General features: G+C 45.7%; 3 protein-coding genes across 6 annotated transcripts in view; 2 read left to right on the forward strand and 1 right to left on the reverse strand.

Annotated features, from left to right (window-relative positions):
• The first annotated feature begins 2,398 nt into the window (after window positions 1-2,398).
• FAM234B (family with sequence similarity 234 member B) lies at window positions 2,399-37,677 on the forward strand. 2 transcript variants are annotated; one of them, XM_039239910.1, is made up of 13 exons: window positions 2,399-2,636; window positions 12,247-12,645; window positions 16,196-16,294; window positions 20,091-20,288; window positions 21,584-21,714; window positions 25,521-25,668; window positions 26,045-26,186; window positions 27,203-27,346; window positions 27,752-27,833; window positions 30,273-30,428; window positions 32,714-32,831; window positions 34,370-34,590; window positions 35,147-37,677. In XM_039239910.1, the coding sequence occupies exons 1-13, from the start codon at window positions 2,600-2,602 to the stop codon at window positions 35,150-35,152; spliced, it is 1,881 nt and encodes a 626-aa protein (XP_039095841.1). In that variant the 5' UTR covers window positions 2,399-2,599; the 3' UTR covers window positions 35,153-37,677. The 2 variants fall into 2 exon arrangements, with proteins under 2 accessions (XP_039095841.1, XP_039095842.1); XM_039239911.1 differs by having other exon boundaries at window positions 2,402-2,636; window positions 20,100-20,288.
• Window positions 37,678-38,391: 714 nt separating this feature from the next.
• Window positions 38,392-54,386, reverse strand: GSG1 (germ cell associated 1). 3 transcript variants are annotated; one of them, XM_039239914.1, is made up of 7 exons: window positions 54,169-54,386; window positions 44,222-44,543; window positions 42,823-42,993; window positions 41,969-42,121; window positions 41,008-41,092; window positions 40,767-40,878; window positions 38,634-38,809 (listed from the first exon to the last, which is right to left on the reverse strand). In XM_039239914.1, exons 1-7 carry the CDS (start codon window positions 54,214-54,216, stop codon window positions 38,711-38,713), a joined length of 990 nt encoding a protein of 329 aa, XP_039095845.1. In that variant the 5' UTR covers window positions 54,217-54,386; the 3' UTR covers window positions 38,634-38,710. The 3 variants fall into 3 exon arrangements, with proteins under 3 accessions (XP_039095844.1, XP_039095843.1, XP_039095845.1); XM_039239913.1 differs by lacking the exon at window positions 41,008-41,092 and having other exon boundaries at window positions 38,392-38,809; window positions 42,946-42,993; window positions 54,169-54,381; XM_039239912.1 differs by lacking the exon at window positions 41,008-41,092 and having other exon boundaries at window positions 38,392-38,809; window positions 54,169-54,381.
• Window positions 54,387-132,901: 78,515 nt separating this feature from the next.
• The window catches only part of EMP1 (epithelial membrane protein 1), a 21,731-nt gene continuing 11,637 nt past the window's right edge, over window positions 132,902-142,995 (forward strand). The window contains exons 1-2 of the mRNA XM_039239968.1: window positions 132,902-133,016; window positions 136,289-136,487. The gene's annotated coding sequence lies outside the window, so the exon portion shown is untranslated. The remainder of the gene's footprint in view (window positions 133,017-136,288; window positions 136,488-142,995) is intronic.

The following is a 142,995-nucleotide window of genomic DNA, read 5'->3' on the forward strand; positions in this document are numbered from 1 at the left end:
ACAACACTCAGGCAGGGTAGGCTGGTTAGGCTGTCTGCAGGCATCCCTCCGGCCACCCCTTGCTTCACTTCTCCCGGAGGTAAACCAGGTTGGGAAGTCAGGAAGCCCAGGGTGTTTGCATTTTCCACAGTGACCTCAGTGGGTGTCTGGGCAGTGAAGGTACGTTCCTGCAGGTAACAAGAGAGGAACTTGCAGGTTTTCTCAATGTAAAAGGCAAAGATCTTGATTCATGTGGTGGTTGCTCTGAGTTTTTTCCCTTTAATTGGAAGAAAAGCACATTAACATTGAGAAACAATGTTTTAAGCTGGAGGTCTTGCATTAAGATGCAAAAAAAAAAAAAAAAAAAAGTCGCGGATGGAAGAGATTTCTGGAAGGGCCAAGGAAAGGAAAACAAAGAGGGGGGCTGCTCAGGGAGCCGAAAGGGAGTCTTCAGCCTCTGCTTCCCCCTGAAAAGCATTTGGGCAAAGCTGGGGTGATTGTAGGGAGAGTGTAAATGCCACAGAGATTAGGCATGGAAAGCTGAGGGGCTGGAGAGGAGACAGCTATGGGGTATGTGTACACTCACACACATTTATGTGCTCACACATAATTGTGTATGCACATTGGTGCTTTTGGTGCCTATGCCATTTGAAGGAAAAATTTTAAATCAAACTTTAAACTGTACAATATTAGTTTACTTCCCTCACGTAAGAAGCACATACCCTTTCATTATGAAAAGGGGATAGGTGATCTCTTTCCTTTCTGTGTAACCTGGCTGTTCCTGCCCACCTGCTTTCTCTTAGAAACTCAAGTTCCTGTTCTTCTGCAGCTAAAACTGACATATCCTGCATCCTGCTCACTTTAAAGTTATTTTCCTCAGTCTCCATATCTCAAGAAGGTGTTCCAATTAGCTAATCTGGTATCAGGCAAGCCTCTACTGGCTCACTGTGGCCTGTGATGCTGCTGGTCCAGGATGACCTACATAGATGTAAAATATGGTTTTTAATCAGACCTCCAGAGAGATGGCAAAGAGTAAAAATTTGGGGTCTTGTAGAATGCTGTAAGAATAAATGAATAAATTACCAATCCGTTAAATTATTATGAAATGTACCATCTGTTATTAAATTATTAAATTGTCAAAAATTAATCACTTATTAATACAAAGGAGAGCTAACACTTATACGACAGGTACTAGGTGTCAGGCACTCTTCTAGGTGCTTTGCATGTTTCCATTTAATTCTCAGGACAACTCTGTGGGATTGGAACTATTTCTTTTTTTAATTGTTTTTTGTTGTTTATTTATTTTTGAGACAGAGAGAGACAGAGCATGAGTGGAGGAGGGGCAGAAAGAGAGGGAGACACAGAATCTGAAACAGGCTCCAGGCTCTGAGCTGTCAGCACAGAACCCAATAAGGGGCTCGAACTCACGAACCACAAGATCATGACCTGAGCTGAAGTCGGATGCTTAACACACTGAGCCACCCAGGTGCCCCTGGAAATATTTCCTCCCCACTTAGCAGGTGAGGAAATTGAGCAGAGAGGAAATTGAGATAAAGCAAGAAGCCCTAGATCTGGCAGCTAGGAAATGGTGGAGTCAGGATTTGAACTCAGTGGCCTGTCTCCGGCCTCTGTGCCCTGTCCAGAATCCATGACATGTTTTTGTGTGGAAAAGGGTGAGGGGATGTGAATTACACCCACAGGATAGTCCTACTGACGGTTTTTCATGGGAATGAGGCAGAGTCCAAGAGAGAGGTAACTTAGAGCTATTGTTTGACACTAAGAAGTCACATCATCTTTCTAGATGTTAGTTTTCTCTTCAGAGAAACAAGGAGGGTGGACTAGGTGACCTCTAAGACCCGTCCCAACTCTGAGATAAATAATATCTTCAGCGTTCTTGCGCTAAAATGCTGATCTCTTGGTGCCTGTGGGTAAGAAGCAGGTCGGTTCCTGCTTTCTAGACTCTTTAAGCTAAGAATCTGCAGGGTAGAATGTCCAGCAGGTACCTGGGAAGACCTGGAAACATGAGACGAGGGTTAGAGCTCTAGGAAACCTCACCGTTTACCCAAGAAACAGAAAGAAACACACTTACTGGGTGCCTACTGGGTGCCCTGTATCTTACACAGATGATCTAATTCTCACAGTAAGCCTGTGTGAATCAGGTAGTGTCTCCATTTTAAAAATGAAACTGAAGCTTAGTCATGCCAAGTGACTTGCCCAAGATGGCCCAGCTGGCAAGGCACGCAGGTAGGATTCAAATCCTAACTCCAAAGCCCACGCTCATTTCACCACCGGTGCCTCCCTGAATACCTGCTATCTCATTCCAAGCTCACTGCAAGCCTCCGGGATAGTTATTATTTCCCCATTTCACTGAGCAGGAGGAGGGTGACTCAGAGCAGTGAGGTGACTTGCCAGGAGAGGGGTCTGGCTCGAGTAGGCGGGGGAAAAGCCCGCAGAAGCGTGCACGGGGACTCGGGCGCCGCAGCCCCGCGCCTCCCCCGGCCCGGCTCTGCTTCGCGGCTCCCACCTTCCCGGGTCCCAGCCCCGCGCACGGCCCGCTGCGAACTACACTTCCCGGCAGGACGCGGGCGCGCGCGCGCGCACGCGCACCGGGGCCTCCGCCATGGCGACTGTGCTGTCCAGGGCGCTCAAGCTCCCCGGTAAGGAGGCGCAGCCTCGCGACCACCCTGCTCCCGCGGGCCCCGGGGAGACCGGGAGGCGAGGCGCTGGGGGCGAAGCCGGTCGGGGCCTGGCCCCAGCCGCAGCCCCAGCGTAGATGCGGGAGCGCGGAGGCGAGCGGGTGCAGCCCCCACGGGCTGGGGGTCCGTCGCCACCAGGGGGCGAGAGGGGTGCAAGGCTGGTCGGGGGTCGCGGGCGCGGGGCGAGCCTGGGCGACTCAAGGGAGGGACCGCCGGAGGCGCGCGGGGCTGGAGGCCGGGGCCAGGCGGGCGCTGCTTGCGTTCGGCTGTCAGAGCGCGCGGCGCCGCCATCCCGAAGGAGGGCTGGTGAGGGAGCATCCTTTCCTGAGCGCAGCCCGCGGAGTCCCCAGCTCCTCTGCCGTGGGCGGACCCCGGGAGCGAGGGGGGCAGGGGCGGCCGGACAGCGGGCCACCCTCTGGAGCAGCGTCCCCACTTCATGGCAACACTGACGCAGCCCTAGGGTACGTAGGACAGGTGTTTACCCCTTCGGATTTACACAGGAGGAGAATGAGAGTTATTTGGCTGATTGACGTGTCCCAAGGTCGCAAAAACAGTATTGGAAAAGCCTGGACAAAACGTCGGGGGGTCTTTGGATTCTAGATCCTGCGCTTTTGATGCCTCTTGATCAGCCTCTGGCTGTCGAGGCTAAGTGTTGAGGAGGGAAAGGATTGGGCACCCGAAAGTTGCAGGTAAATTGTGGAATGTTCTTTAAGGAGGCACTAGTAGTGATGACAACTTCTAGAGCTAATTCAGTACTTTGGGCAGCGGCTTCAAGTTTTTAAAAAAATTCTCTTAAACCTCCAGGATAGGCCTGTGCTGCTACAAACTTGCTATTTGAATAAAAGTATGTTTATCCTGTCCATAAAATTTAAACATTAAGGTGTAAATATGCATTTAGTGATATGGTGATAGTGAGAAAAGCAGGGTTAGTAGGAAAAACAGTTGCTTTCCTTGGTATCATTAAGAAAGGGCTAGTTCGGTGTCTGGTGGGTAACCCAGCATGTGGCATCACAGGGTGTATCAGGGGACTTTAAGGAGCTCCAGTCTTTTGGGCATGAATTTGCATTTCTGTCCCCAGACCTCATGACCTCAGACATTCCCCCCCCCCCNCCCCCCCCCCCCCCCCCATGGGCTCATTAACACTGGAAGGAACACTGATAATATCTGCCTTGGAATGAAGTAGGGGATGGATGTGTGCCTTTACCTGCAGGATTAAAAAAAATTTTTTAAGAGAATGCAGAGAGAGTACGAGCGGGGGAGAGAGGCAGAGAGAGAGACTCTTTTAAGCTGACTCCACACCGAGCTGGACATGGGGCTCGGTCCCACGACGCTGGGATCGAGACCTAAGCTGAAATCAAGAGTTAGACACACAACGGACTGACACCCAGGCGCCCCAGGATTAATGAACTTTAAAGAGAGTACCTTTGTATGTCCTTTGTGTAGGATGATACCCTCCCCCGAGGATAATGAGATATCAGACATATTTAGATTTATTTCTTTCCTTTTTTCCAGCATAGATAAATATTCTTCTCTAAGGATGGGAATGCTAGAAAAACACTTTGCAAACTCTTGAGCTCTTTTGCATTCTCTCGTTCTAAGGCTGTGGCATTATCACTCTGGAGGGTTCAGTTGCAGTAACTCGGTCACCTGACAGGGTAGGGAAAGTACAGTCTGGTCCTTGGGCCTGTGTTTGGACAGTGCCTCGGGCCTGAGCACCCAGGTATGTCTGATACTTTTTAAGGCCGAGGTGCAATGGCCGTGTGTTTTCTTTGGTGATGCGGGTCGTGGGTTTTTTTTTTGTTTTTTGTTTCTACTTTTGCCGTTTCTCCCCACTGCCCCAAATACAATTTTTAGCTTTTCTATTAGGTAGAAGTTGCTTTCTAAATAGCTTTTGTTTTGAATTTCCTGTGATTGGGAGTGTGAGGTCGCTATCCTGTTCAGGCTACTCTGTTATGTTACCTTAGTTAATGTTTCTCTCTCTCTCTCTCTCTGTTTTTAAATTGAAGTCTAATTGACATATCCTATTAGTTTTAGGTGTACAATGTAATGATTTGATATTTGTATGTATTGCAAAATGATCACCACACGACATCCTCACTATTTCTATGTGTAAGGAAGTGCACTAGAATAGTAACTAAGAGCATGAGACAGCGTTGGGTTCAACTCCAGTGTTTACCAGATTAGTTATTTAATCTCTTTAAGCTTTAGTTTGTTCCTGTGTCATGATACTATTATTACAGAACATTCACTATGTGCTGCACACTCTATTACATATTTACCTCATGGGGTTATTTAGCTTTTTAAAAAAACCTTTTTTTCAAACTTTTAAAGCTTTTTAAAAAAGCTTTTTCAAAAAAATGAATAAAAGTTTATTTATTTTTGAGAGAGAGAGAGACAGAGTGCGAGCAGGGGAGGGCCAGAGAGAGAGGGAGACACAGAATCTGAAGCAGCTCCAGGGTCTGAGCTGTCAGCACAGAGCCCAACGTGACGCTCAAACTCACGAACAGTGAGATCATGACCTGAGCCGAAGTTGGATGCTTAACCGACTGAGCCACCCACGCGCCCCAGGGTTGTCTAAGAAGAACGGATGTAGTGAAGAGATTTGTTAACCTTTGACACATGTTAATTATTCAGTAAGTGTTAATTCTTATTATCATCTTCGTTAGCACCAGGCTCATTTATGAATGTGCTACCTGAAGGAAGGCTGAAGGTAATAGTGAGCTAATGACAAATGTCATCAACCTTGTGAAGAAAGAGCAGTTGCTTGGAATCTATTTCACAGTCTCATGCCCTTCCACTAAGCCCAAGATGGAAAGATGTTTGGCTCACATGCATATGATATAGGGTTAATTAGTAACGGAAGGGCAGTGTGACATTCATAAAGCAGCCTGTGGAACAACTTATCTTAAGTATATATTTTGTTAGTCCCTTTTAAAGTTTGAAGGTCAAATCCTGAAGAATATATCAGAGCACAATGTTACTATAATGATCTGTTTTATTATGTGTAATTTAGAATCATTATGTGCTCTTGAATAATCTAATCCATGATGTGATTTACCTTTAATTGCACTAGAGTGTATAGTATAGTGTATGTGAAGTATAGTACATATCATAGAATGATGTGTATTACAGCATATTTTCCTGAACATGTCTGGGGAAGATACAGTTGCATCTCCTTCCTGTTTTCCCCTGTAGCATTTTGGGAATGCTGTTTAACTGGCATCCTCAGCCTTCCTAAGAGGAAAAGTGATTGCTGGGGAAAGCTCATTTATATTGATGTATTATGAAATCAGTATCCTCTCCTTTATTCTTTGAAAACTTTTCATTGATTAAAAATGTGGGTGGTGGATGTAATCAGTGGAGAAAAGAGTGCTAAAGTGCCCTGCCTTTTGAAGCATGGATTTTTGATCATGATTATAACTTTAGGCAAGCTGGTGTACTTTATACTTCACAATCCCTTGTCTTTCTCTGAGTAGATGGCAGGAATATTTATGTAGGAGTTCTCTGATCAAGCTAATAGTCTGTAATAAGTAAGCTGAGGTTTGTCTTTGTAATGTCTGGGAAAATATACTATCTTTTAATAATATAGGTTACTGCAAAGAAGTTAGCCTGATTTTTGTTCCCACCTTTAGTGACTGGATTCTCTTTCCCTTGGCTTGGCTGCTCATATATGATTCTTTTTTTGTCCTTGAAGTTTAGCACCTTTATTGCAATATGTTTCAGTATTGATTATTCTGTATCAGTTTTGCTCAGGACTCAGTGTACCCTTTACCATTTTGGGTCTTGCTATATTACAGGAGCTTATTTGGTATAACTTTTAATTATTGTGTTTGGTTCCATTTTCTTTTCTGTTCTCTTCTTCAGTTATGCATATATTGGGTCACCTTTGCTGTCTATATCCATACCTTTTCAGTCTTCTTAAAAGCCTTGCTCTTTTCCCCGAGAGACCTTAAAGCCAGACTGCCTGGATTTGAATCCTTCCATTATTGCTTGCTTGCCGTTCAGCTGTGGGCCCAGTTACTTAAACTTCCAACCCTCAGTTTCCTCATCTTGAAAATGGAGATAATCATGTGTCTGCCTCCAAGAGTGCTTATGAAGATTTGCAGAGATAAGGCAGTAGAAGGGTGTGGAAGGGTGCATACTCAGTGCCTGGCACGACCAGCCATTCTGGTTGCTTCCATTTCTTTTTGCTTGATTTTCCACCAGTCTGCCCTTTATATCTCGGACTCTTTTCAGCCATATCTGCTTCTTTTGCTCGTTCCAGTAAAGGTTTCTTTTCTAAACCTGTTTTATTATCTTCTTCCATTGTTTTCCTGAGCCCTGCTTGTTTGCTTCTCATCTTCTCTATTGAGTTGTCATTTATTCTTAGAAATATTATGTGTTTTCTGTGAACTCTTATTTCAGAGAAGACTGTTTTCTTTCATTTCTTGGATTCCCTGGGGAAGTATCTGTTCATTATTTCTTCTGTTTTGCGGCATAATTTGGCCAGCATTGGTGCCTTAGCAGATTTTGTTTGTTGTGTTTTATTGTAACTTCTTTCTTGAATATTTCTAGAACTTTGAAGTATCTCATGGAACAAGTACTAATGATGGCTCCTTTATGATTATAAATCATATTTAATGGTCATTTGTTTTACAGAGAGCTCTCGGCTGACATGTAGGCAGAGGCTGGGGGAGTGAGCTTGGGCACTTAGAAGCTAGAATTTAATCTAATTGGGCCCAGCAAGTAAAAAAAAAAAAAAAAAAAAATCCCCCTCTTCAGGACAGTTGTCTACAGCTACTTTTCTTACCTGCCAGGCTGACAGCCTGCTTCTTGTGAACATAGAAGCCTTTCTCATTTAATCTTATCTTGCTTTTGACTCCGTGGTGTTAATGGGGCCCATTGATGCCTGTGCGACCCCAGACTTGGTCTTTCTAAGCAAGCGATAACTAGTTTGGCTTTATATCCGAGGAACAAGGGAGGTAGTATAATTGATTGGTTAGGGCTGTGGACTCTGTAGTCAAACTGCCTGAATTTGAATCCTGGGTCTCTTTCTTCCTAGTTTTGTGATCTTAGGCAACTTACCTCTCTATATTTTCATTTCTTGTTGGTAAAATGGGAATAATAATAATACCACCACCAATAACAATAATGATACCTTCATATAACAATACCTATACATATAACCATACCTAACAATAACGCTGCCTTCCAGCGTTGTCATGAGGATCGAAGGAATTAACACGCACTTGCTTGGACCAGTGCCCAGAACAGTAGGCGCTCCGTACTTTCCAGTTACCAGCACTGCCGTCATCTTTTTGCTGTCATTATTAGCTCTGTGAACTCTGCCATTGGGGGGACCTGAGAATCACGTGTCTACTCTTACTGTGCTTCCTCAGTTGGATATAAGTTTCGGCAACGAATTTTCATAAATTGTAGTTTGGGAATGTGGCTGTTTTCTTTTATCCTATTTTTATTACCACTCCCCCCCCCCCGCCCCCCAGTTTTTAGGAAGGATGCTGACAGAAATGCTTTCCTTTGCCATCATCAACTGGAAGTATATATTCTTTTACAGGGACCAATTCAACAGCAGCTGTTTTCCAAAGGATGCTTGCAAATTATTTTTAGAGGTTTAGTAAAGATTTTACTAGTTTCTGTAGCATATGGGGCCAAGTTCTCTTCCTGCCTGTGATAGTGTGTGATATCATAAAAATGCATTTCTTTTAAACTGTTTCGTTAGCCAGTATTTTAGAAACGGTTTTACTTTGACTGTCTTAGACTGGTATATTTGTCACAAGGTGGCAACTGAGTAGCAAGGTTGAATTTAGTAAGTATCAATGCTAAGTTTTTCACTTGCTGTTAAAATCCAATTGTACCATTATATAAGGTGGCTTGAGTGTATATAGAAAATACTCGGGAGTTTGAGCTGAATCAGTTGCGTGATGTGGCTGCCAAGAAAGCTGGCAAGATCTTAGGTTACAGTAATCGGACTGTAGTGTACTCTGTGGACTAGGGAGGATGCGGCCCTGCCCTCCCCTGGCCTGACCAGACTGCACCCAGGGGATTGTATCCAGTTCCGAGAACCATGCTTTAAGAAGCACTGACATATCACACTGTGTCCAGAGCAGAGTGACCAGCATGCGATGACACGTGAAACAGTGCTTCTTCAAGTAATGAGTTGAAAGAAGTGGAGCCGTTTAACCCGGAGAAGACAGGATTGAGCAGTTGGGATAAATATGCCAACAATAATAATAGAAGCTGAGATTTGTTGAGTGCAACTCTAAGCCAGCCACTAAGGAGCGTGCCTGTGGTACCTTATTTAATCCTCAAAAATAGTTATATGAGGTAAGGAAAAATAATTACCCATTTCAGAAATGGGAAGAATAAGGCTTACTAAAGCTAAGAAATTTAATTGAGGTCACATGATTAATAAGAGATAGAGCCAAGATTTGACTCTGTCTGCCTGCTTGTAAAGACTGAAACTCTTAAATACCATATCATACTTTTCTTATGATTGGTATCTTCAAGTCTTGAAGGACTTGCATGTGGAAGAGGGGTCCCGGAAATTAGAACTAGGGCAGATAATTGGCAAATGCCCAGAAATAGATTCTTGAATCAGTGTGCGGAACTGCTTTCTGGATCGGAGGGCAGCGGGTTTCCCTCATACTGCTTATGTTTAGGTGTGCGGTGGGTGTTTGATTATGTGACCTTCAGAGTCTCCTCCTCCCCTGAGATTGGGGCTGCCACATATGTTTTCTTCTTTGTCCGATATATTCTTTTTAATTTTTAATTTAAAAAATTTAAAATTGTGGTAAAACACACGTACAAGTTACCATCTTAAGCATTTTGATATGTGCCATTTTAAAATGTAACCGATTTTAAGTGTATTATGTATATTCACCTTGTTGTGCAGCCAGTGTCTAGAACTTCCTCCTGCAAAGCTGAAACTCTCTAAGGCATCCGCCGCTGTTTGATGGTTTGCCTTCTGTCACTTTGCTTTTATGAAAGACCTACGTCAGTGCCTGTTTTCACTAACCTACAGAAATCTGAAGAGGATTTTCTCTTCTCTGAAAAAAGACAAAAAGTGGAAATAGTATTCAGCGCTTGTTTTGCAGCAAGTCCTTAGAGAGGCAGAGCTAACCCCAGCTGTGAGAGGGGCCGTGCCACGCGCCGTGCCTGGGACCCACACTCGGCGTCTGGCCCCAAGCCGCCAGGGCTCTGAACTCTGAGTGTCTGTGCTCTATCTCGATTTATTTTGTGCCTCCATTAGCAAGATGTGTCCTGAGATATCAGAGAAGCCTAGGAGAGGTTACTGCTTGGGTCTGGGAAAGCTCAAAAATGTTTTCCATAAAACCAACTTGATAATAAACTATTTGTAAAAAAAAAAAAAATGTTTTCCATATAAATTAATGGTAATTGCTTTTTTGTTTTATGCTATTATAGCTTAGAGGAGTTTGACAGGAGCACTCTACTTTTGGATAGTGAAGGAAACCTGTACCCATTAAATAGTAACAACTCCCCATTTATCCATACTCCCAAGCCCTGGAAACTACATTCTAATTTGTTTCTATGAATTTGATTAATGTAGATAAATACCTCATATAAGAATCATACAGCATCTCTTTGAGATTGGTTTATTTCACTTAGCATAATGTCTTCAAGGTTCATCTGTATTATAGCATATGTTAGAGTTTCTTTACTTTTTAAGGATGGATAATAACCCATTGAACATATATATCACATTTTTAATCCCATCAGGTATATCCTTTTAGTTAAAAAAAATTTTTTTAAGTTTTCGAGTTAATATTATTACAACAGCCTATGGTTCTTTTTGCAAGTTATTATAACTAAAATTCTATGGAACAGTTCGGGAATGGTGTACCCTAATTAATAAAATAACTTGGTTCGCAGAGGAGATACATAAATTGTAGAAGATTAGCTTAAACCTTTATTGACTTTATGGCATAATTTGGAAGTACTATTTTGAATTAAATTCCTAATAATTGATCTATTTTCTTACAATTTGTGCCTTTACAAGTCAAATCCAATATTTGTTGATAAAATGAACAGCTTTGAAAGTGAAAATACATAGAAGTTTGTAGCTAATAGAATGCCAGTTCGCTCAGTAACTTCCATGCTTTTTTTGTAAAATATTTAATGTTATTAAATACGTCTGTGTAATGTTTATTTTTTAATCAAATATTTATTGATTTTCTGTGTACCAGGCAGTAAGCTTTACACTAAAGATTTTACTTCCCATATTGGTTTCTATATAGTGTTTTATTGCTTCATATTATGTCTTGAGTAAATGAAACATAATATATGAAGTGACATCACCAAGGTCACAGTAATAAGAGGCAGAGATTAACATCAAGAATTCTTTTTTCTTTTTAATTAACTGGGTTGTATTTTCTTTTTTATATTTCTTTTTAAGCTTTATTTATTTATTGATAGATGGAGGGAGGAGTTGGGGAGAGGGGGAGAAGGAAAGAGAGAGAAGATCTTAGCAGGCTCCATGATCCAGCATGGAGTCTGGCGGGGGTCTGATGTGGGGCTTGATCCCACGACCCTAGGATCAGGACCTGAACTGAAATCAAGAGTCAGATGCTCAACTGACTGTGCCCGTTTACATTTCTTCCTAATAAAAGATTTAACAATGGAGTTTATGTTAGTACAGCCTACCATGTAATTTCCAAAACCAGAATTTTTTTTCTTGGTTTTTGCATAGTTATAGCATGAACTAAAGGCATAAAATAATTCAGTCATTGCCAGTGAGGGTCAAAGAGTGGCTTGGGAGGAAGAGTTGCTTAAGCTCTCCTATAATTTTCACCTATCAGCCACCCCAATAAATGTAGAGTCTAAATAAAAATAGGGCGCTTGTTGGGTAAACCCTCTGTGAGACAAATCCTTTGTCTCTGCATTCCTGCTTGATCCCACCCCCTCTAAAATACTTGCTCAGAATAGCATTTTTAAAGGTAAACACTGTTTACGAAAACATGTACTGATGGGGCGTTAGAATCATCAGGAAGTTTCTCGGAAGTGAGTTTTTAGCAGAACGTCTTCAGGTGACCGTGTTCTACTTTCCAAGCTGTTTCCATGGAGACCATGGGGAAGCCACAAGTATCTGACTGTGAGAAGCAGTGCCCAGAGAACAATTCTTCTGAAGTTTAGGCTAGTTCCGGGAAAGATTGGAACATCACAGATCTAAGAAAAATCAAAGGAAATCTGCACATAAGGCATATGGAAGGTTGATATAAGAGCCATGTCTTTTTCTTTAGTGAGATTCACATAAATTAAGAGTTTTTTTAAACTAAAAAGGTATATGAAATTTGCCACTTTCTCTGTTTCTTTTCCAACTTTTTAAACTCATAAAAGCAATAATTCTAGAACACTGATTTTCTCCCCCCCCCCACCCCCCATTCTTTTCCCATTTTGCTGGCATCTGTTTTATGGATAGCCATCAAGATCTAAGTTTGTAAACTTCAGTTGTTTTGTTTTCTGTGTATTCTTTTAGGTGTTCACAGTTGCCATGTAGTTGGTGAGGGTTTCTCCTTCCTAGTTCTTCCTGACACTCTGTCTTTCTGTGTTTCAGGGAAGAAAAGTCCAGATCTAGGGGAGTATGACCCCCTCACACAGGCCGACAGTGACGAGAGTGAGGATGACCTTGTGCTCAACTTGCAGCAGAAGAATGGAGGGGTCAAAAACGGGAAGAGCCCTCTGGGAGAAGTGCCAGAGCCTGACTCGGATGCCGAGGCTATGGGGGCTGCGAAGCCGCATCTTTCAGAGGTCACCGCAGAGGGGTTCCCCTCGGAACCTCTTGGGGGCCTGGAGCAGAAGGCAACCTCTTCCATCGTGTCCTACATACGCACATCTGTCTTCCTGCTAACTTTAGCCATCTCCATGATCCTGGTGCTCGTGTGTGCTTTCCTGATCCCCTGTCCCCCTAGAGATCTGCACAGCACCTGGAGCCGCCACCTGGGCCCCCAGACAGGTGAGTTGTAGGGTTTCCAGCCCCAGTTCTGTAGTACTTCAAGTTTACATGGAATTCTGGAAAACTCCTGACGGCACGGAAAAGTCTCTCCAGGCCTTCACGAATAAATGGGTGCCATTTAGCATTCTTCTCCATGTGTGTGGAGGTGGCTGGGAGGTTAAAACTGGAAAGAAAACAAAAAGACTGATACAGCTCCAGAAGCTTGAGAAGGTCGCTGCTCTGTTGTGTGTCTGTTGGCATTGGTCTTAATTAGATGCAGATAGGACAGAGCATTGGTTTGCTGGGTCCTTGCAGTGTAGTCAGCTGCCAGGGCGAGCAATGCTGCGAGATGGGCTGTTCGCAGAGAAAAGTAAGGCTTGAAGTTTAGCCAGACCCGAGGCCAGGGCTTTGTAGGACCCTCAGGCATTTGTTGATTGTAGGAGCCTGACCCAATTTGACTTTTTTTTTTAATGTTTTTAAAACAAATTTTTTTTATTTCTCAGAGAGGGAGACAGCATGAGCAGGGGAGGGTCAGAGAGAGAGGGAGACACAGAATCTGAAGCAGGCTCCAGGCTCTGAGCTGTCAGCACAGAGCCCGATGCGGGGCTCGAACCCACGAACCATGAGATCATGACCTGAGCCAAAGTCGGACGCTTAACTGACTGAGACACCCAGGTGCCCCCCAATTTGACTTTTAAAATAATTTCAAGCAAAGTGGATTTGCTTTCTTGCAGTAAGTTTTCTTTCTTGCTCCTAATGGTCAGGTGAGTGCCACCCAAGTAATTCTAGCTATTTTGTCTCCTTCTGGAGCAGGTTTCTTTAAAACAGCTTGGCTGGGTCAAGAATGGGAATTCCGTCTGAGCTGTCAGTGCCGAACAGTCCTATGTTTTGTAAACTGCATTGGGGTGCAGGAGTTCAGAACACACCACCATAAAATATGTCACAGTAAACAAAATATTGTTTATTTTGAGTTGAAGGCACATAAATAGCAGCATATACAAGAAGGGCACTCTGACCTTGACCGTGAATTCTTCCCTTGAAGCAGAAGATGAGACTCCGATGTGAACGATGCCCTCCCAGTACCAAGAGGAAAGAAACATTCTAATCAATAGAGACAGGAGGTCGAGGCTGAGGGAAGTCTGTGCAAACAGACCTTGTTAAAATGACTCTTCTCTTCCTTTGGTCTCTTTAAACACGTTAGTTCCCGTCCCATGGCGCCCACGCTTTGTTCACCCCGTACGTGAGCACTTCTCCAGGTCTTTCTTTTCCTGTGGGGGCTCCCCTGTCCACGTGAAGTTTCATTCAATGAACTCTGAGTCCTTTTCTCATGTCAGTCTGTCTTCTTAATCAGTGACCTCGCTATGTCCTATCAGTCCCAGCTAGAAGCCCTAAGAGGTTAGAGGAGAAATTTTCCCTCCCCCATGGTATTCCCAGACCCCTACAGCATCTTCATTTAGAAATATTTTACCTCTGGGGCGCCCGGGTGGCTCAGTCGGTTAAGCGTCCAACTTTCGCTGAGGTCACGATCTCACGGTTCGTGGGTTCGAGCCCCGCGTCGGGCTCTGTGCTGACTGCCAGCTCGGAGCCTGGAGCCTGTTTCAGAGTCTGTGTCTCCCTCTCTCTCTGACCCTCCCCTGCTCATGCTCTCTCTCTCTCTCCTAGAAATAAATAAAAATATTTAAAAAAAAAAAAAAGAAATATTTTACCTCTGACACTTCACTAATCCTAGTTGATTTAGTTTCTGGTGAGTTCTGTGTTCTCACCTTTACTTTCTCCCAAGGCAAGACTGAGTAGATGTGACGTATGCTATGTTCCCACCACACAGGGTATCTCTCCCAGTCTTCCTTCCCTTTTTAAATAGTTTTAATTTATTTTAATTTTTTTTTAATTTTAGAGAGAGCTCCAGTGGGGGCAAGGGACAGAGAGAGAGAGAGAGAGAGAATCTGAAGCAGGCTCCACACTCAGCACAGAGCCCAGAGCCTGACACAGGGCTCAATTGCATGACCCTGGGATTGTGACCTGAGCTGAAATCAAGAGTTGGATGCCCAACTGACTGAGCCATCCAGGCGCTCCTCTTACTTCCTTTTTGGTTCTAAGTGAGCTCTCGTAATATTTGTATATGGTGTAAAGGCTCGGAACAAATCATTGATGTATCTGCCACCAAGTTTCAGAAATAGGACATTATAAAGACCTTTGAAATCTCCACGTGTCCCTCCTCACCAAAGCCACCTCTCCCTGCCAGAGCATTCTGCTGCCCTGAGTTTTGTGTCATTATTTCTTTACTTTTCTTTAAAGTTTTACCACAGGGTAAAGTAACTTTGCCTGTTATGAATTCTGTATAAAAGTAATTAAGCAGTATTCTATGACTTGCTTTTTTTTGTGTAGCATGTTCATAAAATGCTTTTTGAGGTTCATCAACATTGATACGCTGTAACTGGACCTTATTCATTGTCACCACTGATTTCCCCTGGTACGAGTATCCCATGATGTATTGATCCATTTTACTGTTGACGAACATTTAGGTGGTTTCTATTTTCTAAAATATAAACAGTGCTGTTAAGAAGATTCTTATACATGTTCCCTGATGCAGTGAGGGAGCACTTCACTAGAGCATTAACCTATGAGTGATACTGCTGGGTCCTAGGGTGTGCCTGTGTTCAATTTCGGTTACATTCTTTTCCGTTGTGGTTGTGCCAGTTTACACTTCCACCAGCCGTGCATGAGTTCTCTCCAAATTTGGCAGGCGTCCTCTGACCTGAGGGTAGGGTGGCACTGTCAACCTGCCACTCACTGCTCGGTGGGGTGCCCAGGCTCCCTGCTAGGTGTCTGCTGACACCACCCGGGCAGGGGCAGCACGGGCCACCTCCTTAATGCCAGTTAGGAGTAGAACTGTAGGCTTCCCTTGTGTGTGGATGGCACCAGGCAGGGTGAAGGTCCTGGCTCCCTGCCTGCCTTCTCCGATGTGAGCCTGGTTGGGGTGGGAGAAGGGTACCTTATTGCAGCTGGGCAGAGTGGAACTCCAGGCTCTCACTTGGCCTTTGCTGCAGGGGTGGGCGTGGGGGCACAGTTCTATCCGTATGGTGTTTGGCTGGAGTAGGGCAGTTGTCGTCTGAAACTTTCCTGTCTTGCTATGCTGCTCCTTTCCTGGGCCTCTGGCTAGGGGAGCCAGCTTTCCTTGGCCCTTTTGTATCCGTACCTGCTGGCGTTTCTGGATTGCCAGCTTCTGTAGCACCTTGTCTGGGACGTACTAGGCCAAAGGAAAACCCAGGGGAGTCATCACCTTGTCATTCCTTGGGTTTTGCCATCTCTGGCCAGCCTATCTTCTCTCTCTCTCTCTCCACCTTCCAGAGTCTTTTTACATTTGTTTTGTCCGTAATGCCCAGGGATTTTAGCTGTACTTAGAAGAATAGGTGGTACCATGTGTACTCTGTCTTATCTAGGAACCCGGAGTCTGCCTGTTCTTTAGGGAGGTGCTGGCAGTGCTCTGTGTCTGGTCCCTTTGTAACCTGGAGGAGGGAACTGGCTTGTGGTGACTTAACTCAGGGCTTTTTTGTTTTTATGTGTTTATCAGGTGGAGACCTGTCTCCATTGGAATTGGCCGATGTGAATGGAGATGGCCTGCGTGATGTACTTCTCTCCTTTGTTGCTTCGAGGAATGGGAGTGCGGTCGGTAAGAGGCATGTCTTACAGAGGCTGCTACAGGAGAAGCTCATTGATTGCAGGGGCTGTGAACTAAGAGGAGACATCAGTGCTGTGTCTGGAAGGGCACTGTAGGAAAGGATCTGGAGTGAATAGAAAGTCATCATGGGTCTATTGTACGTGACAAACCTTATCGGAAAGCTCCCGGGTGTAAGCAGAGCTCATTTCAAGAAATCATGGAGAGTTGTAGCTGGAAGAACTTTTAGTGGGTCACCCAGTCTGGTAAAGAAACTGAGCTCCAGAGATGAAGGGACTTGTCTACACACCAATGAACAGCATTAATTTTTAGGGTTTTGAGTTTTTTTCCAGCCAATTTTCCATTGCTTCTTAGATTATAGTAAATATTAACCCCATCCTACCTTCCCATCCCCAGCAGGCTTCTGTTCGCGTTCTAACATATTTGTACACACATATATCTTGTCTGGGTGCTTTCTTTTTACTCCCTCTGTTTACTCCTCTCTCTCTGGTCTCCACCCTGCTCTCTGCATTGGAAGGCCAACCAGTAGGCATATGTTAACAGGCTCCCTTGTCTGCCAACTTCCAGTTGGGCTTGGCCAATAGGGAGCACAGGCAAGAAGCTGGAGGAGAAGAGAGTGAGGAGAGGGTATTTATTCCGTTGGCTTCCTCCCTGCCACGGTGACTGGTGACTGCAGGCTGGCTATATCCTTGATCATGAGCACATCTTCTCTTAAGGTGGTCTTCTCATAGCACTTTCTTTTTCAGGACTTCAGGAGTTACTTCCTCTCCTGTTTCTTTGGGCCTGGGAGTGGTAACAGTTCTGAGCGGTTGCACTCTCCCTTGTGGTTTCTCTACACCCTGACCACATCTTTGTAAACAATCTCTTTATTAAACCTTATACAGCCTGGGGCGCCTGGGTGGCTTAGTCGGTTAAGCATCCGACTTTCGCTTAGGTCATGATCTCACGGTTCGTGGGTTCGAGCCCCACGTCGGGCTCTGTGCTGACTGCCAGCTCAGAGCCTGGAGCCTGTTTCAGAGTCTGTGTCTCCCTCTCTCTCTGACCCTCCCCTGCTCACGCTGTCTCTCTCTCTCCTAGAAATAAATAAAAAAATATTTAAAAAATAAATAAATAAACCTTATACAACTTAACCTAATTGAATGTGCAGATATATGTCAACTGCAAAAAAAAAAAAGTTGCATTTTCAGTGTAGGTACTTCTGGTTTGTCCTATAGCCTCCATTAAGGTGAATTCAAACTGCAGTCTGTAAACTGATACAGGAACTCTGGTTTGAGGCTGAGGATGCTCTAGTAGCTATTTTTCAATCATCCTGCCCCTGGACTAAGCATCTAGGTATGTTTTAGGGAATTCTAAGGTGCCCGCTTCTCTGATATTATTAGAAAACCTTTCTGGGTCTTGTGTAATATGTAGAAGCAATTTAGGAATAAATCTGTTTACAGAGAGAAACTTCAGCCTAGAGGGTTGACTTTTGACTTTAATTGACTTTTATATGATTGAACTTTAATTACACCCTTGTTTGGTCTATGACTCATTAGCCTTTGAAGTAAAAATTTTCCCTATCCCCTTTTAGATTTGGAGATGTTTTAAAGTTATTGTTTTACACAGATTGTCCTATATCAGGACTCCTAATGGCAAGGCCATGGGTTTGGACACAATACAGACTAGCCTCATTTGGTTATAGATTATAAAAACACTGGAGCTAACGTATGGTACTTCCTGTATAGTATGCACTGGTGTAAGTGTATAACATATGTTATGAACAAATTTATCTTTCAACATAATCCTATGGGGTAGACTAATATTTTTATCCCCTATTTGCATATGGGGAAACTGAGGCATAGGGAGTTTAAGGAATTTACCAAAGTTCCACAGTTGGTAAATGGTAGAGCTGGGATCCAAACAGTATAGCTGCGAGACTGTCTCAGGAGTTCACGTCCTTGACCCTTATGTCAAACTGCTGTGCCCATAACCCCAGCCAGTGGGTTCAAGGATCTGTGCCACTGAGCACAAGAAGGATTGTGGTAGTTATTTCTTTATTCATTTGTGACTCCATTTATTCAACAACTATGTATTGAATACCTGCTTTGCACCTTATATAGAGCTTTGCTGGTCATTGAGCTGAACAAGAGGAGTGTGGTCTCAGCCTCAAGGAACCGCAGTCTAGTGGGGAAGGGATAACCTATTACCACCTGGAAGAAGATGACTCAGAGAATTGATCTGGAGTCTCAGTAGGGTCCTTAAAGAGGAAGGACAGCACAGTACATTAATCACAGCAGCCCTGGGAAGTCCGGAAGCTAACATATGTTACCACAGTTTGTCATGTGTATCAATGCTGCTGGCAACAAAGTCTGAAACAGTGAGCCACAGCTTGTCGCTTGTTTTTTTGGTTGTATATTTAATTAGCAGTGCTGAGAAATAGGTACAGTGAAGCTCAAAACCTAATTGCTTTGTCCGTATTGGTTGTTGCTGGAAGTGGAAAGTGTTGAGATGAGTCAGCATCCCTATCTGAAAGTGAAATGTAAAACTGGCAAGAGAGAAAGTTGTTATTCTGATTGTTAATTAAGTGACATAAAGGATTATTTACTAAAGAGATGAGCTACTCTAATCCCTTTCTTGAAATTTTTTCTTTTAATGTTTTATTTTTTTCTGAGAGGGAGAGAGAGACAGCATGAGCAGAGGAGGGTCAGAGAGAGAGGGGGACACAGAATCCAAAGCAGGCTCCAGGCTCTGAGCTGTCATCACAGAGCCCGACGTGGGGCTCCAACCCATGAACTGTGAGTTCATGACCTGAGCTGAAGTCGGACGCTTAACCGACTGAGCCACCCAGGTGCCCCAGAGCTCCTCTAATCCCTTACCAGCTGTCCTCAGACCTACGCATTAAGTTTTCCCAAGTATTCTGTCCTGACTGGGGCCATATCAGCTGATTCCATGGGACTCTAGACCAGGAAGACCTACTGATTATTGCTAAGTATAGTCTTCAGGTTTATTTTTAAAATGTTTTATTTTTTCTGCTCTCAGGGAGCACTTGCTAGCGATGATGAGAACTCAGGTATTTCTTTATTTTTTTTTTCAAGTTTATTTATTTGTGTTTAGAGAGAGAGTAAACAGGGGAGGGGCAGAGAGAGAGGGAGAGAGAGAATCCCAAGCAGGCTCCACACTGTCAGCATAGAGCCTGACATGGGGCTCGATTTCACAAACCGTGAGATCATTACATGAGCTGAAATCACGAGTCAGAGGTCTTACTGACTGAGCCACCCAGGCGTCTCAGAACTCAGGTATTTCTTTGCCTCTTGCTCTGTACATGTTCTAGATCAGTCTGACTTTTCTGAGCATGCCTTTCCCTCTTGATTGCTTTTGTTCTCAACAATGATCTCCCATATTCTGGATTTTGCTCCTGTCTTTTATTTAGCAAACACTTGGTTGCTCTGTGTGCTAGGCGCTTTGCGAGGCACTGAGGATACAGAAATTAACGTGACAGACTTTATCCTTACGAGTATCATTGTTTAGGGCGGGCCAAGGTGGGTGACAGACATGTAAACAAGCATGTTGGGAAGGGTGTGGGATGCACACAGCGTGTCCTGGAGGAGGCCCTACAGCCTCTTGTCTCATGTGAGAGGCGTGTTGAGCAGATAGGAGAGGAACTCTGTTCTTGGAGCCAGAAATATGGGAGGGAGCGGAATACACAGGTGCGAGGTGCTGCCTTAGCCCCGTTTGTTTGTGGCTTTCTGGCCTCTTGCTCACCTGTACTGTTTATCTTCTCTACCTCCTTTCTTTCCTTGTGTCTCTTGAGTGCTTTTAGGCGTCTCAGGGCCAGCCGCTGTCCTTGTGTGCCTTTCGGGGATGAATGGCAGCACACTGTGGTCGAGTCCCCTCCCCGAGGAGGCCCGAGACATTACCTGCTTGGACCTGATGCCGGGACGCGTGGCTGAGACCATCTGCCTTGTGACAGGGACACATAAGATGTTCAGCGCATTCAATGCAACATCAGGTAAAGACCATTATCCACAGAAGTCTCTGTTCCAGTGAGTCACAGTCTCTGATCAGAACAGCCTGTATGGAAGGGGCCTTGCCGCTGTCGCACGATGGAAAATCTGATTTTAACTACTTGGGAAAGTGAGTATTAAGGTAAATAGAGAAAGGGTTTGAAGAGATTGAGTAACAGATCCACGGTTAAACCTGTTTGGTGTTAGGTTGGGGCTTAACTGAGTTACCCAAACAGAAACTACCCCGAGGCTTTCGGTTTCTAAGCAGTCTTCCTGCTCTGTACAGAAGACAGCCGAGCTCTGTCTCTCAAATCTGATATATACAGGGTCGCTGCGTAAACTTGGCCATTAACCACGTCAAAAAAGGTCAGGGAAGAAACTAAGCTTTGTTGATGCATGTCGATTTGGTCTTTTGACTTATTACACTCAGATATCCATGTCACAAGGAATGAAAAGGAATCAAGTATAATGAAGGCCCCCGACACCATCATAAGCGCACTGCTTATTAACACCTTGGACCCGGGCGAAGCTGAGTGAATGTATTGCAACCTTCCCAGTTTCATTTATTTATTTATTTAAAAAAAATTTTTTTTAATGTTTATTTATTTTTGAGACAGAGACAGAGCATGAGTGAGGGAAGGGCAGAGAGAGAGGGAGACACAGAATCTGAAACAGACCTCAGGCTCTGAGCTGTCAGCATGGAGCCTGACGCAGAGGTTGAACCCACCAACCATGAGATCGTGACCTGAGCCGAAGTCGGACACTTAACCGACTGAGCCACCCAGGCGCCCCTGCAACCTTCCCAGTTTTAGAGGTTGGAGTTGGGTAGCGGGTAATTTTGAGTGAAAAAATTTAAGTGTGAGTTAGCCCCAGAACGGAAGTCATTTTGAAAGCCTCCTACAGTTTCCCTGCTCATATGAACAGTTGGCAGCAGGAGGGAGACATGTCTGGTTGGCTGCCCCCGGATGTCTGCTTATCGTTGTAATATTCTCCTGCAGCTCAGCTCCTCTGCCCCAGACAAGTGGGCTCCTCTCTCTTGGAGAGACTTCAGCACTTCCATTTTATCCAAAAAATCTAAGCATGAAGTTATCATACAGGTTTTTGAGTCAGACACTTGAGGATTTCAGCTTACACTCCCTGCTCCCTTCGTCCCCAGTAAGATGAAAGCTAAAAAAGTGAGGAAGAGCTGCTGTCTGTCATTTGCCCATTCGGTTTCTCTTTTCTGATCCGGGAGCGTGGCACCTGCCTTTCCCAGAGTCCCAAAGCTGTAATTGTGATCAGCCTACTTGTCCTCCTCTAGGGAAAGCCATTTGGACTTTAAACCCAAACTACTTATCCAACGGTACCCTGGCTGCCCCAGGGGTGGTGCTGCCGGACTTGGATGAAGATGGCGTTAGAGATCTTGTGGTCCTGGCTATTGGGGAATTGCAGGTATGCCCTGTATTAAATGGTCTGTATTTCTCATAGGAAATGCTCCAACTGTAGTCAGCTCCTAGCCTTGTTATTTTATTATAAATGCTGCTCAAAACCTTTTTAGGAGGGCTTGGGTTTAAGTAAATTCTCTTTGTGAGACTGAATGAATAAATTACCATCATGAACTCATTTTCCCAGCAGCCTCATTATGTTGCCATTGACTATGACGTGGTGGAGCTCTGGAGCCAGTTAGGTCTGTGTTTCAGTCCCTGCTCTGCGGTAGCTTTGTGGCCTTGGGCAAGCCGTGGGATCCAGCTGGGTCTTGGCCGTGGGAACGTTCTGTGTACTCACAGGATTTGTTGTGAAAGTTGGAGCTAACGTATTGGAAGTGCCTAATGTAGTGCCTATTTTGGACCATGTGTATGTATTATTATATATACTTAATTTTTATTTTACATAAAGCATAAGATAGACTGATGGTTCATATACATCAAGAATGTTGTGAATTGAATAAGTAATGACAACAATGACCTAAGAAAGGGTAGTTGTAACACAGGCTATGATAATACAGTCTTTGAGTCTAGTACGCTAGTCCTTAAATGATGCTCCTCAGTTATGCTGTACTGGAGCTGAGGGTACTGGAGCTAGTTATTCTGTGCACAGAAAAATAATAGTAGTTTTCCCTCCTGATTCACAGGAAAGAATGCATTAGTGAGCAGATTTATCTCAACTTTAAGTTTTACTCCTAAAGCTTTTCTTCAAGCTTGCGTCAAAGTTCCTCTAAGACTTTTTCTCAGACTTCCTATGTGAGTTTGCTACAAACAATTGACAGATTAATATTTGTGGAAAACTGTGGGTGTAGATAATTTTGCTTTATTTGAACGCTTATTTTAATTTTTAATAGGCCTTGTGTTTGCTGTTGTGATTTTTGTAATGCATATACGTGGAGCATATTATAAAATCTGCAAGTAAAATTATTTAGAATAGAATGGACTCTATCAGTCCATGTTTTATGGTTTTCTGCCAGGAGCACCAGAGACTAACAAAGTGCTTCACCAATCACAAGTTTTGAGGAGCACCGCTCTAGGACCCCTGGTGATACTTTGTAAGATAAGAACAAAGATGTTAGGTCAATTTCTGAAGGCTAGTTTTTTTTAGGGTACTTTCTGTTAGCCTTTCTTCCGTGAGCCAGTTGGTCTCAAAGTAGATTGAATGAAGAACTCAGCTATTGTTTACATAATCTTTTTATTACAGTCATTGTGAATAAAGAGACCAGGGTCTAGGGAGAATTTTGAAGACTGTGCCCATCAGGGAGTGCTTATCTGAAGGCGCCAAAGTGGAAAGTATGGGGAGTTTCTTTTCAATGGAAGTATGGTTAGCAGAGACATAGCAAGAAATTGAAAATATTGCTATATCCTGGATAAGTTAAAAAATCTCGTCCTTAATACCCCATTTGGCTTCTTATTAGCCAGTGGTGGTTGACAGGCTAGGGGTTCTGGCTTTTAAGGACCCTCCATAGTGAGGACTTAGCTTCTTGTCTACTCCTACTCTGTGTTTTTTTTTTTTCCTTGTCATAACTAAACAGCAAAAAAAGTGTATCACCCAAGTGTGTCACAGAATTGAGTTATTTACGTATAGTGGAGAGATAAGAATAGTCTCCATTCTGCCTGACAAGTTGATAGATGGTACTAGAAAAATCTTAGTGAAGTGATGGGTTTAGAGCAATAGCCTCATCTTTCTACTGACTTGTCTTGACCATGATGCCAGCAACAAAGAACCTAGGGACCTTAAGCTCTGATTTACTCTAAGCTACAGTATGGAAGGCTCTCTCTTCTTGAGGAATGGAATGTATAAGGTCTATGACTTAGAGTGATCCCATTCTTAGATCTGGGCTTCGAGTGAGGCAGACTTGGCACAGAGGGACCAGGTTTGGGGTTAGAGGAACTGATCTGGTCTAGAACAGTTTGGGTCTTCTAGGTGGCAAGGGACCTTTAAAGCCATGTGGTTAACCCTCTCCCACTGTGCTATAATCTGAAATGGTATTCCAGACACATTGGCATCAATACTCTCCTTGAGTACTCAAGCTAATGGGAATATCGCTGGTTTGTAAGGAAGTTCATTTCATTTTTGGTCAGGTCTAGAAAATTCTGTCATCTTGGTGAGAATTCTGTTTTCTCAGAGCTTCCACTCACTGTTATAGCCTCAGCCCCATAGAGCCAGTCTGAATGAATCTAATCCTCTTTCTACATGAAAGCCCATTAGTCCCGCTAAGCCTGCTACTCTCAAGGCTAAATACCCCCATTTCTTATACTGTCCTCTGTGCAACATGAAGTCTAGACCCCCTCTCTTTCTTGCTTTCTTTCCCTCTGCACCCCATTTTATCCATATCTCTTTTAAAATGTGGTACCCATAGCTGAAAACAGTATGCTATTTGTGATATAACCAGTTATACCTGCATAAGGAAATTGTTACTTCTTTAGATATAGGCTTTCTGTTTCATTGATGCAGTTGCAGATTATGATAGCCTTTCTAAGATATGGTTTTTGTTTATAATCAGTTAAAACACCCACACCTTTTAATTAATCAGCTAATTAGTGGCCCCATTTCTTCTTTCAGATTTTGACCAATCTTCCAAACCTAAGACTTGTTTAAATTTTGAGTTTGTCATATAGCTATTAGCTATCCCTTTCAGCTCTGTGATGAGCCTTAGATAAGCTGTTCATTCAAGTCTTTGATGAGAATGATTAGTAGGAATGGGATAATGGCAGAGTGCTATGACATCCCACCAAAAGACTTCCTTTTTTTTTTTTTTTTTTTTTAAATGTTTTATTTATTCTAGGAGAGAGAGACAGCGTGAGCAGGGGAGGGTCAGAGAGAGAGGGAGTCACAAACTGAAACAGGCTCCAGGCTCTGAGCTGGCAGTCAGCACAGAGCCCGACGCGGGGCCCGAACCCACGAACCGCGAGATCATGACCTAAGCGAAAGTCAGACGCTTAACCGACTAAGCCACCCAGGTGCCCCCAAAAGCCTTCCTTTTTACTGAAAACCATACCTTTTTATCTCGTCCAGAAGAATTCATGATGCTAAACTTCATCAAAAGCTTTGCTGAAGCCAGGATATCAGTACAGTCCTCATATTGTAGTGACTGGTGACTCTAGTCCTAAAGAAAACCCTTTAGGGCAAGGTGTGACCTGCAGGCCAGATTTGGCCCACTGCTTGTTTTTATAAAGTTTTATTAGAGCACCATCACGCCTCTTCATTTATTATTATCCAAGGCTGCTCTCACACTATAGTGGTTGACTAGGTGCTACAGAAATCATCTGAGTTGCAAAACCTAAAATATCCACCTTTTGACTCTTCACAGGACAGGTTTGCTGACCTCTGCTTGAGGGTTGATAGTGGCCAGGCTAGACATGTACTGTTATGGTGGAAGAGACTGCCTGTGTTGATTTTAGTTGGGACCAAATATTACTGGGACTTTCTGGGTGTGAGAATAGAGACCCGGGAGTCCGCCGTCCTCTAGTTAGCTCTCAGCTAGAATTCTGTGCCTCAGAAGACTGCTCATCAGTGACAACCATGCTTCAGAGAAATTGCCTGAACTACTATGAAGGTGCTTTTTGCACATTATCTAACAAAGGATGGGCCGTTGGCCTCACCGTCTTGCTTCCAAGGGGGAAAAAGGGGAAGCAGGTTTGGCTTTGTGCTGTGCAACTTTGGGGAGTATTTCTGAACCCTTAGCTAATCAGAGTACAGTGACTTCTGTAGAAACTTCCTGATTAGGACACGATATGGCATCGATTGACTCCCTTTTTCCGCTTCTTCAGCCAGATCTGTGCTTTCTGCTGGTGTCTGGCCGGACAGGGAGTCCGTTGGGCCGACCTGTGAAGTACAACATCGTGGGCGTGGGGAATCTGATTGGTCCTCAGGTTTACGTCACCACAAATGGGGCTGTCTATATCCTGTTTGGCTTTGGTAAGAAGCAAGGCTAATTTTGCCGCTGTTTCCCATTGCACGCGCGTGTGTGTGTGTGTGTGTGTTGGGCCTCCCTTTTGAGACGGTGAAAGCTCGGGAATTGCTGACACCAGCCCTTTTGCCACCTCTCGTCCCAGGGGCCCTCGCACTCTCCCCCACCCGTGGCCGGTTATTAATGCTGCTTTCTCGGCTGCCTTCTCCAAAGACGCCGTGCAGCATCCGCTTAATCGCTTGTCCAGTCACTCCATGTTGGATTCGTCTGGGTGGGCTATATTAGACCCGTCTGATTAGGTTCCATGTCTCTCGCTCAGATTCTCACCCTGGGAGAGTTCTAGTAAATTCAGCTTCTCAGTGTTGGTTCTTCCTGTGGTGCTAGGAAATATCCAAGCTGTCGCCCTGCGGGACATTTTTGTTCAGGCCCAAAATCGAGACAGCTTACCACCTTCTCTGCAGATAGAAGAGCCAGAATGGGAGAAGCGAAGATCCATCAACCTGTCTGAGCTCATTGACATTTACAGGTAGGGCAGATGTCTGAGCTTGTCACAGTGAGATCTGAGAGCGCGTGTGTGACGGAGTCTCCAAGCTTGTTTGGGCTGGTGAATGAGCAGGCTGAGGTTTGCGGGGAAAACCGTGCGGGCCTTAATATGCCATCTTCCGATCTAGTGAGTTAGAAACTTCCTTTTCTTGGTAACATAATGTGTCGATAGCTGCGTGTTGGTGATCATGATTTGTGACCACTCTGCACATAGGTTGCAAGGAAGGCTATTTGTGTAGCGCTCCCAGAGCGGGACCAGGTGAGACTGGGGAACCCTTCAGGTCAGGAGACAGAGCTATTTAAAATACCTGCTTGTAAAACTGTGCTGAATCATCTGCCCTACTCTTTTTCTGTGTTTTCCTCTTAGTCGAAGGATCATTTTGGCAGAAGCAAGGCTAGCATCCATGAAATCTGATTTTTTATTCTTGTTTATTTCTTAATCAAAAGCATGTCATTTGCCACATGCAGTGGATTTTACTCATTTAACCTGAGGCCTGCATAGCAATTGGCTTCATTCTTTTCTATTGGAAGTTACAAATCATTTTCTAGCCCTTTCTCAGGCAGTATCACATTGTTTCAGTCAATTTGGCAGTTGTTAAATAGAATGGTCCCAGTTGTCCAGACAAAGAAATAATCTGACGCAGCGACGAGTGAGTTGTCCAAGCTTAGTGACGTTTTCAGGCCTCCTGTCCACGTTTCCATCCGCCTTCCTTGCCGTTATCCTTCGCTCTCTTACCTTTCCCAAGCATCTAACATGAGAGATACAGCTCTGCAGCACTTCTCCTGGGAGCTCCTTTTTTACTTGCATGAGTTCTTTGGGGATGTTTGGTTTCTAAACTGAGATTCACCAGAGTGACCGAGCCCCGCCTGATAGGATAACGGCAGGGGATGAATACAAGAGCACAGACAAACATGTACACCAAGACCAAAAGCCCAAACTGGTGGGTCGGGAATCTCATCCCAGCTGGAGGCTAACTGTGGGGGTCTTGTCCAATTCAGTGATGGTGTCGAGCTACTCCAGATGGTGAAGGCACCTGATTCCAACTGCAGCAACCTCCTGATTACAGCCAGACAAGGCCTTATTCTGCTGCGCGGGCAAAATCTGACACCTTCCTGGACACTGAGCCTGCAAGGCCTGCACAGGTTTGCAGTGTGTTCCTCCGAGTGTTTGCCGTTTTGATCCGCTTTCCCATGTGTCAAAATTCCTCAGAATGATAGCTTGATATCTGGGGCAGTGTGAGAGAAGAGAAAGAATTCCTTGTTTTCCTCTTCTTCTTATTTGAAAAAAATTATTTTCAATGTTTATTTATTTTTTAGAGAGAGAGACAGACAGAGCACAAGTTGGGGAGAGGGAGAGAGAGAGGGAGACACAGAATCTGAAGTAGACTGCAGGCTCTGAGCTGTCAGCACAGAGCCCGACGTGGGGCTTGAGCTCACGAACCGTGAGATCATGGCCCAAGCTAAAGTTGGTCGCTTAACCACCTGAGCCACCCAGGCGCCCCTCCTCTTCTTCTTAGTCACCACTGATTATTTTGTTCTCATTTACAGCCAGCCTACTCCCGGGTATTTCACCGACGATCAGACATTAGATTTCTTTCTACAGATACAGGATGGAGTTGGGATGAAAAAGGTAAAACTTTGGGACTCAAATCAATTGAAACATACATAAAGTATATAATGTTGTGTCTAGCATATGTAAAAAGAACCTAAATTCCGGTCCCTTCCTTCAGAGAGCTCCAAGACTGGCTGATGGATAGATTGAAAACTCGGAATTCGGTGCTAAAATCTATAGCATTGGAAGCCTTTCTAGCTAACTTCCTTCCTGTACATGAGTTCCCACTTCTGGATTCTTAACTCACAGTTAGTCAATAGGAACCTTCTAAAGTCTCTTGGTGGGGAAAGGCAAGCATAAATAAATTTAGTACTTTAGTACATATCTTCCCGATTTCAGAGAAGGCGGGATATCTGGGGTGGCTCGGTTGTTATAGAAGACTTAACAAAGGAGGGAAAGATGATGAGCCAGGACCTGGAAAGTTGAATCACATTTATGTGAGGAAGGGTGGTGGGGAAGGCATGTCAGGTTAGAAACACTGACACCAGGGGCCCGGAGACAGAATCCATGTTCCAAGGATACTGAATAGGTCTTTTTATGTGAGGTTGCATATTATGAGGATATAATGATTGGATAGACCGTTTTCATTCTGATTACAGGGAGAATTAGTTTTTAAAATTTCTTTTTTATAATTGACCTAACTTTTCATTTCTCTTTACTGTAACATATGTATTTATATATTATGCACTCTTCCCTGTGAGCAAACCCAGCACTTAATCATCCCCTCTAATATCTGCCAAGTTCCGTGCCAGATGCACAGATGACGTCAGTGGAGGCATGGCAGTAATGAAGACGAGGCCCCAGTCTTGTGTAGCTCGTAGTCACTGGGGTGCCTGTATGCACACAGTCCTATTGCATCATGGCGAGGGCCGTAAGGGAGGTCTGCACGATGCCATGGGGATGTGGGGGGCAGATAGAGTACAGGGAGTCAAGAGGTGCTTCATGTTGGTTGCAGGATTGATGTTCAAATCATGAAAGCAGAGAAGTGGTTTGCTGGGTTCATATATAAGGGTAGACCAAGGGGCATTTCCTCCAGGGAGATCACAGTGAGCTCAGCTGAAGAAGGAGGGCCCTGAGAAGCAGGGCTGCAGAATTTCGGAGACGAATTGGAGGCAGTTAGGGTTATTTGGTCGTGAGTGGGGGAGGGAGCCAATGATAGAAGCCTCACTTCAGGGAGCACCTCCAGCAGTGCTGTACAGAGAGGAAACAATGTCTGAATGTGTTTCAAAAGGATTTCAGGCAGAGATTGGAATTTTCATGGGCATTCCATCAGGATTAAGGGAGAAGGGTACATACAGCTGGATTAAGAGCTGAGATGCTGAGGGTTTGGACCTAGAATTTAATCCTGGCTCCTCTCCTTATTAGTGACCTTGGGCCAATTACATAATCTCACCCAACTGCAGATTCTGCATCACTTTATGAAGTGGGGGTATTGCCTATCTTCATAGGGTTATGATGACAGCTAAATAGTGTGTGTGACTGGATAAAGTTTTTAGTGTAATGTCTCAAGACTTCTCCTCAGACTACTGGAGAGAATCTGGAACTGCTGGCTTAGGGGAGTCTGTCTCTCCACGTGGTTCCGGGACCTTCTGTGAGGTAGAGTCCGAGCACAGACATAGACGGGCAGGACCGAGAGGCTGGAAGAATAGGGGAGTGATTGTTGACCGAGCTGAGGTCCTTCCATCTATCGAAGAACAGACACTGAGGAGAGGGGCCGTAAGGGCAAGGACTAGAGGCGGGTGAGGAGTTTCTTGTGGATTTTGGCTGAGAAGAGGCTCTAAAACTGAGGTCTGAGAGGTATTTGGGGGGAGAAGGAGATAGAAGTGCGTCAGGGATTATGAGTTCAGGCCCCTTAATTGTCCTTTGAGGGATGCGGCCGAGGAGTAAGCTTCCTCTTAGTTTCTATGTTCTCCTGTTTAGATGTGCTCTTTTGAATTTGAGACCACCCTGGAGCTGAGCTGCACGTGACACCAAGGAGTCAAACCCAGAAAGCTTTTAGCACCGCGCACAGGACTTGCGTCCACTTAGTCATTGTTCCCGGCGGTGGTGGCTGCAGTGGCGAGGGGAAGGAGCGGGAGGGGGGCACCCCTCCCAAAGGCCGCCCTCTGTCCGAGCACTGTCACGGACTCTGAGCAGCCTGAGTCCTTCACTGTCCCCGAGCCTCCACCCTCTCAGCTGGAGAATGAGAGGTGGATCAGATGATTAAGGTCTCCTTCCCGCTCCAGAATTCTACAGTCCTTTAAACTCTACAAAATGGGCACAATGGCCGCGGAAAACTGGGGCCTGGTCCCTAGGCCTTTAATGCTTTCCGAACACCCAGTTTGTTCACATGTAGTCAGCTCAGCCTGTTAATAACACGTGCTGTTTGGATCTGCGCGGGTTTTCATTGCTCTGTGTGTTTTCTCGGGCCGCTGCCCTCCTGGAGACGGGCTGCACTCACGGGCTCCTCTTCTGCAGGCGATGGTGGTGGACGGGGACTCGGGCTCCGTTACCTGGAATTACCGCACTCCCTGCCGCGTGAAGGGAACGCCAGCCACCTCGGCGCTTACTTCAGACCAGAAGTCTGTCTTCCTCTTCTGGGCCGAGGGGCTGTCCGCTGTACCCCTCAGTTCTGTGAGTGAGCCTGGGGGGCGGGGGGTCTCCTGTCACTTGGTGGAGGGACGGCTGCTCTGCTGGGCTGATTGGGCCTGTGGGGGCTGCGTGGAGCAGCCATTCTTCCAGGGGCGGGGGGAGTGGGGCATAGGGCGAACACAGCCGCCCTCGCGCAGGCAGGGCAGGACCCCGCTTGCTCCTGAGCCCCCGTGCCCCGGCCTTGCTGTCGGCCGGGCAGTGGCTGCCGACAGCGGGAGGTAGATGAAGGACAGGCCTTCTCAGTCCCAGCTGGTCCGCCTGTGCCACCGCCGAAGAGAACTGACTGACTGGTCTGGACTGGGCAGAGGAGGTCTCATGGCGGGTGAGGCTGGGCTTTGAGGTGACTAAACGGAGTCTGCAGAGACAGCGCGGGGCTGGGAGGGCGAGCAGTTGGATGGGATGACAAGGCCGAGGTGGAGAGTCCACCCGGGGGAAGTACGGCCGAGAAGGTCGCATGCCCAGGAGGCAGACTTTGGAACGGCTTCGGGGCTACACAGCAGCGCTTCACGGGCGGGTGAGGCAGGGCGCCGGCGGTGTTAGGTGCCTGCGAGTCTTTGGCAAGACCCACCCTGAGCGAGTTCAGGGAAACACATCTCGACCAGCACCTCCTCTGTGCCAGACGCCGTGTTCTCTGAGGGACCTAAGGATGGACTGGACAGAGTGCGGGGTCCTCTAGAGGAGAAGGCAGATGGTCCCCGGATGGGGGGGGGGGCGGAAGCACGAGAGTCCTGAGTTCAGCAGCCGGGCACTCTTGGACGAGCCACCTCACTCTTCTGAGCCTCGTGCCTTTATCTGTCAGTGAAGGTGCTAATATGTTCCCTCACTTGGAGGATCAGACTTGCTCAAAATCTCGGCTTGCATCCTAACTCGGTTCTGCCCTCACATGTGCCCACTGAGAGTTTGCCTAACATTTTAACCTCCCGGTTTCTTCATTTAATAAAACCAGGGGATTGGAGCAGGTGACTCTCAAATGTAAGTGCCTGTAAATAACCACAAAACAAGAGGCGTGTCCCAAACACTGTAATCGAAGCACAAATGAGAGGTTTAGGCGGAAGCACAAAAGGGGAGGGTATTAATTTTGCCTGGGGCAGTCGGAGAGCTGTTGGGGAAAGAGGTGGCATTTAGGTGTGGGAGCGGAGGCCGAGAGTTGTGTGAATGCATGGCAGGGGCCTGCAGGGCTTGTTAGACAGCCTGAGGGGGAAACGGGTTGGCCGAGGTGAGACGGCATGGGTAATGGAGGTTCCGGAAGCCTGGGTGGGCAGGGACATAAGGTAGGAAGGCTGGAAACGGCAGATTTGGACTAAATGGGGTAAGGCCTTGGTTTTCAGGCTAGGAACGTGGGCTCCCCTCCCCAGGCAGTGAGGAGGGAGTCTGGCTCTTTGCTTGTCACGTGGCCAGAGCCACAGGCCTGGGCTCCTGAGCTGTGTGGAAAATGCCCTCTTCCGTGCGGGGGTGGGGGTGCGGCTGCAGGCCTCCTGCCTGTGGTTTTCCTCACGTATGGGCTTCCTATGCTTAGAACAGGGGGTTCCCCTTCCCCCACCCGCAGAGCCCCAGGGTGCTCCCAGGGGACGGCCAGTCACTTACTAGCCCGTCCGCGGGCTTCTCGTGCAGTAACGACCGCATGGCCACACGTGTGCGAGAGCCGGAGGTCATCGCTGCGCAGGAGTCCCACTGGTCAGCGAAGGTCCTGTGTGCGTCTCCTCTGCTGTGGGGACTTTGGAGACTGACACTTGGGCCTTGGAATTGTTTTCTTTTATAATGATTTGTTTCTTTGTAGTCGATGCTCTGTTTATTTCAGGAACTGAGAAGATTTTTGTGGATTTTGGCTCGACACTTGTAATTGGCTCTAATATCCAGTGAGAGGAGATGTCTTTTCAAACATACATTTTGTCTCCACAAAGCCCCCCCGACTGCAGGAGATGAGCTGGTGTTGTTAATACCCCCACGGGCAGAAGACCGGGAGCCGCAGCGTCACATTTCTCTCCTGGGGCGTGCGCGCTTCCGTTCTTTTTTTCTCAGACAGAAGAGAGCATTTTCCAGCTCTAGTGGTCTGAAGAAATTAGTGGGTAGTCTGTTTTGAGCCCTTTGAAATATGTGGAGTTTTTATATGGGAGCTTTTCTCAAACACATGCTTGTAGTTGGGGTCAGTCATAGCATCTAAGAGGAATGAGTAATCACCACTGTCCCCTCTGCCCTTTTCATCTGAGGACCTCACATGTGGGAACATAGAGTGACCCGTGTTCTCCCTTTTTGCTTCTCATGGTCAGGACGCCATCCCGGGGACTGGGCCACCCGGCCTTCACCACCTCTACCTCCTGCACCCAGCATTCCCCTCTATTCTCCTCGATCTGGCCAATGCCACAGGCACAGTGACGGCTTCAGAGGGTAAGTCCCAGTGACGGCGGGGACTGGGTGCACAGTGAGGGGAGAAGATGTGCTGGCTGTGCGTGTGCGGGCACCGCTGTCTAACAACTAAGGGATGTGTGCTTCCACGTGACAGCTGAGCCACCCCCGTGCGTTTTCCCTGGCGTCCCTGGTGCCCAGAGCCGTGGCCGGAGTGCTCCCTCTGGGAGGAGCACCCGGCTCACAGGCTGAGCACCCAACTCTCTGAATAGGGCTAAAAGCCCAGGGCAGGTGCAGCCCCATGTCCCAGAGGTTCTCAGGGGTCGTGATTCCCACAGCCACGCCTTAGGCAGACGCTCATTGAGCATCACCTGTATGTCAGGTGCTGTGCCAGGTGCTAGGAATTCAAATAGGACTGGTTTCTTGACCCTCCAAGAGCTTAGGATTTAGCATCAACTGTGAGGGGTATGAGGAGGAAGCACGTTGTCTCCAGGGCATTGGTTTAGGATCAGTGGGAGGCTTTCTTTCGACTAGTGCAGGTAAACGTGCCCACGGCGTAGACATGGCTGCCAAGAGAAAAATCAAAGGAAGAAAAAAAAATTGCCCGGAATCTGACCACTCATTATCACTATTCACATTTTGGAAGTATTCCTCAAGTTTATATGTGTATGTAAACAATACTTTACATTAGAGTTTGGATCCTATATTAGAGTCCTGTAATTCAGGTGGGCAGAGCTCTGGAAACTCAGCCGCTGCTACCTCCTGGTCTGGAAGGGTCTGATGGTCTCCTCCCCAGAGATCCTTTGCCTCACTCTGGCCTGAGGGAGTCTGCAGTGCTTGCTGTGGGGAGGGAGACCGGACTGGCCCCTTTTCCTTTACTTCTTTCTGTGTTCTCTTACATTCACAGACTGGCTCACTATTTGCCTTGAAGTTAAAGCCAGTGCTTGTGACTTTCCATTAAGATACATAGGGAAGCACACCTGATCTGGAACTTGCCAGCACACTGGCCCGCTGGCTTTGTGTGTGGTGGGGGGCCCGGGTGGCGGAGAATCCTGTGATTGGATCTAAATGAGCCATTTCTCAGTATTAGCATCAAATATTGTTCAGTGAGCACTAAATGATGGTAATAAAGAACCAGACCATTTTTATTATGACACCTGTTTTAAGCGTGAGGCTTAAATGAGCACTGGGGAGGCACATGGCTTCTGTGACCGTGTACTGACTGTCTGGGAATTCTGCTCAGAAGTTCTCATTTGTTGTGCTCACTTTTCTATCCAGTTGTCATCAGAGCTGGCATATCCTCATTTCCTGATTTGGGGCTTTCTTGGAAACAGCTTCAGAGAAGGAAAGGTCCAGAGACGGAGAGGAATGTGCTGGTTTGCCGGCCACCAGTCATTCCCCACTGTGCACCCACTGCCCAGCTCAGTGCCCTGCATTTATGAGGTGCTCAATAAACTGTGTGTACAAATTAATGAAGGAGTAAATGAATGAATGAATCAGGCTGCTGAACCAAGCCACTCTCCTGTTAGCAGAAGTTTTCGGTCTTTACGTTAATTGCTCTTGTTTTTGTCCTTCCTCAGTTGGAATTAACGACCTCTGGAAAGATGCCTTTTATGTTACCAGGACAACAGGGCCCAGCTCCGAAGGCCACCCAGCACCCCTGGTGGTCAGCAAGCTCAGTCTGCGGTGGGCGCTGATGGAAGGCCAGGTGGTGCAACTTGAGGATGCCACGCCCAAAATTGGCCGTGGCGAGCTGCGCAGATTCCTCTCGAGGATAAAGTTTGTTGATCTTCCCCACCAGGTGAATCGCTTCTGAAAGAAATATTTGGTTACCACTGAGGGATTGGGGTAAATACTACCAACTCCAACTTTGTTCTCTAGAAGGTAGGGAGAGTGGGAGCCTTCTGGGTATCAAGAACCAGTTGTTTTAGAGCAGCGCCATATTCTCAGGGTGCTTCATGACCATTCAGAAATAGTCCATTGTTTTTAGCTGGGAATGGGACCATGTCCCTTAAGGGACATTTGGAAATGTGGGGTCGTGGTTTCCATCGTCTCGGTGACTGAGCTGGGTGGATATTACTTGAATTTTCTGGGCTGGGGCTGGTGGCGCTGACATGATGCAGTGATGGTAACAGTTACCTGCTCCAGAGAATGCTAACCCCCCGCCCTCAAATACGGTGGTCTAGTTCAGGGTGCAAGAGTTTATCATGGAAAAGGGTAAAGTCTCTGGACCATTCTGGAAAGACTTATGAACTGGGGCTAGACAGAAATGTAGAGGAATAGCCTGATCTTTAGGTTTCCTCCAGTTCTCTACCATGAAAAAAATTAGTCTCTGATACTTGCATTCTTTCCCCTAGATATAGTCTGACGGAATCTTCAGTTTCAGAAGAAGTGAGCAGGGTGGTACCCTCTCTCTCCTGTCAGCGCAGAGTCAGTTCTTTGGAGAGAAGGGAGACTTCAGCCTCATTTTACCACGTCTGCGTGATGCAAAGCACTTTGGGAGGTGCATCAGAGTTCTTTGATGACGGCACCATCCATTTGGCTGGAGTATCTGACCTACGTTTTCAGTCCCTGCATTAACCCCTCTGGGCACTCTGTGGGTAGTTTGGAAATGTGAATCTTCCATGTTGTTTTTTGTATGTCTAATTTATAAAGTCTTACTGGGAAATTCCAGTGACGTTCTTCCCCAGAACATTTTGTTTTGCATTATGCCATGTGTGTATATGTATTAGTATTGTGACAAAACATTTTCTAAGTCTGTTTTAAGCTCCAGGGACATGGTTTCTTGTCCTTCTGAAATACATCTGGTATGTTTGGTCGTCTTGAGATGTCTGGTGCCCTGCCTCTGATGTTCAGGGCCACTTGTCATTTCCCTCTGTGATCTTTCACCACCTGTACCTTGGCTTCTTCCCTGCTCTAACAGCAGGAAGAAGACTGGCAGTGGGAGGCTGAGGTAGCCCATCCAGCACTTTCTATCGTACGCAGCCTCCCTCCTCACACTTTCCACCTCTATACACTTAGTTACCATAACCACCACCATATTCCTGTCAGAAGGGGAGCCAGAGAAGTAAGGTTAGGGACCCACCTCTAACAATGGTATCATGTGGTCTTGATTGTTCTGCCCTGACCATCATGACCTTTTCACGGCAGTCGCTTCCGGAGAGCTTGTGCATGTGTGGTCCTTATGCGTGTGAAGTCAGGAGCGATTGAGGCAGGTGGCCTTCCCCTGCCTCCTCTGCACACTGCTTTCTTAGCATCTCCTCCTGGGCATCCTCCTTAGCGCCTCTCACTTGCCCTCTTCTATTCAGAGCTATTTTTTGCTTTGCTTGCATGAGAGCAAAGCTGTTTCTGGGTTTTTACTCTTGCTTGAGTCCAGTATGCTACCATTTTGCCTGCACATCTCCGTCCTCATAGAGCCTTTGAAGCACTGTATTCTGGGGAAATGCCCATGTACATATTATAACTTTTATAATTAAGTTCTTAGGAATTATTTCCAGCGCTTATTTTTTCCTTTTTCTATAAATATGTTTCTTCTATTAAGGTCTCTCCTAAACTTCTAGGTCACTATTTATATAGCAGAAAACCCCACGTTAGCCGGTGGGGAACTGCTTTTCTTCTTGAATAATTTTGATAGGTCATGCCCGAGTGCAACTCAGGTTTCTGTCTTTGCTTGAGCTTGTGTCTGTTTAGCTTGTATGACTAAAGGAAGTCCAGAAACTTTAGAGATTACAGAAATTTAGGGGTCCCAGATTTGAAGGGATGGATATTGCTTGCCCACTGGTTGGCATTATGACAGAACACAAGTTTGGTAGCACTAGCAGATCGGCCTCCCAGGTTTCTGGGCACCCCCTGGCCGTAGCCCCTGAAAGCAAACCTGGTTTCAACACTTTGGGATTCATGTGTGGGTCCAGCTGATTGTAAACTTTAGGGAACAGTTAATTAGAGGACAACCCAAGAGGATGGGGACATTCTAGATTCACTGCTAGAGTCTGAACCTACTTGAGTAGAATAGCCTAGGATCTTTTGGCCTAGTAGAGAATTCTAAGGACTCATTTACATATACTATCCGGTATAGTCAACCGGATACCTAAAACTTGGGTTGTGGTCCTGTGGCCTGGGCTGAGCCATCTATGCCTAAACCTCGTTCTCTCCCACGCTGAGCCTCTCTGGGAAGCCAGCCACTTTAGGTGGAGGTAAAAAAGGGAAGGCCATTTACTGAGGACCTGCTCTGGGGGAATCCTTTTCGGTAGAAGGTTGTGCTTATGCTGGGTGAGTCCCAGAACTATGTCAGCGGACGTCCCTAAGTTCTTTGTGGTGTGTTTACAGACTAACTTAACGTAGGTTGTTTGGACTATAAGTTTGACTCTCTTTTTGCTAGACACAGGACAAGCTCTCCTCCCTCCCGCAGCCAGCACAGAGGGTAGAAGCGGTGGCCAAGGCCTGAGGAAGCTTCCTCTGACCAGCGTGGGTGCTGGCCTGTCAGATATGTCCCTACGGTTCCTCCTCGTGACAGGCACCCACCCAACCCGGCATCTAAGAAAGGAAGAGCTCCTCCCTTCCCCCACTCGCAGCACGGGATGCCAGCAAGGCCAGTGTGACTGCCTCTTAGGGATAGTAGTGACTTCTGCAAATGCAAGGGCCTTCCTTCTTCCCAAGCTTTCCTCCTTGCTGTCCTTACAGCCCCTTCGGTCCTAGACAGCACCCACCCATCCCCCAGATGGCCTCTGCTCCCCCTTGGCAGTGCGGTATGCTGATACCAACCCCCTTGAATGTGAATTGCTACTTTTATTGCCCATACTACGGAAGAGCCAGCTGGTATATTGTCAGGAAGCACTATTTAAAATGTGAATTGTTGCAGAACAAATAAATACGATGTATAGGAAACACACTTGTGTGTTATCCTCATTCTTCCTAGCCATTGGAATGGTTTGTTTCCCCTTATGGAAAAGAGAAAGGGTAAGTGGGTGGGTGAGTTGGGGATCCAGAGAGGAGTAAATGCCGCGGCCTTGGGGACGTCTCCCTTACCATAAATCCCACAATGAATAGCCTCAGTGGACCAATTTTGGAGGTGGGCCTGTCCCTGCATGCTGTGGGAGCCTTCTCATGTATACTGGTCTCCCGGTGGTTTCTTAGGTTAGTACTTAATTAAGCTGTCATTGGATACCCTCCTACGTGGATGCAGGACACTGCAGCAGGCAGCGTGGAGGACATCTGCCCTACATGTCCGAGCTCCCGGAAGGGCCTTCGTCTTCCATTCTGAGACTTCCCGGAGAAATCAAGTGCACCATGGAAAGTTGAGCCGCAGTCAACAACTGTTGAGTTGCCCACTTCCATTTCTCCACATCCCTGGTAGATGAGCAAACTGATAGACCCCTAAAGGGCAGGGACTGTACTGCTTAGCCCAGAACCTGGCACATAACAAGCAACCAGTATAGGAGAGGAGGTGATTCTGAATGGGGGAGGTAGGGAGATGGTGAAACGAGGCATGCGATGGAGCTGGAAAGGAAAAGGGAGCGATGGCATCTGGGCACGCACCCCTCTGGACTTGTACTTTAGGAGACTCTTGTTCTTAACCTATGAAAACCATGTTCGAGAGACAGACTTTGGCTTAAGTACATGTTGATAATGAACATGTAAGGTTGGGTTCAGCCTGCCCTCTAAACCCCACTCACTACTCCTAGCAGGGTTCTTCCTCTGCGAGTGACCCAGCCGCCGCCTCCTCAAGCCCCTGGCTGGGTCCTTGTTGAAATCCCTTGTTGCGTAGCTCTGAGTAGAAGTCAACTCCTTCAGAGATGGAGCGGATGGGCTGATTGTGGTACTGCTGGTAGTCGGTGCAAGGACCCCTTGTGTGGGCTGCACAGAGCTGCTGAAGGAAGCATTGGTGGTGATGTGGCAGGCAAATCAGGTTTCCTTTGAAGCTCTTACTGTGCTTGCACTTGAACTCCAGCACCAGCTTGGTGTATGTGTTGAAGGTGGTGACAGCCGATGCCATGCAGCAGGTGAAAGAAACCCAGGCCGTGCTAGGGGTGAACAGAAAAATTGGACAGTAAGACCCTGACCTCCTTACAGGTTTCAGAGAAAATACCACGATCTCTTCCTATTAGTAAACTAGGCCAATGCCCCTTAGGGTTTAGGGGCCTGAGTGTGTTCCCTCATGTAGGTCAAGAACCATGGGCAAGAGGCCTGAATTTGGTCTTAGTAGGATACTTTCTGAACGTTTTGTGGTCCAAGAGAATGACTCTTGTAGTCAGTAGTGTTAAAAGCCAGACGAGGAGTTTAAGAGATTCGTTTTCACTGGATTGATAGTTGTCAGCTCTGAGCTCCTTATTCCCAGTGTGCCTGTTTTGTATACATATGTAAACACACACGCATGCAAACACACACACGCACACACACACACACAACTTTCTGGACTACTATTTCCCAAGCTGGAGATACCCTTATAATCTCCCAAGATTCCAGAAACCTGTAGTTTAGCCATACAGAGTGGATGTAGCCCAGTGAACCGCCTCCCGCCCCCACACATCCTGCCAAAGATTTTCCTTTGTTCAGATCAGACGCTGAGAGTGATCATTCCTCTTCCATCTTCCTTTGTTTTGAGGTTAGCATTCTTTGGGTTCACAAATTGAACCTTTGAGAGTCATTCAGGAAATACTCACTACAAATCTGGAGACATTATAGGTTGTACTAGTAGAACTTGCCTATTATGAAAACAGTGTGGCTTTTGGCTTAAGGGGGTTTATAATGGATGGAAGAGAAGCTGGAGATTTAAGAGAAGCTAGATGGATTCAACAAGTAAAAAACAACAACAACAAAAAAAACCCAACAACAACAAAAAAACCCAAACCGCCAGGGAACCATATCAAACACATTCCTAAAAACTTGGAAAGTCAACCCCTAAATCTCTCCCATGATTCTGGGAAGCCCAGGAAACAGGAAGTTGTGTGAGGTTAGTGAGCAGTTTCATGAGGTCAAGTCATGGTTAAAGCCAGGCCACCCCCTGGCACAGCGTGTTCTTATCTGCTGCCTCTGACAGACTCAATGGACTCAGGCTGGCGACACTTCTGATGGGAGTTTTGTAGTCTGAGCTCTGCAGCTGTTAATGCCAAGAATGGCTTAAAGATGGACGCAAGGTGCAAAACCATGTGTCTGGAAAATAAGCCCTGGTGGCTGGTGGATTAGCCCAAAGACACCTACATCAAATGACACGTTTTCCATCATGAGAAAAGGGGATAGGACCTCCTAACAGACAAGGATAGGCTTCCATGTTGCCTCCCTGAGCCCAGCACAGTGTCTTTTCAGCACAATCAGAGTGCTTCACACTTAGCCTAGACGGGAGTGCAACTCCAAGCTAGTACCCACGCAGTGGAGAGAGCATGTTCCTCAAGGGAGAATGTGAGGAACTCTCAAAGGGGATATTTACTTTGAATGTGTTTATTTTGTCATGGTGGCTGCCTCTCCAAGAGAAATTGAAAACAACTGGCCCCTTAATTCTTTACGGGTTCGGGAATGACCAACAGGGGAGGTTTTCTTTCTCACACAATTTGGTGGGGTAAGAGTGGAAGTAGGAAGAAGTTACTCTTCATTAGGGGAGGAGAATCAACCATCCACAGGTGACGGGATTTCAACCAAACCCCAAGGCTAACTCTTCGTTGCTCTGTCCTCCAATACCTGAAGTCACAAAATATACAAAACACAAGAGCATCGCTTCCATGAGCCACACAAAACCAGTCTTACTTCCCAAGGCAACATCAGAAAAACTGGACAAAACAAGCCAGAAAGAATCCTCTCCGTAGCTCCCCAGGAGGCGAGGAAAGAACCGGTGTGACACCATGGGCCAGCCTGCTGGTCCACAGGCCCCTGGGATGAGGGATGAAGACAGGATGACACCAAGCAAGCATCTACTTGAGGGCGGAACATCTAATGCAAGTTGGCTGGAGAAGGGCTAAAAGGCTCAGGAGACGGGTGAGCACTTACTAGAAGGCCCAGCCATAATTCCAAGCGTGTGGCCTCCAGTCTTCTGGACCGAGGTTGGCAGTTGCCTGGAAGACTTGTGAATACATCATATGGGCCACCATCCCCAGAAGGCCTACAGAGGGGACAGGAAGGCAGCGCCTTTAGAGATCCAGACACTGGCATCGCCATTTACAGGGAATAGGAGTTTGGAGCAACTGCCTCGTTTTGCATCAGGTGAGCCTCAGTTGAGAAGTTCCATTACCCAGCTGCCATCACATTTCCGGGGAGACTCCTCTGCAATGGGGGCTTCTCCTCGAATGCATAACTTTGCAACAGGCTGCCCCAGGCTGTAGGAGTATGGGATAGGTTTTTGAGCCAATGGTGGACTTGGGGCTTTTGTTTCTTCCTACCCAGGCCCTGTATGTGAGCTCTGCATCTCTTTCTCTTACTTCATCCAACAGTCTTGAAAAGCTGTGTATATGTACAACTGAAAAGTAAATCAAACCATATTTCACACACTGAGAAAGCTTGCAAGTAAAAAGAACCTAGAGGTAAATCATTTTGCAAAGCACATACTGCTCTATTACAAAATTTCATTCCAACGTAAACATGCCTGTAACGTGTCTCCTATGTCCATTCTTTTTTTTTTTTTTAAATGTTTATTTTTGAGAGAGAGAGAGGGAGACAGACAGAACATAAGCAGGGAAGGGGCAGAGAGAGGGAGACACAGAATGTGAAGCAGGCTCTAGGCTCTGAGCCATCAGCACAGAGCCTGATGTGGGCTCGAACTCATGAACCATGAGATCATGCCCTGAACCGAAGTCGGAAGCTTAACCGAGCCACCCACGCGCCCCATCCTATGTCCATTCTTTTTTTTTAAATTATTTTAATGTTTTATTTATTTCTAGGAGAGAGAGAGAGAGACAGCGCGAGCAGGGGAGGGTCAGAGAGAGAGGGAGTCACAGACTGAAACAGGCTCCAGGCTCTGAGCTGGCAGTCTGCACAGAGCCCGACGCGGGGCTCGGACCCACGAACCGCGAGATCATGACCCAAGCGAAAGTCGGACGCTTAACCGACTAAGCCACCCAGGCGCCCCCCTATGTCCATTCTTTATACCACCTGTGGGTGCCCCCTTCCTGCCCTCCCGACAGACACACATGCCCTCCAGGGGTGCCTCAAAGGCGGCCATGACATGCACCCCCTCCAGCCCAGGAGGCACGCACCGGACAGGACGGAGGAAATTGCGGCGAAGGCGCTCAGCTTGAGCCCACAGCCCGGGTTCCCAGTGAACAGCAGGTCCATTAGTAGCAGGAGGAAGCTGACGAATTCGAGTCCGATGGAAGAGAACTGGGCTCCCGTTGATAGCCATAGGATCCCTGTCAGAAACCAGAGGAAGAGCAGCCCTCACCCAGACAGTTAAATACCTCAGCCGGGTACAAATGATGACCGTCAGAAGGGAAAACCTCGCAGAGTCAGAGAAAGGCAGAATGAGAGACAGAGCTGGCACCTGCTTGGGAACTTCCTCTAATCTGGGTCCTTTGCTGTCAGCCCCTCCGCTCACTGCCTGGTATACAATATACCAAGCAAGCAAACTTGATGGGCTGTAAACACCGTTAGAGAGATTCCAGAAGAAATCATCTAATTGTCAAAAAATCTTCCAGGGGCATGGCTGATGTGGATCGTTTTTGTCTCTCTCTTTCCCTTATTGAATTTGGAACCATCAATTATGTTTCTTTCTCCACCCCCCCTTTCCCTTTTTCACTCTATTCTATTAAAATATATATATAGAAAAATACATGTTATATATTGGAGGGGGAAAAAACCCTCCCAGCTTTTCAACATGGTTACTAGGCAACAAGAGGAAGTTAGAGCTGTTGGCTGGAAGCAGTTTTTCTATTCGTGAACTTTATTTGTTCTGGCTGTTCCTTTTTTGCATCCTTGCACAGGAATGAGAGGCAGCTCTGGAAGGAATGTGTGTCACCCTGTGGGGCTCAGAAGAAGAGAAAAGGAGATCACAGCAGTTGGGCCGGAGAGGCCCAGGTCAATGGCAACTAAATTTGTTATCAAACCCACATACTTGCCACATGCCCCAAGGGAGGGTGGGGGAGGAAAGCCTTCTCCATCAACCGCTTCCCTCCAAATCGGAGAGTGGGGTGACATGAGCCTTGCAACGTGGTAAACTCCAGTAGTCCTTTCTCACCTCTCTCGGTTGGTGGTGTGAGTTCAATGAAACTTCGGCACCTCTCCCCTGCAACACAGATGAGGCCTCACTTCAGGGAGGGAGGAAAACCTCGCCCCCGTCTCCCACCTGGCGCAGCTCCATCCATTCAGACCAGTGCCTGCCGCGTGGACAGTAGGCAGGCGATGACATGGGCTAGAATTACTCGGGATTAATTTCTCCCCGCGCCCCCCGCCCCGATTCCTGACAGTGAAGAAGAGAACTTTGCTGAGAAGGCTTCCGCAGGGAAAGGTCCTCATTTCTCACGCCAGGAAGGGTTAACAATCCCAGTGTTAACCAGTGCCACTTGCGGCCCGCTGCGCCCCTGGAACGATTGTTTCCAGGACTGGGGTTGGAGCAGTGCTAAGTGGCACGTTCATCCTAAATTTAAATATACACGTATTTATACTTCTCTTCCATCGCCTTTTTCCCTTAGCCCAAATCGGGAGAAATAGCATGTGGTTAATTGGACACACTTCTGGGCTTTAGAGAAACTTCACTACCAAGTGACCTCTTGTATGCTTTGAGCAGGGGGGAGGGAGGTGTCCTTCGGCCAACTGCTCCTAACCGAGAACCCCGAGTGAAGGAAAGCACAGTGAATGGCACTGCTCTGCCAGTATGCGCTGAATGGCAGGAGACCTGGGTGGGTCAAGGGCACCTCCTTGGGCTTCACTTCCCTGACCTTGTAAATTATAACGATAATACTTAGCAGGAGAAAACCCTTTGGGTGGGGTGGGGGAGGAAGGGGCTTTACAGGTAATCTACTCTGATCCTTTCACCTCAAAGCCTGCAGAGAGGAAGCTGCTCATATAAGTTCACAGCTAGCCAGAGCCAGGGCTTTTTCTAGAATCATCTCCTCTCCTCCCTTGGTCTCCAAATGGCAATCCTAACTTACCAGAGTGGGAATTCTCATGATGTTGCAAGTCTAAATGAAACCCTCTAAGGGTAAGGCTACTTTAAACCAGCAGGTCTACTAGACAGTCAGGAGGGGAAAAGCCAGGAGGGCCTTTCAGCCCTACTAAAGGGAGGCGCCGAGTGGCTTATTTGGTTAAGCGTCAGAGCTCATGTGCTCACGTGCGCTCGCTCTGTCTCAAAAATAAATAAAACTTAAAAAAAAAAAAAAAAGAGTCCAAGGGAGAAAGGACACAATACAGAGATGGGAGATGCGGACCCAGGGGGTGAGGCCCGGCGGGGTATGGCGAGCGCTACTTCCCACTGCTGCTTTGCCTGTGGACAGTCCCCTGGGTGAGGAGCCCACCTGGTTCTTCCACGCTTTCCTCACAGGATAGCCACATGCCACTCCGGAAGGTATGGAAGGTGAAGCGGTCATCCCCAGCCTCCCGGCTGTATTGCACCACCTCCTGGGATGATGTGTTGCTGGTGCTGCTCCCAACCAAGGGCACCCGCACGCCAAAGCATTTGGTTGCCAGACCTTCTCCGCACACGGGCTTGGGCACCTTCTGTGTGCCCACAAACCAGTAGTTGCTGAGCACGGATGTTGTGGAGAGGCCGAGTGATAGCATGTTGAGGATGGCAGATAGGAAAGTCCGTTGGCCAGAGAAGCCCTTCGGGAGTTCCATCTGTAACAGACCAACAAGGGGCAGAACCTGATTGCGGAGCCTTCTTGGAGACCTGGACAGGGCGCCTAATCCTGAGGCTCGCGGGGCTCAAGCCACGCCCCTCCACGGTGCGGGGCACAGCCAGCCCTGGGGGCTCAGGAGTGGCCGGGAGTGGGCACCACAGCGATGCTGTTTGTTTGAGCTGGACCTTTTTATACTAAAATGTTTATTGAGGATGATCTGAATAAGTATCAGGTAATAACCTCAGCCAGAATGTGATTAAGCCGCTGAGCTAGTATACATCAAGCTGAGTAAAAGACGTGTGGTCACTCTAATACACATGCTGAATATTTTTTTTGATTTTGCCTTCATTGAAAGGTTGTAGCACTGACGGGCTGAGGGATTTGATATTGTAACCACCCAAATTTTTGGTGCCCTCTTCTCTGTATTACAGAGTAAAGGGTCCTACTCCTTTACAGAGTAAAGGCCCTATCTATAAATATTAAACTGGATCACCCCAGTCGGAAGGTGAGAAACAAGGATGAGGGTCTTCAGGATTAAAGAAGGCAGCGGACCAGCTGCGACGTGGGGTCCTTGAAACCCTGGGAGAGGAGATGGGGCTATAGGTTCTGAGAGAGGGGTGGTCTGGGTCCAGCTTTCACACGCTGCCACAGAGATGACAGAATCTCAGATGGGAGGTATCTGTGTGGTGCCCGCGGAGACTGGACACCAAATGCCATGGTCACGGAGCCCCAGGAAGGGTGCCCTTGGCCACTGGAGAGGATCTGGAGGGGCATCTCCACTGCTTGATGCAGCAGTGGTGACTGACTCACAGTGGGGACAGTGTGTGGCAGCAGAGAGATCTGTGGCCCATGTGGCTCTGGCCAGAGCCCCTGACCTCTTCCTCATTTTTAGCCTAAGAGGAGACCCAGCTGAAAAATGACAAGTATTAGATATTTCAACCTTGATGAGCAGTGGCTTGGAGCCAGACTGAACTTTAGAAAAATAAAGAAATCTGACAGGTCTTGCACTTTGTGTTTTGAAGCAGTTTATACAGTTACATTAATACATGCGGAACGGAAAAGAAGCCCATATTTAGTCGCTGACAGACGCTTCTTAAAGTAAACCATCTTGAGCTTCCCGGGGAATCTCTCATATCAGAATTAATCAGCCCTAAATCTCCTTAGCTTAAGAAACGTAAATAAAACCATAGCTAAATGGGACAGGCTCATAAATCTGCCTCATCATCTCCAGCTTTGCATTTTCTACATTTAACAGAGAAGTTTAACTTAGAAATATAACAGTTGTTACATGTTCTTCAGAATTTCCAGGGACTAAAACAGTGCATACCACAGACGAAGTACAGATGATTTATGGCAATAAGAAATATACAAGGTTCATATGCATATAAAAATCAATACATAAGATATATTCTAAAACAACTTCTGGAAAGCAATCTGCTAATATGACTTTTTTTTTTTTTAAGCACTCAACAAATTAAATCCACCAAGAATTGTCGGTCTGTGCAAGACTGTGGGTGACCTTGGTAAAGACTGAAAACCACAGCATCCGGAACGAAGAAAGATCTTGCATTACCAGGTATCAAAGTCACATATTGCCTCTGTCCTCCCAAAAGAATGTTTTCATCTTGCTTTTAGTTCTGAAATCCTATTGGTTTAGTCCCTGTTCTGTTATTCTACATTATTCTTTCTAATTATTTTCACATCCATTCTTTGAACAGGCAATGGACTTCCAGGTGAAACATCCTCATTAATCATTCTGTGTAAAGACTGCACTAATGATTTGAGCAATTCTATATTTTCAACAACTTTATTTTCAATCTAATATGGCTTGGAAATTTGTCCACTATCACATTCGATTTCTTTCCTCTACCCTCAATCCATTTCAAGTTACACATATTTGTAAGTTATTCTGCAGATTATTGAGAGGTAAGAATAATGAATCCCACACCATGGTATAACCACTTTGCAGCACCAAGGTGATAACGAATCTAAGGAAGAAGAGATCTGAGAGACAAAGGATGAAGAAAAGCTTGGAGTAATGCTCAAAGAGGCTGCTTCTATGAGTGTGCAACCAAGGACGAACACAAGGAGCCTCATTCAAGAATTATCTTGATCATTGAATGGGACTTTTTGCCTTTTTAAGAATTATCTTCAACACTTACAGTACTGTGCCCTTCATCCTGTATTTTACTTCTCCTTCTAAACATGTCCTTTTCTCTCCAGGATTCAGATACTTCTTGCACTGGAAGACCAAGTCTAATTTTGCAATGGTCTTTCTGAGGTCATCATGAAGAAGTAGCGGCCACAAGAAACTTCTATCATTGCATATAGTGAAAAGTCCTATGCCAAGGTGACTCTTTGCTCTTGAGAAAAGGGACAGAGAGTGCCTTCCCTTGAAACTCTCTGGCTCAGCGCATAGGAGCCAACATGTCACTAATTCTTCCAACGACAGAGGTTAACAGAAAATCTCAGAATTAACATAGACAACAAATTGATGAGACACACTATGGAATGTATGTGCTGAGCAATAAGAAAGAGCAGGAAGCTGGGTTACCTTGGCCATGGTCAGTGTCTTGCTGCTTGTCTGAAGGACCACGGATGCCATCTGTGCCCCAAATCCCTTTGGTTTAATGTTGACAGAATGAAACTGCCTTCCCACCCTCCCGCCTCCCTTCCCCTCCCTCCTCCTTCTACCTCTTATTTTTTTGGAGTGCCTCATGATTAAACACTGCCTTGCAGTGAACTTGGGCATTTAATAATTGACAATGCATCATGACCCAGCTGTTCTGGAAGATTACACAGGAGAGCTGGACAACAGGGATCCGGGATTAAGCACAAAGAAGCAAGGACCTGCCTTCGCAGAGGGAAGTTTCTTTAAAAAGTAAGTGAAGATCCAGTTTCCATCTGGCTGCCATTCCCTAGGTAGCTGGTGGGACTGGACTGGGCTTGATTTCAATGGGAGACACAGAAAATATTACAGGTCACCATTACTACGAAAGCTCCCATCCCCTTGCGTAGGGCTTTCCATCCCTTTAATGAGCTCTATTACCTGCAGTGTCAGGCCTCATAGACCCATGGGTATGAAAGATCTTCCCTGTGTCACGGGTGGCCAGTTGGCATCATTAGTGAGGATTATTAACGGTCCACACAGGGCGCTGAGATAGTGCACTGGATGGGGTTGGGGGCAAAGCTGCAGATGGGGTAGAGATCTGGAGAGAAATGATTGCCAAGGTCAGCCATTTCTGTTTACCATTTCTACGTCTGTTTATGCTTTGTCTGTTTACCATTTCTCTCCCAATCATCAGGCAGAGGAATGAAAATCTTTATTTTTTTAAAAGGGGTTCTAAAACTTTAAAAAAGTAACTTGACAAATGATGAAGGGGTGGATTGCCTATCTTCTTGCAGCCAATCACCTAAAAACCAGGAAATCTTTCCATGCGCAAAAATTGTACCAATTAATTGGGACGACAAGAGCGAAACACGTTCTGCTGCTGCTTTTGATTCTCCGAATACCCCAGGCCCCGCACTTCCGTCCTGTGTGCCTTTGCAGGTGCTCGTGCTTCTACCTGGAATGTCTTCAGTCTCTTTTTAAGAGCGACCTGCCTCTTATCAAGATCAGTGCTGAAGTCACTCATTCTTGGAAAATGTTTCTGTTCTCTCAGAGCACAGACCTCTCCTCTCTGTCCTTCCACACTGCACGCCTCTCGTGATGCTTTCTATGGCACATGATTGCTGGCTTGATTGTACAGTCCTCAAAGGCCACTCCTTTTCTTTTCTTTTTTCTTTTTTTTGAGAGAGAGAGAGAGGAGCATGAGAGGGGGAGGGGCAGAGAGAGAGGGAGACACAGAATCTGAAGCAGGCTCCAGGCTCCGAGCTGTCAGTCAGCACAGAGATCAACGCAGGGCTCGAACCCATCCAACCACGAAATTATGACCTGAGCCGAAGTCAGAGGCTTAACCGGCTGAGCCACGCAGGTGCCCCACAAAGGCCACTCCTTTATTGGAGAGCAGTGGCTCTCAATTCTGATGGAGCATCAGAACAACCTTGGAAATGGAAAGATATCAGGTTCCTGGGCCCCATCCTGAGATTGCACAGTAGGGCTGAGGTCCATGAACCTCCAAGTTTAGAAAGCTCTTCATATATACCCAGGGATGGGCTTCTGGTTTCTGGTTCCACATGTAAGGAGCTTGGAAGTTATCATGTCAACCTTAAAACGAACAAAAGGCCGAACAGACTGGAAAGTCTACAGCCGGGGAATGAATGTACCGTAAAGTAATACCCGTTTGATTCATTTTGGGGCTTAGGTTTAATGGACCCCTTTGCATTCTGCCCTGGCCCTCCCCCACTTCTTCCAGATTTGCCACCAACCAAGTCGCAGTTTTCCTCTTCTGTATTTGTGCAGTCAGTCTGGGGAATCAAAGGCAGGTTCCCCTCGGACTGAATGAGTCCAGATTGTAGGCAGATGAGTCTCTCCGGATCTTGCTTCCTGCTCTTCTAGGACTGATGTAACAGCACATTTGACACGCATGCACTTACGCCCAGGCGTGATTCCCCGTTTCACCCAAAGGACCCTTTATTCACTGTGGCAAGAGCTCCCTCTCCTTTGGGAGAAGGGAGGAGGAATTTTGTGGTCACTTTTCATGTTTCTTCTTCTCTTTCTCTTACAGCTTTTGGCCTGACGCTGGGTGGCGCTGTCTCCTCATACTTTTCCTCTTCCGCCCCGAGCTCCAGTCCTCCGGAGCGGGAGCCGGTGGTGGCTCCTCCCTGTGGGATGGCTTTTTTTTTTCTTCTTCTTCTTCTTCTCTTGGCCTCCTCCCTCCTCACTAATCTATAGAATGCCCTGTGTCAGCCTTTTGGAATTCAGGGCTCAGAACGAATTCTGGGAGCACACAGCTGCTCCCTCGAGGACCGCCTGCAGGATTATTTCCTGTAGCACATTTTTTTGTGGCCAGTTCCAGTTTCAGTGACTCAATAGATCCTCAAATACTTCCCAGGGGAAATACAACCCCACAGTATCAGAAAATAGAGTTCGCCAATGTTTCCTGATGAGTTTTGCGCACATTCTTCTTTACTGAATCGTATCCCCGTTCCTTTTTCCACCCCAGAACAGTGAACAATTCTTTTCCCCCCCGCTCTGTGCTTACACCCTTCAAATACTTGCAGACACTTCTCATATCCAGCTTGAGTCACTGTTTGGCACCGTCTGAGGTCTTTGGTTTTTATTGCCTCTGCTCAGGAACCGCACCCCCTCTGCCTTCAGAGCCTGAAATGTGCCTTCTCCAAGGAAAAGGGGATGGGAGTGGCACAAGCTTGAGGTTATGTGAGGAGGCCCAGAGGTAGATTGAGTGAAGCCAGAGACACTTTGGCTTTGAGGGTCTCTCGCTTACTCGGGCCCCTTCCAAGACCGTTACACACTTGTCATTTTGTACGATTTTTCTTAAAGAGAGCCTCCAAAGTTCCATTATTTTAGGCCTCCCCAAAGCCTGAATCTACCCCTTAGGAGGCTGGCTTTTTGCACGGCTGGGCTGGCTGCTATCTGTGATCCATCTCGACACCCTCCCTCCCCGAGGACCCTGTGCCATGATGTCTAATTTCCCCTTTTTGATGGAACATGAGTTGCTCTGCCTGGCAGCCCACTCACTTCCTTTCATTATAATTTAGGCATGTTAATATATTTTTCTTCTTCTCTTTCCTCTCTCAGAACAGAAAAAAGTCATTGCTAGTCAATGCAACATGACTATAATTAGGTTGGGCTCAGAAGCTATGACTCAGGGCAGACACAAAGATTCCATATCCCAAAACAGTACTTAACTTCGGTATGTTGGACTGTTACCATGTCAGGACGATCCCCATGGGGGTGTATATGTGATTCAGCATTTGTGACATCACAAAGCCAAGGGTTGGGACTAACCTATCCTCGCTGAGGTCCTCAGTCCCCGTTCCCTGCACTGTACACAACCATATTAAGTATACACAAAGGGAAACAATGGTTTGGGGGACACCCCCACAAACTCTGTAAACAGGAATCCAACTTACTCCTTTGTGAATACACCGTCCATTAGAAATGATTAAAACAATGGATAAGAACGCCGAGCCAGAGAAAGCTGCATAGCATATCGCTTGCCTGAGGCAAAGCCCAGTGGCAAATCCCATTTTGTCTGCCCCCCCTACCCCCCATTATCGATAGTGGCATCTTCTCCCAAGATAGGTTCCTCTGCCCTCCTTGGTAGTAGTATCTCTGTCCTTTGCCCAGGAGTCAGGTATCTGAGCCAGGCCCCATTAACTACTCCCTTGCTGTTACTCAGCAGACAAAAAGGTAGAGTGGAATGTAAAGTGTTTCTGGCTCCGATCTACCTGCGCTCCTCCCCCCCCCCGCCCCCCCCCTTCTTTGTTCCTGCATGCTCTACTGTGTGCCTCCTCTCAGGCAGCTCATAACATGCTCGCCTGACTTTCAGTTGCTGGAGACAGGAGCAGCTAGCTGTGTTTTATTCATTGTTGATCCACAGAGCCCAGCACTTTCTAACATCCAGGAATGAATGAATGAGGTTTGTAATGGAAACCAGGCTCAGAATACAATGAGGAAGCCTATGCGGGAAGAGGAGATGTGAATAAAGGAAAGTGTCCCAAAGAGTCTTCTGTTGTTAAGGGACACTGGGATCCTCCTGATTCCCATACAGAAGAACAGTGAGAAGGTAGAAGGTCCACAGGCCCACAGGCACACCCTGTGACTTTCTACACGGATACACCCATAGTTACATCGATCAGATCCTCTGCCAGTACATTTCCTCCCACCTGTGGAAACATTCCTGCTTTTTGATGAGCAAAGCCCAGAAAACAGCAATGATCTCATGAACGAGTATTATCTTTAGTCCACAGATACCAGGGGACAGATTGCTTAAAAGCCAGTGACGGACTGGAAATGCCCTGTCCTTTCCCAAGCTCCGTGATTCCCTAGTGATTGGGACCCATTTGGACGACGTATCTTGCACCATCTGAGACTTCACAGCTCCGCGTCTTTGGTTCACCGGCTCACGTTTGGCTCAGTCGCTGATGAAACAAGGAAGGGCTTCGCACAGGACATTTGATCTGCCTCCCAGCCCAGAAGGGAAGAGTAATGCCACCAAGATGCGCATGCTGAGTGTCCAAAATATTAACCTATGTAACTAAACTGCAAGTGTTTAGTGTCCACATGGCCCCCGAACGGGTGCGGGTGGGATAAAAACGACTCCTTTCTTTCTAACATGGGTGCCCAGCTCAGTTCTGGGAACACTTCTACCTATGTTCAGTGGGAAGGGCCCAAGAAAAGCATTTTGGGGCCTCTCGTCTTTGTGGCCTTTCCCTTTCCGCTGTTGGTGGAATTGTTAGAGGGCTTTTGCTAATGCAGTCATTTCCAGGAGAGGAAGCGGCCTTTCTTCCATGCCCTGAGCAGCTGGAGTGAATCAGACGGGCAGCCGCATCTGCACATCCTGTGGAGCAATCGCTCGCGCGGGCGACCGAGCCCTGGCGCTGCTGGGGGCTGGGGGCTCAGGGGGGCCGCGGGCGCAGCGGGGCGGCCTCCCCGGGGTGCTCAGGGCTCGATCCGGGCCGCCGCATCTGCACCCCGCGCGCGCCCCCCCCCCGTCCCTCCTTTCCCTGCTCTCCCTCCCTCCCCCCTGCAGCCGCGGTGTCCGAGCGCGGCCGAGTCCCCGCCGGGCCCCACCCCCGCCCCCCTCCCTGGACGAGTAACACCCCAGCCTCCGCTTTACTACGGCTGGGCGGTCGCCCGGCGGCGGGCGCGCGTTGCCATGGCGACGCGCCGGGGCCTGTTTTGAACTGTGCGGCGAGACCCCGCCCCGGCGGCGGAGCGCGGGGCCGGGAGCGCGTGGGGCGGGGCCCGGCGCCCCTCTTCCGCTCCGGGCTGCGGCGTCGGCCGAGCGCGGCGTCCCGGGCCCTCCCGAGGCCGGGGCGGGCGGGCGGGGGGCCGGGCCTGACGGTCAGGGGCTTCGGGCTGCGAGGAGCCCAGAGTCCGGCGCCTCCCAGCCCCCGCCGTCCCCTAAAGGTGCAGGTGCCCGGCTGCCGTTCTAAAGCAGCACTGTGTCCGCCTCGCTCCGCGGGCGCGCGAGGGGAGCTTGGAGACCGCGACGCCTCAGCCGCCCTGGGTTCCCGTCGCCGCTCCACCGCGCCTGCCCTCGCGACTTTGGCCAAGTTACATAACCTACCTGAGTGGTTCCCAAGTAGCTCAGGAGAGCCGCGCTGTGAAGCCCCAGAGGCCGGGCGGAGGTGTGGAGGGAGGGGAAGGGAACCGACCGCCTGCGGACGCCTGGCTCGGCTCCGCACAGACACCCTCCTTTACCCTAACAGGTCTAGAGGGAGCGTTTGACTTGCTCCAGGCCGCAACGCTGCCATCAGTACTCAAAGCCTCTTGCTTCATCCCCAGGCTACCCCTCTGTGAAGGGGAGGCGCACACACTTGAATAAAACACACGGATTCCACGACAGATTATGGAAGCTCACACAGAAGGATGCGATCGATGGACTGTGTTATACTTCAGAGATACGCTGATACCCTCTGCCATATTCCCTCTGTCTCCTAAATCAAGAATCAATAAAATTGACCATGCCTGGCTTTTTCTATTTTGTTCTTACCCATTTCTGTGGGTTTTCCTATTTAGGATCTATTCATCTTGGGTTGCTATCCTTTCTTTTGAGAGCCCTAATACCCAGCCACTGAAGGGCACTCCATTCTGCTCTCTGTGCGTGCAAGCGGGTGTGGGTTTCATTTGGCGAACTGGAAGCTTCATTGTTCTCTCCCGAGAAAGGCAAGGAGTATGAGAATGAACCACATTTGCTTTCTTAGTAACCCTCTGGGCTGAAAGTTGGCAGTTCCCAGCTATCTCAGATGGGAGGGAAGACATTTCCAGATGTGAGTTCTCCTAAACGAGCCAAGACATCGTTTGCTGACTGTGAGGGTCTTTCTGGATCTGGAAGGATCCCCGCGGATTCTCCCAGGTTCCCTGAGACTAGAAAGAGCCCAACTAAGGTTGTGCTCCCCTTAGTTCCAGAAGATTCCAGGTCAGAGCTCACTACCAGCAGGACCATGGGGATGCCTCACCTTTCTCTGGCAGAGAACTTACTATCTGCTCTTTCAGTTCAGTTCTGTGTTGCCTCCGCTACGAGGAGCTGGATTTTGGCAGTGGGAATCACACAGATGGGAGGGGGTAAAGGAGAACTAGAGGGTTCTAAGCAGTCCTGGGAGCAGCGAGGAAAAGTAAGATGAAGAGGCAGAAAAGGAGGGAAGGGAAGTGTAGTGGAAGAAGAGGAAAAAAACAAAGGCCCAGGTATGGACACCGCCAGGTTTATCAATGAAAATGGGACTGGTGTAACACATTTCGATTCTGTTTCGTACAACCCTACGGTGTGTTCTCAAGCTCCTTACCGTGAGCATGTGAAACAAGGCAGTGAATTTTTATAAGCTGTATTACAAATCCACCATGAAGGGTATGATGCAGGAGAGAGTCATGAGATTTCAAAAGTCTTGTTGTGACGAGGACGGGGGGGGGTGGGGGGGGTTGTATGGAATTGTTGAATGACTGTACGTTAACGAACTGGGTTTAAATAAAAGTGAAAAAAAAAGCTGGTACCTACCTTCTGGGTGAGGCAAACATTTTGAGTCAGTGGCGAGGGTTTGCTCATTCACTTTGACGCTCTGAGGCAAAGGTGTTTCAGCTTCTCTTCTGCTCAGTTGCTCGGAATGAGTTTCTGGTGTGAAGATGAATCAGGTCCCCTCTTGCCAGCAGAGGGGGGAGGTGGTGTGAGGTGGGCCAGAAGAGATGGGAAGGATATCCTGCGGCCCAGGGTGGGCGGGGCTGGCTGACACAAGAGGTTTTCTCTGTGACATCACAGTGGCAGGTAGGGACCTCTCTGCTGCCCACCCCCCGCCTCCTTGCCACCCCCAGAAGGATGGGGGCCACTCTGGGGTACCTACCAGGGGCCTGGATGTCTTCTGAGTCTTCCAAACCAGAGCTCTGTTCCTGGACAGAAGAACCCCCCCCCCCCCCCCCCCCCCCCCCCCCCCCCCCGCCCCGGCTCCCTCCACCCCTTCCCTGCCCGGGATCCTTGTAAACTAGCAGAGTCTGAAGGTCTGGGATAACTCCCACATGTTGCTGACCACACTGAGTCGTGAGGCTCTAGACCAGTGCTGTCAAAGGGAAATACAATATGAGCCATACATGTAATTTAAAATTTTCCAGTAGCCACATTTTAAAAAGTAAAATGGACACACATGTTGCAAGGCAACAATGATACCTTACTGGCTGGTATCATCGGAGTAAAATGTAGTCCTCCTCCGAATAGTAAAGTTGGGTTCGATGGAAAAATGGCTCACACCGCCTAAAATGAAATAAAATCAGAAATTCAGCTCCACGGGTGCCTAGGTGGCTCAGTCAGTTAAGCGTCTGACCCTTGATTTTGGCTCCGGTCATGATCTCACGGTTTGTCGGTTGGAGCCCGGCATCAGCCTGCTTTGGATTCTGTCCGTCTCTCTGGCCCTCCCCTGCTTGCTCGCTTATCTCTCTCTCAAAATAAAAACAAACTTTAAAAAACCTTGTTAAAAACAAAAGAAATTCAATTCCTTAGGTGCATTGGTCACCGAAGGGTTCGATAACCACATGTGACTAGTAGCTACTGTATTGGATAACACCGCTCTAGACCATTCCCAGAAAAGGCAATAACGTGCAGAAATTACCATTCCAGTATCTGGAAAGCTAGCTGGTGTTCATTAATATAATTTGAAGAGTATATAATGAGGATCTGGGAGCTATTAACACTGAGACATAACTGCGGCTTAAAGAGCGGGGTGGTGTCTTTCCCATTATTCCAGCTAAGAGTCTGGATGGGGGCTTTCTGTCCTGAGACAGGTCACCCTCCGTCCACCCCTGAGCTTTGCCTGCCTGCCCCTCACCGGGATCCCCTCCTCTTCTTTGCCACCTCACCCAAATCCTGTACACAACCTTCAGGACGCACGATTCCAGTCTCTATTCAGCCCAAAGCCTTCTCTTGTAATTCCAGTCGTCTGTCTCTCCCTTTCCTCTGAGCCTGCAAAGCATGTATGGTCTGGCTGTACAATGGGGAGCTTCATATTAGCTAAAATACCTAAGTAAATGCCTAAGAGAGGACGCCAGATCCAAATTATCTGTCGATAATTTGAACAAAAGGAATTAACATGCCTTGTTCTTGGCATGTTTCAACTTGATCAAGATGTCAGTTCTCTCTAAGTTCATTTACAAATTTAACATAATCCTAACAAATACCAAGGAGCATTTAAAAAAAAATTTTTTTTAATTTTTTTAAATGTTTTTATTCATTTCTAGGAGAGAGAGAAAGAGACAGTGTGAGCAAGGAGGGTCAGAGGGAGAGAGGGAGTCACAGACTGAAACAGGCTCCAGGCTCTGAGCTGGCAGTCAGCACAGAGCCCGACGCGGGGCTCGAACCCACGAACCGTGAGATCATGAACCAGGTGCCCCTGGTTCTCATTTGTTGACTTGAAATGGATTGAATAAGATCAGATTGTTCTAGTATCTGAAGCTGTTGTGTGGAGGTCTGGGGAAAAATCTCTTCAAAGTCAAGAAGAGTAGTCGAGGCAGGAACATTTCCAAAATCTTCCCTTTTGAATCTGGTGAAGGTGGTATAAACAGATCTGGGTGCAGTGTTTAGCCGAAAAAGTGGTTGCGGGAGGCTCAACATGCAACCCCCCCCCCCCAACCCGAAACAATATTTGCATCCTGATCTCTAGAGCCTGTGAATGTTAACTTACATACACACACACACACACACACACACACACACACACAGAGAAGAGAAGAGAGAAGAGAAGAGAAGAGAAGAGAAGAGAAGAGAAGAGAAGAGAAGAGAAGAGAAGAGAAGAGAAGAGAAGAGGACTTTGTAGATATAATGAAGATAGGGTCCTTGAGATGGGGAGATTATCCTGGATATCAAGGTGGACCCTAAATGTAGTGACGTGTGTCCTTATAAGAGAGAGACATAGGGAGACCGGGCACACACAGAAGGAGACAAGGCAATATGGCCGTGGAAGCAGAGGCCAGACTGATGTGGCCACAAGCCAAGGAATATGGCACAACCAGGAACGCGAAGAGGCAAGGAAGGGTGCTCTCCTGAGCCCCTAGAGGGGATGCGACCCTACTGACACCTTGCTTTTGGCTTAGTGGAATAGCTCTCAGACTTTTGGCCTCCAGAAGTCTGAGACAGTAAATTTCTGCTGTTTTGAGCCATCGGGTTTGTGGTCATTCGTTACAGCAGCCTTAGAAAACTAATGCAGTGGCGGAAATGGAAATCGCTTCAACCTTCCTCCTCACCTTCAGCTCATACACAGACTTGCAGGAAGGCAAGTCTACTCTGCGCCTCACTGCTTTTAATTTATCACAGAAAAATGGAATATGCAGGGATTCTGTGAGTAAAGAAGCAAAGGTCCTCAAAATTAGCCTCATCGTGTAAGCCCCTTGTCTCTCCCATACATAAAAGGTAGGTGGTTTTCAGCCTTGCCTTCTTCCCCGATCCGTTCAGACATCACAGGCACAGCGTGACCCAAATGGGCTATACGAATAATTCTACCTCTTGCCTTTTCCTTTCTTAAACCATTGTTTGGTTGAGAAAGGATCCAATTCAGAGTTTTTTAAGGAAAAAATCCGATTGCCTATACTGATTAGTCATCCTCTCCTTAATTAAGTTCAATATACTCAAACTCCTCATGAATAGTAATAATAAGATAATGATATCACATTATTAATAACATAACATCATATAATGTGATGTAATACAATACTGGCTGGCTAGTATTCATTGACTCCTTGCAATGTACTATGCTATGGGCGGTTTTGTTCACGGCTTCCTTTAGTCCCCATAATGCAGTCAGGTGGACTTAGTAATATTATTTCATCCATGAGCAACCCGAGGATATGACAATACAGGTCATGACCCTTGACCTTCTGGTAAGTGACATCAGGACTGTAGTTCTCAGGGGGTCTTTGTGCAAGCCAAAGCACCACGGCTTGAACACACATGTTACCCAACTTACTAGGATGACTAACAAACATGGAGGAAGCTCAGAGAAGGTGGCTATCCATGGAGGCAAACTGAGAGTGGACAGGGCTTGCAGGGAGGGATTCCCAGGGAGTTTGGAGTCTGAGTCACTGGTGATTCCAACATAACTGCTAGTGTCGGGTGGTGAGTACTCAAGCGAGTCTGCTCAAGGTTCCAACCATCTCTGGCACCCTGTGCCTTTGAGAGAGTCCAGGGCATGAGTTTTCTCAGATGTGGGTCATTTTCAGCTTGGCTTTGAAGAGTCCAAAGCACCTGCATTCTCTACTGGGTAAAGGGTAGAATTTTTAACATTTGGATGCGATGCTACTCACATAGCAAATAACAATTTAAAAACGCGTGGATTGCATTCTTGCTTATACTTTGGTTTCAAAGCCGATTATAATATTCCGGCTTCTCCTCTTCATGCACGTAGTGGCTGGTACCGTGGAAAGATGATGGGGTAGATTGTTAAGTGGAATGGGGTTGCAGGATTAGTGCCAAAATTCTTAGGTAAGTCGCTGAAACTGGGCAAATCCATTTCTTCATCTTTAAAATGGGGTTAATAAAACCCTTCCTAATTACTTCATAAGGGTGTCATAAAGCTGAAATGGAACACTATAAGCTTTGGATTTAGACAGATCTTGGTTCAAATCTACTTTTTCCTTACAAGCTTGCGTGAGTGTGGGCAGGGTCATTCAAAGCTCTCTAGTCCTCAGTTTCTGTATCCAGAGAGTAGAGCTAAAAATAGCTATTTCATAGGGTCTTAGAAGAAATTAAATGAGGTAGTAAATACAAAGCATTTAACAGTGCCAGGCACATAGGAACCGTGTAATTAATGGAAGCTGTTATTATTAATAGTCCTAATTGACATAAAAAGCATTTAAAGGATAAAAGGAAGTGTGCAGTGTATTAGCTATAGTAGTAGTAAATGCAAGGCTATGAAATCAAAGCATGCCTTTGAAACTATGCAAGTGCATTTTTATTTACTAAGGATGGCGAGCAAGGCAAATATGCTTGTTCACAGCAATTAGCTTTAGGTGTAGAAATATGACCAGACCCTAATGATGTTCCCGGGGACAACGTCCACCTATGTTTAGATTTCATATACTCCCATTCACGCTGGCATTTTGTGAAACATTTTATACCATGTGTTACTTGATATGCATCTTCTACTTCCTCTTAAGACTGTAAATTCCTTGAGAATAAAGACAGCATTTACTCTGTGGCCATAAAGCCCTGCAGGGCTCGGTGAAGACTGCGTGGGTGTTCCATACATTAGGTACTAATTGGTGCCGGAGTGCAGCAGGGATTAGTATTAACTTTTCTACCCAGTGTGATTCCGGGCAGTTGTGTGTAGTGTGTGCGGGGAGTCAGCAGGGAGACGTTAATGATTTGCTAGGTATTTAGAGCCTCGTATGCAGGAAAGCTCACATGCTTCTCTTCCTTGGGGCTCATATCCACAGTGGCGTAAATAAATTAAATTCCAAAGCAAAGCAAAAAGCAGTGGGTGGTGCTTCTTTCTTTCTTTTTTGAAGTACTGCCTTTCATTAATTGAGATGAAAGTCTGTGTACGGTCGGACACTCCCTAGCCGTGGGAGCTTGACTATGTCATTCGGTCACAGTGAGCTTCAGTTTTCTTGTTCTTAAACCAGGGGTGGTAGTATCAGTTCTATCTACTTCATGGGGTTGTTATAGCATCCGATGAGGTACCGTACATCAAAGCTAGGCACACTGTAAAGCCTGATACACGGGCTTTAGCACACACAGGTACTATTATGATGTCACTCACCTGGGGCATGCAGCCTTATTGGTGGCTTCTTGCCTAGAGGTGACAGCTACGCTCAACGCATCATGGGCTGCACTGACTTTTGGGAGGCACTGGTGTACAGGGCCCTTTAGCGGATGTGTCCCCTCAGTGGCCCTGGTTCACAAACTGGGCTCTCAAACAACACAGACCCAAACCCGGCTCTCCGGAAGCAGCAGGAGACGAGCTCAGATATGTTCCCTTCACTCCAACATGTGTGTCTGCACTGACTAGTGACTGTTTTGTCCAGGGCCTGTGTGGCCGCTGGCAGGCATCTGGGCAGCAACTGGCTGGGTTTGGGATGCTGTTGAGAACCCAGAACAGAATTTCCATGTGGGAGGGTAACTAGTCGCCGGCTGTTCTGGCTTCCTAGGACTTTCGGGGTCTTCTGCAAATATTTCTGCCCTGAGACTTCCCCTTTTCCATTCCACATTTTGCCAGATTTCCCCTTCCCAATTCTTTGCTTTATGATTTTTTTAATTTTTTAAAATGTTTATTTTTGGAAGAGGAACAGAGTGCGAGCAAGGGAGGGGCAGAGAGAGAGGGAGACACAGAATCCAAAGCAGGCTCCAGGCTCCGAGCTGTCAGCACAGAGCCCAACGCGGGGCTTGAAGTCACTGACTCCGAGATCATGATCTGAGCTGAAGTTGAACACTAAACCGACTGAGCCACCCAGACGCCCCAATGATTCTTTGCTTTAACTCGTGGTGTTAACTCATGACCCACTTTACACCTGGCCCGTGGAGTCTGAACCCTGAGCTGGCCTCTGATAACATCAGCCAATGACGTCCCCTAGGCCTCCTGTCTGTGCCTCCTCAGCCCCTCAGAAGAGACACTCTGACTTGCCACCATCATCTCATTTTCTGAGGATATTTCCAGAAGAGAGGGGGCAATCTGAGATTGTTTTTGCTCTTCTCTTTGGGGATCATCAGACACGGAGTAAGAGGAAAAGTCTAAGGGCTTCACTCCTTGCATTTCTCATCAGTCCAATTCCTTTTTACAAGCATGTCAAGAACCCTCATGGACAGACAGATTCCCCTCCTGCTGCTCTTCCCATTCCATTGCCTCACATGGAGGAGGTGCCCAGGGCAATGACAAGCTCTTTTGGACTTTAACTATAGAATCACTGAACTTCAGTTAGAAGGGGCCTTGGTGGGCATCTGGGTGACTCAGTAAGTTTAAGTGTCGGACTCTCGATTTCTGCTCAGGTCATGCATGATCTCATGGTTTGTGAATTCGAGCCCCGCACTGGACTCTGTGTTGACAGTATAGAGCCTGCTTGGGATTCTCTTTCCCCCCCTCTCTCTGCCCCTTCCCCACTCACGCTTTCTCTCAAAATAAACTTAAAAAAGAAGGGGCTTTGGAAACACAGTGTCCTAAAGGTTTCGTGTGGACACACATGGACCCTGAGGCTCAAAGAGGTGAAGTGACTGGGGTAAAGCCCCAGAACCAAGCAGGGGAAGAGGTGACCCCAGCCAAGGGTTCTCTGTTCTCCCACACTGTGTAGGACTGAAGTTCTTCTTTGCAACGATCAGCACATCGTAAACCAAAAGGAACTTGAGAGAAATTTCGCTCTCGGCCTCTGATGGAGGCCGCATCCGCCTGGTACCCAGACCACACGAGAATCTCTTTACTTCTTTTTCCTAAATGATTTTTCCTTTCTGAGGCCTCTCTCCCTCTCTCATGTCTCTTTTTTTTTTTTTCCCTCTGAATCCCTCCTTCCCTGTACACTGTAATTCAAATGACTATTTTAGCCCCTAGCCTGGCGATGTATTTTCTTTAAAAAAGAAAGAAAGTGATGCAAAACAAAGCAGTGCTCCCACACCGAAGAGTGACGGTGTCCCTGAATGCTGTTTTCCCCTGGCACACAGGGACACCGGGCCTGGTCCCTGCCCATCCCTTCCGCCCTTCCCTCCCATTTATTTGGAACTTAGATTCTTTCACCAAGTTTTCTAGGCCCCAAAGAACACCCTGTTCAGAGAGCGCAGCCACTCCTCCGCCCCGCTGCCACATGCTGTGGAATTCCAAGTCAAACAGAACTTTCCTGCCTTTTCCATTCAGCACAACATTCCCGGGCTTGGTTCCTCTCTGCCGGTTGGAGCTCACAGACAGGAAAGCAGAGCAGGCCTGCGAAGGAGCGTGCTCAATCACCACAATGGAAATGATGGAAAAGTAGATAAAAAGCGTAGTCCTCGTAGCTACAAATCATTAATGGGATGAGTATCTCAAAAAGTCTTGTATATGTAGGTTTAAAAATGACGTGCTTGGAAATACCTTAGAACCTACACAAGTCATCCAGGAGCTAAGGGGCTGCGTCCCCTCTTTCTGGTGACCAGTATTTTAGACCCAGATCAGGACTCCTTTGAAAGTGAAAGACGTGTTACTAACAAGCATGCCAGTGGGCCTCTAGCTTGAACCTAAACATCTTTGCTAAGACTAGGCAGTGCGTCTGTCTCTGGCCAGCTCGGAGCATGAGCTGAAATTAGCTTCTTTGCCTTTACGTAAATTCTTCCCCTGGGTCCATCGGGCAAATTCTCATCTCTCTTCCCAGGAGAACCGATCAGGTATGTGAGGATAGCTCTCCTGTTTTCTCAGTCTGTTCTGCTCGGGGTTAAGGATGCCCTGGTCCTTCAGCAATCCCTTCTTTGGGGTAGTATCCTGTTCTTTCACCGTCCCGTCTGTTCTGAATGAGCTCTACACGGTCTGTATCTGGAAGTGTCTGCCCAGAGCTCCGCGTGGCCCTCCTGCAGCCTTTTCCTCTGAGCCGTCAGCACAGAGCCCAGTGTGGGGCTTGAACTCGCAAACTGTGAGATCATAACCTGAGCTGAAGGCACTTAAACCGACTGAGCCACCCAGGTGCCCAGGCTTCAAATTCTGTTTTTGCACCACTTATAAGATCTTCAGATTTGAGCACGTGACTTAATCTGCTGCCTCAGTTTACTCATCTGGAAAATGTAAAATTCAAACTGTCATCCTCAGGATTGAGGTGAGGGTGTTGTTATTCGCCTGGGGGTGACTGCTCTCCTGCCCTCCTTCGTTTTCTCGATGCGGCTGGTCATTCTGGCAGAGGATTTCTGCAGCAGCAGAAACTGCATGTCACCTGGGTGCTTCAGGCTGAAAACTTACCTTCTGGCCTCTAGATTGTCGGTGTCCCTGTGGGAGGATCATAACACCCAAAGCCTGTCATTAATCCCTTTCAGGCTCCCGGGACCTTTCATCCTAAAGGATTCCAAGGCCCTTGAATGAAGGAAGCAAAAACACTCATTAAAACATTACCTTTTGTATGGCAGGTACCACAAGTCATTCTGATACAGTACTTTCTAAAACTGCTCCTTGTCTGACATTTTGGTTTTCGGGGGCGAGTTTATTCCAAATACTCTCTAAATCTCAGAAGTTAGCCCTGAGCGCCTCACTCTTTCTATCCCTCTGGCAAACCGGGGAAAGTCTCCGGGGCACTCCCTCCAGCTCAGTGTCCAAGGGGGTGGGGGAGGGGAGGGGAAGGCGCGGGCAAAAGAGGCGCAAGACATTACCAGGGGATTCTTGCAAATAACATCGCACAGAGCAAAGGGAACGGGACCTTTCATCTTAAGATCTCAAAGCTATTTATACTTGACATATCTGATATCTGCCGCCTGGCATAATGGTACTTAATTTATAGAGAGAGTAGTTCGACTTGCCCAAGGTTGGAGTTTCACCTCTTGGGTGGAAACAAATGACAACGATATATTGGTCTGTGAGACCTGACCCACTGCTTCTGATTTTTAATGAACTCTGCGGGGTTCGTCAATCGATGTGCTGGAGGTCTGCTCTTAGAGCCGGTCCCGGGCCGCGTGGTCCGCCTGGCTGCCTGCACAGGAGTGACCGGGCAGTGGGTGACGTGGGGGTTGTCAAATGCACAACCGAGAAGGACCGAAGGCTGGCTCTCAGTCTAGTTCAGTCGCACTGCAAATGCTTCATGTTCTGGTGAAAGAAAGAGATGGCGAAGTTGTTTCTGAGGCCCAAGTGAGCACTCTCAGCGAGGTGGTTAGCCACCTAGAGATGATAACCTGGACCTATCTGGGCGGATCTTATCAAAGCACAAGCTTTTAAAGACAAGTGTTTCCATTTGCAGCAGCAGCAGATGTCTGGGTTTTCCTCTTGCCCTCCGCCCCACACGTGGCTGGCTAGGATGGAGGTAGCATTTGATGAAGCAGGCTGTGGTCTTGTACTGTTTCTGACCTGGCACATTCTTAGCTCTAGTTTCTGCTTCCTTTAGGGAGAATGGAGAGAGAGAACTGAATAAACATTCAGTGAATGCTAATGATGAATCAGAAACATAACATACATGATTTCACTTTTTTCCCCTAGGTTGTAATGTTACCTCAAAGACTTGTGTGCGTGCATGCGCGTGTGTGTGTGTGTGTGTGTGTGTTTGAAAATCCAAGTTAAGGAATGTCATGGGCCATCTGTACTTTAGACCAGAGGTAGGGCCTCTTGTATTTCTTTACTCACAGGAGATGAAGATGCTGAAGTGTTGTCAGATTCTTCTTTTTTCCTTCCAAGATTTTGTTTAAATTCAAGTTAGTTAACATAGAGTGTAACATTGATTTCAGGAGTAGACTTCAGTGATTTATCACTTACGTATAATACTCACTGCTCATCACAAGTGTCCATCCCCCATTTAGCCCATCCCGTCCCCACTCATGTCCCCTCCTGCAACCCTCAGTTTGTTCTCTTTAAAAATCCCTTATGGTTTGTCTCCCTCTCTGTTTTTATCTTACTGTATTTTTCCTTCCCTTTCCTCATGTTCATCTGTTTTGTTTCTTAAGTTCCACACATGAATGAAATCATATGGGTTTTATCTTAGCATAATACGCTCTAGCTCCATCCACATGGTTACAAATGGCAAGATTTCAGTCTTTTGGATGGCTGAGTAATATTCCATTGTATATATGTATATGCCATTTCTTCTTTATTTCTTCATCAGTCGATGAACATTTGGGCCCTTTCCATAGTTCGGCTGTTGATAGTGTGTTGGATTCTAATCCTAGTAGACTTCCACATTTGGGCGCTCTTTGAGAGTGCCAGTCCTCACTTGCAGGCTTGTGAAATGATAGATTCATACAAATTCGTGGACTCTCATATTCGATGACAGCATCAGTTTGGATTTGTGCTGGTGACTATAGGAACACTTTCGTATCTTTAGCATAACTAATTGAGACAGCCTTCTCAACTCATCACTAACCGTGTGTCCGAGATGCATAGCTGTTAGACTAGGAGACTATGACCCAGGTACCTCTACAACCCTGCAGAACAACTGTCTTGGAGAAAATAAACTGCCTGGAGACCCCGCTGGGCATAATGACGGTAATAGCATAATGAGCATTTGTAGGATCAGCTTGATTTTGGTTCTTATTGCTTTAGTTTGGCTTTTTCTCAGAAGAGTTATTGCTTGCTGACCATAATAGCTTAGAGCTTAATTTCATTAACGTCTTTTTGAAGTAGACGACATGCGTTGTGGCTCAGAGATCCCAGGAACAGGATAAAGATGTGGCTTCTGAGGTTTGACCCTGACTGTTTCCTGTGGGTGGGCAGATGGCTCGTTCCACATGATGAGTTGCTGGAAAAAACTGATATGAATAATTGCCATTTGCTTTGCATATATAAATACTTAAGCCTATGTTTAATAATACACTTGATGCAAATATCCTATAAACATATTAACTGCTAAATCAGCCTTTCAGATAAGTTCAATGGACTTGCCATCCCACGAACAGTTTTTATCAGCCAGCCCTCTCTCCAGGCTATAAAGCCTGTATCACAGAGACAGTAAAACTGATTAAGAACAATTAACATTCTTTCCTATTGACTTTTCTTAAGCTTCTCCTGGTAATAGGTATGGAGAACGATGACATATGAAACTCAGTCATTTACAAGTGTTTGCTGGGCATCTTCATCATAAAGCTAAGTGTAGATACCTGATCCAGAAGGGGTGGGAAATATGATCCCTGCCCTCAAACACTGATAATCAAGTCAGGGAGCTAAAAATAACCCTTAAGAAGTAAGTATAAACATTTTTGACAATATGTATAAATTATGTGACTAACTTCTGTCCTGTCGCCTATTTGAAAAGGCCAAAATGGAGACAAAGAAATGAGCTGGGGCTTGAAGTTGTAGAGTTTGTCTTGTTAATAACAATTATTAGTAACAGAGCACGATTAGCATTTACAGTGAGCTTTTTTAAGGATCCCTGCCCTATCTCTCAGAAAGAGGTGGGGGAAGGAATATAATTTGTTGAGAAAATCTGCAAGGTGGGCCAGATGATCCTTGCACCTGAAGTGGGTTTCACTATAGAAGAGGAATGTAGAGTTTAGGAGGCCCAAATCTTTAATAATGGGCAATAAACCTTCTTGCATTTTGTTCCAAAGGGAGACTCTATCTTCCAAGTCTGTTTATTACACGTGTCCTTGAAAAGCTAAATCTGGAACAAAGAATACTCAGTGCCTCCCTCTCTCAAAGAGATACGGGACTTATGAGAGACTCATGGAGAGCCGTCTTCCAATTTGCTTAAGGTTGCCCAGCTGGTAAACATCCAGGCTAGGATTAGAACCCAAGTAGCCAAGATGAATGAAATGATCTCCGTGATTCCCTGTCCAAGACATCAGACTCAAATTCGTCCCAACACCTGAGGACAGCCCTTGTTCTGTTTGGGGGAGTTCTGCTGCTGTTCTGGCTCATATGAGGCAGCCCTCATAAATGATTTGGTGCCTCCTTCGTCCCGTGGGCCAAGCCCCAGGCTTGGGCTCCATTCTTGCGGTGTTTCTTGCCTCGTTCCTCAGGGCTGAAGTGCCTGCCTTGGTTGTCCGCCCAGTCCCTCAGTCTCAGGAGTTGCGTTGCTGTGTCCTGGGCCACTGTTGGCCAGCATCAGGCCTGGATCGTTGTGTCTTCTATTCCACTGTTTGTGGTCCAGGTGTCACACTTGTAGGGGACTGGTCACCCAGACCTTTATCCTGTTACTCCATAGGAGTTGCTCCATCAGCCAAGTTGGACTTCAGATATCTGCTCTTTTTTTTTTTTTAAATGATTTATTTCTAGGAGAGAGAGAGAGAGAGAGAGAGAGTGAGCAGGGGAGGGTCAGAGAGAGAGGGAGTCACAGACTGAAACAGGCTCCAGGCTCTGAGCAGGCAGTCAGCACAGAGCCCGAAGCGGGGCTCGAACCCACGAACCGCGAGATCATGACCCAAGCAAAAGTCGGACGCTCAACCGACTAAGCCACCCAGGCGCCCCTTCAGATATCTACTCTTATAACATCTGCTCCTATGTGCTTGCATGACCCTACTCAGTGTGTTTTATCTTTGGGCTATTGTCCCATTACTTACTTGATTTTATTCCAGTGGGAGAGGGAGGTCGTGATGGGGAGATCGGGGATGAACATCAAAAGCAGAGTGCTGCCGGGGGATGAGTATAGCTGACCAGTCCCAAGGCACCTGTGATTCGAGCCAGGGAGAAGAGTGGCTCAGAAGAGACTGAGTGCCAGGCTGAAGGGTATCGAAAGGACAACGAGCTGAATCATAGAACATCACAAGACTTCATGGTAGTGTGCACAAACTAATAAGAGAGAGCGTGGGCCTTGGAATCAGACAGAACTGGGTTTGAATCCTGGATCTGCTATATACTAGAGCATGACCTTGGAACTTCTGGCTTATGTCTCAGAGTCTCTCATCTATAAAATGGTGGTAATAACATTTATCTCACGAGGCCGTGATGGGGATTGCTAATATTACAGACACAACATCTAACACAGTGACTTCGAGTTTTTAAATGCTCAGTAAATGGTAGCTGTTATGCATTTATCACTATGGAATGTTTGCCCTGGGAATAGACCTTAGAGCACTAAGAACCAAGCCTCTTATTTTAGGCATCAGAAAAAAACAAAGCACAACGTAACCTGTTTGTCCAACCTCCTCAGCCAGTGACAGAATCTTACCCAGTGAACATTTATTTATCAAACGGAAATTGTGTGCAGTCAGACATTCATGAGTTGGCGACTTTGCTGCAAGCAGTCAGGAGCATTTTTGGGAGATGCAGACTATGGGTTAAATGCACGCTTACCTTACAGTGAGGGAACTTTCCTTTTTAGCCACAGACCATCTAGATGTAAACAATAAAGGGCTTCTGTCCAGCTTCCCAGCTCTTGAGCCTCTTCTGTTACTCAAAACTGCCTCACTCTTTGCTGCCACTTAGGGCCACTTCATTTCGTTTATTTCTGCTCGTCTTACCCATTCTTCCTCAGCTTAAACGCCATTTTCTCAAGGAAGTCTTCCCCAATCCCCCCAGCGAGGCGAGGCTGCCTGTCATATGCTTCTGCAATGTCCTGTGCTTCTCCTTGCTGGTGTTCCTTGTGCTCTGATGACATCATCGACACCTATCTTTCCCTCTAGGAAACTCTTGAAGAGCGGCAGGTGGTGTCACCGGCTCCCTGGGACATCCCCAGAGCCGCACAGAGAGTAGATGCTTAATGCACGTTGGTTAAATGATTAAGGCTTGCTAACTGCAATGGCTGTGCCAGAATTTTGGAGTTGCTGCTTAGAATATAAAAAAATGCTCTGAAAATGGGAAGATAATCGTCTCAAAATAAAGAAAAGTTCTTCCCAAGAAAGGCAGTTAGAAAAGTTAAACTGATGTGTACCTGTGTGTGTAACATACCTGCACATACACGAGCACTTTGCAGTGCCCTTATTTTCTCATTTTATCTTGTAGTGACACTTCATCATGCACTTACTTGGCCCGAGGACTAGCATTTGGAAACTGCTATGCGAAAAGTCAGAGTCATTAATTAACTGTAGCAATTGCCATTGCCCCACATTGCGAGGAGGGCAAATTTCAGAGTCCCCAAGGTTTTCATGACAAGTGTACCAAATACACATCCATCTTTCATTTCCTCTTGGTACGGTTTTTATCCCTAGCTGTACTTCTTTCTTTTTTTTTTTTAATGAAAACCACCTCACCATGATGGCTTATTTAGTTCCAAGGCAGTGCGCAGGAGGGGACAGTGGCACACTCAGAAAAAGGCTGTTTCTCTGGGAGGCGTCTTTTAGCCAGAGTGGAACATGTCCCCCCCCCCCCATAGCCGCTGAAATCCTTTCGTGGATTTCTGATGTCTTCAGATTGTCCCAGTCCCACCTGAAGATGGGAACAAGGCAACTGTGCTTAGGAAATAGAGCAACGGTCCCCAGCTGAGAGAGGAGGGCGCTCTCACCAAGCTCTGCGTTCGGGTGGGGATTGGCTGTGCTTGAGGGCGAGGCCACAAGGAGAAAGGGCTGGAGGTGCTGGCGATTCAGTGAGATCACACAACATTTTGGTTTAGAGGACGTGAGCTTCGCAGTCGGAGAGACGTGGGTTTAGAGCTCTGCTCCACGACTTACTGCGTGCCTTTGGGCAAGTTTGGAAACCTTAGTTTCTTCATCTGTAAGACAGGGATAACAGCAATATCTATTGTATAAGGTCGTTAGAAGGATCAAATGAGATAATGTGGGCAGAAGGCTCAGCAGTGTGGCAGGGCCGAGTTTAGTGCTTCACGCGCCTATGTGGGCCGCCGGTGGTGCCACGATGCCCGTCGCCATGTGGCACGTACTTATGGACAGAGAGCTCATATGCCATTTGCTCTTTTCTCCTTACCTCGCATCCTGTCCCAACCTGTGCCTCCCCTTAGTGTTCCCACCATTCCCCTTTACTAAAATCAGAAACCCAAATGCCATCCTAGACTTCTCTCTCTTCTTCTTCCTCTAACATCTCAGTGGTCACTAAGCCTATCAATTCTATCAGCTCAATCTCCATCTCCACCCTTCATCCCTGCTACTTTTTCCAGAACAGTGCACAGTGCCCCTCTTGGACGATGGCAGCAGCCTCTAGGCTGGCTCCCATTCTCAACCCTTGAGAAATGCACATGTGATCTCCAGTTCTCCCTTGTGTTAGACTGTCTCTGCTTGTCTACAGGATAAAGCCCAAAGTTCTTTGGGAGTAGATTATGGCTCTACGAGACCCGGCTTGTCTCCTTACTGCTTCTACCTCGATTTCTGTGTTCCAGAGATAGTCTCTATGAACTCAACAGCTTCGTGTTTGTTTTTTCTTTCTTTAATCTCTGTGCCTTCAACAAGTTGCTCCCCCCCCCCCCGAAATGTTTTAGTAATGATGATAATGATGAAGCAAACAGCCACCATGTATTGGGGATTTATAACATGCCATTCTCGGGGCTCAGTGCCTTACATTTATAATCTCCCTTCCCTCAACCTTGGGCACGTGGTGAACTCATCAAATACAATTATGGGTTTTTAAAATATATATTTTATTTATTCACATGAGTATTACCCTTGTAATCCAGAGGGCTTGACCTTGCCTGTGTCTTTTACCTACAAGGGGAAGCTGCATTGGCATAGGTAGTAGCTAGTGCTATACCTCCTATTTACTTCTTTTTTCCTTTAAATAGACTTTATTTTTTAGAGGACTTTTAAGTTCACAGTAAAATTGAGTGGAAAGCACGGAATGTTCCCATATACTTCCTAGCTTTCCTTTACACACTCTCCTACCATCAGCATCCCCACCAGAGTGGGATATTTATTGCAACTGATGAACCCACATTGATACATCATTATCACTCAAAGTCCATAGTCAGATTAAGATTCATTCTTGGTGTTGTACATTCTATGAGTTTTGAGAGATGTGTAATGACACGTATCCACTATTGTAAGATCCTACGGTATAGTTTTAGCGCCTTAAACATCCTCTGGTCTCTGATTATTTGTCCTTTCCTCCCGCCAACCCCTGGCATCCATTGATCTTTTTACTATCTCTATAGTTTTACCTTCTTTTGGGATGTCATAGTTGGAATCATGCAGCGTGTAGCTGTGTGGGTTTTTTTTTCACTTAGTAAAATGCATTTAAAATTCCTCCATGTCTCTTCATGGCATGAGAGCTCAATTCTTTTTAGCACTAAATAATATTCCATTGCCTGGATGTACCCGAGTTTGTTTAGCCACTACCTACCGAAGGGCACCTTGTTTGCTCCCAGGTGTTGGTAATTATGAGTAAAGCTGCGATAAACTTTTGTGTGCAGATTTCTGGGGGGACATTCGTTGCCAGCTTCCTTGCGTAAATGCCAAGGAGTGTGATTGCTGGATATTTGGTAAGAGTATGATTAGCTATATAAGGAGCTATCAAACTGTAGTCCAAAGTAGCTCTCCCATCTGCATTCCCACCAGCAGTGAGTGAGAGTTTCTTTTGCTCCACGTCCTCACCAGCATTTAGTGCTGTCAGTGTTCTGGATTTGGGTCATTCTAACTGCTGTGTGGTGGTGTCTCGTCGCTGTTTTAATTTTCAATTACCTGATGGTATGGGATGTTGAATCCCTTTTCTTATGCTGATTTACCATCTGTGTATCTTCTCTGGTGAGGTGTCTGATCAGGTCTTTTGCCCATTTTTTAATCGGGTTGTTTGTTTTCTTATCATTAAGTTTTAAGACTTCTTTGTATATTTTGGGTAAGAGTCCTTGATCAGCCGTCTTTTGGAAATAATCCTCTTCCTGTCTTTGGCTTATCTTCTCATTTTCTTGAGCTCTTATTCATTTTTAAAGCGCAACTCAGAGTTCACCTTCTGTGACACTGGGTCTGACTCTCCCCCTCCCCAGCAGTGGGTCTAGATTGGCTTTTTGCTGTCACTCTGCCTTTTACAAACATCTGTCCTATTTGGTGGGTAAACATTAACCTACCAGACTGTGGGATTCTTGGGGAGAGGGTCATATGACTCATGTTTGCATTTCCAGAGCAAAATACTGTGTCTGGCATGAATTAACTCCCCAATACGCGTGTGTTGACTACACAGCAGTGTGAAACAAGGACTTATATGACAGGCACTCACATCGCCGCCTCCCTCGAAATCATGGGATGGGGTGGGGGTATTCCTTTAGCAGCGGTAGTGAGAAACACATTCTGTGAAAGGCATTTTGGTCTTGGCCACATGACATCATCACCTGAGCGAGCACAGGTATTTTTGCCAGATTCCAGATGCAAGCCATCCAGTCCCCACAAGGGAAGCTGCAATTGGGCAAGAGGCTGAATGCCCTCCCCACTCACAACAAGAATGTTTGTAATACGCCCTGTGTCCCTCCGTGGGCAGGGAACCTGTTCCTTGCAGGCATGCAATCGTTCAGAATGTATCCTGACTCAACACTTCCCTCTCCTCTTTCCATATCTGCATATCTGCAGAACTAAAACCCTCATTCTGAAGGAATGGTTTACCATTTTGTCTGCTTCCAGAAAGTCTCTATTGGTTTCCTGAACAGCTCCATACACATGTATGTGTACGTGGCTAGAAGGCGAAATTCCTCCTGAATTTTTTCATGGGTCAAAATACAGCAAACATTAACATCGAAACTATTTCCTTACCCTCTCCCCTCTCCCTCGTCTCCTCTCTGCCTCCATCTTCCTTCTGCTTTTTCTCACTTCTCATCTTTGCTTCTCTTTCCTTTGGCTCGCAGTGTTTCTGTAAAACTCTCCTCTCTCTGACCCATCTAGTCTTTGATATTTAGCTCAGAATGTGTTCCATTATGTTTAAGAACACTTTTCTATCAATGGGTCTTCCATTGGGAGCAGACTGTATCCAGAGTCGGGTAAAGCCCTAGGGGGATGCAACTGGGAGAAGAAAGAATTTTCACATGATTTATAGGCTTGTGACTGTTTTGCCTCATAGACACGAATGCTGACACATTCAGATGAGAAGTAGAGAGAAGTCCTGGAAAAGATCACCAGATGTTTTGTCTGAAGACTTCGGGCTTTTGATGTTAGGTGGGAAAAATATGTGAATTCTTGTCTGAATTTTGCAATTTCCACAGGGTGCTTTAGCGATATGTAGACTTTAGTCATTTTTAGCATTTTGGATCAATTTGGGGAATTTAAAAAGTTACCAAAGTATTACACGCTCCTTGCAAAAGGTCCAGGTGATCTAGAAGTCTGCAGAGTAGAAGCTTAAAGGTCCTTCTCTGTCTTCCATCCCTCTCTCTATTTTCACTCTTTCCTAAGATGAATCATGGGTTGAAAATGTCTGCTTTTAGATACTTTTTCTGTATATTTGCATGGGCACGTAGTTTTATTATTTCTTATGCAAATGGTCATTTACATACAATGTATTCAGAGACAGAGCATGAGCAGGGGAGGGGCAGAGGCAGAGAGGGAGACACAGGATCCAAAGCAGGCTCCAGGCTCTGAGCTGTCAGCACAGAGCCCAATGCGGGGCTCAAACTCACAAACCGTGAGATCATGACCTGAGCTGAAGTTGGACGCTCAACCAACTGAGCCACCCAGGTGCCCCAGTATGAACATTTTCAGTCACACAGAGCAGTTGAAAGAATTGTGTAGTTTAAACATCCATACACTGGCAAACCAGAAGAGACTCTTAAAGGCTGAGAACAAACTGAAGGTTGATGAGTGTGGGGGGACAGGGGAAAACTGAGTGATGGGCATGGAGGAGGGCACTTGCTGGGCTGAGCACTGGGTGTTATATGTAAACCAACTTGACAGTAAACTATGTTAAAAAAATAAACATCGATACACCTACCATCTAGATGGATAATTAACATTTTACTGTACTTACTTTATCATATGTCCTTTTATCTATCTATTCCTTTATTCATTTATCAATTTACCTCATTTTTGTGCATTTTGAACTAAGTTGTAGATATCAGTACACTAAATATTTCAGATGCTTATCAATAATTGGATTTAATATTTGTTTACAGTCCTTTTTATTTTTTGAGGTAAAATTTACATACAGCAAAGTGCATACAGTTTTTTTAATGTTAATTTATTTTTGAGAGAGAGAGGGACATAAACAGAGTGTGAGCAGGAGAGGGGCAGAGAGAGAGGGAGACAGAGAATCTGAAGCAGGCTTCAGGCTCTGACAAAGCCTGACTCGGGGGCTCGAACTCACAGACCAGGAGATCTTGACCTGAGCTGAGGTCGGACACTTAACTGACTGAGCCACCCAGGCGCCCCCAAAGTGCATACATCTTAGGGGTACAATTCAATGTAGGGAGCTTTCGCTATATTACGAGTAGTAATCTCTTTCTCTATGTAGATATATTGCAACTATTTTCTCCCAATCGGCTTCTTACTTTTCAACTTTGTTATAATAGTTTTCGCTTACATAAATGGAAAATCTACATAGCCAATTTATCAGTAATTTCCTTTATGCATTCTAGGTTTTATGTCTTGCTTGGGAAGACTTCTCCCACCTAATGTTACTTTAAAAGTTCCATATTTTCCCAGTGCTTGAGTAGTTCTACTTTTAATTTGTGAACCCACATTAAATTACAATTTTGTGTAGGGTGGGATATAACCTAACTTTTGCAATTAGAAAACCAGTTGTCCCAAAGCTAAACACTCTTTTTAGAATGATCTCCTATAGTCTTGAACTGACAGTCTTCTCCACACCTTAGCAGACACTGGGAAAACTGAGAGAGAAAAGGTAGTAAGACTTAGCAACAGGCAGCATAGAAGGGAATGGAGGGAGGCAGGATGAGATTTCAGGAGCAAAGGTTCTAAAGGTCTTGCTGCAATTTTTCTACAACCACTGAATCAAGTTATTTCTGGCATGAGGCAGTGAAAATATTAAGTTTGGTTTTCAACAGTATTTCCCCAATAATATTGTTTTCTAACCGAAACAACATGGTAAGATGATTCAGGGCTTGGGAATTCTGCAAAGAGCAGTTGCTGTATCTTCCTAGCTGAGACCTCTGTGAAAGAGTTGGAGTCAAGAAGTTTGTACGATATGACAGACAGTGACCGATGACTCTGAAGACGTGTGGACTGAGAGAAAGAAGGCAGCAGTCGAGAGCAAGCAGATGGACAATCTGGTCTGCACCTTGCCGATTCATTTTTGAAGTAGAGGCAAGGCACCCTTTGGCCAGGGCGCTTGACTTGCATAAGTAAGTGTTGCCCTTGGAGAAACGAGGGAGCAAAAGGAATTTGGATATGCAGTTTTTTGGAGACCTAGAATACTTCATTCAGTCTTGGAGGTGTTATTGTTATGTCAGGAGATGACCAACTGCAATGAATCAGAGTGAAAAGAAGACATTACTTGTAAGGATATATCACGATAAGGTGTGCAAAAGCATTTTGTAAGTTGCATTGTGTAACACAAAGGCAAATTCTTTCTCTTATTATCATAACATAAGGAAAGAAGAAGCAAGTATACATTTTTTTTTTTTTTGTTCCGTGATAAACAATTGTAGGCATCAAGAGAGTCACGTGTAGGGGTTCACATGTATCACACTTTTCTCCAAATGCAATATCTGTTTGTTCAGGATCTCCACAGAAGATAATACTGTACCATAAGACCTCGTCATTCACTTCTTGGTGTTTACCAAAGAGGAACAAAAAGATATACCCATGCAAACATGTGTCCACGAATATCCATAGCAACTTTATTTGCAATATGCCCCATTGAAACAACCCAAATGTCCATCAACAAGCAAAAAGATAAGCAAACATGGCGTATCCACACAGTGGAATACTACCTAGTGATAAAAAGGAATGAACTGTGATACACCTCAGAGTATGGAATAAATCTCAAAATAATTTTACGGAGTGAAAGAATCCGGGCAAAAGTTTTGGGGGTAATGGCTAGATCTTGACTGCAGTGATAGTTTCATAGATGTATATATTTGCGGAAACTTTTCAAATCGTACAATGTAAACCGTGTATTTTACTGTATGTCATTGTATGTCAACACAGCTGTTAAAAGAAAGGAGAGTATCAGAGGGTGGTGTAGTCACTTTGAAAAACCTTATCTTTTCTCAAAATTAAAAATTTAAAGCAAGCTACATTTACAACTGTATTTAATCCACAGTTTGATTTAGAAAAATCTGGTTTATACCATATATTTTTAAAATTAAAGCTTTCCAGATAATTTTTCTTAAGAGTTGAAGCAATCTATGTTGATCACAAATGAGATGAAAAATGAGTCAGAGGGAGACATAAGAGGTTTATAAAGGCATCAATTCACCACCACACTCCTGGGGTTAGGGAATTAGTTCTCCAAAGGGATATATAAACGGTCCATTGCCATAGTCAGGAAAACCCAACTGAGGCTCAGCTAAGAACAGAGCTCAAAACTTGTAAATGCTTCATCCAAAGATACAAGCTTTTCCAAACACCAATTAACAAGTCTCACAGCATGCTTGGAGCAGAGGGGTACAATCATCATCCCTTTTACAGACCGAGAGTTAGAATCCAAGAGGGCCCAGACAGCTTGCCCGAGGTCACCTGGTGAGACAGCTGCTGACTCAGGGGTGAGGCTTGAGTTCTGCCTCCTGATTCCCTTACTTACTCCAGCCAAGAAAAAACTCTCTGGCCCTAGACCAGACCATGTAGGGGGAAGAAAACTTATGCCTTAACCAGTTTGTTTTGGAACCAAGATGATAGGAGAGGCACACCAAGGGTGGGATCCAATGGCCCAATGCTAATCTCATTTCCTTCTTTTCTCCCTATTTAGAACCAGTTCATTGCTGCCTTCATTGCACTCTTTGTGAGTGACAGAATACATTACTGAAGGCTAAATGATTTTTTGGTAAACTTGAGAACGGGCTTTTCATCCATTTGCTTTCTGTTTTCAGAGAGCTGTTTACCACAAAGTAGAGATTCTTTCCACTCCAGAGAAACTCTGGGAAATGCTCAGCCCTGCTGGATTGCTTATATGCTAAATTTGGGGTTTCTGGGACTCAAAGAGGGTCCAAAGCACCAGCAAATGGAAGATCCATTTGAAATATCCTGGCAGAGGTTTACTCCTGAATTTTGAGAAGTACTATAGCCTACCAGGGGCTTCCCATCCCCCACCCTTTTCTGGAATGTGACCTCAGTTGGCTTTGCTTCACAAGCATAGAGGAACCAGTTAATTGAGACGTGATGTCCTATGATCAGTGACAATCTTTTCCTGGATGACCTGTGGTGAGAGGTTCTAACCCAAGTAAGACTCCTTTATTATGAGTTTCTGTTGTAGTTTTCATGGTAATGCTTAACTTAGCTGAGAGTTACTCATTTAGCAAGGGCAGCCATGTGAGAAGCACAGCTGAGAAACCCGAAGGAAGCAGAAAAGGCCTTTGGGTAGCCAGTACGGGCATCAAAAGTTCATAGAGCCACTCTGCCTCTTTTCTTTACTTTTATTTCAGGCATGACCTAATAAGCTTGATTCTGATCTACAGCAGATTATAGTCAGTGCATTAATGGGGCAGGGAGGAACTTTTAGAAACAGAAGCAAGAAGCTGGCAACTTTATGGTGAAGGAAGAGACAGGAGAATTCAGAAGCACAAATAAGAATGCAAAAATCAATCTGAGATGAGGCCAAAGAGCCCTCTCTAACTCCACAGCCCAAGAGTTCATTTTTTGTTTCCATCAAAGTTCAACATTGGAGGTTATACTTATTTATTGGTTCTACAAACATGTATCGGGAGGCTGAGCACTCCACCAGGTGCTGGGTACGTAATGGTAGAAATGGTCGGGTGCATTTTATTTAGGAAAATAGAGGATAATACAGTGCATTTAGAAAGATTCCCAGAACAACGAAAAATGTTAAAACGATTTGATTTCCCAAATTTGAGGCTCCAGGATTCTGGGAGAATCAACTATGTAGAACAGTTCATTTCCCACTGGACCCAATAAATGAGGCATTAATTATATTAGCATGACATTGTTATTAGTTTGAAATGAAGAGCAGTATGCATATGTGTTATTTTCTGAAGACACAGATGTCTGCTTTACCCTTTAATTATTGCCAGCTCCTGTGACATGACACATTTCAGCTCAATTAAGGCAGCCTCTACTCCTGGGGGTGGGAGACTGGGCAGAAGCTTGGGTGTTTGATGAGTGGAGGTGACAGATTTGAGGGAGGAGAAAGTAAAGAGGCCATCAAGGGTTCAGGGGATCCTCAGCTCTCATGTTTATAGAAGATTCTCACTTTTCCAGCCTCTCTCCCTACCTTTCTCCCAGTCCCGCTTTCCAATGGAGAAAAAGAAAGGTCCAAAAGGAATAGATTTAATAGAATTAGAACAGAGGGTGGGGCTGCCTGGGGGTGTGCTGTGCGTTTACAATAAAACAAAACAAAATACCTCTCGACTGCCAAGTCTTCTTGATTGCCAAGGCAGGAAATTTCTGCCCAACTGGAAGGGCTGGTTGCAGAGATCCTGGAGGGCTTTTCTGGAAAGGCTGGAGGAAGCGTGGCTACAGTAGAGTTCCCCTGGGCATCCACACTTGCCTGCCGGCCGGCTGAGGTGGTAAGTCAAGTATACCAGGGGTGGCAGGGCAGTGAGATGAGTCTGACCCAGCAGAGGGATCGGGTCAGAAAGTGGTCACATTCAGCCACGGTCATCTCTGTGTCAGAGAACTGTGTGGGCCCAGCAGGCCAAAGGCGACTGGGCTAAATAGCTAGTCTGGAATCAGATTTAGACCCAGAGCCGGGATCAATTCATGGATGAGTCCTCTCCTCACCCAACTTATTCTGACCTCCATCTTTTCTGTGTATATTTGTCATCATTGTACCCTTAGTACCTAGAACAGCTCCTGCATGTGGCTTGGCAATGCTGAATGAATGAATGAATGAATGAATGAATGAATGAAAGAACGACCTTAGGAAGCTTCTTTCTTACCTTCTTACCATTAAAATAAATGTATTTCTGAAATTACTTGCCATCTTTGATTTAAAACACACACACACACACACACACACACACACACACACACACACACACACCAGGAAACAAAGAAGACAGTTCCTTACCCTGCCTAGAACTTCTCACACAGTCAGATCCATGGAAATTAATTAGATGCTAAAACTGGGAGAAAGTGGACAAATTATCTCCCCATTATTATCACCCATTACTTCACAAAAGTTTCCGGAGAATAAAAATAAATATTTACTGTTGTCCCGGTAAAGAGTTTGGTGGCTTACCTTTAGTAATGAAGTGTACACTCAGAAGTTTATGGTTAGGCAAGTTTTACCCTGAGGAGTTAGCCGTCTAATTATAATGAAGACAAACAAGCATAAATGCACATACGGGCTTCTCTCATCAAAATCACCCCTAGGCAGGGCCTCTTTTCGGTGGTTTCTGAGCACCCCTGTCTTTTAATTTTGGTGTCTAGGATGTCAGTGTGTTCTAGATCTCCGTAGTGTTGAGTGACTACATATACAGAGGTAGAATGGTGGCTCTGTCTCCTTAGAGCCTGACCTTTGGACGCACTTTGGACTCGCTTTTGACCTTTGGGTAGCAGGATCTGTCCTCTCCCACAGCCCTATGGCCAGAAGAACTCAAAGTGTCCACAGAAGCCAGTCCACAGGCCACTACCAGCCTATCACTAAGGAAGGAGTTTGCACCAAAGTTTAAAGCAATGGCATCATTCAACACTGTTAGGTTCTGTTAACATTTTAGAATATGACCTCTGGGGGATGCCTGGGGGGCTCAGTTGGTTAAGCATCCAGCTTTGGCTCCTGTCTTGTCATGATCCCATGGACTGTGGGTTCGAGTCCCACATTGGGCTCTTTGCTGACAGCTCAGAGCCTGGAGCCTGCTTCACATTCTGTGTCTCCCTCTCTCTCTGCCCCTCCTCTGCTGGCTCTCTCTCCCTCACTCAAAAATAAATAAACATTAAAAAAAAATTTTTTTAAAGTAGAATATGGCCTCTAGATCAGAGGTTGACAAACTTTCTGTAAAGGGCCAGAAAGTAAATATGTCGGGCTTTGCAGTCTCAGTCACAATGACTTAGTGCTGCTGTCTAGTAGTGCCAAACAGCCACAGACATCATGTGCACGAACGGGTGTAGCTGTGTTCCAATACAACTTTTCTCTTCCCTCTCTCTTTCTTCTTTCTTGTGACAAAAATTGGCACAGCTGGAAAATGCCCAGTGTCGGCAGATGTGGCTTGGGAGTGGGCTGTAGTTTGCCCACCTCTGTTCTGGATGAAGGAATCTGTTCGGATTATATTCTGGCACAGGTTTCTTATCTCGGGTACCACTGGGCTGGACAGCCTGTGAAGGGCCACGTCATGCAGGATCCCAAGGCCCATCTGTGTGTTGGCAGTGAGACCACCAGCACGAATGTCAAGGGGAGGGTTATAGCTTCTTTCCATGGGTAATGATTTTATAAGAGTAAGCGTCTGCCCCGTGGCTACATTGCATTTTCTCCTCAACTCACCAATGGCTTCACCATCATTGCCAACCTTGTAACCTCATTTCGTAAATGCCTGTCTCCCTTCGCCCTCTCGTTCTCAATCATCTTCTACGCTACTACCTACCTTCTTGCTACTCTCTCACTTCTAGTTTTCTGCTCTGGTTAACCTGGTTTTTGGCCAGTCACCCCAGCTTCTACTTTCTACCACCAACAGTGCCTCTACTAGTATCTCCTGAGGCAGATGCTTCTTTTCTCACGTGTAGTCACAAAATGGTCAGGGCCAGGTTTTCGGGCTTGTGTTTCTTCTTATTCAGGTGTCCCTACCCTTTCTCTGGAGTTCTATACTGTTTAGATCTTCCACCTCTTACTCCTTTGGACCCTAGTTCTTAAAGACTTTCTGCATTTGGGGCACTGGGTGGCTCAGTCAGTTAAGCATCTGACTTTTGACTTTGGCTCAAGTGATGATCTCACGACTGTGAGCACTGAGCATGGAGCCTGCTTGGGATTCTCTCTCTCTGCCCTTCCTCCACTCATTCTATAAACAAACAAACAAACAAACAAACAAACAAACATTAAAAGAAAGACTTTGTGCATTTGTCCCCCAAAAGACCCTCATCTTCTGTAGTAAGTTTCTATGATGTGCTTCTTATTCTTATACCTTTCTCTCTAGTTTCCACCTGAGCTCACCTCTACCATTTCATAAATTGCTCCCCTCCACTTGATATTCTGTTCTGAGCTGCCGTCAGAAAGTGTCAGAGTTTTCTCTGCTAAACAGTTATCCAACCACCCTTCTTATCTCTATATGTCTTGTTCCATTCAGGTTCTTTGACATTGACTCTTTGCTTTGTACCCTCATAATCAATACAATGGACCATAGTTTTTCTAGGAGTCACCCTCCCTACTGGGTTGACAGAGGCTGGGTTCTTTAAACCTGGGACTCAAAGGTATCTAGCTACTACCTGGCATCTGATACATAGCCCACAAACTTTATTTGTAGGCTAAATTTTATTAGGCTAGGCTAAAGATGACACAGATCCACTCCCCCTGCCCCGAGTCCCATGATTTCTTGTAACCAGACAAAAGCACTCTCAGAATAGGCAGTGGTAAGACAGAGCTGTGTGGCCTTTGGTCAGGCGGGCTCTAGACAAGGTCTTCTGTCTCTAAGTAAGTCTATCCTCCACTGTTACAACATCCACGCTAACTTCTTTGATGTGACCCCTCAGCTTCCTGGATTCTTACAGGCCCTATAGGAGTCTCCTAGAAAGGCTGGATTGCAGACGTCAGTAGAATGGCTTCATGCACCTGATCATGGCAGGGAATTGGGTTGGGAATGTTTAGGGAATCTCTAACTTCTCACTTTCTCTTCTCAAAGATGGGATGCTCTGGATGGAACATGAACTCCTTGGTAAAATTGTTTGTCAGTAACGGCACTACCATCTACCCATCACTTAACCAGAAATTCAGATTTCCCCTAGATGACTCCCTCTCCCTCACCTGTTCACATCTGTCATCGAATCCTGTCATCATAGGCTTAAATATCCTTTCCCCCCACTGTCCCTTTAGTTCCGGTGAACATGAGAATGATAATAAGCTTACCTATTACTTAAATTTGTTTTCATAGGTTTTTTTTTTTAATGTTTTATTTATTTCTAGGAGAGAGAGAGAGACAGCATAAGCAGGTGAGGGTCAGAGAGAGAGGGAGTTACAGACTGTGAAACAGGCTCCAGGCTCTGAGCTGGCAGTCAGCACAGAGCCAGACGCGGGGCTCGAACCCACGAACCGCGAGATCATGACCTAAGTGAAAGTCGGACGCTTAACTGACTAAGCCACCCAGGCGCCCCAACTATTGCTTAAATTTGTAATGAAGATTGAATAATATATATAAAGTACGTAGAACAGCATTGGACACACAGTAGACACTATGCTCAGTTATTATCACTGTTGTCATTGTCATTGCTATTTTGCCTTCCAGTATGGGGTTAGGTGCCTCACATATATGCTTCTGTTATGCTAATTAGTATGCTGTTGTAGCACTTACCACACCAGATTGCAAAATCGCCCATTACTTGCGTACCTATAAGAGTGCATAGTATCTGACACAGAGCAGATATTCAAAAATACTTTCTTGAATTAATGGATGAATGTAAAGCAAAGATTTTTGGTCCCCTATAAAGTGAAGTAGAGGGAGGAGATAAGAAGAGAGAGAAATTGAAATAAACAAGCAACCAACACTTCTTCCCCTTACCAGGGAGATACACGCGCCATCCACACCAGCGGTGATTGGAGCTCATTTTCTTCCTGGCTCAGCCACGTAGTCAACAGCTGTCACCTTCAGGTCCCCATCTCTCTGATCTATTATGATGGGTGATTAAAAGTTGATTTGTCCAGTGAAAAGGTTTTTTTTTTTCCTGTTTTATTCCATTGTTACTTCCAGGTTCACAGCCATTCTGAGCCTTCCTGAAGGTTGGTCTCTGGGTAATTGAGATATAAAAGATAGTTTTCAGGATCATTGTTGAGAATAAACTAGCCCTTCCATTCCTCAAACTCTAATAGCAGAAAGCCAGTGTCACTAGCTCAGTCAGGAAGACTTCTGATTCCCACAGCTAATGTTATTGGTGGTGGTGGTGGTGCAGAATTCGTTAACTAAACTCCCTTGCTGCTCATGGTGCCACAGTGGGCTCTCCGGACAGTCCTCATTTCTTAACGATTGGACTTTGTCAGACATTTTCTAACGAAGCAGTGAAGTGTGCTGCTTTGCACAGTGAATGGCTCGTGTTTAGGTATCTTCAAAGGGGATCAGAGGACAGTTTGAAAAAGGTGTTGTAGAGGTAAGTGGGGTGAGACAGTTTCCCTCGGATTCTAATTCAGTTGTATCCAATGGGACATGCTGGGTCCGTTCAACTTTTCTTCCCGCAAATGTTTATTGACCACCAACTGTCTCTGAAGCACTGTGCCAGGCCTAGAAGACCCCAAAGTGAATGACACATATGGTTGTCATTCAGAAGCTCATAGCCTGGAGCAGTCCATGTAAGGACAGTTAGAGAAGTCACTACGTGATGCTCTGTAGAAGAGTCACATTGTGTTCAAAGATGTAGTCCAAAGTCAGCACATTAAGTGAAATGACAAATAGTCCAAAAAAATCACCCCCTCAAAAATCCCTTAAGTAAACTCTAAGAAACTTCCTTCATTTTTTTCTTCACATTTCCTTTTTTTTTTTTTTAAAGTTTATGTATTTATTTTGAGAGAGGGAGAAAAAGAGAGAGGGAGTGGGAGTACAAGCGAGGGGTGGGGCAGAGAGAGAGGGAGAGAGAGAATCTCAAGCAGGCTTCAATATGTCAGCGTGGAGCCAGACGTGGGGCTTGAACCTATGAACCATGAGATCATGACCTGAGCCAAACTCGGAAGCTTAACTGGCCTCAGACACTTAAGTACCCCAAGAGCTCCCATTAAAATTTTTTAAAAATTTTATGAAGCTGTATTTTGTAGAAAAATGTGTTTCTCTTTCTCTTTGTTTTCTTCTTTTCTCTCTTTCTGTTAACTGAGCAAGTGCAGTTAAATCCATGCAAATGAAATGTACATATGAAACAGCCATGGTTATCCCTAAAATGGAAGTTTGTATGACTGTATAAAGTGCTCTGAAAGCACAGAGGAAACATGTTCTAACGTGGCCTGAGGAAATCTAAGAAGGCTTTCCTGAGGAGGTGTCATTCCAACTGGTAGAGGGCCAAGAGCTTTCTCAACACGCTGAACAGAATGAGCCGAGGCCAGCACTATGGAAGGGTATAGTGTCTCCAGGGTGTGATCTAGCATTTATGTTTGGGGAACGCATGATGGTGGTGACGTGTGATGAGAAAAGGGATTCGTCAGGCGAGATCACGAAGGTATCAAGACACGCTCTGTGGCCGCAACAGCTGCAGGGAGGAGTGGTGGGGAACGTTGTGTCCACTCCGGGCAGCTCACCGTTCTCCGCCCTCCCTTCTCACTTGCCACTTCCCTCCACTGCTAACTACTTCCTGCAATGGCCCAATGCACCATTCTGCGCCTCAGTCCTGCTGTGCCAGATCTGACTCACGGAGTGCTATCTCCTGGCTCAGGACAAGGAGGTGTCTCTGTCTCCTGAGCTGCTTTTCATGAAGGGTCCCTGCGTCATCTGGAGACGTGGCACCATTACTGATCTCGATTGTGGCCCCACACATAGGTGGGTCTCGTGTACCTATTTCGTAGTTAGACTGTGGTACCTCTGCTCTCTGGAAACCTAAGGAACCAGAACTTGCCCCGGATTGGGACCCTACATGCAATTTCTGCTTTGTCGTTTGACCACGAGCTGGGCATCTTCAGGGACCATGGAATATTGTCTTTTTTACTTCCCCAGAAAGAAAGGGAAAGTACGGTCCATGTTTAGACACCTCTGGAGAAATTAAGGAAATGACGGTGGACTTGCTGGACTAGAATGTATTTAAGCTAGCTTTGGTGTTATACCTAAAGCCTGGAGAGATGCTTTATCGATTAGAATCAGGTCAGGTGACATCTGATGAAGAAACCAACATGACAGTGTTTTAAACAGAAGAGAAATTTACTTTCCTCTCAAATGTAAGAAGCCTAGAGGCAAGCAGTCTAGGACTGGCACAATCATGCACAGTCAGAGACTCAGTCTTTGGTCTTAATATTCTATTATCCTCTCCACGTGGCTCCCATCTCATGGTCTTGGGTGGTTGCAGAAACGCCAGCCATCACATCCATACTCTACATAACAGAAGGAGAGCAAGGAAAGTTAAGAAGGGGCCATGGTGGTGGAAATAGCACCTGATGACTGTCTTATAAAGAGATTCCCGGAGGCTGCCACACATTGCTTCTGCTTATTACACAGTGACCAGAGCTTAGTGGAATCCGGGACATGCGAAACAGTGGACAAGGTGAAAAGATACTGCGGTGGGAAGAAGCCCCCTCTGCCACACATCCCAAGAGCAAGAGCCCAGCACCGTACATAAGACCAGAGAGCTGACACCTCCTTGCCCCTCTCTTCTCTTTGATAACTGAGAGGCCTGTGCCTCAGAGAGTCATGTAGCTGTAGGGGCCCTTCCAGAGAGCCGTGAACTCCCGTTCCTGTGTGGTGGGATTAGCACTGGTGTTATTTAAATGCTAAAGAAGGGAGAGGTCTCCTTGTTTGCCAACACACTAGCCCTTCAGCATCTTGAGAACACCAACATGGAAGAATGGATGTTCTCGGTCCATTGGATGGTGAGTCCTGCCTCTTGGGGATGTTCCATCCGCATAACCCCCATTCCAGGCAGAACCACAAATGTTGGGGCCCTTATGGAACCACTTTTGCAGATTCCCTACCTTTCCCCCAGACCCGCAACTGTTTAAGTGGTACACCGGAGGTATCCGGCATGTTTTTGGCAATCACGAACATGAATTTACTCTGTTACCTTAGGCAATCCATGAGTGGTGCCCAAAGACCCAGGAGGGAAAGGAGGAGGAGGAAGTAGCAGTTCAAGTAGAGCAGTAATGGTGGGTGGAGAAGAGGAGGAAGGAAATGGGTGGGGCCTGCCCAGCCCTGTACAAATATGTGAATGAATTCAGTTTCTTTTCAGGGTCCTTCCCTATGTTTGGACACAATCCCCTTTGCTTGGCCTCCATGTCCTCACACCCTTCTCGTCCCCCCCCCCCCAGCATCTTCCTTAGCCCGCACCGCCGTGGACAAGCTTCCCCTCCCCCAGTCCCCATCGAAAGCAACATCTGCTGTACTACGTGTTTAGGGAGTCATATAAGCGATAACATTGAAATCATGGCTAATAAATCACAGACTCTTAAAACATGCTGCATTTACCCACTTTCCCCAACAAGTCTCATAAGCTTATTCACTTCCAATAATGATCAAGATAAGAATGTGATCCTCCCAGAAGCCATATTTACACTGTAAGAGAGATTTCTAAGACTAAACCCAGAGGTATATTAATCACTTTCAATAGGATTTTAATACAGGGAAAAGAATTAGGTAGGAGTTGCCCCTGTAGGGCTGGGGCTGGGGTTCTAAGGCAGTAGCAGGAAGGCAAAATAGGGGTCACTTCCAGCACCAAAATGGCGTGTGCCTAACGCAGGGTCGGCTCCAGACTAAGTAACTGGTCCGTAATGAATAAAAGTGTGAATGAAGGTTTAATGAGAGGACAATTTACAGAGTTGTGGGGTAAGGTTCCGAGAATGGGGCAGGGATGGTGCAATCATGGTGAAGGATGAATCTGAACATGGCGGAAAACCCCTACCACCTCTCAGTCTGCAGGCATGATGGGAAAGAGTGGCTATCGGCCCTGGAGAGGCCTGCGGCTTTTGGAGAAGGGCTGTTTGATGAGAGTTGTGGTTTTTGGTAGAACACAGCCGCTGCCCTAACATGGCCTAGTGGGTACGGATAAATCCTCTCTTCCCACCCTCCAATTTTTCATCTGTGCCTCCCACTGGAGAACTCAATGGAAGTGCAAGGGAGCCTGGGTAGAGCTCAAGCCTCCCAAAGGCACGGTGGGTAAAGGAGGGGCAAACAGAAACAGAAAATGTTTTAGCCCATTAGGCTTTAGCAGCTTATACTTTAGTATGGGAGGCAGAGTGATGCGAATATAACTCAGGTATGAAGCAGTCATCAAGGCCAGGAATAGAAATGTATTATTTGATTCATTTTATAAAATAAAAATTCACTGGCTGCTGGCAGCCCCTGTGTACGGTCTGGAGGTTTCCAAATCATCAAATCAGCTATAGCTATCAAACAAAGTTATCTTTTCCGTCTTCTCTCCCTCCCTCCTTCCCTCCTCCCCTCCCTGCCTCCCTCCGTCTCTTCCTTTCAACAAATCTTGCTGGAGTCCTTCGTGCGTGGCAGGAACTGTGCCCGTCATCTGCTCCTGGTAGGTTTTAGTCCTGGGGGGGGGGGCGGGGGGGATCCTCTGTCCCCACTGTCCCTTTCTCTCTGTCCTGTAGATTAGCCTTTCCAGACCCTTTATGAAGGACCGTGCTGCTTCATTGCTGCTTGGGGCAGAAAGAATTGCCATGTGAATATTTTTCAAAAGGAGTAAGCTGCGTGGGATTTTTAAGCTCATGTGTAGACCAGGGAGCAGAGGGAAAGACTGAGATTCCGGAAATTCTGGACCAGAAGGTAAAGGCTGAGAGGAAAAAGGAAGGGGGGACTATGTGGGAGATTTAATTCAATGTCATAAAGGGCATGTATTCGATGATAGCTCATGCCCCCTCGTTTTCACTCCTTCCTGAGGAAATCAGCCCAAATATGGAGGAAGTCTACCTCAGTGGGTGGAGGCAGAGCTCTCTCAGCTCACTTGACCCAGGACTGACCCTTTTTAGACCTAAACCAGGAATGCAGTGGTGTATAAGGCCCATTCAAACAGTTCCAGAACCATTAAGCAATGGAGACAGGTCCTTGTATACTTGGCATGGATTTCTGGTGGTTTCTGCTCGCCAACATGCCTCCCTCACCCTGTCTGTAGGGACCTCCCTGTTTAAGTTTCCCTCATCCTGCCAATGGTCAGTGACCTGATTTCATCATTCTCTCTCTCTCTTTTTTTTTGAGAACTACTTGTCAGTCTCTATTCTGTGGAGCGACTGCTCTTAATAACTTAGTATATCTGACAAGCCTATTCTTAAGTATCTCTGAGGCGTCCCTCTAGATTTTACTGCCAGTGTATTTCATTGCTTTTACAACTTCTCCTTCAAATGCCAACTGGGCCTCCATCTTGGTCTCTACTTTGAACGACCCAGTGGTCAGACGCCACACTGCCTGGCATTGATGTCTGTGTTTGCTATTTGAGCAGCAATGTGATCTTGGACTAATCACTGAACCTCTTTGAGTCTTAGTTTCCTCATCTATAAAATGGGAGTAATCATAGTTCTAAGTGGTGGGGACGAGAGGAGTCAATATGTATAGAGCGTTGGGCCCCATGTCTGACCCATATGAGTTTTTCAGTAACAGCATGCTTTTATTACAACGAATGCTGGGTTGTTATTATGGCCCAAGGCACGGAATAGAGTGCCTATTTCATCTCTAAATTGCATTCTGGGCTCAGTTACAAGGGTTTTCGAAGCTTAGAGATGACTTAACAGTTCTCAGGTTTATCTCCATGTAAAACTCCATCTTCTCAAGAGGAAGAGACTAAGGTGGGATCTGAGCCCTGGTCACTAACGGCAGCTGGAATCTTTATTTAGAGCTTCCTTACAACCGGAGACTCAATTCATGCTGGGGTTGGAGCTCCCTAGAGAACCTTCAGCCCACACTGGGCATTACCAGTTGAAACAACCCTGAGACTTACGAGGCCTGATCTTGCCTAAGACCATCCAGGCACCCAGTGGCTGTCTGGGCTAAAAGCAGTCTCCTAACTCACAATTCATTCTACACCACCGGGGTTTTCATGTTTTAGATATTTTCTCCATCTATCGTCTAAATCACCTATTTGGACCTTATTCCTCCCCAGTTAAACCTTTGCCAGAGCCCCAGTTTAGGAAGATGGAAAGCTGAGCTGCTCTGGCTGACGGGAGAGGCAGAGCCTGGGTCCCTGCACACTGGCCTTTTCTTTGCCTTGAGCAGCAGCCCTGAGGCCGCCCACATTGCTATCTTATCAGTACTTATGTATCTGTTTCTTTGACACGGTGTCAAATTCCGTTTTTCTAACCAGTTTTTCTAGTATATGGCGCTTTCGAACCTATTCCGTCTTACAAGGGTGTTGTCAGCAAATACTCTCCATATAATATATTATAAAAGGAGAGGGTTTTGGACTGATCACCTTGAACTTGGGCAGGGAGCCTGGAAGCCGGCCTGGCTGTATGACACTGGCCAAGGTTCTAGAGGATGGGAAGGACCCTAAAGCAAACAAGCCTACACCCCACTTTCATAAGCCCAAATACCTCCGTCCTCAGCTTACAGCACACCCAGGATCGTGTTCCAAAAATTCCATTTAATTTTCTTGGCTTCTCTATTCACTCAGTTACAACTGGACCGGAAGGAGTCTTGGCACTAAAAGCTTGCAAGGAAAAGGCTGTTTCTTTGAACGTTGTTGCCCAATTTTGCAGACGTTTTAGGTTCAGATAAGGTTTTGGGTGGCCAGTTAATTCTTTCTACATGTTGTTCTGAAATGAACCCAAACTCTTCCACCTTCTGAGATTCTCTGGTCAAAATGTGGCAATAATAAGCTGACATTCCTGACTCGAAAGCCAACTCTTCCTAAAGGTCGTTTCTCCCCAGTGTTCCTTCCACGCCCTTCCCCCCACCACCCTTTTGCCACCCTCTCTTCACCCTTAGTTCGGGGGAGGGTAGTCTGAACCTCTTCCTCTGGCCTTGTGAATGGCCGCTTAGAGGCGTCTGTGCACATGCTGTTGTTTTCTCTTGAGAAGATAAGAAGAAGATTTCTTGGAATCATCATCTCAACTTTCTCAGCACCGGCTTATTTTTAAACCGCCAATCTCTGCCCTAGTCAATTGAGCCTTCCACTACTGTAGGCGTTATAATGAGAGTTAAGTGTATAGTTTCTTTCCTACTCAGCTGTGTGTGTGTGTGTGTGTGAGAAAATGGGAAGGGGCAGTTTAAGGAGCCCCATGGTCTTCTCAGCTCCATTAGGTCAGGGAACATACCTACCTTGGTTACCGCTCTATCTTCTTTCCTGCCACAGCCGTGGTACCTGGTAAACACTCAATAAATACTAGTTGAAGGAACGAATGAATATCTGCCTTCCTGTATCAGATCTCTTCTCCAGGCTCAGGGTTAAAGAGTCCACTAGCCTCTGAGGTCCAGGATGTGGGCTTCAGTGAGTTGCCTGATTATCCTGTGGAGACTGGTCAGTAGGGCGACCTTTAGGTCGAGGTGGTAACTTACGTGCTATGTTGAAGGTAGGCTGGTAGTTCCTAATGCCTATAATAATCTCATATCTGAGGGTCTTAAATGTGATTTGTTCTGAACGTTGTTTGCTCTCTGTGAGAATGCTGATACCCCTGTTTGTGGGATGAAGCCCTGGGTCAGGCTCTGCCCTGACAGCCTGGAGCCTGCTTGGGATTCTCTCTCTGCCCCTCTCCCTGCTCATGTCCACATTCTCTCTCTCTCTCTCTCTCTCTCTCTCTCTCTCAAAATAAATAGATAAACATTAAAAAAAAAAAGGAGAGAAAAATACTTCTATGGAGGTGTTAACCCTCTGGGCATATATGGTTGGCAATCACATTCTGCCTCTGGGCACATTTGAAAAGGGGCCATTCCTTTGGGCAGATACAGGTGCACAGCTTGGCAGGAAAAGCACAGGCTAAATCACATCCCTATCTACTCCTTCAGCCAGATGCCCCCATGCAGTGCACTACTTGCCCAACCATACGAGATGGGCTTGCCAACCAGAGACAACAATTTGCAGTGAACTTGGGCTGTATCATCAAATATAGACATTTGCAAAGGAAAACCTATCTGAGGTAGAAGACCTGGTTCAAATCACTTCTACTTTCAACTCTAACCCAGTGCAGGCGTGATGAAGCAGATAAATACTTCACAGTTCAGTTTCTTCATTTATAAACCGGGGATAATAATACTGTATTAGTTACCTACTCCTGCATAACAAATTATTCTAATATTTTTGTAGCTTAAAAAAGAGTAAGCATTTATTAGCTCACCATGTCTACGGGTTGGGAATGCAGGAGCAGATTAGCTGGTTCATTTGTGTTCAGGCTCTCTTGTGAGCTCAAGATTTTGGTGGGTCTATCAGTATAATCAATATAATCATATGCCAGAATAAAAAACCAAAACCATATAAGCATTTTTATAGATTTAGAAAAAGCGTTTGACAAATATAGCACCCTTTCGTGGTAAGAACACTAACAAACTAGGAATTGAAGGGAGCTTCCTCAACTTGGTAAAGGGCATCTATGAAAAATTTACAGCTAACATCATACTTGAGGTTGGAAGACTAGATACTTTCCCCTAAAAAATCAGGAAAAAGGCAAGGATATTGCTGTCACCAATTCTATTCAACATTGTGCGTAGCAAATCTAGCCAGGGCAATTCAGCAACAAAAAGAAATAAAGTCATCCAGATTGGAAAGGAAGAAGTAAAACCATCTGTAGTTTTAGAAGACATGCTCTTATATATAAATCTTACGAAATTCACAAAAAACGGTTACGACTAGTAAATGAGTTCAGCTCATTTGTAGAATATACTTGCAGTGAACACTCTGAAAATGAAATTAAGAAATTGATTCTATTTATAATAGTATCAAAAAGAATCCAATATTTAGGAATAAATTCAACAAAAGTGCAAAACTTATACTCTGAACACTCCAAGATATGGTTGAAATAAATTAAATAAGCTCTAGGGGTGCCTGGGTGGCTCAGTCAGTTAAGCGTCTTGACTACAGCTCAGGTCATGATCTCGCAGTTTGTGGGCCAAGCCCCAGGTCGGGCTTGGTGCTGACATCTCGGAGCCTGGAGCCTGCTCAGAATCTGTGTCTCTCTGTCTCTTTGTCCCTCCCTTGCTTACACTCTGTCTCTCTTTCTCTTTCTCTCTCACAAATAAACATTAAAAGGGGTGCCTGGGTGGTTCAGTCAGTTAAGTGTCTGACTTTGGCTGAGGTCATGATCTCATGGTTCATGGGTTCGAGTCCCACGTCAGGCTCTGTGCTGACAGCTAGCTCAGAGCCTGGAGGTTGTTTCAGATTCTGTATGTCCCTCTCTCTCTGACCCTCCCCTGCTCATGCTGTCTCTCTCTCTCTCAGAAATAAATAAAACATTAAAAAAAATTTTTAAATAACAAATAAACATTAAAAAATTAAATAAGATCTAAATAAATAGAAATCATTTCATGTTCATGGGTTAGAAAGCTTAATGTTGTTAAGATGAAAATATTCCCCAGATTTATCTACAGATTCAATGTAATTCCCATCAGAATTCCAGCTTGCTTCTTAGACAAGCTGACTCTAAAATTCATACAGGATTACAAGGGACTCACAATGAATAAACAATGCTGAAAAAAAAAGAACAAAGTTGGAGGACTCTTACTTCCTTTTTCTTTAATTTTAAAAAATGTCTATTTATTTTTGAGAGACAGAATGAAAGAGAGAGAGAGAGAGAAAACATGAGTGCAGGATGGGCAGAGAGAGAGGGAGACACAGACTCTGAAGCAAGCTCCAGTCTCTGAACTGTCAGCACAGACCCTGATGCGGGGCTCAAACCCATGAATCGCGAATTGTGAGCCAAAGTCAGAGGCTTAACTGACTCATCCACCCAGGCGCCTGGAGAACTCACACTTCTTGATTTCAAACCTTACTATAAAATAACGGTAATCAGGACAGTGTGGTACTGGTGTAATGATAAACGTGTAGATCAATGGAGTAGAATGGAAAGACTAGAAATAAATCCATGTGTTAACTGATTTTTGACCAGGGTGCCAAGATCCTTCAGTGGGGGGAAAAATAATCTTTCCAATAAGTGGTACTGAGACAACTGGGGATTCACAGGCAAAAGAATGAAGTTGGACCCCTATCTCACACCATAGACAAAAAGTAACTCAAAGTAGATCAAAGACTTAAGTGTAAGAGGTGAAGAGATCAAACTCTTAGAAGAAAACATATGGGTAAGTCTTCACAATCTCAAATTTGGCAACATTCTTATCTATGACACCGAAAGCATGAGTCACCCAAGAAGAAATAGATAAATTGAACTCCTTCAGCATTAAAATCTATTGTGCTTCAAAAAACACCCTCAAGAAAGTGAAAGGACAACCTACAGAATGGAAAAAAAGTTTGCAAATCATGTATCTAGGATCTAGATATCTAGATCTGGAGTGTATAAAGAACCCTCATCTAGAGGTCTAAGTAGATCTATAATACATAGGCTATATAAAGACCTCTTACAACTCAATATTACAGAAACAAATAACCCAATTAAGAATTTGGCAGAGTACTTGAACAGACAGTTCTCCAAAGATGTACAAATGGCCACTAAACACATGAGAAGATGCTCAACATCATTAGTCGTCAGGAAAACGCAAATCAAAACCACAAAGAGATGCTACTTCACACCCACCAGGATAGCTCAGTTCTGCACCCTTGCTTGTCATTTCAGCATTTGTCTCCTCATAGCTTTATTACGTGGCTAAAAGATACAATTTACAAAGTAAATTGCAAAATTAACAGAGAGAAGGGACAAAGGAACCAAGGGCCGGGACCCCCGAAGAAACACAGTCTCCCTGGGTGACTGTCTATGAAAAGGCACTTTGCACCCCAATTTATATGGAATGTGATCCAGCTTCAGGCGGGCCCCAGGGGTGCGGTTTCAGACAGGATGGAGATGAGGGTGTGGTAGGACTATAGCCAGATGGCTGTAAGCAGCCAGCTCTGTCCCTCCCATGTTTATGGCTTCCGGAATACAACACTTCTTGTCTCTAAAGCCCTTAACAGCAGTGGATTTCGGGCTGTCTTCTGGTGTTCTTGGGTTATCATTTCTAGCTCAGACAGCATGGGTGTAGGCTTGATGGGATTATAAAAACAGAATCCCAGGTTCACAAGTTAAGGGCCGAATCTGATTATTTGGGTAGTTTCTGTCATTGGCTTGGACGCTTCCTTCCAGGGCTCTGAATCTTGTTCTTTCTGGATCTCCAGATGCTTCCTCAGAGGTCTAATCTCTCCTGCTGACCTCCCCAGCTGCTTAGAAACCTACCCTCCCACCTGTGCAGGTGCTTTTATAAATATTAATCGGGATTTTATAAATATTAATTAACATCTGTGTTAGATGTTCCCAGAATGATTGGGTATCTTATCTCATTTAATCACTGTGATGTAGGTAATTGTCACCATTGTTTGAAAGCTGAGAAAACAAAGACATGAAAGTCTGAGCAATATGTTTAGCAGTGCATAGCCAGCAACTGGTGCCCATACCCGGGTTCTCTGGGCTTTCTCCTGACCCTGTGGCACCTTTTTTTCGCCCCAGATACTAGGGTTTCCCTCAACCTACAGCACCTCTGCTCTTTCTTGGGGAGAGAGAGTGGCCTGACATAGGAAACCCACCTAGACAAAATTAACGATGTATATGTTCTCCCTAAACATCCAGTTGTGATTTGGGTCATTTCCAGGATCTCCTATCTGGCCCATTGAGAAGTTAGTGAGAGAACAGAGCCAAGTCCTGAGAAGGGTCAGAGACTACTCATTGGTGAGCTCACAACAACTCAAGATTAAGGCCAGCCTTGCAAGTCCTAGATAAATTCTGGAATCATTCCTACCTCCCAGGGGCTTTTCCAGAGTGGCCTCAGAGGGAGCCTGGCACTGGTTTGGGCTCCATCCTGGTGTGTGTCCCTGCCTTGAGATGGGGTAAAAACTGGACCATCCTCTGTGGGCATGTGGTGGTGGCAGGGAGGACACAGTCCTATCTTCTGCAGACATCTAATGGCCCTGCTCATCTTGCTATGCTCCTTAGCCCCCAGAGCAAGTTAGCACAGAGCAAATACTCAATACATGGGTTTTGTTTCTTTTTTAAAGTTTATTTATTTCGAGAGAGAAATAATGAGTAGGGGAGGGGCAGAGAGAGAGAGGGAGTCAGAGGATCTGAAAGCAGGCTCTGAGCTGATAGCAGAGAGCCTGATGCGGGGCTCGAGCTCATGAACCTCGAGATCATGACATTAGCCGAAGTCAGACGCTTAACCGACTGAGCCACCCAGGAACCCCTGAATAAATGTTTTTTTAAAAATAATTTTTTTTTTTAATTTCTAGGAGAGAGAGAGAGAGAGACAGCGTGAACAGGGGAGGGTCAGAGAGAGAGGGAGACACAGACTCTGAAACAGGCTCCAGGCTCCGAGCCGGCAGTCAGCACAGAGCCCGACGCGGGGCTCGAACCCACGAACCGTGAGATCATGACCTAAGCGGAAGTCGGACGCTTAACCGACTAAGCCGCCCAGGCGCCCCGATTTTTAAAAATATTTTTATTATTTTTGAGAGAGAGAAATAGAGCATGAGAAGGGGGAGGGGCAGAGAGAAAGGAAGACACAGAATCGGAAGCAGGCTCCAGGTTCTGAGCTATTAGTACAGAGCCCGATGCGGGGACTCAAACCCACAAACCGTGAGATCATGACCTGAGCGGAAGTCGGACACTTAACAGACTGAGCCACCCAGGCGTCCCGTCAGTAAATGTTTTTTAATTTAATCACATGGTAACCAATATTTTGTCTTGTTTTTTCCCCCTCCAGGAAACCTATTCTACAAATGAAATACACTTAACTGAAATTCTTCCCTCTCTTCCTTCCCTCTTCTTTCTTCTTCTTTTTTATTTTATCCCTTCTATAGTTTCATGTGTATACAATGTTAACATTTTCAGAGTGACTTCCAATCTCCTCAAGCCCTGCACAGGGAAAGGCAGAATATAAAGAAATAATGAGTCTCCCCAAAATAATCTCATTTGATTTGTACATTTCACCACTTTTACCCACAGTGCATATCAATTATAAATTATCATTAATTCATTCCGCCCCAAATCCTAGCGTTTGTTTTATTTTATTGTTCGACTTCCTGCATTAGGAAGCTATTATCCATCGTCTTCCACTCTCACCCCTGGAGGGAGAAAAAAAATTCTCTTGTTTTCTGTGGGTGGCCAGTGGGGGTTCCTGAGCAGATGTTCAGGGAGTCGGATTTCAGCATCCGTGAGTTTGTCTGGATCACTTCGGTAAGCTGTTAGTATTCAACAATCTGCCACCTGGGCACCCCTCCCCCACCTCTACTACTTTTTTCCCCCTTCAGTTCCATTCTATTGTTTAAACAAACTCTTCCACTTTCTGAGTGGGTGGTTTCTTACAGTAATGAGAGCCAGTTGCCTAATATCCAGGGAAGATTTCAAAATTATTTAGATCATATGTATATTGATAATTCTTTTCTCCATTCTTTTGTCTTTCAAAAGCCCCAATTCAGAGATTTTAAGGACATCAAAAGAGTGAAATTGAGCTCTTAGCCTTTAAGAAAATAATACATAGTCTCTTGAGGAAGCACCAAGGTTTTCTTTGAAGAATTTATCCAAAGGTTTTGGCACAGAATGTAACAGTGTAGCCCAACAATTTCTGTGTATACCTTCTTTGAAAGGAGACAGCATGAAGGTAATATAAACTAAGTTGTCAGGCTTATCGTAGGACAAATAGCCCTTTATGGCAAGTGATGGGGAAATCAAATCACTGGATCGAAAACACAACTCTTGATGTGATACTTATGCACAGGGAATAAATATTTGAAAATTTAAATTTATCAACCTGGTTGAAAGTGACCATACATTTAATGCGTTATAAACGTCTGATTCTGGAGGCCAGAAGAAAGGAAACTGGTAGGAGAAAAAATCATGAAAATCAACAAAATGGATTCCAATAGCTTAAAAGGTCCCCTGGGGAGGGTTGTTTTTTGTTTTTTTTTTTGGTTTTTGGTTTTTTTTTTAGACAAAGAGGTCTAAGAGAACTGCTTGTTTCATAAGAAAACAATATGGTTTTAATAACATAAGAAAAAATGATCTTGATCCATGAGAAAGCAGGAAAGGGTAGAAAGAAATTAACTTGGCAGGGTCAAGGGTTGCTTTAAGATGATCTCAGAAGCAGAAGTTCGCCAAACAATCAGTGAAAAAGATGGGCAAAAATTGGAATAATTTGCTGAGAAAACCAGAGGAGCTAAAGTAGAAAAGGAAATGCAACTAGCAAAAAATATAAAGAAAACATTTGTAAGAGAAAATAAAATAAAAAAGATTTTTTATAAGAGAAAATAAAAATAAAAAAGAGAAAAATATAAAGAAAAAATTTAAATATTTAAGCCAAAAATGAGAGGTACATAAAAATAGTACCCTTCATAAATGAAAACAGCTAAAAATGTAGGATACTTAAGTGCCAAAGTTCTAAAAGTTTTAAATTTGAAAGTATCTTAATCTTAAGATATGGTTAATCTTAAGAATGGTTCCATTCATGTGCAACCATTTTATATGCATTTTTGAAACACATTTTGGTACAGTTTCTTCTAGACCTGAGCTATATAATCCTTGAAATGTGGCTAGTTCAAACTGAGATGTGTCATGTCAGATACACACTGGATTTTGAAGATTTAATTTAAAAAACCCATTAACAATTTTTATATTGATTACATGTTGAAAATATTTTGGATAATTGTAAGTGCAATGTATCATTAAAATTAATTTCACCTAAATAACGCCAGTGGGTCACATTATCTTTCTATTGGACCGTGTTGTTCTACTCTTTATTTTCTATAGATAATAATTAGAAAGTCTTTGTTAACCTAGAATCATCTGGAGTTAATTAAAATGAGAATCAAAATTTAATAAGTAGAAAGATCGTGATTTTATCTTGAAAATATAATAAAAATTATACAAATAATCTTACTATGAGCCTTTAAAATAAAACTTAAGTTCTACCTGCAATTATACACGAATTCTTAGAAGAAAATGTCAATACATAAAATGATGGGGGGAGGGATTGTGGGATGATTTTTCCAAAGAAAACGAAAGATAGCTTAATACTACTTCTTTCACTTTACACGTGATTATTTTGTAGCACAATTATAAAGAGGACCAATTGGGCAAAGATGCTTAAAGGGTTTGTCAATTTCCTGAATGGCCTCTCATAACACTTGAGTAACTTACACTCTTTTGCGTGGCCCATCTTGTCATCACTCCTGTTAATTTTCTCTTCATGTGTGTGTTTTTAATTGAGTGAACTCTCCAGGTCCATTTTGCTAGCGATTTGTGCGGCTCTGCAAATACCCTCTCCCTATTTCATTAAGTTCTGCAACTATGGAGTTTTTGGACGATGAACATGTGGATAGCGAGGACAGCGGTGTTTATTCATGTTGCTGGGGCAACACTAACGCAGTTCTGTGCCCTACCTATCACTTCACCTTCTATCACAGTGATTCCTTAGTATCTTTAAGAATGATTGAATAAGTGGGGCACCTGGGTAGCTCAGTCAGTTAAGCACCCAACTTCAACTCAGGTCATGATCTCACAGTTGGTGAGTTCCAGCCCAACGTCAGGCTCTGTGCCGACAGCTCAGAGCCTGGAGCCTGCTTCGGATTCTGTGTCTCCCTCTCTTTCTGCTCCTCTCCTGCTTGCGCTCTGTCTCTGTCTCTCTCAAAAATAAATAAACGTTAAAAAAAAAAAAGAATGCTTGATAAGCATCATCAGAAGTGACTGACTACATCATTCTCATGTCTATCTTATGGGTAAACCATAATCTATAAGTTATTGAAACATTCCCTTATTTTGGATATTTATGTTGTTTTTTTCTTCTCTTTTTTGGACTATTACAAACTATGCAATACATAACATCTCTGAACACAAACCTTCATTGTATTCCTGTTATTCTTTCTGATAGACACCTGGAGGGGTAATTGCAAGATAAAAAATTTTGGACATTTTAATGCAAACTGCCAGTTTTTCTGACCATTGTTAATAACTTATAGTCTTTATTTTAATAAATATAAAAACAGAATAAAAATTTGATTTTATTTATTTGCAAGAGGCTTTTAATTTTTTTTTTAATTTAAATTTTTTTTAGAGAGAGAAACAGAGCATGAGCCGGGGAGGGGCAGAGAAAGAAAGAGAGAGACACACACAGAATCTGAAGCAGGCTCCAGACTCTGAGCTGTCAGCACAGAACCTGATGCAGGGCTAGAACCCACGAACTGTGAGATCATAACCTGAGCTGAAGTCGGATACTTAACTCATTGAGACACCCAGGTGCCTCTGACAAGTTTACTTTAAAAAAAAAGTTTATTTACTTATTTTGAGGGAGAGGGGTGCACATGAGGTGCGGGAGGGGCAGGGAGAGAGGGAGAGAGAGGGAATCCCAAGCAAGTTCCACGCTCAGCTTGAGCCCTGTCTTACCACCGTGAGATCCTGACCAGAGCATATATCAAGCATTGGTTACTTAACTACCTGAGCCACCCAGGCACCCCAAGCTTTATTTATTTCTTCTTAATGTTTATTTATTTTTGAGAGAGAATGCATGTGGGGGAGGGGCAGAGAGAGTGGGACTGAGGATCTGAAGCAGGCTCTGCACTGACAGCAGCAAGCTCAATGTAGGCCTTGGACTCATGAACCCACCTGCAAGATCGTGACCAGAGCCCAAGTCGAATGCTCAAGTGACTGAGCCACCCAGGTGCCTCCCCCACCCCCAAGCTTTACTTTTTAAAAGAACTTCCATTTTCTGGATTCTAGTGAATTGAATATAGTTTCATAAATATATTGGCCATTTGGGTTTCTCCTGTATTATTTCCTATTTGTATCTTTTGACCATTTTCTATTAGGTTATTCTTTCATATTGAATCAAATAAGCATTTCATATTTTCTGAACATTAGTCTTTTGTTGTTATATGCATTGAAAATATAGTCTCTCAGTCTGTGACTTATTTTTTCACTTTGTTTTTATATTTGTAATAGTGCAGAATTTTAGAAAACCCCATTTAATGAACTCAATACAGTTTTTCATGTAAAGTTAGTGCTTGTTTTGCTTATTTAAGAAAATCTCTATCCTGAGATCATGAAGATATTTTCCCACTTTTCTTCTAAAAATTGTGAAACTTTCTTTTTCAAATTTGTATTTAATTCATTTGGAATTTATTTCTGTGGTTGGTGGGAGGGGGGAGATAAAATTTTGTAGATAATCAGTTGTATCAAGATTATTTGTTAAATATCCATTGTTCAAACAAATTTCCGTGGATTTTTTTTAAGGTCCCTTCTCTCATACATCAAGTTTTAATTTATATGAAAGACTGTTTCTGAGCTCTCTATTTGGATCTATTGGCTTATTTGCCCATTCTTTCCTCATACACTTTGTCAATAATTCTACTTTATAAGAAGTCTTGATCTCTGGTAGGGCAAGCCTTGTTTCTCACTTTATCTACTTCAGGAGCATCTTGGTTATTTTTAGCACCTTTCCCTTCCATGTAAATGTTAGGATCAAATAAATATTTGAATGGAATTATGTTCCTTTGATGGATTTATTTAGGGAGAATTGATTTTTTTCAATATTCAATATTCCATTCATGGATGTGTTTTATTTCTCCATTTATTCAGGTCTTCTCTTAAGCATTTTACTTTTTTGTTTTTAAAAAAGATTTTATTTAAATGTTTATTTATTTTGAAAGAGAGAGTGAGCATGAGAGGGGGAGAGGCAGAGAGAGCAGGAGAGAGGAACCCCAAGCAAGTTCTGTGCTGTCAGCACAGAGCCTAATGTGGCTCGGGCTCTCAGACCATAAGATCATAACCTGAGCCAAGATGCTTAAGAGTCAGATGCTTAATAGACTGAGCCACCTATGTGCCCCACCATTTAAAAAAAACATTTTTTTTAATGTTTATTCATTTTTAAGAGAGAGAGAGAGAGAGACAGAACCTGAGTAGGGGAAGTGCAGAGAGGGAGACACAGAACTCAAAGCAAGCTCCAAGCTCCCAGCTGTCAGCACAGAGCCTAAGGCGGGGCTCGAACTCACAAACAGATTATAACCTGAGCAGAAGTCAGACGCTTAACCAACTGAGCCACACAGGCGCCCCAAGCATTTTAATACTGTCATTTTCTCCATAAGGATTTTGCACAATATTTGTTACTTTTCTAGGCGCCTTACAGATTTGGTTGATTTTGTGAATGAAATTTCTTCCATTAAGTTCTCGAATTATTTATTATTTATAGACATCGTGACTCCTTAACAGCTTTACTGAATTATCTTTCACATAGTATACAATTCATCCATTGAAGGTATACAATTCAATGGGTTTTGGTATATTCAAAGATATGTACAACCAGGGTGCCTGACTGGCTCAGCTGGTAGAGCATCGACCTTTGATCCCACCGTCATGAGTTCAAGCCTCACGTTGGTCATGGAGCCTAATTAAAAAATGTGTGTGTGTGTGTGTGTGTGTGTGTGCGCGCGCGCGCGCGCGTGCCCAACTATCACCATAATTTTCAGTCATATTCATTACAAAAAGAAATCTGGTACGTTTAAGCTATTCACGTATCCCTCCATTTCTCCCCACTCCTCCAGCCCCAAGCAACTGTTAATCTACTTTCTGTCTCTAGATTTTCCTATTCTGGATTTTCATATGAAGAGAACCATATAATAGGTGTTCTTTGGTGACCAACTGACTTCTTTCATTTAGCATAATGTTTTAAGGTATACCTGTGCTGCAGCAGATACTATCGCCTCATTACTTTTTAAGGCTGAAATACTATTTCATTGTATGTATATACTCTATTGACTTTTACATATTGATTTTTAAAATAACATTGCAGAGGGGCGCCTGGGTGGCTTAGCCGGTTAAGCGTCCGACTTTCGCTCAGGTCGTGATCTCGCGGTTCGTGGGTTCGAGCCCCGCGTCGGGCTCTGCGCTGACTGCCGGCTCAGAGCCTGGAGCCTGTTTCAGTCTGTGACTCCCACTCTCTCTGACCCTCCCCTGCTCACGCTGTCTCTCTCTCTCTCTCTCTCCTAGAAAGAAATAAAATATTAAAAAATAAAATAAAATAAAATAAAATAACATTGCAGAATGCTTGTATTAATTTTATTGTTATTCATTTTCTGTATAGGTTTTCCATAAACAATCCTATCCTCTGCCAGTAGGAGCAGTTTTGTAACTTCCTTTGGACTTTGTACACTTCCTATTTCTAAACCTCGTCTTATATCATTAGTTAGAATTTCTAGTACTGAATGGAGAAGCTGTTACAATCATCCTTGTCTTCTTCCTGACTTTCATATAATTGCTTTTTGATTTTACCATCTAGTATATTATCTATGGGATCTCAATGAACACACTTTTTGGATGAAGAACATTGTATTCTTTGTTAAAAATTTTTTTCATGACCAAATTAAATTTTGGCTGTTTATTTTGTATTCATTAAAATCATCAGACTTTTCCTCCCTTTAATCTGATTTTGTGGTTTGTTAATTGAAAGATTTTTCTGATGTTGAATTCCACTTCATTCAACAATTCTTCAGTCATTCACCATTATTGACTGAATATTATAGGTCAGGTGCTATGCTAAGTGTAAAAATTCAAGGTAACAGACAATCCCATTCTTTAAAAAGCCTACCATTTCTTCAGGAAAGTAAGAGATGAATAGGGGCAAGGTAATTAACATGTATTCAATGTTTTCTATGTGTGGGGTACCCCTTTAGATATTTTAGAAATGTGTTCTGATTTAATTCTTCCAATAACCCTATAAAGACAATGATTTTATTCATTTTATAGATTAGATATCTGAGGGTTCCAGAATTAAGTAATTTTCTCCAAACCAGGATTCAACCCAAAACTTTCTAGGCTCTAAAAGTCAGGCTCTTGCAATATGTAAGGGGCACGTATCACGGTTGTTGAGTGTGCTAAGAGCCATGTTTAGTTAGAATGGTCAGGGTGTCTCTTGATTTCCAGAAAATGGATTTAAATGATCCCTTCAGTGGTAGCAGCTGTACGGTAGAGAGGAGCAGTAGCTAGTAATTGATGCCGAGGTAGAGGTGAGCAAAAGCACAGAGTCAAAAACACCAATAGCCCAGAGATCAAAGGGTAAACCAGTTGGCTGTGATGTGCAAGTTGGTAAGCCTGTCTTGGGAAAGAAACCTAGATAGGTCAGAGTCTTATCTTATGAAAACTCTTGTGATGACATGCAGCATGGAGTAGAGTAGGAAAGGCAGACTCTCGGGCAGGAGGCCTTCGCTATAGTCAAAGTGAGTAATAGTAAAGACTCTTCATTTGCTCCTCATCAATTTTAAAATAGTGTCCAACCAATTAACTTCCCTGATTGACCGGGCCTGCAGGGCCATAGCCCTCCCTCTCCAGTCTCATTTTTCATCTTGTCCTCTCAGGTCCAGCCTCATTGGCCGCCTTAAGTTTCTTGAACCTACCTGCTATGCTTGCTTTGATCAAATAGTCAGAATAAATTATTCCATCAGTGAGTAACTTTCTTCCTTCGCTCAGCATGCCACATCCACTTTTCTAATCAACTTCCACTCATACTTCATGTCTCATTCCTTAATTGCGTGCTTCTCTTTCAGAACACTCATCTCAACCTACAGTCATATGTTCATTAATGTTTTCTTGAGCAACATTTGTCTCTCTTACCAGGCTGTAAATTCCATTGCTGAAGCAGGGGCAGTCTGTGTGTGTCGCCTAGTTCCCTGCACAAAGCCAGGCACAGAATAGGCACTTAATACATGTTTGTTAAATGAATAAATAAACGATGCATTTTCTGGATTAGGAAAGGTGAAGTCAGTGGGAACAAAAGGGATGAGAAGAAAAGGAGATTGCAAACTTTTTTAGAAAGATAAACTCGACTTGACATGGTAATTGCCTAAATACGGGGAGGAAAGGGGTAGAGGAGTTAAGAACAGTTCTCAAGTTTAACTCTTCAGTGATTAATTAAGAGAGAAGTTGTATTATTAAAAAAAAAACACAGAATCCAGAAAGATGATGAAGTTAATTTTATATATACCAAATCTCTATGAAGACCCTGAGGAAGACAACATCCAATAGGCATTTTCAGGTTGGAGCAGCCGTATATAAAAATTATGATTTTGGACATGTTTTCAGAATGAAATAAACACTCACCTAAGAGATTAGGTGAATTAACAAGAAAAAGAGAATAGACAGGATAGCAGAGGCCCTGGGAGCTAGATCCTGACAAATGTCTATATTAAGGAGCCAGCAAAAGGAAAATGGATTGCCAAAGGGGACATGGGAACAGGCAGAGAGATGGAGACATGGGTTGCGTGTTACCACTGACGTCGTGGGAGGAGCGAATCCCACTGCGTGTAAAATCCATATTGCAGATGAAGAACGGGGACTGAAAATTAGCCATTGATCCGGTGACAATACCTTGGTGACCTTTGGAAGTAACACTTTCATAAAGCATGAGGTAAGGCAAAATAGCTGATTTTAGAAATAAAAGACACTTCTTGTATAGATCACTGATTTAGGAGGTGTGGCAGTAGAAAGAAAATAAAAATAAGGTTGTAAATAGGGTACGAATCATTAAGAGGCATTTTGCAAATGAGTAGAAGTCTGAACGTGCTCATAAGCAGAGGGGCAAAGGTCTGTGGAGAGGAGAAATGCAAGGGGCTGCTGAATGGGGTCAACCATGCTTATTGAGGGAGAGAGGAGGGTTTGGGAAGAAGTGACGAAATAGGTGGTGTGGTTAACTTGAGTAAGAGATGGCGCTCTTTCTGGAAGGAGCAGTCTTGAGATGGGGAAGGACATCAGTATGAGTTGGATAGGAGATTATCATTTCTAGTCAAGGCTGCTGAAGATAGTAGAGTCGGAGGGTGAACCAAGTGCTCAAAGAACATGGGGCAGCAGGGAATAGGTGCCTACATTCCCAGTGTTCTCCACTCACACAAGCTCAGACTAAGAGAAAAAAATGAGCTGTGACCCTAGAGAAAGCTGCCTGTCGGCCAGGCCAGTACTGACACAGCCTCTTTAAATGCTCCGTGAGAACCCAGATCAGAAAAAACAAAAACAAAAACAAAAACAAAAAACCTGACACACAGCAGCAGCCACAATGCATTCTGGGATTGTGCTCCCATCTGGCCCCAGACACGACCTGCCTCCGCGGAGCCCCCTCTGAGGACTGTGGGAAGAGACTCTTTCCTGTGTACACAGGTGGAAGAGACCACATTTCCAATCTCCAACCCTGTCCCTGGTGTGGCCCCGCTGCCGACACCCTTCCTTCGGGCTGTGAACTCTCCTGTACAATCAGGCACGGGGCAGCTCAGAGGCCGTAATGAAAATCTTTTATGTTTCCTCTCAACAATTTCAAAAGGGCTTTCCCAAAATATGATCTCATTTCATTCTCATGGCGCCATGGCATTACTGTCTTCAATTTGAAGATGCCAGTCATTAAATGCCTTGGGGAACGCCAGCCATGCAGTTAACACATATGAAGGCCTTTTGATTTGAAAACCCTGGCTCTTAGAACCACCCACCTGTCTACCCCTGACTGACTCACTTTCATGGTGAGGAGGTGGGTTCTGGGAATTGGGAGAGAAGAATGGGGGAGAAAAAGGTGAATGACAACTTTGGGTGGCAAAAAATCCTATATTTACCACTCAGCCCGAGCTTGCCGAGGATAGCCACCCCCTCCTGTGGGCCAGAAGCCCTTCCCGGTTCTGCTGAAAGTCATCTATAAATTTAATATCTTCTCATGGAATTAGAAGGCTTAGTGAGTTCTTAGAAACGGTAAAGCAGGCAATTTATGTGTGTGTTTGGTGACAATGTGGCGTTTGGGACATGGACAGGAGTCAGAAACGTCTAAAACTATACTTGTCAATATTAGGCAAACCCTGTTACCTGAAACACAAGAGGGAAATGGCCTCCTTCCTCCTTCTTCACCTTGGATGTGTGCTGGTCCACTCCCAGGTGAAGGGCACTGACCAGATGTGTGACCCTGGGCGAATCGCTTCATCTCTCCGGGCTTGGGCTTCCTTTCCTGGAAAACAATGGGCTTGCACTAGATGAGTCCTAAGATCTGACTAACCTGAATCACCTCTGAGTCCGTGATTCTTGGGAAGATGGAAATGATTATTGCAGGAGGAGAAACATTTCCTCATGAGTTCTTCCTGTTCAAGGCCGTTTTCTGATTTCCCTCAGGGGCAGTGAAATCACGAATGAGCCTGTGAAACATCATTTTCTAGGAGGTGGGCTGTGCCTGGTGCAATTTGTAAAAGTAATGAACTAACTAATTCACCAACCAATCAATGAACTAATCAACCGACTGACTGACTGACTGATAACACACCTGAGCAACAGCCAGAGTGCCGGGAAGGAGAGGTCACAAGCATCCTTTGCTGTGGAAAATAGTGTCCAGTGCTGCTGAGACTTCGCCTCGGCCACCCTCGCACTGTAGCCTCCCACAGACCCCAAATGTGAACAACGGGCCTTACGTGGCCCACTCAAGTGGCCTTACAGCCAGGTCCCTGGGCCTCGGACTCCATCATTTCCAAGTATGAGTTTTCTTTAAAGCTCGAGTGGCTAGACGGCAGCGTTGGGATGTTTCCCCAACACAAATCTGCACCTGCCTGGTGTTCCTCGGCTCGCAGGGCACCGGTGATTTCGGTTTCATGAGGCCGTGCCAAGTGTGGAGAGGCCCTGTGTGCACTTTCTGTCACGTGACCCAGTGACTCAGGCCCCTTCTGGTTCATGCTTGTTGAAGTATGGGAACCAGGGAGGAAAGGTGAGAAAAGCCTTTGCCATAGCTCTCTGGGAGGGTCTGGGGTTGAGTAATTGTTGTTACGCAGGCTGCCCTGAACCCTTTTTATGTGAGCATAATAAAGTCATCTGCTAGCTGCAGAACCGCCGTTTGCAGATGAGATTTCTAGAACTCTTGTATTCCAACCCCTGTCTCCAGCAGGAACAAGCCGAAGTCATCCAAGGGGGGTGGGAGAGAATCTACATTTCACCACCTCCTTTAGTGAAATCGTTTGGTATTTAACCACCTCATCGCCAGAGATATTTCTTTGTGTTGTTTAACCTGAATTCACCCTGCCACGTTTCAGCACGACTCCTCTTACTCTGGGAGACAGAGTGGAAAATTCATTCTGGGACAGGAGGAATGTCTAAGTAGCTGTAAGGGAAGATGCTTGTTCCCACTTCGTTTTCTCTTTCTTGCCAATACCAGAGGCCTCTATTCTTTCAAACTGGATTCTAAACGTGTCTCCGTTAGGAACTTTTCTCTTTTGAATGCTTCCTTTCCACAGAAGACAGCAAAACACTCAAGCTCAGAGTTTATTTTATCATGCATTCGCTCTTGTTGACAGGCTGTTTTGAAAATGCTTTGAGTCAATTTCAGGGCACAGCGCACTGTATTTCCGAGTAGGACTGATCGTCTTTAATGCAACTATGATGTAAATAATGTCTGGGCTTGGAGTCAGAAGTCCTGAACTTGCCAGGGGCACCTGGGTGGCTTAGCTGGTTAAGCGACCGACTTCCGCTCAGGTCGTGACCTCACGGTCTGTAGGTTTTGATTCCCACGTCAGGCTCTGTGCTAACAGCTCAGAGCCTGGAGCCTTCTTCAGATTCTGTGTCTCCCTCTCTCTCTGCCCCTCCCCTGCTCTCGCTCTGTGTCTCTCCCTCTCTCTCAAAAATAAACAAACATTAAAAAAATAAAAAAACAAAAACAAAAACAAAGAAGTCCTGGACATGCCATTTGCCAGCTTCTACTCAAAAGGCCCAGCTTTGAGAGGCTCAGTTTACTTATCTGGAAAATGGAGAAAATGAAGCTTCAACTTCTCAGGTTATTGTGATAATAAGGAAAGGACTGTATTTCAAATTGCTGAGGATAATGGCTTTCACTTAACAGGTGATCCACAGACACTAAGTCACATTCTTTAAGGGTGGGGCCTCTCTATAACTTCTATTTCTACGGTTTTTCTCCATTAGGCCTCAGTGTGTGTTTTGCCTGTAAGGTAAGCTAAATGAGTGTGCTCACTGATCAACTATCTGATAGCCGAGAATGAGCAAGCTGGAAAGGATGTGAGGCCGTTTTGAGGTCTGGTGAAGTCTGGAGAAGTCTGAGATTGGGGCTCCCTGCTCTAGGTGAATTGAAGGAGGTGGGAAGATGATGCCGTGTAAGTGTCTGAGCCGGGGAATCAGGCGAGGCAAGATCCACGGACTAGGAATCTAGGGGAAATAGAAAACTAAGGATTTGGTTCTAAAAGACAAGTCTGGTGTGGGCATCTGAGGAAGAAAAATGAGGCCAGCCGTGTGTGCATTAAGAGGATCTGTCTCTTGCAAGTTCGCCAGCTCTTAGAGTTCACCTTTGTACTGTCTTGTCTGTATCACTGGGTCACTTTAAAAGGTCCATTCAAATCCTTATCTGTGGGAGGTGGGGCTTCTTCATCCTGGTGTGGAATTTATTACCTAGGAGGGTGCACACGTAAGCTGCGAGAATAATTTCCCCCAGAAAACACAGGTCTTGCCTTCCTCTGCTTTCTTAGTTCTCCTTCTGCACAAGGGTCTGAGACCCACGCGGTGGGCGCAGCGACACTCTGGTGAGTACGGGCACAGATGCTGACCCTGCGCTAGTGTGACCCCAGGTGAAGAGGACAGGACCCGCTAGGTGGCTGAGCAATGCGCTCCAGAGGGTTCTGTCGAAGGAAAGGAGATTTGGGTGGGAAACACTAAGCCTGGAGATCAATGAGGACCAGGGAGGGGTTTGCTTACCGAGGGTGAGGCCTTCTCCTTTTTTTCCAGATGAATCGGGGGGAGGTAGATGGTTGGAAGGTCAGGGACAGGGAAGGCGACCTCCGTGCCACAGCTCACGTCTTTGGTCAAAGCAAGTGATACAGTCCGGCAGCTACTGCTCATTCATTTTTTTAGCACAAGTGCCCTGACCCAGGATAAGATACGAGGTGGTAAATAAATGCTTGTGCAGAGGGAGCTTTGTTTTGTAGAACCGCAGATACAGAGATCTGAGTTAAACACATTCTTTGCACATTTAGTGAACACTAACGCGAGGTCGCACTTTGGTTTTATTTTGTTGTTCATTTTTCCTGTTTGTCCCTAACCCTCATCCCCATTTCCCTTTTGCCTCCTCCCTCATTTCTCGCTTCCTTCAGCTACTCATCCCCGACACACATATGGCAATCTCCCTTGCACACGTGCTCCTGCATCCCCAGCACGGGGGCTTGCTGGGCGCAAGGTTGCACGCTCACTTGATTTCACTGAAGACTGTCTGTTTGCTTTCCAGAACGGCTGAGCTGGTTTAATGTTGCTGCAGAAATGCATGAACAAGTCTCCTTCTCTCAATGTTTTCTATCACTTGGTATTACCCAGATTTCTAATCTTTGTATATTGCATGCGTCTAAGGTAGTATACCACTGTATTAAAATTTTCTCTGATTTCTAGGCCTTCCTAGAAATACATATCTCATCCTTGGTATCCATTCTCTAAGTTGTGGATTATTATATGTTGTGCTCATTTTGCTTTTGACTTTCTTATCTTTTTCATGCTGATTTGTAAGAATTTCTTCTATATATTAGACATATAATTATCCGTGTATATAGTATGCAGATACTATAATTTTGTCTCATGTTCTTGTCCTGTTTTGGAATCAATTTTATTTTTTATTTATTTTTTATTATTAAAAATTTTTTACATGTTTATTTATTTTGGAGAGAGAGAGGCAGAAACAGAGACAGTCTGGGAGAGGCAAAGGGGCAGAGAGGGACAGAGAGAGAGAGGGATAGAAGCCAAAGCAGGCTTTGCTCTGAGCTGTCAGCACAGAGCCCGACACAGGGCTCGAACTCACAAACTGCAAGATCATGACCTGAGCCGAAGTCGGACACTTAACCGACAGAGCCACCCAGGTGCCCCTTGGAATAAATTTTATATTTACAGGCCTCATAACATAATTGATCATTTAATTTCTATAATGGTTATTTATGCAAGCTTTTAATTTATTCTTTGCTAATTTTGATACTTTATAAATTCTTACAATGTGTCTGGGTATGGAGGGCACCATGTAGCTATGTCATATAACACTCTGTGAGTCTTCAATCCTACCTTTCTCCTCTGTATCTTAACTTACATCATATTGTCTCTTTTTCAGAAAAAAATGATGTTTATTGTGTTTGTTTGTTTGTTTGTTTATTTTAGTTTAGTTTATTTTGAGAGAGAGAGAGACAGGATGAGTCGGGGAGGGGCCAAGAGAGAAGAGTGAGAGACAATCCCAAGCAGGCTTTGTACTGTCAGCGCAGAGTCTGACATGGGGCTTGAACTCTCAAAACTGCGAGGTCATGACCCGAGCCATTACTAAGAGTCGGAGCTTAACCGAATGAGCCACCCAAGTGCCCCTGTGTTTATTTATTCTTAATTAACGTAAGTCTCATAGTGTTTTCCTGCATTCCTTTCTCTTCTTACTAGAGTACTTCTTCCAAGAGAATCTTAAAAGACCTTCTACACATGCCTGAGATATCATTAATTTGCCCCAAATTTTAAAAATAGTTTAATCGGTGTTTACATTCTTGGTTAAAGGGTTTTGTCTTCCAACACTGGAAAAATTATTCTTTTGGCTAGTTTCTATTGTTGATATTGAGAATTCCTGTTCCTTTTCAGGAGATCTATATCTTCTCTCTGGAAACTTTTAGAGTTGTCACTTTTATTTTTGGTTTCTTGAAACACACATTTATTATTATTTTTGACCCTCTGAGCTCTCATGACATGAGAGCAAAAGAATAGAAACTGGTATAAACTACCAGCAATGAATAGAAAGTGGCCAGGTCTTCAGATGGTAAACAATTGTCAGAGGGGGACTGGGGACTGATGAAGTCGACAGAGGAAGACACAGTACGGAATATCCACAGTGCAGGCAACTGTCAAGGGCAATTTTTCCTGCAGATCCCTGGAGGGACTCGGGACTCAAAAATCTCTAGATTTCATGGTAGGCAAGAGGGAGATTTGGGCTAAGAGAAACCCCCAACTTTTCCACCCTGAGCTCATGGGAGAAGGATTGTTTTTCTCTAACAATATTGAACACCCTCTTCTTAGTGCTGGAGCTAATGTCACTTCTGGGCTCCATTTTTACTTACCTCGAAATGGAGCCCAGTCCTCAACCAATGCCTGCTGGTCTATACGGCGTTCACAGTCAGCCTTGCTAATCCCGTCAATGACTAGGTATTTGAGGGAATTGTGGTACATGAAAAAGAAACATTGTGAAATAGAGAAATGACCCCATAAGAAAACAAGAGATAATTCAAGGTAAATAAGGAGCTTGAGAGAAACTAATTTGTATCCTCAGAGACATTCATGAAGATACCACATCAATCAGTTAAACAAGAAGAAGACACTATGAAATGCCAACTAAAAAGAGGGAGGGTAAAATAGAGACAAAAGAAAAGAAAAAGAGTATAAAATGACCACCACCAACAAAAATAACATTTAGAATAACCCAGGAGCTCAACATCCACTTGAAAGGAGATCTGAAAAGAAAAATATGTGGGAGGGAATTATTAAAGAAACATTATAGGGACACCTGGGTGGCTCAATCGGTTGAGCGTCTGGCTTCAGCTCCGGTCATGATCTTGCGGTTCATGGGTTCAATCCCCACATCGGGCTCTGTGCTGACAGCTCAGAACCTGGAGCCTGCCTCAGATTCTGTGTTTACCTCTCTCTCTGAACCCTCCCTTGCTCATGCTCTCTCTTTATCTCAAAAATAAATAAACTATAAAAATTTTTAAAAAAAGAAACATTATAAGAGAATTTCCCAGAGTTCAAGGACACAAAAGTTAAGAAAGGAGTGTTTACTTAGTACCTGTTATAATGTAACATAACAATTCAGAACACTAATACTGAAAAAGAGATCTTAAATGTTTCCAGAGAGGGAGAAATGAAGAAAAATTAATGACAATTCACAAATAAATGGGCACCAAGACTTTTCAGAGCGAACATTAGATGTTTGAAGATAATAAAGCAGTGCTTCAAATTATGAAGGGAATAACTTTCAACTAGAAGTCTATATCCAGCAAAAATCATTGTGAATTTTGAAGGCAGAAGAAAAGGCATTTTCAGACAGATGAGGTGCAGAAATTCTTCTACACATCTCTCTAGGGAGTCATTGGAGAAGGTACCCCTGTAGGATGAGACAGTAGAACAAGCCAGAAGGGGACTTGGATTCTGGAAATAGCCCCTCCGCCCTTGAGCAGCAGTGAAGAGGAATGCAGATGACAGTTTTGCTGAAGGTCAAGGGAGAGACCAGTACAGATCACACAGTGAAGGAAGCACTAATTGTATCCTCTGCCATTTTGTAAACCTCAGAAGCACAGAGAAGGTTAAGTCAATTGGCTAAGATCCCAAGGATGATAAATAGTTAGCAATCTGGACCCAGCTAGAAGGACTTCCTAGCCTGAACTCTTACTCTTTTATCATACTTTGCTGCTTCTTGTCACAGATCTTAAAGTGATTAAAAGTTTCCACTGGGAAAATAAAGAACAGAGATATGTTCTATGTGTGCCAAACACTCATTTATTAGAGTCAGAAAGAAAAAAAAAAGCCAATGTAAAATTGCTGAAATAAGAAATAGAACAAGAAATAGATTCTAGAGAAATGAAGGGAGTCACCAGGAAAGGAAACTTAATAGAGTGGCAGGCGATTTGATAGAGGAAGAGGACCTGGGGAGGGGGAGGAAGAAGGCAAGAGATTATTTCATTCCATTTTAAATATTCTGCGCTGCTAAAGTTTATTTATTTTTATTTATTTATTTTTTGAGAAAGAGAGAGAGCGAGCTGGGGGGAGGGGCAGAAGGAGGGAGAGAGAGAGAGAGACAGAGAGAGAGAGTCCCAAGCAGGCTCCATGCTCAACTCGGAGCTCGACGTGGGGCTCGATCCCTGGCCCCTGGGATCATGACCTGAACCAAAATCAGGAGCCGGACGTTCAGCCAGCTGAGCCACCCAGGCGCCCCCAAATCTTCTGCACCTTTAAAAATTATTCAATTATTGCCATGTATTGCTTTGAAATGTTTACCTTTTTATTTCTTTGTATTTTTAAATTTTTTTTATGTTTTATTTATTTCTAGGAGAGAGAGAGAGAGAGACAGCGTGAGCAGCGGAGGGTCAGAGAGAGAGGGAGTCACAGACTGAAACAGGCTCCAGGCTCTGAGCGGGCAGTCAGCACAGAGCCCGACGCGGGGCACGAACCCACGAACCGCGAGATCATGACCTAAGCGAAAGTCGGACACCCAACCGACTAAGCCACCCAGGCGCCCCTATTTTTTTGTATTTTTAAAAGGGTAAATAGGGCTCGTTTGGGAAACGAGTCAGATTAGGAGTCAGCACAGTGTGCAGAGGCACAGAAGAGCTAAGGGTGCAGAGCTTGGTGGCGACTGGTGTGCTTTAGGGTGCCTGGACCGCAGGGCGGCTGCGGCCTCGTAGGAGAGGCTGGAGATGACTCTGGAAAAGCAGACCGGGGCAAGGCTGTGGAAAGCAGTGAACACCATGCTAAGAGGTTTGGAATTTCCTTTGTTGGCAACACGGAGGCATGAGACGTTTTGAGCCCTGCAATTCCGTCTGTGTTTTAGACGGCTCGTCCTTCTGGTGACACCCTTACGGTAGCATTTGGAAGGTGGGCACCCAGGAAGCAGGAGCGCCAGACAGAGGCAGGCACGACAATCCTAGGCTTTCAACCTGTGCGGAAGCGGTGACTGGGGCCGAAAATCTTCCTGCCACGTTCGCTGCCTCCCTGGCCCGCAGTCCGTCACCCTGACCCTCTGGGGGACCGCGGGGAGCCACCCCACCCCTCCTCATTCGGGAGCGCTAGGAACCCCCCTGGGCAGGCGTCTTATTTTCGCTTTTTAAACCTTACTATAAACCACGTTTTGGCCACGTTTCAAGGCGTGTTTTAGTTTTCAGCACAGGACTTTTACCAACTTCTTTTCACTCCTCTCCACGCCCTTTAATGATTCCCTTGGTTTTTATAAGCAGGTTTTCAGTTTTTTTCCTCCTGCCTCGCCAACTCATCGAAGAAGTAAGATGTTCCCCCCACCTCCTTTTATTGTTAGTATCTTTAAACTAATAAAACGGAAAAAATGAATGTTTGTAAACCTCTGGCCTCCTGCTTTCTAGGCTCACACCCACTGGACCCTCCCTCTGAGGCTTATAACAACATTCCAGCCTGCTGGGTGTGCCAGTCTGTATGACCGCAGCTCCGATGGCTTCAGCCTGTCTCTCCCGGTCCATTATTCCCTCCCGGCCTCCTTAGAGGCTCCCATCACCCGGGGTCCCCCAGGCAACACCGCTCAGGGGCAATCGAGGCTGGTTGCAAGTGCCCCACTGAAAGGCACTGGTCTTTCTCCCTCTTGTAGCAGCCCGGCTGGGAGTTGAGCAACTCGCTGAAGGTCAAAGGCAGCCATCCATAGCCGTGGCATTCTCCACTTGGTGTGAACCTGACTCAGGAGGGGAAATACTCGAAGGCAGGGAATGGGGTGAAGAAGGGCAGTTAGTTTTCCCTTCACGCCCAAAGGCCACGTGGCTCCTGCCTCCAGGCAGGAGAGGGTCAAAGTTAAGCTGAACAGGTCTTTGTGCATTTCAGGAATGTGAATTTCATTGCTCTCCACGCCTCTCTTAGCGCTGACTGTGCTTGAGATTAAGGTTGGGCACTGCAAAAATGGCAGATTCACTGGTTAGCAGAGGTTGAGTTTTTGGGTGCGGGATTCTACTTTCCTCGTACCTCGGATGTCTGGGGACAGTGTAGATATCACCTGGGATTGTTAGAAATGCAAACCCTAGTCCCACCCCGGACCTGCTGAACCAGAATCTACATTTTTTCACAATGGACAGGTCATTTGTATGCGCATGGAGAACCACTGATCAAATATTCCGCTGTCGATTTGTTTAACATGACAGCATGTGGCTGACAGTGGGTTTTGTGTTCCAGAGACTTCTGCCTTTCTGTGCTCAGTGGTACATCACAGAGTAATAGCTTTGGGGTCTTCCCTTTTCTCCACTGATCCTTATCTTACCCGGGTGTGAGACCAGGCATGTTAGGCTGCGTCATCTCACCTCATCCTCAAACAATCTTATGGGACCACAAAGCATGCTCATTAATCTAGTTTTAGACAATAAAACCCCATTTTGTTGATGAGCAAACGACTATTTTCCTCAGAGTCACAGAGCTAGGTACTGGAGTTACCCATGTGCCTGCTGGCCATCTCGCTTCCCACCTTCCTTTTGTATGTGACCTAGGCTGGCACTTGCAGCCCTTTCCAACATGAAGCTCAGAAAAGTAATTAGTAGAGAAAAAGAAAGAAAGAAAGAGAGAGAGAGAGAGAGAGAGAGAGGGAAAGAAAGAAAGAAAGAAAGAAAGAAAGAAAGAAAGAAAGAAAGAAAGAAAGAAAGAAAGAAAGAAAAAGAAAGCAATCAGAAACATAATGTTGGGTTTGGTTTGAGTCATAAATTCCACCATGTAGGGATAAAACTCAGGACTTTTTCCCTGCGCCTCTGCAAATGATTCCAGTAGTTCAGAGGCCCTTTTGAACAAGAGATTACATGGATTGAGTTTCAAAGAAAAGAATGTAAAAAAAAAAAAAAAATCGTCCAGATGCGAATGGTCTCCAGATGTGACTATTGCTCTTCCAGATGTGTGGAAGGGAGGGGTGAGGGAGCCGGGGGAGTGAGATGCCTCACATGTCTGCAAAATGAAATGGAAAAACTGCTCTCAGCCACAGGGGAAAGCAGGACAAGGGGAAGAGAGATGAAATGAGAGGCATGGAATCCAAGTTAAACTCTTCAACATGGGGCCAGACTAACTCAAGGAATCATTCCCACGTGGGCTGACCTTTTAGAGTGGCGGCGCGCACGGAGGCCACACCTCAAACTGTCCTGCTGGAGAGAACACTCCGAAGGTGTTTGATGGCAGGAACTGAGTCCCCTTAGACCTGAGCGAATCTGAGGTTTGCAGCTGAGGTGGCAGAGCAGGCCAGACAGGCTCCGAGTCTTACGGGGAGAAGAGAAGGGAGGCGAGAATGCGGAAGGAGCCAGGAGCTACACCTCCTTTCCTGCTCCAGCTTCTGAATCAGCACCTCGTCTCGGGTTTGTTCCTTCACACTGGCTGGGAGGCCCCAGGGTCCTCGGCTGAGTAAAGGGGCAACCACAGAAAACTGAAGCCTTGTGGCCAAGTCATCACGGCTTGTCACACCTCTGAGACTCGGAGCCACTGTCAAAGCCCTGTCTTCGTGGCATAAACCCCCTTTCTTTCCGTCTGTCTGTTGGCACCGTCACCTTGTCGGGGAAGATCTGCCAAATGGCTGCTCCAGATGTATCTCCCCACCTTCCCACTGTCCCTACCCTCTTCCTCTTCCACGCAAACGCTGTCCTCAGCCTCAGTTTCCGTGCCACCCTGGAGGTATGGTGTCGATTCCTGCTCCCGCCTCATATTTTTCCGCGACACAAATAACTCACTCTGTGCTGGAGGCGGGAGTCCACATTTTTATTTCCCTCTAGGGGGTCTCAAGATCTAAAGAACACATTCCAACAAAATGAGTACATTTAAGTTGCTAATTACTTATATTATTAAAATATGCGCATATGCAACCATGCCTACATACTGATTGCACGTGCGCGCGCGCACACACACACATACACACATACACTGGTATAACCTCTGGCCAATATGCTAACAGTACAATTAATAATAACTAAATTGAAAAGTTAATTGGCCATCTTCTGTCTTCCTTTGTGAGATCTAATCTCCTGTGATCTGTAGCCCAACACATTTCTCAAACTCCACACCAATTAGAGGTAGAGTGTCTAATTAGAAGGTATTGAGATCATTGAAGAGCGAACCCAGGATTAGTGCACACTGGATACACAGATAGATGCCCTTTCTCTGATAATCAAGTATCAGGAAGTATAGTACTTTCAATATCATCATCATCATCATCATCATCACTATTGGCTAGTTGTGAATTCTTTATTTCTTTTCGTTTTAATCTAATTGGATTTGAATCCTCAAGCTACTGTTTAAATTTGGTTCTAGGCATATTTTGCTGTTCCACTCAGGACTTGATTCAGATTTATGGAACTGATTTTGTCCTGGCTCACTAGGATACACATATTTAAATGTTTTTATGCTTAAGCCCACTTAGCATTGGTTTGAGGTTTAGGCAAATGGGTAAGTCAGGTCTAGTTCAATATGTGGTTCTGAAAATGTATACACTCCACTCTGGCTTTAAACTACAAACTTGGTGTGTTTCATCTCCGAATTAGACAGGTTTCTGTTCGGCATTTGTGGCGACAAAGGTGTATTATTTTGTCTTTGTAAGTGGGTTGTATTCAGTGTTATTTTGAGAAGGTTTCAGAGAGCCTGGTGTTGCAGGTAGTCTGCTTTGCTCCCAAATGCTGCACTGGAGACCTTTAATCATTGCATTCTGCTCAGACACCAGGTTTATAGAGATTCTCCACCTTCTATTTCTAGGCTTTTCCCATGCTTCCCAGCCCCGAGTCCCACATCTGCTGAAGGAGACATGGTGTTTGGGTTCACTTCCTCTGCTAGTGCCAGCAGCCCTGTCCAGAGAGGAGGAGAATGGCCTTTCTGTTGCCACAGCTCAGGTCCTTGCCGCATGGACTTGTTGCCTGAGAGGACCCCCGCCATGAGCTCTCCAGCTCATTGCTTCTCAGCAGTGACAAGTTAAAAAACCCAGCTCTTTCTTTGGGTTCCAAAGGTGTAACTTCCTGTGGAAGGTTCCTTTCTGTTGACTTGTTCTCTGCCTTCCTTTTCACCTGTCTGTTATGCTTAGCTCTACCCTCTTGCATGCATTCATTTAATCCTTCGGTGACCTAAGCTAGAGAAAATGCCACAGCTTTAAACCTTTCCCCATCTACGAATGGATTCCTGCATGCTGTGCGACCTGTTCTTCTAACAGTCATATATTAGATCAAATCTACCATTTATTGTATGCCTATGTGCCAAACACACTTCTGTTTATCATATGTATTGTTACTAATGACTCAATCAGCTAGGTGGCATTATCCCCACTTTACAGAGGAGGAAACTGAGGCTCAGAGAGGCTGAATGCTTCATCTAAGGCCTTGCAGCTAGAAATCAGATAAAAAATCTGGTTCACCTGACTCCAGAGCCTCTACTTCATGGACATCCAGTCTGGTTCAGCCAGGAGGCTCTCTGTGCGTGCAAGGAATTCTAAAAGTCCCCGAACAGTCTATTTCCACTCATTTTATTAATAAAAACAACAATGCCCGTATATCTCGCAGGTGACGTGATGAAGCGAAAACAAGGAGAAACCAGTGTTGTATCCTGAAAGGTTGGTAATGACCCCCTTGACCCCGAAAGGAAGATTTTTGGGTTACCAATGAGACGTTTCCTCCAGAACGGCTTTTGCCCAAGGTGCATGAGCCTGCCACCACCTTTTTCATTTAGGGGTTTGATTTATTTCTGTAGCTGAACCTGCTTGAAGAGATTCCTGCCAGGTTCATGACCCTGGTTGTGGAAATGGAGAACTTTAACTGGCGGGCCCTGGTGTGATGGAGCACAGAGCTTAGAGGTTATCCGGATGAGATACAACAGGATGGAAGACTCGTTTTACCAAACAATGCAAAGTGCGGATTTTCATTCTGGAACTTGTAACAAGACAGTGTTCCCTTTCAAATAAAGTATAAACCATTTCCCTCCAGTTTATGTTCTTGTGCATACCTGACACCTTCAAGAACAACCTCTCTTGGCCACCAGAGGACAAGCCTATGCGAGCTTAGCGTAGAGGTGTGGTCAAGTGCAGATTATTCCCCTCATTCTGGCTCCTTCCACAGAGCATCTGAGAGAGTACAAACAATAATGAGTGGCCCCAGCAGGGCCAGTTTTTCAGGGATGACCTTCCACATCTGTGCTCTGCTCCTGGAGCTCTTCAGTCAGTCCTGAGGGGATCAGCTCAAGCTGAAAGTCCCAGTGTAAGTCTGCTGTCCTCTCATGAGAGATGGTATTTCTAGACGATGCACAGAAGACTTTTCCTATGGCATCAAGAAGACTATTGAATCCAGAAAGACTATAGAGGGGAGGGTGTAATTTCTGAGCACTCAAAAAAAAAAAAAAAAAAAAAAAGAAGAAGAAGAAGAAGAAAGAAAAGAAAACCAAGCCAAATCAAAACAACAACAACAACACTTTTGGGAAAGTGTCTTTACATCCGTTTTTAAGTGCAAATAAAGGGGAAAAAAGCCATACCCTTCCCAGGATCCCCCCCTCCTGGTCATTTTTGCCAATAGTGGATGTGGTATTAGGGAAGGGAGACCAAAGCCTCTGGTTCCTTAGGTTGTATGTAATGTTTGCACAGGAAATATGAGCAAACATCTTGGAATCCTTATCATTATATATAAACTGCCTTACGGGCTAGCTCTACGGAGATTATCATATTTACAAAAATACAATGATACCCCTGTGGAGAGTCTTTCATCATGGGATTCCTTGGCTGAGTCATCTCACCCGTAATTGGCAGAGATGAGAAAAAAAACCAAGAGAGGTCACTAGTTGCAGAACAAGCAGAACACGTTGGGAGCTCAGCCTTCTTCCACTTGGCCTGAGTAGCCAAGCCCTGGGCTCAGCCCATGAGCCTCCCTCTGAACTCCTAGCCCTCGACATGCCCCCCTGCTGCAATGGGCACATGTAGTTAATGGGATGGAGCAAGCCTAGTTGCCGTAGAATTAGTTGCAAATTCAAGCTCAGATAGTTTCCTTAATTATTGCCAATCCTCCAACAGCAGTATATGTGCCACATGCTACACTGGCCTCCGAGGAGAGAAAGCAGGGGCTGTGTCATGGCAACATTTAAGTGGTACAGAAGAAAAGGCAGGCACAATCTTGTACTTTTCCTTAGAGAGGGGGTCGCTGAATAAACATGAAGCCCTGAGACCACTGCAGGGGCATTTGATCAAAATGGCAAAGAAAAGAACACAAAGGGGGCATCTAAAGGGATTGAGGCTCAGTCTCCCAGCAGTGGAGCCAAGCTGAGGCTTGAAGGAAGGACGGACAAAGATTTGGAGAGAAGGGGAGGCTGTGTGGGAATGTTGTTGAGACGGCAAAGGAGTGGGGCTCTTCCAGGTGAATGGGGGACTGGGTAGGAAGTGAACACGACTAGGGCCATGGGGCCTTGCTGTACGGTGGCAGAGGAGGATCAGGTTGAGGTGGGTGTAGGGGTGAGGAAGTAATGAGCCATCTGCAGGTCCTCAATTGGATATGAAGTGGCCTCTGAAGCTGATTATTCCAAGGAGTTAAGGAGCTATCAATTAACAACACACACGCGCGCGCACACGCACACACACACACACGTGTGCGCGCACACACACACAAAACCAAAAAACCCCACCACAAACAAAAAACAAACGAACGAACAAAATCAACTGAAACCAAAGAAATCCCTAGGAAGACAGCTCAGTAGTCTACCTAGCATTGAGAAGCTTGAAAGATGAACTAGTGTTGACACCTTGGGGATAGAGAAAAAAACCACAGAACAGGAAGTAAGGCAGAGGAACGATTAGCAGGATTCAGAAAAAAACGAAAAAGGTTTTGGGATTGGAGGAGTGATAGTGAATGTATTTTTGTTGAGTCTTGGCATTTTTGATAGATCAGTAAAGAAGCTGTTGATGCAGAGAAAAAAATGTGGGCCAGTGAAGTTCAGCGAGGCCCGTATTTAATTGAGAAAGTAACAAATGTATCTTGGGATTCAGACACTGGAACTCCTGCAGAATGATTGGGAAACCAGAGGAAACCGAATACTGGGTTTGGGCTCATGATGTCTGCATTCTGATTCCAGAAATCTTGACCCCTGGAACGTCTTGGTCCTCGGAGAACTTTGCCGGGGGGGACAGAGTTTGCACTGGGGCTAATATGAATGGAGAGAATGGGGTCATCAAAGAGCCTTTGGAAAGCGCGGGAGGCAGAGAAGCGGTGGGACCCTTCAGCTACATCCTGCTTCTGGGGGCTCCAAGATCTGGGAACGGTCAGGCCAGTTCAAGTGGCTGGCTCTCTTCCAGGGTGGCCCGTTCTAGACTGGGTCAGCCGGCTCCCACCCAGACTCGCGTCAGCTTCGCACACTGTCATTATCCGTGACACTTCAGCCAGCACCATCTCGCCACACCGTATTACATCCAAAAACACAAAACAAAAAAATTAAGAACTTTCCCAGGGACTGGAAGTGCATTTCTCCCAGCTTCATTTAAAATACATCGTTAGAGTTGTGTTCCACAAATCTGTCGAATACTATAAATATGCATGAAGTTGCGGTGGCCTCCTACACCCGCGGAGCGGCCAGTTTTTGGACGGATAACAGGCAGGGAGAATTTTAAGTACATCCTGTTCCACCAAAGCTTACTTTTTTTTCCCTCCCCATTCTGCTCTCTCTTTCTTTTGCTTTCTCCTGCCCATCAACGCCCTCCTTCCCCAACAGAAAAAATAATTGTATGAAGGCTAAGCCTGGGCAGAGGCAAAGATTTCTTATTTCTCATCCTTAAAATGTTGCAAAACCTTAAAAACTGTAAGGGAATAATGGCCCTCCCCCTAACCCCCAGTAACACACACACACACACACACACACACACACACACACACAGCTCTCCCCCAGCAAACAGGAAACTATCCCTGGGCTGCCGGGCTCCTAAGCCAGGAAACTGGTCTTTGCTGGTCTGGCTACCTTCCCCACCAGGTTCTTCCTGGCCATCCAACACAGTTAAAAATAGTAACCACCAAACCCAGAAGAAAAGATGATTTCATTGTCGAACCACTGCAACTTGTGGCCTGATTTGGGTGGTGGCAGATGGAGCTAATCCTCTGAATTCTCTTAGGGTCAAAGCTGGTCCCTCCCACAGGATTTCAACACCACCGCGCTCCCAGCGGAGCCAGCCCATCTCGGGAGGGCAGAGAATCAGGCAGAGCTGGCTGGGCACACACGTGCTTGCGCACACACGTGCTAGGGCACGTGCACACACGGACACACTGCGGGTGAATCAGCCGTGGAAAGGCGTGATCTCCCCCGGGCACACACAGCCCGTGCACACCGCAGGCGGCGGGCCTGTGAACACAAGGCTCTGCTCTCTAAGCCACTCATTCCTGCTGTGGTCTGGGGAGTGCACATCCTCCCCCAGACCCGGCAGGCGCAAGGGGTCACGCGTCCCACATGCTGAAAACCGTTCCTAGCGCAGCCCGGGTCAGAACGACAGGTACAGAGAGAACCCAGTTGTCTTCCAGGGCCAGGAGAGAAAACTAGGTTGAGAAGGTACAAACGGTCACCAGCAGCGGATCTGGAGGAATAAAAGAGAAATCTACTTTTACCCTTGAGGGCTCTGCCTCTACCCCTGACGTGCAAATTAAACTTCTCCAAACAGAGGTAAATTCACAATGAGGAAAAGAGCCACGCCCCTCAATACGGAGCTTATGGCCCTCAATTTTGCATAATTGCTACTCAATCAGGCAAGTGGATTTTCTTTTAGATTCTAAATCTTTTTAATGTTTATTTTATTTTTGAGAGAGTCAGACAAAGACAGAGTGCGGGTTGGGAGGGGCAGAGAGAGAGGGAGACACAGAATCCGAAGCAGGCTCCAGGCTCTGAGCTGTCAGCGCAGAGCCTGATGCAGGGCTCAAACCCACAAACAGATCATGACCTGAGCCAAAGTCAGACGCCCAAACACCCCTGGCAAGTGGAGTTTAAAATAACTTCTATGTTGGGGCACCTGGCTGGCTCAGTCGGAAGAGCATGAGACCTTTGATTTCAGGGCCATGCGTTCTAGCCCCGCATTGGGAGTAGAGATTATCTAAATAAATAAAACTTAAGAAAAATAACTTCTGAGTTCCTGGCATCTCCCGAAGTGTGTGGGGATACAGAGGATCTATCGGATATGCTTAATGTCTTTGAAGACTTCATAGTTAATGAAAGAGAAATAACTAATTCAACTGATGTAACCGGAAAGCAATCATACCAAGCTTTCAACCAGGAGGTACTGAGCACCTATCAGGCACTGCTTGGGGAAGGCAGCCATAAGGAAAAGCATAAATAAATGCCTGCCCTCAGGTGGCAATGCTCTAGTGGAGAAATAAGTAGGATATACAGTAAGTGGGATAGTAAGGAGATAGCTTAGAAAAACAACAAAGTGGCGTAGGAAGTATTGGGGAGCAGTTGCAATTTTAGAACAGGTGACTGGAAGGTGACATTTGAGTAAAAACTTGAAAGATAACAACAAGTACTGGAATTGCATGGTCCAAGCTGAGTAAGTACTTAGTAGTGGGCAAGGTCATTGAGTAGCCACCGGAAATTCATGCAGGAGGTGAGGCTAAATCTGTATGTTTGAAAGTTGAAAAAACTTTCTAAGCAAAGAAGGAATCAAAGAGGCAAAAAGTGGTATCCTTGTACTGGAATTTGGTGCATTGCAATTTTCTCTTATCTGTGCCCCGCGTATTACACACTGTAAAGAAAAACAATCATATTGCCTAAAACTATACCCTTTGGACAGAGACATCAACATCCAGAAATTTACCAAGGACGCCCGAGGGTCCTCGTTACTGCAAGGTGAGCCGGGAGGCGCACTGGGTGCGGGAATGTTGTTGGCTCTAGGGAGAGGCGGTGGCATGGGCGGAAGAGTGGGGGCTGTGCCCTCAGCTGGAGGGATGTGGGTTCAAGCCTCGCTTGGCCACCTCCGCATCTTGTGACCCGGTATGCTACTTAATTCTCTGCCCCTCAGCTTCCTCATCTCCAATTTGGGAATGCTACATTAAAAAGCAAGCAAGCAAACAAACAACAACACAAACCCATATCACGGCTGTTGTCAGGTACATATCAAGCGTTCAGCAGATCATCCCCATTATTACCATTATCAGGATATCGCATAAGTCTGTGACACAAAATGATGGGCAGCCTGTGGTTGTTGTGGGAGCTTGTCATAGGTCTGCTAATAGCAGTCAAGCTCACATTGCACCGTAGAGCCTTCTGACTGCGGTAGATGACTAAACGGGGGACACAGGGAGGCTAAGCGATGTACCCTCGTCACCAGAGGTGGGGGTGTGGTTGGATCGCATTCTCTGACCTGGGGCCACCAGGGCATGTTGAGGGCTGGGGAGCTGCCGCCGAGACAGGGAAGTCGGGAAGAGGCGGAGAGAAGGTGGACGGGGTGGCCAAGGAGCGGGACTACAGCAAACATCATCCAAGGGGCCGGGAGCTCCTGGAAACCTTCCTACCAGAAGGTTCCTGTTGTCTACCATCATGGAGTTGCAGATCACCTCTCAGTCCTTCCCTGCGAGTCTCTGTCAGAAGGGGGGCCTTGGAAGAGCTGGCTCTAGGGCCTCTGCCCTCCCCGGGAACGATCTCTTCCTTTCTTTCGTTAATCTGGACAGTTTACGCATGTGAGTGCTCAAAAGCCATATGATAAAAGCCTAATAAAACTATGACACTATGAGAGTTGCAAGCATTTAAAACTGTCCTGGAAAAGGCCTGAGGGAATCCAAAGTTAAGCGAGTCAAGAAGGCCAGAAGGTGCTTGGAAGGGTGGGGGGAAAAGCATGGGGACCAAGGGGCCTGAATGTTTCAGAGCAAATGGAAAGTCCGTGGCGCGTGAGAGAGGCTAACAGTCTGGGAGACAGGAAGAGCAGGACCGCATTCCGTTTCTGAGGTGTTTAAGCCGCTTTGCAAGCGGGCAGGCTCACCGCTGAGCTCAGGCCTGCCTCTCCGAACAGGGAGCAAGCATTTTTGTGGCTTCTGACATTGTCCTCCTCTGTGCCGTCTAGAGTCGATGGCACACTGGACATCCAGCCTCTCTTTGCTTCCCAAGGCCCCAAGAGACACACATTCAAAGCCTTGCTGATTCACTGATCAAAAGGCAGCTACTAGGACTTCTTCACATTTAATTTATGCTTAACATTTATTGAACACTTATTATGTGCTGGGCACCATGTTTTACATGCATCATCTTGTCCTATGGTCATAAAAATATTTATGAAGCACTTACTCTAATTATATCTGTTTTGTAGAGAAGGAAACAGAGCTTTAGAGAGGTTGCACGATATGCCCGGGCCTCGCAGATAGTAAGTAATGTGGCCAAAATGGAAACGGCTTCCATCTAACATCAATGTCCATGTGCTTAAACACGGCGCAAGACGGCCTCACGTCCGCCATCGCTTAAGTTTTGATTTCTTTTTTTTTTAATTTTTTTAAATGTTTTATTTATTTCTAGGAGAGAGAGAGAGAGAGAGAGAGAGAGAAGGGGAGGGTGAGAGAGAGAGGGAGTCACAGACTGAAACAGGCTCCAGGCTCTGAGCTGGCAGTCAGCACAGAGCCTGACGCGGGGCTCGAACCCACGAACCGCGAGATCATGACCTGCGCAAAAGTCAGATGCTTAACCGACTAAGCCACCCAGGCGCCCCAGTTTTGATTTCTTTGTGTCTGTAAAAGTAAGTTCCTGAAGACAGGAGATGAGTGATCTTTTCTTTTTTTGGAGGGGGGAAGAGATTAACTTACCTGTACGTTAATGCTATAACCAATACATTCTCCATTATCTTATAAATATATTTTGTTCAATAAAAAATACTAGAGGACCAACTATGCTTAGAGATGATCAGTAGTTGGTGAGGATTGAATCAACAAAGACCATTATTGCTTTCCAGCATCTTGCCATCTAATGGAAAGGGGAAGGCAGACAAGTAAATGGATATTGTGTTTCCCGGTGATTAATGCTAAGGACAGGTGTGCTCAGGGCTTGTGGGGGCTCCCAGGGCAGGCACCAATCCCATGTTGGAGCAGTGTCTTCCTTGAGATGTTGATGCCCGCACTGAATCTTAGAGAACAGGCCAGAGGGAAGAGGTATCTCATCAAGGCCGGATATTAAAGGCTTGGAGGTGTGTTAGAACCATGTGGCAGGGATATGAGGCGGGGGGGTGGTGTGTGTGTGTGTGCGACAAGTTGGTGACAGTTGGCACTGGTGAGATAGGTACAATCAGACTGTGAAAGGCCTTGCCGATCACCAAGTAGAGGGACCATGTCCTGACAGCAATAGGGAGCCTTTAAACAGATTCCCACAGCTGAGGCTCAAAGTAGTTTGGGAAAGGCACTCTGAGAAGGGTGGAAAAGAATCAGAACACGGCCCCTGGATGGATAGGAGAGATCCAAAGCAGGGCTGCAAGGGCTTTGATCTGAGTAGAGGGCTTTATTTTATTTTATTTTATTTAAAAAATGTTTAATGTTTATTCATTTTTGAGAGACAGAGACAGACAGAGTAAGAGCAGGGAAGGGGCAGAGAGAGAGGGAGACACAGCATCTGAAACAGGCTCCAGGCTCTGAGCGAGCTGTCAGCACAGACCTGACACAGGTCTCGAACCCACGAACCGTGAGATCATGACCTGAGCCAAAGTCGGTGGCTTACCCGATTGAGCCACCCAGGTGCCCCTGAGTAGAGGGTTTTAACATTCAGTTACCCTCCACCCTAAATCAGGAAATAGATATTATGCTTTCATTCTAACGTGATTAACATCATACTTAAATTCACAGTGGTATTTCAAACTGTCTTACATCTAACGGTGATTGATTTTCACTAGCAAAGTCTAGAGACATTACGGAGAGCCTCCGTAGCAGGTTAGCCTTGGGCCGGGCCCTGGAATGAAGATTTTGTAGTTTACAAACTGTTTGCACCTATGTCACCCTCATTAGATCCTTATACATTCCAGTGAGGTGGGAAAGGCATTATTATCTCCATCATATGGGTATGAAAACTGAGGGCAAGAGAAGCAAAAGTCATACAGTTAAGCGTTGAAGTTTGCGCTTAGTGCTCTGAATTTATCCTTTCCCTTTTTATTGTCCTTTTTTGACTGTGTTCAGGCGACAAATGTCCATCACGTGACAATCTTTGGTGTAAGGAACTCCAGGGAAAAAACTGACCCTCTGGCTGTTACTGTCTTCACATCCAACCCATCTCATTTAAGAAACACTGAGCACCTAGTGTCCAGGCACTGGATGCTAGAAAATGTCCAACTTGGCCCTTAACGAGTGAGAGGTGTGCACAGGGGACGGAGACTGCACAGCTAAAGGTGAGAGAATGTGGACAGTGCCTTCCTAGAGGTATGTGCAAAATCCCCTGGCGCCTGGAGACGGGGCAGATTACTCATTCTGTTTAGGGTGCGGTGGAAGGATGAGGAAGGCTTCACCAAGAAGGTGACATTTGAACCAGATGTGGAGGTAGAACGGCATTTCTTCAGGGACAGAAGGGCAAGGCAACAGCAGCAACAACAGAAGTATCACCTGTTAAGCCCTTGCTATGTGCCAGGCCCTGCATTAAGAATTTTACAAATATTATTTATTTGCTCCTCCCCATGACCCCATGAAGTATCAGCTAGGATTACCCCCATTTTACAGATGAGGAAGTCTTAGAGAGGATTTGCACCTCTGATTCCAGCATATTGTCTCCTCCTCTATAGCACAAGGCCAGTCACTCAAGCTAGAGAACAGAGCTTGAAGAAAGCCTCAGAGATGGGAAAATGCCCCACACACTCAAGGTGCAGGGTGATAAAAAGAGGAAGGCATAGGCTGAAAAAGCTGGATGGAGCTAGAGTGCGATGGGTACGGAATGCATATCATGATTTTATTTTGCCAGCAAAGTTAGATTGCAGTCATGTGATCCAATTTGATCAGATCTGTGTTTCATGCAGATAACTCTGATGGCCGGATGGAAGAGATGTCACAAGCATCCGTGACTATCGAGAAGCAGGCCCATAAGCCAAGGGAAGCAGGCCACGTGGGGAGAAGGGGGGGTGTCTCTGATGAAGGGAACAGGCTCCATGTCTCCAGCTCCCCCCGGCTCCTGGCAGCCATGTGGGAATCGAGTGCATTTGTTTCTAGTCCCTCTGATTTTTTTCAAGTTTATTTATTTATTTTGAGAGAGACAGAAAGGGTGCAAATAAGGGAGGGGCAGAGAGAGAATCCCAAGCAGGCCCAGTGCTGTCAGCACAGAGCCCAACGCAGGGGCCGATCTCACGAAATTGTGAGATCGTGACCGGAGCCGAAATCAAGAGTCAGATGCTGAACCGACTGAGCCACCCAGGCGCCCCTCTGGTCCCTCTGATTTTTAAAGAAACTTTGGAAAGTCAAAATTTTATTGGAAATGCCCTGATTTTAAAATGTAGAAAACAAATTCATCTTATTTTTTGAACATTTTTAGGGCTGAACGAGTCGTGCGTGGGGGCCGTTAGCTTGCCTCCTGTGCTCTGGAGGATGGCTTGGAAGGGAGAGTGCTCAGAGGTAAGGAGACCAATGTCAGGAGGCCTTCGTAAGAGTCTAGACAAAAGAAGACCTGAGCAAAGGCCACGACAGTGGGCATGAAGAGGAGGAGTCGGACCTGAAACACATATTAAATGGATTACCTGTGACTTTGGACATGGAGGGTTGGACAGGGAGAATTCTAGGATGGGTGGGTAGATGATGGAACCATTAATTCATTTCACTTTTGGACGACTGTTTAAAGGGTATTTAGTGTGTATGCAAGATGTTGTGTCGGGGGCTGAGGTACAGCAAAGAATAAGCCACAGCACCTTGCGGTGAAGGAGCTCAGAACTTGGTGAGGACGTCTGTTGGAGGCGAAGCACAGAGAGATTTGGGGGGAGGGGGGGCACTTCTAGTCTTAGGAAGCAGGGGTCAGGGAGGGCTCTGCTGATAGGGAACACGGGAGAAGTGCACGTTCGAGAGAAGACCACAGATCTGATTTTGAATTTGCTGAGCAGAGCCTTATCTTCAACGTAGCTATTTCTGTGATCTAGTACCCCCCGTGATGCCTTTCTTTTTGTGGCAGTTAAAAGTCCAGACATTTGCTCCCTCATATGACACATTCCTTTCCTGCAGTCACGTTCTCCCTCTATCCTCTATTAAAATGGTCAGTATAAGTGGGCACATGGCTGGGAGCCTCTCCCAAGTTCCTTCCCATTAGCTGTTCACCGTAGGCATTGCAATGTTTGTAAAATTCATCTGGGCTTGGTTTTTTTGGTTTTGTTTTTGTTTTTAGCCTACTCGTTTCCATTGTGGTGAATGATTTGCTTTCTTTCAGGCACTATTCATTTTATTTTGTATTGTTATTGTCTGATGGGTTCATTAAGGGGGAAGCATTATCCGTTATGAATCAGTCTACTGTCTTCCTGAGTGTATTGCACATTCTTTTTTTCAAACCTAGGTAAGGTTTTGCTTCATTCGTTCAACAAGTAGTTATTGGGCGCCAGGAACTGCTCTAGCTGCTTGGGATGCATCCGTGAATGAGGAAGGAGTCCTACTCTCGTGTAGCCTTACATTTCTCCAGCCTCAGTGACTTAGCACTTCTTGATTTCCGTGTCGCTCTTTTGGGATATTCACAGATGGCCTGTCCCCTCCCAGCGAGGAGAATGTTCTCTGCAATCCTTTCTCGAGTGGGGCTGTGCGCTCCTTCACACGAGCCTCTCCATCCCCCTAGAATGAATTGTTCACAGCACGGCAGCTCCTTACCCTGGCAATTTCCCCCCCAAAAACCAGTACTTTGCCCAAGTTCTGGATATCAATGTCACGGCCTCTTCTCTGACCATAACTTCTTTTAAATCCCTTAATGGCAGCTCCCTCCTCTATGTACTCTGAAAACAATGTATGTTCTCTTTGAGAAGATAATTTAACCGTGTCGTTGAATCCTCTCGATGATCTATTTACCAGATGCACACCTTCTGTCATAAACCCCTTATAACCTTTAACCCTTTGTCCTCAGCTAAGAGTCCTTTCTGGGGGAAAGTCTCTGGATATGACCAAAGGGTGCCTGAGACCTGAGCTTGAGATGGCTCGCGGAATTTGGTGGGGCAGGACACTCAAGGAAACTTTCCTAGGGAGACTGGCTCTCCGCAGATCTTGGGGCATGCAACACAAGCCTGGGATGAGGAACCTAGAGGCCATTGCAGGGCTCACTTGGGTTGAGTGGGTTCTCCATTCGAAGAACATGGATACAGGGATCTCTTGCAGTCATAAGCTGCTCCATCAAGGTCTAGTATGCTCCAAGTTGGATAGTACCCAACTGGAAGAGTTCCAAACCACCTCACATACCTGGGACTCCTCCACAGTTTTGGACTATTCTGGACCGTCAGCAGACCTCTTATAGCTTCCATGAGCCAGAGAGAGGTAAGCAATGTGGAAGAAAGAGAAAACTTATGGCAAACAAAGAATGAAAACAAAACAAAACAAAAAAACCCAACAAAACCCCAAACCTAAGAAAACTAGGTGCTGTTCCTTAACAGTTTTGTGGCTTTGACCAAACAATTAGGACTCTCTGAACCTCATTTTTATCCTTCCAATAATGTAAAAAAAAAAGGGGGGGGGGAAGAAAAAAGATTAAAATACAAGGAATGTACATCCATAAGATGCTATGCAAATGTAAGTTTTTACTGCTGTTATTATTTTCAGCAGGCCCCCCTGCCGGAGTCCACAGTCTGATGGACCCTAATCATGCCAAAAGCTCTCCCTCGACAGGCTGAAGATGTCCAACAGGCAACGGCCAGTGAGTCAGCCCCTACCCCATTCATCAGTCAGCCAGCGCTGGGCTGATGAATCTGCAGCTGTCGCTTTCCACCGGCCAGCCCGGACCTTGCGTTTTATTGCTTCTGAGCTAAGGCTGGAACTTCCCTGGCAAAAGCTCTACCACCGCAGACGTGTTTGTTTCCCTGCACCCAGGTTGCTGAGGGCATCCCACAGGACCAGGGGCACTCCTTAGGGACCGGCCACTGGCACGCCTCCCGCCATCCCCCTGAGTTCTGTGTGGCTCCAGCCTGCAGAGCTAAAGAGGGTCACATCCTGAGCCATGCGATTAAGGCATAAAATAAGGGTGAAATGATGTCATGAGCCTGGAATTTTGGGAAATGGGTGTGTTCGAGTTGAGAACACTGATGGGGCAGTCCGTGGAGATTTAGCCAGAACTAAAGAATCTTTTAAATCTCAAATTCCTGGCAACCACCCAGCCCTATATCATTAGGGTTGGGCAGTCTTATTGGGCTCCATGTGGTCTGATGAAAGATCAGGGGGACAATATGAATTGTCAATTATTGTTCGTAAGACAAAAAGAGAAGGAAGAGGCCAGGGACAGCTCACTGGCATCCATGCCTACATGCTTTGCCTGAGTTTTTAGGATTGGGAAAATGACCCCAAAATGTTAATACTAGAAGGGACCCTCAAGATCATGAGGGATAGGATCCAGAGGGCTTAAGCAAGTTTTCCAAGACTGCACACAATTGAGTGATGACATCAGTACTTTGTGTCAGTCCAATGAATGAGGGACCCAGTATTTTAAAATACGGCAAAGGTGTCATTATGTGTATAGATACGTTATATACAAAGCGTATGACCACAGGTTTGTTTATGGTGACAAAAAAAAAAAATCAGAGCAACATAAATATCCATCCTATGGATTCACATGATGGAATTCTTTGTAGCCATTACAGATGATGGAATAGATCTACATTACTGACACGGTAAGCTGTGGGCTGAGCTAGAGGGACTCTTATGACTTTGTGTTGTGTGACAATAGAAGATGTCAGTGTAGCCTGTAAGTCATCTGGGGTAAAATTTTATATTTGTACGTATGTATAAACATGTATATGAGAAAAGTTTACAGTAATTATCTCAGAGGTGAGGCGTTGGATGATTTTAACTTTCTTACTTACATTTTCGTGCACTGTTGGGAATCTGTTCAAAGATCATGTATCATATTTTATAATCTAAAACCAAACAGTAAAAGGACATCTTCCTTTTTGTCGCAGATATCTGTGTGCAGTTTCAGAAGTTGGCAGGATGGTGGCAGCGAATTCTCCCACGTCTGGTTCCCTTACAGTTGCTTTCCCCTCAAAAATCGGCAAGTGCTGCTCGGCACACAATCCAGAAGGAAGAACGTTATGGAGGACATGATGCCTCGGATCTTCAAACAGAAGCTGTTAGTAGGAGGGTAGACTAAGAGGTCCCCGCAACATCAAGAAAACGTCTCTGTTTAAGAGCAAAAATTAAGAACAGAATGGTTGATTTGAGCCTCTGTGGATGTGACCACCCTGAACAAATGTCTGGCAGAGCTTACAGGTCCCCAACTCTATTTAAGACGCTTGGGTGTAGCCACAGGCAAGTATAACTAAAGCAAAAATATAACTGGAAAGATGGAACTGAGTTAATTGCATTGGATAGTGCTGTAATTTGGCTGAAGGCATAGCATGTTAACCAAGGGGAAAAACCAGTACAGGGTCTGGAAAATGAGCTCTGCGTACTGCTCGGCATTTACCCAGCCCTGCTAGGGAAGGGCAGTTGTGACTTCTGTGGCCACAGAAGTGGCCATGTCCCTCTGCCATGTCCCAGAGCCTTGAAAGACCTTCCTACATACCACCCACAAAGAGTAGGGCGAACCTGACATCCACGTGTTTGGAATGACAAACGCCACCTTGTATGTGCGCACATGCAGGAGCCTTAAGGACTGGAAAGACTTCTGTTTAGTCCTGTAGGACTTAAAAAAATATTCAGTCAATTATCCGAAATGTAACTGGAAAGAGTACTCCAGTTTCCAATGAGACTGAATAATGGAGTCACCTTACTTAGTGTTTGTCTGTTTCCACCAAGAAACAGTTCATGTCCTTGAAAGCGCTAACATGGTGTCAAGATCATTTCTAGAGTGTCTGTGTGTTCTACTGGCCACACAGATCCAGGCGGGCCCCTCGGCTGGGCTGTCTAGTTTCATGCCCTCTTCCCCCGCAGTTTTCCTTGGGCAAATGTAAAGATATGTGTTGACTGCTTTCTCACATCTGTGGAAGTTTAGCCATAGGGATGCTCTGATCACCATCTGAGTTCAAAGGGAAAGTCTTGAGGGAGGATATGAGGTTCTTTTATTTGGGGATTGGACACTTTACTAATGAAATGTACTAGGGTTTTTTTTTTTTTTAAGTTTATTTATTTGTTCTGGAGAGAGAAAGAGAGAGCGAGAACGAGAGCAAGAGAGAGAGAGCGCACATGAATGGGGGAAGGGCAGAGAGAAAAGGAGAGAGAATCCCAAGCAGGCTCTGAGCAGAGCCCAGTGTGGGGCTCGAACCCACAAACCATGAGATTGTGACCTGAGCCGGAATCAAGAGTTAAATGCTTAACTGACTGAGCTACTCTGGCGCCCTAAATGTACTAGGTTTTAATTGGATAACTGGTATGTAGCCAGCATCTACTTACTGGACTTGCTGCGTACTCTGTACAAAAGGAGACACAGTCACTCTTTAATTCCTTATAAATATTCAGTGCTTTACCTGAAATGGTCCATTAGACCCTAGTAATAATGCCTTCGGTAACATGAGGGGCAAAGTGAAGAAGGCGATATATATACCTTTAATATCTGTCTTCTAGTATCGCTGTTGTCATTAGCTGGAGAAAGACCTTCTCACTTTTTGTTTTGATCACCACTTATTGTTTGCTGACTACGTTTCTCTGGCTCTGAAGCTGCATGGTGTTGACGAGGCTCGGGAGTTCTGTTCTTTTAGCCATTTTGAACCTCCATCCACATCCCAGCTGCCTGAAGAACGAAAAGACAGTAATTAGTATGGATCTGGTAACTGTCCAAGGTGGCTACATGGGCTCCTTTCCCCTGCCGAGTTCAGACGTCTTCAACAGCCCCCTTCTACTGCGACATCACACGGCTGGGTCGGCCAGACTTTCCGCTTGGCTGGAAGTGCCCGTCCAAGGGCCCACATTCTTGGAACGCTCTTGGAGTTTCATGAATTTTATCTTTCAAAACCAGTTTCAGCATGAGCTCGCTGAGACAAGAAAGGGGGGGAGACTAAGAGGATTTTTAGAGACTTTCCAGTTGGTGGAATTATATTAAAATGACATCTCAGTGAGACAGACCTGAGAAAGGAAACAATACAGGCAAGAAGAAAACAGTCTGTGGGAGAAAAAAGGACGGGAGCGTGGCAGGGAGGAAAGAGGTAAGGGTGTGAAATTTCTGGTCAATGCTGCAACTGCAAATAGGAGCGGCAGGGAACAAACAGCCATTTGATTTGGAGGATGCTATGTAACTTTCAATTTATTTACCTTTCAAGCTGTGCTTGCTAAGATTAGCATCGACATCCTCTGCACATATAATGGCTTTGGGGAGCATGCTTGAGATTCCTTTTGGCTAACTGAGTTTGAGCAAAAACAAGTCAAAGCTATTATTAATTTTCTTTTCTGGGAGCTGTAAGGGGCCAGATCCACCTTCAGAGATTTCTCCTTGTATCTCATCATTAAAAGCCCTTGATTCATACATTCATTAAAAGTGTTTATGCCGGCTCCAACTTGAAAATCTGCCCTACACGGCATTGTGCCAGAAGTTGATTCTCGTTGCTTCAGAAGGAGGGAAAAATAGTCTTGTACTTGAGGCTAATACTGTGGCACTGGGCAAGAGGGGAAATTCCTTCCCAAGAATAAATGACTTTACAGAGGTCAAATGAAATTTTGCCCGATTCTTTACCCACATGGAAAGCTAAAGTGTCTAATCTACCCTCCAGGCGAGGGGCATGGGAACACAGAGCAGACCGGCAGATCACCCCGAACTGTGTGAAAAGACCTGTGCAGATGGCAGAGAGAGGTGCGCCCTCCAGCCCCACGTGGTTTCAGACCCCTGAACTCTTTCCTACCCACAACCACAAGCTCATGGCTGTGGAAAGAATCAGATTTAACATTTTAATCACATCCAGAGGCACAGTAAGCTGGAGTTTCAGCCAGAACAGATCTGATTTCCTTCCCGGACTTGATAACTTTGCTTTACAAAATAAGTTCAGTGATATTTCAAGGGTTAATTAGGAGCCTTTAGGAATCCTGGACTGGCACTCATCTTTTAAAAATATTTACACAACTTCGCTTTATATGATACCACTGTGTGTGTGTGTGTGTGTGTGCGTGCGCGCGCGCGTGTGTGTGTGTTTTAAGAGCTCAAAGCATTTAAGACTTTTCTCTCCAAACCCTAAACATCTGCAAAAGTACACAGGAGGGTGAGATTTATTAAGCTCATTTGGAAGGCCAGGACATGGACTCACTTTAAAGTTGAAATGCAGGAAGGCGGCTCACTCGCTCACTCACCCCAAGGCCAGACAGTGGGAGAGAGAAACTAGATCTTCCATGTCCGGGAGTTCTGTCTCAGGGACCCCCCTCTCCATGCACTGTCTCCCCCTCTAAAACCCACTGTGGGAATCCAGAAGGACCAAATGCCTCCTCCACTTCTCCTTTCTTAACCCGAGAGCACCTCCCCTCCAGGGTTTCCCCGGCTCCAGAATTCTCTATAAAAAATGCAACCCGACCACATACTCCCAAGCATCTCGGGACTATGCCTGGAGCCCAGCTCTCCTCGGGAAGGAGTCTGAAACTTGTAGAAGGCATTGGAGGTCAAGGCAAGCTGAAAGGTGAAGGCTCAGAGAGAATGTGCTGGCCGTTCTGTCCCCACAGCCCAGGGAGGGTTCCCGGGCCTCACCATCCTCCCCTCCCCGAGGCCTAGGCTGTTCGGAGATCACAGGGCCTGTTAACCCACTCCCGGGAGTGGCTTTTCTCAACCAGGCACTTTTATTATCAAATGAGTGATGAGGGAGGGGGAGGTGAGGAAAGATATGAGAAGCTGATGTAATCTTCTGTCACATCATCAGGTTTTTATGAAAAACTTACGCTGTCTCATTCTTACGGGGACGGAATTCAGTTCTCAGGGGCTTGTGAAGATGCAGTAGCAAAGCAGTGCGCGCGTGCGTGCATGCGTGTGTGTGTGTGTGTGTGTGTGTGTGTGTGTGTTTTCCGCAGCATGCACTTCAGCAAATATTTTCTCCTCTCCACTTTGAAATATTTTCCCTAAAAACCAAAGTAATGTAGGTTCATTGCACAAGATTTGAAACATGTAGAAATGTGACCCACAAGAAGCTGAAATTCATCTGTTAATGTTACCATCTAATTTCATCAACATTTTGGTGAACAGGCACAGTCCATCCTCTGTTCTTCTATGGAATAGAAGTCCTAAGAGGGCAGGGATCTTGCTCACATCTGTGACCCAGAGTTCTGAACAGGGCCTCAGGTGTGGCAGCGTGCAGATGTCTTGGTTGAATAAATGCATAACTGTAAAAGAGCAATTTGAATTAAAATTAAAATAATTTGTCGCGATGCAGGAGGGAACAGAAATAGAGTTGCCTGGATGTGGCAGACTTGGGTCCATGCTCCCGCTAATGATTTATGGTGGCTCCTTGGATATGTCATGTCACCTCTCTGGGCCTGAGTTTCTCCTTCAGTCCAATAATCATAGTTAACATTTACTGAGTGCTCACTGGGTGCCGAGCATTATTATAAGCTCTCCATGTTATTTCTCACCGCAGCTCTGTGAAATGGGTATCTTCTGCCCCCATCTGATGCACAAGAAAACAGGCCTTTGGGAGGCCGATTTATCCACAGCCACATAGCCGTGAGTGGAGAGCTGGGCTTGCACTCCCGCATCCGAGTTCTCCTCTCCAGTGGCTATAGGCTATGTGACTATAGGACCAGGTGACTTCCAGGGCCCCTCCCGGTGAAGCTCAACTGTGGAGCAAGGTCCAGATGATTATTACATGGAGATCAGAGGGCAAAGTTCTTAACTAGAGGACTTGCTCCCGAATGTGAGGAGTCCAGATGGGCGTTCATTGACAGAGCATAATTAGAGCGCAGTGTGCTGTTGAAGCGGTGCTCCATCATTCAGAGGCATTATGAGGGCTCTCGTGTGCTGTTCTGCTTCTCAGGACGGCTGCCCATAGGACGGCGCACTTGACTCAGGCAGGCAAGCCAGCGAGAACTAAATCTGATCATTTCTGACAGCGGGCAACCCCCAATGCATTAGGCAGGGGAGGAGGAATGGGAATCTCCTTTGATGATGAGCCAGGATTTCAAGGGGCAGCGCCCTGTCCTGATCCCTCCCTCTCCCCCTCCCCAGATGTACGTTCGGACAGATAGCTTGTGTGTTTGCCTGGGCCCATGGTAACCGAGTCTCCTCTTTGGTGAGGAGGAACGGGCTTCGTTCAATAGATCTATTTGTGTGACTCCTATTACTCATTTGGAGCACTGTCCCTCCTTTTTTCCGCTGTGGTCTGTGTGGGTGAGTCAGAGAGAGCCTAAACAGGCTGCTTTGAATTGATGGCTCACTCCCAGCCTCTCTTGACCCACTGCCAACCGAGCAGGGCGTAGCTTACCAACAAATCTTTTTTTTTTTTTTTTAAAGGCAGACTGATTCATAGAAACTCCTTTAAAACGCAGTGAAAAGAAACCGCCCATCACACACCCCAGCACACTAGCGCTGGAAACTTATAACCTCGGGAGGCAGGTCCCTCCCTCACTGTGGTCACACACCTTCAGAAGAGCGGACCAGGCAGCCAGTAGCTCCCGCCACTCAGGACGCCTCAGCCACTTCAGACCCTCAGGTAGGATAGCTTCCAATGCTGCCGAGGTGCTTGGCAAACTTTCTTTCCTTCTCTGCTCTCCTTCTTCTGAGCTAGTCACCTAAACTTCGCTTTTTTCCTTTTGCTATTTTTCTCTGATTCTCTGAATTGAACTCTCTGAAACATCTGGCTGAAAGTGGATACTGAGACAACTTTTTCCATAAGGTTCAGACAAATGCCTTTTGACCTGGGGTTTGGGGGAGGAGGGGGGGCAAGTCCATGGAACTGGGCTGTGATTATGTTTTGCAGTAACTGGGTCCTTGCCCTGAAGATGTGGAGGGAGCAGGGATTTAGGGAACGCACCAGGATAGGGCATTCTTCACGAGGAAACACCACAAGCCTTTGAAAGGGCGCACCTATTTGCCAGATGCTTTCCAGTTTGTCCGTTTGGACACAAACTGCTTCAGGACTTGGGTTGTTTCTCTTGGTTCTTTGCTGGTCTTTTTTGGATGATAGGTAGATACGTGCTTTCCTGTTTATTTTTGCTGTTGCATTTACTATAGCTCTTTTACCTTGTTCATTCACTTCTGTTTAAATGTAAGTGTTTTTTCTCCCCACAGGATGGGAGGAAGGGGTTGGTTTGTTTAAAGAAAACAGAGAGGTGGTGGGGAGGGGGCGGGCTGGGAATCAACTGGTGTTGATTCAAGTAAAGTGCAGGAGTTTCATTCGGTGGAATCTTCCTGATGTGGATTCCAGAGCCCCATCTCTCCTGGCCAGATGCAGAGGATGGGGAGAGGTGGGAAGGGAAGGGAACTGGGTTTGCAGGACAGGGTGGGGCAGGGGAACTTTATCTGGTGTAAAAAAAAAAATGTTGAATGGCTTTGTGCTTCCACCCCCAGAAACAGCTGAATTTTAGTTCTGAGAGAAAACAAGTAATCGGTAGCATCAGAAATAAGAAAAGAATTTTTTTAGCTGGCTGTGGACGTTTTCAGGATGGAAGGCAGTGATTGTTTTGGAACATTTTATCTTCCCGCTCTTCTAGAATGTGTCTGTGCAAACGCAAACAGTCGTGTTAGTGATACAGTGGATCTGGAGAAAAGAAGAAGGGTGATTTCTATTTGCTTTTTTTTCTTAATGTTTATATATTTGGGGGGGAGGGGAAGAGAGAGGGAGACACAGAATCTGAAGCAGACTCCAGGCTCTGAGCTGTCAGCCTAGAGCCCAGTGCAGGGCTCGAACCCACGAACCGTGAGATTATGACCTGAGCCGAGGACAAAGTCGGATGCTTAACCAACTAAGGCATCCAGGTGCCCTTGATTTGTTTTACTTTTAGGTTAGCATTTTGCTTGAGGTGTGGCCCATTTCAACACAGATACTGGTTTTTATTTTTCCTCCAGATAAACAAGATGAGGAAAATGACAGGATTCAGCTTGTCGGATGAAATTAGGCTTTTCCTTTAGAAAGTTCGTTGGAAGAGAAGATTTCAGTGTAATCAGCCTGTGTACATTGCACAGACAAGGCGCCTCGTAAAACTGCCCTCGAGGGGATGATTAACTAAGTGCAAGGGAAACTTTTCAAGATTCAGGGAACTCCCACATTTGCTTAAAATGTTTATTATTTCCAGATTACATGGATGTGGAGTCAAGGAAGCCATTATTAAGTTGATAGTAATGGCATTCTGTGAGTCCAATATGACTCTTCTTATAGTTCTGTGTAAGTTAAAGTGTAAGCAGTATTTAGCCAGTCAGCAAATAAAAAATACTGACAAATGTCGGGGTGCAACCATCCGAATTGCATTGTGTGTGTGTGTGTGTGTGTGTGTGCGCGCGCACACGCGCGCGCACGCATTTCACATTATATTACACTGTAGTTCCAGAAGTGAGAAAATACACCACATGTTATTTCCGGGAGTTTGAGGGCACTTGTTTAAATGCTGTTCCAATTCCTGCCTTTCCCACTGCCTCTAAGAAGTAGTGAGGGAGCTCTCCAGCTGCGGGAGGTTTTCTGGATTTCAACCCAAAGTCTTTGAAAATCCTGAAATGTGAGGGCTATTCCCCCCACCCCCCCCCAACACACACACAGCCTCCCACCCTCAGAGCCAGATTGAATTCCACCACAGACTCCGAAGAATGGGGCGGGGGTGGAGTGCGGCTGGAGGGCTGCAGGACATCCGGTCCAGCATCCTGGTCAGAGGACCCCCCAGATTTTACATTGTTTGAGGGGACTGAGCTGTCCTGGGAGTTGGCCGAAGGCCATGACGGGCCAGCCCAAGCCGATCACATCCCAGAACAGATGCTGGCTACTTCCCAGGTCTACGGGGCACATCTCAGGAAAGGAAAGGCATCCCTTCTCTGCAGCGGTAGAGAGACTTGCTGTGACTTTCTTGACTCTTCCTGCTTCCTTCTGAGACCTGCTTAGGCTTATCCAGTTCCCAGGGATCGTCCAGACTCTGGGGGGCCTTGTGGGGGGCTCCATAGAGACCACCCTGGGATGCAAACCCTCTTGGCTTGGTCTGGGGGATTGGTTCATGCTTAGATGCACTGGGATCAGTGCAGAGAGAGTAGTCAGAGACCTAGAAGGCTTATCATAGATGAAGCAAAATGTTTTTCTGTAGACTCATCAGAGCCTCATGGGAAGTATATCTGAAAAATGGCCATAGGAAAGGGCACAAGGAAAATTTACACTCTGTCTTCAATTTTGTTCATCAAATTCTCAGTTTGAGGGAGATTCTCAGTTTGAGGATCAATTCATTCATTCTCCACCATATGCAGAAATCCTATTTTTACGCCACCTTGGACAGATGGCCACTGTACATTTCCTTAAAATCTCCAGAAGAGGGATGCTCACTACCTCACAGTGAGGGCCTCCATGCTCCCCCCCTTCCACCCGCCCACTTTGCTAGACAACTCTAATTATTAGCATTTCTTAAATCCACCACAATTGGCTTCCCTATAACTTCTATGCTTTGTGCCTAGTTCTCTCCCTGGGCATGCAGAAGATAAATATCTATTCAACAACCTAAACAACATTTTTGTTGTTGCTCTACCTTTATCCTCTAAATGCTTAACCCTTAATTCATGTTTAATGGATAAAACTTGATGGATCAGTATTATTATTATTCCCTAAGACGCCACAAGAGCAGGAAGCACTTTTAAAGCTTTAAAACTATACACGTAGTCAGCCATACATACCTGCAGGATTTGATTCTGAGGTATTTCGTTTCTAAACACATGAATATGGTTTCTTCTTTACCTTACCGCATGTGTGTACAAGGCTGACTAACACAAAAGCTCAGACATTTGGGAATCTCAGATGTGCAGACTCAGAGGGGACACACCCAGTTGCTACTTACGGAGGCGATGGTTAAATCAATCCAATACCAGAGACACAAGCTTCTTTCTAACTTGGCCTTGCTGGGGTTATCCCATACTTTGGTTTACAGTTCATGTAGCTCACACTTTTCCATCGTTACCACCTGTCATGATAGCTACAGGAACACGCTGCCAATCCTTTATAACCCTAGACTAATTGTTGGCCAGCAAAACGAAGTCAGTCTTTGAAGAGCTCATAATCTTTCGCCGGTGTAGATCTGAAAATTCCTGACCGTGAAGTGCTCTTTTCCAATGCTCTTCCCAGTTCTGCTTAGAGGATTCTGGATTTCTGTTCAGTAATCCAGGGAGCCCAAATATGGTTCCAATTAGGAGTCCACTTGAATTCACAATACCCCACTCCCTCCAAACGCATATGTCCTGAGACCACTTTCTGTAACACTTCAGTCCCTGGAGCCCCGAAATAATTTCTTTCAATTTAACGAATAGATCCACTGGCAACGAAGTATAAAGATAAAAGTATAATCCCTTGTGGAGATCACTGCTTCTCTCTCTTCCTTTTAAGAAATATTTGGGTCAGCATTTTCTTCCCTGTTCTGGAAATGGCCATTTCCCTGGAACTAAAATGGACTCCACTCTTGGTGCCATTGACTTGATGGGGATGTGGCAGCTTTTGTATTTCCTGAGTCTGTTTCATGAATTCTCTCTTCAACTAGGGTAGTTAAAATTGAGAACACAGGCAAAGGTTGAAAGCGGTGGTAAGAATCTTGGGACAGACCCAACACGGCTCAATAGGAGATGGGGGGCTGTGGTCTGGTCCCCACTCTGTCCTGTGACAAATGGGCAAGTCATTTGTCTCCTTCATGGAGGGCACTGAACTTGATGGTCTCCAAGGCCTCCCCGTGGCTCTGAAATTCTACTGTTCTAAGATCATATCATCCTGTTTTGAGGAATCCCTTGGCTCATGCTAATAGTTTAGTCCATAAAAGTTGGGGGAAAAGTTAACTGAGGCAACATGTTGCATCGCAGGGCACTTTACAGAAGGTTGAGGGCCCAGGCAGCCTCCAGGGCTCACCCACTCTGAGATTCCTTTGGCCTTGTCATCGGATAGTAATGAGCATTCACCCAGCTCTCAGAAAAAGAAGAGGTTTGATTAATTAAACATAAGAGGTGCCAGCTTGAGTGAGAAGAGGCAGGCCATAGAAGCCTCTTAAGACACCGCCAACAGAAAAGGCTTCACCAGCAGCCAAACCAGGTTCAGGAAGAAACTGAGCTGGTCCTGGGAAAGGAACTCCACCCTCTTCTCTGGGAGGGGGACCATGCAGTGCGAGGGTGTGGCAGTAAAGGTGTGGATGAGAGAGAATCTTTGAATCTTCGCATAGTCAGTTGAATGTAGAGGGGGGACTCAGTAGAGGGGGAAGAGGGAGTGAGTGCAAAAGCAGGTGTTTCCTTAGGCCTGTGTTGTTGAGGGAGAAGAAAACGTGTCACTGGACAGCCCTGGGGGGAAAGAGTGCCGTGGAAAGAGGAACACTGGGAGAAGTGTGAGGAAGATTCCATTCCTATTTCCTCCCCTTCTTGTCTGAGGACCACCCCCCCTCATGTTTCAGAACATTCCTCAGGGTCAAATATTATGTCTTTTGTCCCCTGTGAATAGCCCTGTGAAGAGTCCCCTGTGAAGAACCCAAGCTACAAACGTTGGTCAATACATCCTTGGTGTTATTTGAATGTCCATTAAATATTTATGCCAACAGGGCAGTGACCTCCCTTGATGTTTTCCATCTTTTCAGAAGGCTCAGATCAGAGCTAAGAGCAAAATGAGGTCCTTGATACTTTGACTTCTCTCAAAGAATCGAAGACCCCTCCCTGGGAGCGGGGGGTGCTGGAGATGGGGAACTGGAGAGAGGTTTGGTATCCTGAAACATTGAGTTAGGCTGGCGGGTGTGTCCCCGCTTGCCTTTACCGGATGTGGCTTTGGTGGAGAAGAGACCCTTGTGCTGTGGGTGGGAGCCAGGGTGGAGCGTTGGAAGCCTGTCTTAGGGCTTGCAGTGTGGGGATCTGGTCTGGGCTTTTTGGTGGCTCTGCTGTGGGCCTCCTCAGCAATATGACAGGAAGGAGCAGACGCCCCTGGCACCATTTTTGAGGGGGCCCTGCTGACCCTCTGGTGAATTAGGAGGTGGTGGAAGGAACAGAGTGAAGGGTAGCTCTGGTAGAAGGTCTAGAACATCTGCTGAACCCTGAGACCAATACGAGAGAGAGAAGATCATGCTGTAATGGAGGGGGCCTGGCCTGGGGGGCGCGAGATGGTGGGTTCCTGTTCCGATTTAGCCCTGGGGAAGGTGCATTTTCTCCTTGGTTCAGTGACTGGACCAGAAACTCTACACCTCTAAACCAGTGCTGTCAACAAAGGCCAAGGGGCCGGAGGCCCCCCCCCCCAGCGCACTTGCCTCTGGCTGCTGGCGGCCTCCGGAGCTGCAGGCTCTCCAGGCAGCGGCTTTGCCGGTTGAAGCCTGTTGCCGCCACCTACTGTCGACCCGCCCAAGTGCCCCTGGGCTGGGCCACACCTTGATTTTCTTCCCAGACCCTAGTTATTGTCTTGGCAACCTCTCCCTCAGAGACATCCTGGTGGCCAGAACACTCCTCTTTTGTCAGAAGCAGAAGACACCGCAGCTCCTGTCCTCACCCCAGGGGCCGTCGCAGGGCGGCCGGACCAGCTGCGGTCTGGGGGCGTGGGCTGCCCCCCCACCACCACAGCCCCGGTCTGGCCTGAGCCTTTGCACATGTTGCCAGATCCACCCCCTCCTTGGACACAAAGGAAGACAAGAGGAAATGAGAGAGAGAGAGAGAGAGAGAGGCTGTTCTCCTTGGGAGCATTTGCAAAAGCAAGATTCATGCCACTTATTTGCCTTTAGCATAGCCGCTGGTTCTTGGATTCTGCCAGAGAAGCCTAAAGCCCATTTTGCTGGCCTGAGCCTCTCATCTTTCATAAAGGAACAAAAAGAATCACCAACAACCATCTAACCTTTGCTCTGTCAGGCACGAGCCCCTCGATCCTCAACACTAGGCATCTGAGGTCTACAGATCACGGTCAAGGAGTGCCAGATTCAACAAATCACCACAATGTATACTTTACATAGCCTACAATTTAATATGTCAATGATACCTCAACAAAACTGAAATTAAAAAAAGAGGTGATGGAGTCAGGATTTGAACCTGGAACCCAT

This window comes from Hyaena hyaena, unplaced genomic scaffold, assembly GCF_003009895.1.
Source record: "Hyaena hyaena isolate Hyena2069 unplaced genomic scaffold, ASM300989v1 scaffold_164, whole genome shotgun sequence".
In the NCBI taxonomy this organism is placed as follows: domain Eukaryota; kingdom Metazoa; phylum Chordata; class Mammalia; order Carnivora; family Hyaenidae; genus Hyaena; species Hyaena hyaena.

Coding starts and splice junctions, on each gene's coding strand:
- GSG1 (XM_039239912.1), bottom strand. CDS start 54,216: ATGAGCAAACCCTCGCCACTGACTCAAAATGTTTGCCTCACCCAGAAG. Junction 42,994..44,221: donor GGAAAGCGTGGAAGAACCAG/GTGGGCTCCTCA, acceptor TCTGTGTTGCAG/GGGAGAGGTGCCGAAGTTTC. Junction 42,122..42,822: donor TCCCTTGGGGCATGTGGCAA/GTATGTGGGTTT, acceptor GGTTTCTGACAG/GGATCCTATGGCTATCAACG.
- FAM234B (XM_039239910.1), top strand. CDS start 2,600: ATGGCGACTGTGCTGTCCAGGGCGCTCAAGCTCCCCG. Junction 2,637..12,246: donor CAGGGCGCTCAAGCTCCCCG/GTAAGGAGGCGC, acceptor TCTGTGTTTCAG/GGAAGAAAAGTCCAGATCTA. Junction 30,429..32,713: donor CCGCTGTACCCCTCAGTTCT/GTGAGTGAGCCT, acceptor TCTCATGGTCAG/GACGCCATCCCGGGGACTGG.